Source organism: Phalacrocorax carbo, chromosome 1 (assembly GCF_963921805.1).
Source record: "Phalacrocorax carbo chromosome 1, bPhaCar2.1, whole genome shotgun sequence".
NCBI lineage: Eukaryota > Metazoa > Chordata > Aves > Suliformes > Phalacrocoracidae > Phalacrocorax > Phalacrocorax carbo.
The window spans coordinates 218,205,099-218,345,035 of record NC_087513.1 but is presented as its reverse complement, the minus strand read 5'-3'; the positions used below and the strand labels follow the sequence as shown (position 1 = coordinate 218,345,035).

At 56.2% G+C, this 139,937-nt stretch overlaps 6 protein-coding genes across 6 annotated transcripts; 2 read left to right on the top strand and 4 right to left on the bottom strand.

Annotated features, from left to right (window-relative positions):
* The first annotated feature begins 36,651 nt into the window (after positions 1-36,651).
* Positions 36,652-43,203, top strand: LOC135313399 (nucleolar protein dao-5-like). The gene is given in 9 exon segments (XM_064451916.1): positions 36,652-36,735; positions 37,347-38,249; positions 38,338-39,531; positions 40,546-41,286; positions 41,384-41,635; positions 41,638-41,853; positions 41,855-41,989; positions 41,991-42,052; positions 43,113-43,203. Coding segments are annotated over 9 exon segments (3,678 nt in total).
* Positions 43,204-67,303: 24,100 nt separating this feature from the next.
* On the bottom strand, positions 67,304-79,866 carry LOC104041429 (olfactory receptor 51Q1-like). Its single transcript, XM_064451782.1, is given in 6 exon segments — positions 67,304-67,583; positions 67,585-68,029; positions 68,032-68,120; positions 68,122-68,250; positions 79,179-79,248; positions 79,620-79,866. Coding segments are annotated over 6 exon segments (1,260 nt in total).
* Positions 79,867-80,966: 1,100 nt separating this feature from the next.
* LOC104050338 (olfactory receptor 51Q1-like) lies at positions 80,967-82,694 on the bottom strand. Its single transcript, XM_064451655.1, is given in 4 exon segments — positions 80,967-81,466; positions 81,469-81,610; positions 81,612-81,754; positions 82,643-82,694. Coding segments are annotated over 4 exon segments (837 nt in total).
* Positions 82,695-86,745: 4,051 nt separating this feature from the next.
* LOC104039369 (folate receptor gamma) lies at positions 86,746-90,674 on the bottom strand. The gene is made up of 4 exons (XM_064441658.1): positions 90,515-90,674; positions 88,196-88,384; positions 87,709-87,844; positions 86,746-87,469 (listed from the first exon to the last, which is right to left on the bottom strand). The coding sequence occupies exons 1-4, from the start codon at positions 90,644-90,646 to the stop codon at positions 87,117-87,119; spliced, it is 810 nt and encodes a 269-aa protein (XP_064297728.1). The 5' UTR covers positions 90,647-90,674; the 3' UTR covers positions 86,746-87,116.
* Positions 90,675-113,209: 22,535 nt separating this feature from the next.
* LOC104039731 (olfactory receptor 52B2-like) lies at positions 113,210-114,158 on the bottom strand. The gene is given in 3 exon segments (XM_009514707.2): positions 113,210-113,505; positions 113,508-113,594; positions 113,597-114,158. Coding segments are annotated over 3 exon segments (945 nt in total).
* Positions 114,159-134,939: 20,781 nt separating this feature from the next.
* On the top strand, positions 134,940-136,614 carry LOC104041691 (hemoglobin subunit rho). Its single transcript, XM_064441657.1, has 3 exons — positions 134,940-135,091; positions 135,191-135,413; positions 136,431-136,614. The coding sequence occupies exons 1-3, from the start codon at positions 135,000-135,002 to the stop codon at positions 136,557-136,559; spliced, it is 444 nt and encodes a 147-aa protein (XP_064297727.1). The 5' UTR covers positions 134,940-134,999; the 3' UTR covers positions 136,560-136,614.
* The last annotated feature ends 3,323 nt before the right edge of the window (positions 136,615-139,937 follow it).

The following is a 139,937-nucleotide window of genomic DNA, read 5'->3' as shown; positions in this document are numbered from 1 at the left end:
AGACGAAGGAGACGCAGCATCTTCTCCCTTGCCTTGGGAAACTTGGCACCAGGTAAGCCACGCGCACATGGCCAGCACCGGTTGTGTGTGTGTCAGGGAGGTGCCTGGTGGTCTCCGTGTCAGCCCACTGACATCCCCACCCTCCGCTACCTGTGCTCTTGCTCTCCCCTCAGGAGGAAAGGCACTGAAGAAGCGCAGCCTCTGAGGGACCTCCCCAGTAGGCAGCTGACAGCTGGGCTCGGGACGCCGAGCGCCACCGCTCTGGGCCCAGCCTGGCCAAAGCACCAGCCATCCCTGGCACTGGTCACAGAGCCACAAGGAGAAGCCACCCCACACCATGCGACCCAGACAACTAACGCCCAGCACCGACAGAGACAGACAGAGCTGGAGACAGCTGTTAGTTCTTGATGGTGCTGCTGCGCGTGGGGTTTCCACGGGAATGGCTCCCAGGGATTTTGTTGGGCTTCCCAGGACAAGAAGCCTCTTCCAGTCCCCTGGCTCAGAGCAGCGTTACCAGCACTCTTGGACGCTCTGCTGGTACTGCCCCAAGCAGAGCTTCTCCCTGAAGAGCCCCTCTTTGGGAACCGTTGGGTGATGTGCTAAAGCTCCTCTGCAGCCCCACACAGGGGCTCAGAGAGACAACGGCAGGAGGGGCAGCCCAAACCGTTCTTGCTCACCTCCAGACAACTGGCATGTCCCTCCCCGGTTAGCCAGGGCTGCGGATAAGTGATGGCAAGTGGCTTTGAAGAGCCCTTCTGCTGGCTCCCGCAGCACCCTTGGGTGGATCCCGCCTGGCCCCGTAGACTTGTGTGTGAGTCAAAGTGGTGGAGCAGGTCGCTAACCATTTCCCCTTGGATTCTGGGGGCTCTGTCCTGCTGCCCGTCCCTGCCTTCCAGCTCACCAGGTTGGGTACCTTGGGAACAATTGGCTTACACTTAAAGGCAGAGGCAAAGAAGGCATTAAGTACCTCAGCCGTTCCCTCATCCTCTGCCACTACGTTTCCCCCCACATCGAATACAGAACGGAGATCCTCCTTAGCACTCCTCTTCTTGTTACTGTGTTTAAAGGAGGAGCCAGTGGCCTTGGCCGAGAAGGAGGCGTGGGAAGACAACAGCGACAACGAGCTGTTGCAAGGAGAGGACATCACCACCTCCAACATCTGGGTCAACCCCTTGTTCCCAGAGCTCTTCGAGGACACCCACTCTGGTCCCCAGGAGCGGCCTGGCTGCCCCAGCAGCGTCGGCACAGAGGCGGCAGGAGAGGCAGCCGGTGACCAGCAGAGCGCCGCAACTCCTGCCCCGGCGGCTGCCATGGCTGCTGAGCCAGCACCTTCTGCTCTGGCCGGAGATGCTGAGCAAGAGGGGCACCACACGCCCCTCGCTCCCATGGCACAAGATGAAGCAAAGGCACCAGAGCCTGCCCAGGTGGAGAGCCAGGCACCTGCCCCACTCACCAACACAGACTACGAGGCGGCTCTGCTGGACACGGCCCAGCGCATTGTGAATGATGCCGTGGGCAAGGCTGTGGCTGTGATCCTGGGGCTCAGCCAGCAGCCAGTGGAACAGCAGGCCCTGGCCCAAAGCATGGGTGCGGCATGCGAGGAAGGAGATAATGTTGCCTCTCCCATGCCTGGGGACCATCAAGGAGAGGCCAGCACAGCCCCTGTGTCCCCGACAGTGAATGAGGATGAAGTGGCTTCTGCATTGCCTCAGAGCCCTGTGGCAGATGCTGACACATGCCACGGTTCATCAGGACCAGACAACGATGGAGACGCAGCACCTTCTCCCTTGCCTTGGGACCCTCGGCTCCAGGTGAGCCAGGCACCCATGGCCAGCACCGGTTGTGTGTGTGTCAGGGAGGTGCCTGGTGGTCCCCCTGTCAGCCTGCTGACATCCCCGCCCTCCGCTACCTGTGCTCTTGCTCTCCCCATGCAGGTGTCCTCAGAGCACAGGGGTGACGCACAGCCCTCCTGCGGCTGCAGGGACATGCCCGAGGATGACCCAGGTACGTCCCCGAGTCAAGCAGCGCCACAAGTAGGGCAGGCCTGGCCCAGCCATTCTGGCAAGGCCTACCCAGGTCAGGCCGGCAGCACTGTGTGCACGGGGGCTGGCCATGCCCCTGCCACCCCGCCCTGGGGAAAGCAGGAGCTTGCCCGCTGCCCACCCACACGCTCACCTACAGCTCTCCTTCCCCTGCAGGCACCGCGGCTCTCCCGCACCCCCTGCATCAACAGCAACGGCCCTCGCTCTTCAGGAGGGCGCTCAGGGCTCTGCGCAGGGCTTTCCGCTTCAGCTGCATCGCGGGACAGCAAGAGAAGCAGCGCCCCGCTGCCAGCGCCCGGCGGGTCCCCGGGCACGGCGTCTGGCCCTGAGCCTGCGCAGCGCCCACAGGGAGCGGCACGCAGAGGCACGTGAGCGATGGCTGCATGGACGGCACCTCAGGCATTCAGCTGCTCTGAGGACATCGTGCTGCCCGCCTCTGCTCGGATGTGGATGCTTTCCAAGGCCAATAAATGATGAGCGTTTTCCCGCAGTGCTTGACTGTGCCTGCTGCACCTCGGGAGAAAGACGGGTGGAGGCAAGAACCATTCCGGCAGGCAGAGCTGGACAGCCCCTCGGCTGCCTCTTCTCCAGGCCGAGCACAGCCCATGCCCTCGGCCCCTGCACGTGCCCCTGGCACTCCAGCTCCGGCACACCAGCTGGGGCCTCCGCTGGCCTCGCTCCACAGGCTCGCTGCCCACCCCTGCCCACCTTGGCCTCCAGGGCCTTTCCCACAGCCGCTGCTGCTCAGCAGCCACCCAGCCCCAGCCCCAGCCCCACCTCCCGTGGGCAGCCAGCCCATCCTTGGGATGGTGCTTGGCGCTTGCCTTTGCTGCATTCCCTGGGGTCCCCGGCAGCCCATTCCTCTGCCACGGCCAAGTCCCTCCAAAGAACTGCCTGGTACACACCCAGCACCGCCACTGCCACCCCCAGCATGGGCGCCTGCCCTGTCCTGGCTGTCGGTGTCATCTCTCCCACGCTCCACCTCTGCAGGAGAGGCGCTGAAGAAGGGCAGCCCGGGAGGGACCTCCCCAGTAAGCAGCCACACCAGCCAGGCTCGGGATGCTGAGCACCGCCGTCCCCAGAGCCCAGCCGACCGCACAATGCGCCACCCACCCCTGGCGCTGGTCACAGAGCCTCCCCTCTTTGCTCAGTCCCACAGCCGGGGGCAACCCCAGAGGACCTCCAGCCTGCCTGGCACCGTTGGGCCCGGGGAGAGCCCAGCTGGCTCTTCCCACTCCCCTGCTCCTCCGGCAGGGCCATGGGAACCACGTCCAGCAGCGTTTGTGACAACACCTTCCCAGCGACAGGGCAGCCTGGACGTTCCCCCACCGCTCCTCCTCGCCCTTCTGGAAGATGGCTCTGCCACAGTTGCTCCAATCACCAGGAGTCTCCCCAGATCAGCACGCCCTGCCGCGGAGCAGAGCGGGGCTTTGCGCTGGCACGCCGCGGCTGCCCCCAGCCCCGCCAGGCTCCCCAGCCAGTCGCACAGTCGTTTGGTAAACAGTTTAATTAATACACTGAAAGGACCGCTGCTGGATCCAGCTGGAGTTCACCCGCTGCTCTGCTTGGCCGCCAGTCTCTTGTCTCTCTCTTCAGCAACGCTGAGACGCATGCCCTTTCCACGGGGCGGGGAGACCCACCGCTTGTGGCCCTGCAGCAAGGGACAAGCAGCCACCTCACCGCGTGACACCCGCACAGGGGCAGAGCTCTCCCTCTCGGCGGGGAGCAGCAGCAGGTGCCAGCCCCTGCCCATGCTGGGCCACGCACACATGGCCGCCCGGCGCTATGGCCCAGCAGAAGCCCCTCGGGAAGGTGCCCAAGGGGTACAGGCCTACACTTGCCTCTTCCTTCCGCTCTCCTCCGTGAAGAACGCACCGCAGCCAAAAGGGAAACACCACCCCTTTGCGACCGGGACACGAGAGCCCAGCGGGGATGGCGGGCGAGAGAGCAGAGGCGCTGGCGGGGACGGCACTCTCCCTCGGAGCGGCTGCCCGGGCCACATCAAGATCTGAGCTCCGAGCACTGCGCTGCCCCCAGCTCTCAGAGCCTTCAGAAAAGCACAGGGCTGCTCCTCGAAAACGTCCCCGTTGCTAAGTTAATGGCCACCAGCACCGCAGCCAGCAGCCATAGGCATAATACGGATTTTCCTTGTTATTACTCCTAAAGTAAATTCTACTGCATTCCTGTTATTTCTCTAAGTTTCACCATAGGAATATTTTATCATGGTTGTGTTAGCTGAATTTAGCGCAGACTAATACAGAAAGGAAGTAGAAAACACTCAGTATCAGTATGAGATCCAGAGTCAGGCTGTAATTCTGATTTATATCATACACACCTATAGTTACAACCAGGTGTAAATAATGTCCACTGCAAGGGTATGTGAAGCCCCCATGGTAACCCAGAAGTGGCATTACAAAATGTTTTTTCTCCATTAAGGGATTATGCTGATAGAAATGATAGGAGACACAGCTTAGTGGATCTGAAGTTTTCCAACTGTTTTTCTAAAGCTGTTTCCAGCAAAACCAGATAGACTTTTATCACTTGTTACTTGGGAGCAGAGACCAGCCCCCCTCTCACTCCAGCCCCTCTCAGGCAGCTGCAGAGAGCGAGAAGGGCTCCCCTCAGCCCCCCCTTCTCCAGGCTAAACCCCCCCAGCCCCCTCAGCCGCCCCCCAGCACACTTGTGCTCCAGACCCTGCCCCAGCCCTGCTGCCCTTCTCTGGACACGCTCCAGCCCCTCCAGGCCCTTCTTGTCCCGAGGGGCCCAAACCTGAGCCCAGCATTCGAGGTGGGGCCTCCCCAGGGCCGAGCACAGGGGCCCCATCCCTGCCCGGCTCCTGCTGGCCACACCAGTGCTGACACAAGCCCGGGGGCTGGTGGCCTCCTTGGCCACCCGGGCACTGCTGGCTCATGCCCAGCCGGCTGTCAGCCAGCACCCCCAGGGCCTTCTCCGCCAGGCACTTCCCAGCCCCTCTGCCCCAGGCCTGGGGCGCTGCCTGGGGTTGGTGGGACCCAAGGGCAGGACCCGGCACTTGGCCTTGTTAAACCTCATACAGTTGGCCTCGGCCCATCGATCCAGCCTGCCCAGGTCCCCCTGCAGAGCCTTCCTGCCCTCGAGCAGATCAACACTCCCGCCCAGCTTGGTGTCATCTGCAAAGTCACTGAGGGTGCCCTCGATCACCTCATCCAGATCATTGATAAAGGTATTAAACAAGACTGGCCCCAACTCTGAGCCCTGGGGAGCCCCGCTCGTGACCAGCTGCCAACTGGATCTAGCTCCGCTCACCACAGCTCTCTGGGCTCTCTCAGCAGCCCCACGGAGCCGGGCGGGAGCAGCCCCCGAGGCCGCACGGTACCGGCTCCCCGGGCCGGGCCGGGCCGGACGGTGCTGCGGGAGGGCCGGGCCCGGCTCTGGTGCAGGCCGGCTGCAGCCCGGGCTGCGGCTGGGGCAGGGACGCCCCCCGCGCCCCCCGCACCCCCCGCATAGTCGGGCTTTCGGCCGGCTTTCGGCGCCCCGCCTGCGCGCCCTCCGAGCTCCGCCGGGCCCCGGGCACGTCCAGCCCTGGGAGGGCGGGGAGAGGCGGCCCCGCTCGGCCCACGCAGGCTCCGCAGCCAGGGCGGCACCGGGGCTCAGAGGGGCTTCTGGATCATGGCCAGGGATGGCGCAGCCCAGGTCCGGCCCGGGGGAGCAACGGGGGGGCGGGCGCCGCCAGAGCCCCCCTCGGAGCGGGGGCTGCGCGGGCAGCCTCTGCCCGGGGCTGGGCCGGCGCCTGAGGAACCTCCCCGGGACTGAGAGCCCTCGCCTTCCTTTGGGTGAGCGATTCCTCCTGGAAACACCCTCGAGGGAGCCCTCGGACCCCCGCGAGCGCCTGGACCTTCGGGGTCCCCGGGAGAGGGAGAGAGCTCCCCTTGGGGAGGGACGGGGGGGGCGCGCTGTGGGCCATCGTCCTTGGCTGGAAACGCGGAGTGACAATACCCCGACCGACAGCTCGAGCCTGTCACGCGTGAAATGTCAGCAGAGGGTGGACTGGTTGCAGTTGGCCCCTGTTCCTCATGGGGTTTTGGTGTGCTTTTGGATGTTCCAGCTTGTCCTTAGGGGTCTGGGTTAGTTTTAGTGGCTCCTGCTGGCCACACCACTGCTGATACAAATGATTCCTGCTGAGAGATGGTCTGTGGCCCTGCCTCCAGGCCCCACCTCCTCTCCACCCTGGTTAAGCACTGGAGTGGGTGCTGTACTTTTTGCTGGCAATTTGGGCTCTGTGGGGAAGGAGTTCCCCCAGCCCCAGTGCTAGCCCCAGCATTTCATACCCATACCCTCACGGTCCCTGAGCCTTGACCACTGTGGTGCCTGGCCCAGCAACTGCAGGCACCCTCCCTTGCCTAATTCTGGATCTGCATTTGACCACAAATGCTAGAATGTCTGTCTAGAAAATAATGTTCCATAAGTATCCATAGATGGTTTCTCAAAACTTATCTAGGCAGATTACGTAAATCTTTTAATTGTTCAAATAGGTGTCAGAGGTGGATCACTTCCAGAAAACGTCACAGCACATACAGACCCTCCATACTGCTCATCTTCCTAAAGGCTATAGATAAGAAACACTGGAAGCCTTATGATCATGCCACAAATTTTAAAGTAGAGAGACATGCTAAAGCATGAAACCTGAGTGTGGGACCCCCCCCTTGATTTATCTAAAGTGCATGCAGACACAAGGTCTGGGATAGAAATAGGCCAGGCCCTTGAGTTTTGTCATGGCAGGGGCCATGAAATGTCCTGATTCACTGGCCTACCTGCGAGGTGGTGATCTAGTGCAATTAGTAAAAGGGTCTCTATTTGAGGTTTACCACCTACAGTGGTAATGTCCCTGGGCTGCATACACTTGCGGGTAACTTAAATATTGAGGGGTTTGACAGATGTAACTAAGCAGTGTGTGAAACTTGTCCTTGGCACACTGAAACGCACGAGGCTCTGTCAGAACATCAGGAAACACTTTTTTATTGTGGGGGTGGCTAAGGACTGGCACAGGTTGCTCAGGGGTTTGTGGAATCTCCCTCCTTGGAGATACTCAAAGGCTGTCTGGACACATTCCTGGGAAACCACCTGTAGGTGGCCATGCTTGAGCAGAGGATTTGGACCAGAAGACCTCCAGAGGCCCTTTCCAACCTCAGTCTTCCTGTGATTCTGTATCCAGAATACCAGTGAACTCCACACAATGCTGGAAATAACCCCAAACTTTCTACCAATTCAATGGCAGGATTTTAACAAGGGTCTACAACCTGACCACTATGGCACAGTGCTGTTATGGAAACAATTAACTCCACCATGGCCAAGAGTGTCACTTCCATCATCACACATTAGTGGTCATTAGGACCGTGACAAGCCTAATCATTAGTGCCCCAAAAGACCTCTGGATCTGGAGCCCCCAGCAGCAGTTTGCTGAAGTTTAAGATCAAAGTGGCACTCTGACTTTTCAGACCAGATTTGGCTAGTCCTTGTTCATTATGCCAGCTTTTTAAAAGGTCCTTGCATTGATTGCTCTGTATTGATTAACATTACTTGTATAGTGACTGGTATGTAGCACAGTGAAATGTGGGAAAAAATAGTGATATCAAAAACGTTTTCCATCTCAACAATTGCTCCGATTTTTTTCCCCATAGTTGTTGTGTGTATAGGAACAGCAATGCTGAGACGCATGCCCTTTCCACGGGGCGGGGAGACCCACCGCTTGTGGCCCTGCAGCAAGGGACAAGCAGCCACCTCACCGCGTGACACCCGCACAGGGGCAGAGCTCTCCCTCTCGGCGGGGAGCAGCAGCAGGTGCCAGCCCCTGCCCATGCTGGGCCACGCACACATGGCCGCCCGGCGCTATGGCCCAGCAGAAGCCCCTCGGGAAGGTGCCCAAGGGGTACAGGCCTACACTTGCCTCTTCCTTCCGCTCTCCTCCGTGAAGAACGCACCGCAGCCAAAAGGGAAACACCACCCCTTTGCGACCGGGACACGAGAGCCCAGCGGGGATGGCGGGCGAGAGAGCAGAGGCGCTGGCGGGGACGGCACTCTCCCTCGGAGCGGCTGCCCGGGCCACATCAAGATCTGAGCTCCGAGCACTGCGCTGCCCCCAGCTCTCAGAGCCTTCAGAAAAGCACAGGGCTGCTCCCGTTGCTAACTTCACGGAGGCTTCCCCTTCCGCGAGCGGCCAGCCCGGAGCAGGCAGGAGCACAGGGAGCGGAGCCGGCACTGAGGCCAGCACTGGAGCTTCCCTGCGTGATGGGGCCTGCGGGGCTCCCCTGCGTTCCTCTGCGCGCGCGGGTGCCGCAGCACCCCCAGGCCTGGGGGCCCTGTGTGGCCGCAATGCCTGGGGACGAGGCCGCGGCGGTGGCACCCGGAGCGGCTGAATGCACGCAGGACGGAGCTCTGCAGCGGCCGCTGGCACAGCGCGTATGGGGGAGGTGTTGTCTTGGGCCGGGCCGGGGCCTCGCGCAGGGCAGAGCAGGGGCTGGGCCAGTCCCAGCCGGTCCCAGCCGGTCCCAGCCAGTTCCAGCCAGCCACGGGCGTGGGCGCCTCCATAGCGACCCCCAGGGCTTTATGATGCGGGGGCCTCGTGGTGCCCACCGGCCATTGTGACAGGGGTCCCCACGGTGACCGTGGGGGCATATAAGGAGCGAGAGCCCGGGGACACCCACTCCCAGGAGAGCACCTCCCTCAGGAGGCAGCATCTTCCCTGGGTGCCTGCCCGTGGCAGGTCGGCGGCGACGATGCCCAAGACGCCCATGGATAAGGAGGCGAACGCCCACTCCCAGCCCAACAACGGGCTGCTGAGCCTGCGGAAGAGCAGCCAGGTGAGGGACGGGGCAGGAGGGAGAGGCCGCTGGTGGGACGCGGCCGCACAGAGCTGCCCTGGTGCCAGGCTTGCCGGCACCGTGGGGGCCGTTGTGCCAAGGCAGCCGCCTCCATCCCACGCCTCCTCCTCCTCCTGCCCACAGGTGGGCCGCAGGCTGCCGCAGGCAGCACCACAGAGCAGACAGAGCCAGGCCTCGTCCCTCCATGGGGCCAGGCTGCCACGCCTCCCCTGCTCAGAGAGCTTGCAGGCCACTGGGAGCCGCCACGCACAGGTAGGGAGCCCGACGGAGACGGGGCCGAACGTCTTCCCGACCCCAGGAGCTGCCGACGGGCGGACGGGAGGGGCAGGATGGGACAGGCGGGCCCGTAGCGAGCAGAGCCCTTGCCGGCTGGGTGCCCGGCCATGCCGGGGGTGCTCCTGGGAACTGCCGTGATCCGCAGGGGGACCAGCCCTCATCCCGGCCGACTCTGGAGCAGGGTAGCAGCCGCCTGCGGGGCAGAGCGTTGCCCTGGGGGCTGGCAGGGGAGCCCAGCTGCAGCAGCTCTTCCAGCCAGGGCGTGGGGGCACGGGCCACAGTGACACGGCCTCTCTGCTTGCCTTCTCTTGTAGATGGACAGCCTGGCGCTCTGCAACACGGTGAGGCGGAAGGAGACAGCCCCTCTGCCAGCCTTGCTGCCTCTCCGCCGGCAGGCAGCGGCACCCGGGCACGCACCCGCAGCTCGGCCAGCAGCAGTTGCGAGCACCTGCTGCAAGCTGCCCACTTTGCCAGCAGCACCCTCTGCATCTGCTGCCAGGGGCAGGGAAATGGCCGTCAGCACCACAGCCGGCGGCCACCAGCAGCTTGTCGCCTCTGCTCGGGGCACCTACCCTGCCCAGCGCTCAGCCACGAGGGTGGAGTGCTGGAGGCCTGCCCCGCACAGCCCTGCAGCCGATGCCGCAGCTGTGAAGGGCACAGCGCAGTGCCTGCTGGGTAGGGTCCAGAGCAAGGATTTGCCTGTGAGCCAGGGACCCAGCCAGCAGCCGGCAGCCCAGCGCGACCGGGCACACAGCAGAGCCGCGGCGATGACGGCGAGAACAGACAAGGTCGGGCCGAGCAGCGGGAGCAAGGCCCGCGCAGATCAGCCCGCGCCTCATCGCCATGCACATGGCAGCACCAGTGCTGCGGGCAGGGCCGCGGCGCCAGCATGGCCAGGCAGTGGCACAGGGACAGGCCACTGGCAACGAGAGGCAGAGCATGACCTATCAACGTCGGCAGCATACATCAAATCCTACCTCAACAGCAGGGCCTCGCGGATGCACCGTGAGGCTGCTGCGGAGTATCTGGCCACCATGTCTGTTGAGCTGGAAGGGTGCTGCCTGGGCCGCAGCAGGAACGGTCAGGCCCAGCTCAGCCAAACTATCATGCAGCGGCAGCAGGATGGCCTGGAGGAAAGCGAGTTCCAGCAGCAGGAGGGCGAGAGGCAGCATTTCCCCCTGACACGGTCGGGGCGGCTCAATGTCCCACCCATGCAGGTGAGTGCCAAGGAAGGGATGTGACGGCATATCATGGGACAGAACAGGGGGACAAGCCTCCCTCTGCCTGGGGCCAGCTGCTGCACCGCACAGCTGCGGCCCCATCATATGCCAGCAGCTGCTGCTGGGGAGTCGCCAGCAGCCAGGTGCTGGTAGGAGCCAGGCTGCCTTTACAAATCCCCCTCTCTCCTTTCATATCTGTAAGGTGCACAAATTCTTGAAACGGCAACAGCCAGAGCTGACCTGTGTGGAGCTGGATAAGGAAGTTGCGAGAAAGAAAGAGCTATTGGAGGCCCATGCCCGCCGCAAGCATCGGCTGAAGGCAGCAAGGAAGGCAGTCCTGCCTGTGCCAGAGAACAGGCCAAGGAGCTTTGCGGTCAGGAAGCTGGGGTGGGAAAATGACATCACCACCTCCAACATCTGGGTCAACCCCTTGTTCCCAGAGCTCTTCGAGGACACCCACTCTGGTCCCCAGGAGCGGCCTGGCTGCCCCAGCAGCATCGGCACAGAGGCGGCAGGAGAGGCAGCCGGTGACCAGCAGAGCGCAACTCCTGCCCCGGCGGCTGCCATGGCTGCTGAGCCGGCACCTTCTGCTCTGGCCGGAGATCCTGAGCAAGAGGGGCACCACACACCTCTCGCTCCCATGGCACAAGAGGAGGCAAAGGCACCAGAGCCTGCCCAGGTGGAGAGCCAGGCACCTGCTCCACTCACCAACACAGACTACGAGGCGGCTCTGCTGGACACGGCCCAGCGCATTGTGAAGGATGCCGTGGGCAAGGCTGTGGCTGTGATCCTGGGGCTCAGCCAGCAGCCAGTGGAACAGCAGGCCCTGGCCCAAAGCATGGGTGCGGCATGCGAGGAAGGAGATAATGTTGCCTCTCCCATGCCTGGGGACCATCAAGGAGAGGCCAGCACAGCCCCTGTGTCCCCGGCAGCGAATGAGGATGAAGTGGCTTCTGCATTGCCTCAGAGCCCTGTGGCAGATGCTGGCACACCCAACCTTTCAAGAGCTGCAGAAGACGAAGGAGACGCAGCATCTTCTCCCTTGCCTTGGGAAACTTGGCACCAGGTAAGCCACGCGCACATGGCCAGCACCGGTTGTGTGTGTGTCAGGGAGGTGCCTGGTGGTCCCCGTGTCAGCCCACTGACATCCCCGCCCTCCGCTACCTGTGCTCTTGCTCTCCCCTCGGGAGGAAAGGCACTGAAGAAGCGCAGCCTCTGAGGGACCTCCCCAGTAGGCAGCTGACAGCTGGGCTCGGGACGCCGAGCGCCACCGCTCTGGGCCCAGCCTGGCCAAAGCACCAGCCATCCCTGGCACTGGTCACAGAGCCACAAGGAGAAGCCACCCCACACCATGCGACCCAGACAACTAACGCCCAGCACCGACAGAGACAGACAGAGCTGGAGACAGCTGTTAGTTCTTGATGGTGCTGCTGCGCGTGGGGTTTCCACGGGAATGGCTCCCAGGGATTTTGTTGGGCTTCCCAGGACAAGAAGCCTCTTCCAGTCCCCTGGCTCAGAGCAGCGTTACCAGCACTCTTGGACGCTCTGCTGGTACTGCCCCAAGCAGAGCTTCTCCCTGAAGAGCCCCTCTTTGGGAACCGTTGAGTGATGTGCTAAAGCTCCTCTGCAGCCCCACACAGGGGCTCAGAGAGACAACGGCAGGAGGGGCAGCCCAAACCATTCTTGCTCACCTCCAGACAACTGGCATGTCCCTCCCCGGTTAGCCAGGGCTGCGGATAAGTGATGGCAAGTGGCTTTGAAGAGCCCTTCTGCTGGCTCCTGCAGCACCCTTGGGTGGATCCCGCCTGGCCCCGTAGACTTGTGTGTGAGTCAAAGTGGTGGAGCAGGTCGCTAACCATTTCCCCTTGGATTCTGGGGGCTCTGTCCTGCTGCCCGTCCCTGCCTTCCAGCTCACCAGGTTGGGTACCTTGGGAACAATTGGCTTACACTTAAAGGCAGAGGCAAAGAAGGCATTAAGTACCTCAGCCGTTCCCTCATCCTCTGCCACTACATTTCCCCCCACATCGAATACAGAACGGAGATCCTCCTTAGCACTCCTCTTCTTGTTACTGTGTTTAAAGGAGGAGCCAGTGGCCTTGGCCGAGAAGGAGGCGTGGGAAGACGACAGTGACAACGAGCTGTTGCAAGGAGAGGACATCACCACCTCCAACATCTGGGTCAACCCCTTGTTCCCAGAGCTCTTCGAGGACACCCACTCTGGTCCCCAGGAGCGGCCTGGCTGCCCCAGCAGCATCGGCACAGAGGCGGCAGGAGAGGCAGCCGGTGACCAGCAGAGCGCAACTCCTGCCCCGGCGGCTGCCATGGCTGCTGAGCCGGCACCTTCTGCTCTGGATGGAGATGCTGAGCAAGAGGGGCACTACACGCCCCTCGCTCCCACGGCACAAGACGAAGCAAAGGCACCAGAGCCTGCCCAGGTGGAGAGCCAGGCACCTGCTCCACTCACCAACACAGACTACGAGGCGGCTCTGCTGGACACGGCCCAGCGCATTGTGAAGGATGCCGTGGGCAAGGCTGTGGCTGTGATCCTGGGGCTCAGCCAGCAGCCAGTGGAACAGCAGGCCCTGGCCCAAAGCATGGGTGCGGCATGCGAGGAAGGAGATAATGTTGCCTCTCCCATGCCTGGGGACCATCAAGGAGAGGCCAGCACAGCCACTGTGTCCCCGGCAGCGAATGACGATGAAGTGGCTTCTGCATTGCCTCAGAGCCCTGTGGCAGATGCTGGCACACCCAACCTTTCAAGAGCTGCAGAAGACGAAGGAGATGCAGCATCTTCTCCCTTGCCTTGGGAAACTTGGCACCAGGTAAGCCACGCGCACATGGCCAGCACCGGTTGTGTGTGTGTCAGGGAGGTGCCTGGTGGTCCCCGTGTCAGCCCACTGACATCCCCGCCCTCCGCTACCTGTGCTCTTGCTCTCCCCTCGGGAGGAAAGGCACTGAAGAAGCGCAGCCTCTGAGGGACCTCCCCAGTAGGCAGCTGACAGCTGGGCTTGGGACGCCGAGCGCCACCGCTCTGGGCCCAGCCTGGCCAAAGCACCAGCCATCCCTGGCACTGGTCACAGAGCCACAAGGAGAAGCCACCCCACACCATGCGACCCAGACAACTAACGCCCAGCACCGACAGAGACAGACAGAGCTGGAGACAGCTGTTAGTTCTTGATGGTGCTGCTGCGCGTGGGGTTTCCACGGGAATGGCTCCCAGGGATTTTGTTGGGCTTCCCAGGACAAGAAGCCTCTTCCAGTCCCCTGGCTCAGAGCAGCGTTACCAGCACTCTTGGACGCTCTGCTGGTACTGCCCCAAGCAGAGCTTCTCCCTGAAGAGCCCCTCTTTGGGAACCATTGGGTGATGTGCTAAAGCTCCTCTGCAGCCCCACACAGGGGCTCAGAGAGACGAGACAACGGCAGGAGGGGCAGCCCAAACCATTCTTGCTCACCTCCAGACAACTGGCATGTCCCTCCCCGGTTAGCCAGGGCTGCGGATAAGTGATGGCAAGTGGCTTTGAAGAGCCCTTCTGCTGGCTCCCGCAGCACCCTTGGGTGGATCCCGCCTGGCCCCATAGACTTGTGTGTGAGTCAAAGTGGTGGAGCAGGTCGCTAACCATTTCCCCTTGGATTCTGGGGGCTCTGTCCTGCTGCCCGTCCCTGCCTTCCAGCTCACCAGGTTGGGTACCTTGGGAACAATTGGCTTACACTTAAAGGCAGAGGCAAAGAAGGCATTAAGTACCTCAGCCGTTCCCTCATCCTCTGCCACTACGTTTCCCCCCACATCGAATACAGAACGGAGATCCTCCTTAGCACTCCTCTTCTTGTTACTGTGTTTAAAGGAGGAGCCAGTGGCCTTGGCCGAGAAGGAGGCGTGGGAAGACGACAGCGACAACGAGCTGTTGCAAGGAGAGGACATCACCACCTCCAACATCTGGGTCAACCCCTTGTTCCCAGAGCTCTTCGAGGACACCCACTCTGGTCCCCAGGAGCGGCCTGGCTGCCCCAGCAGCGTCGGCACAGAGGCGGCAGGAGAGGCAGCCGGTGACCAGCAGAGCGCCGCAACCCCTGCCCCGGCGGCTGCCATGGCTGCTGAGCCGGCACCTTCTGCTCTGGACGGAGATGCTGAGCAAGAAGGGCACCACACGCCCCTCGCTCCCATGGCACAAGAAGAAGCAAAGGCACCAGAGCCTGCCCAGGTGGAGAGCCAGGCACCTGCCCCACTCACCAACACAGACTACGAGGCGGCTCTGCTGGACACGGCCCAGCGCATTGTGAAGGATGCCGTGGGCAAGGCTGTGGCTGTGATCCTGGGGCTCAGCCAGCAGCCAGTGGAACAGCAGGCCCTGGCCCAAAGCATGGGTGCGGCATGCGAGGAAGGAGATAATGTTGCCTCTCCCATGCCTGGGGACCATCAAGGAGAGGCCAGCACAGCCCCTGTGTCCCCGGCAGCGAATGAGGATGAAGTGGCTTCTGCATTGCCTCAGAGCCCTGTGGCAGATGCTGACACATGCCACGGTTCATCAGGACCAGACAACGATGGAGACGCAGCATCTTCTCCCTTGCCTTGGGACCCTCGGCTCCAGGTGAGCCAGGCACCCATGGCCAGCACCGGTTGTGTGTGTGTCAGGGAGGTGCCTGGTGGTCCCCCTGTCAGCCTGCTGACATCCCCGCCCTCCGCTACCTGTGCTCTTGCTCTCCCCATGCAGGTGTCCTCAGAGCACAGGGGTGACGCACAGCCCTCCTGCGGCTGCAGGGACATGCCCGAGGATGACCCAGGTACGTCCCCGAGTCAAGCAGCGCCACAAGTAGGGCAGGCCTGGCCCAGCCATTCTGGCAAGGCCTACCCAGGTCAGGCCGGCAGCACTGTGTGCACGGGGGCTGGCCATGCCCCTGCCACCCCGCCCTGGGGAAAGCAGGAGCTTGCCCGCTGCCCACCCACACGCTCACCTACAGCTCTCCTTCCCCTGCAGGCACCGCGGCTCTCCCGCACCCCCTGCATCAACAGCAACGGCCCTCGCTCTTCAGGAGGGCGCTCAGGGCTCTGCGCAGGGCTTTCCGCTTCAGCTGCATCGCGGGACAGCAAGAGAAGCAGCGCCCCGCTGCCAGCGCCCGGCGGGTCCCCGGGCACGGCGTCTGGCCCTGAGCCTGCGCAGCGCCCACAGGGAGCGGCACGCAGAGGCACGTGAGCGATGGCTGCATGGACGGCACCTCAGGCATTCAGCTGCTCTGAGGACATCGTGCTGCCCGCCTCTGCTCGGATGTGGATGCTTTCCAAGGCCAATAAATGATGAGCGTTTTCCCGCAGTGCTTGACTGTGCCTGCTGCACCTCGGGAGAAAGACGGGTGGAGGCAAGAACCATTCCGGCAGGCAGAGCTGGACAGCCCCTCGGCTGCCTCTTCTCCAGGCCGAGCACAGCCCATGCCCTCGGCCCCTGCACGTGCCCCTGGCACTCCAGCTCCGGCACACCAGCTGGGGCCTCCGCTGGCCTCGCTCCACAGGCTCGCTGCCCACCCCTGCCCACCTTGGCCTCCAGGGCCTTTCCCACAGCCGCTGCTGCTCAGCAGCCACCCAGCCCCAGCCCCAGCCCCACCTCCCGTGGGCAGCCAGCCCATCCTTGGGATGGTGCTTGGCGCTTGCCTTTGCTGCATTCCCTGGGGTCCCCGGCAGCCCATTCCTCTGCCACGGCCAAGTCCCTCCAAAGAACTGCCTGGTACACACCCAGCACCGCCCACTGCCACCCCCAGCATGGGCGCCTGCCCTGTCCTGGCTGTCGGTGTCATCTCTCCCACGCTCCACCTCTGCAGGAGAGGTGCTGAAGAAGGGCAGCCCGGGAGGGACCTCCCCAGTAAGCAGCCACCAGCCAGGCTCGGGATGCCGAGCCCCGCCGTCCCCAGAGCCCAGCCAACCGCACAATGCGCCACCCACCCCTGGCGCTGGTCACAGAGCCTCCCCTCTTTGCTCAGTCCCACGGCCGGGGGCAACCCCAGAGGACCTCCAGCCTGCCTGGCACCGTTGGGCCCGGGGAGAGCCCAGCTGGCTCTTCCCACTCCCCTGCTCCTCCGGCAGGGCCATGGGAACCACGTCCAGCAGCGTTTGTGACAACACCTTCCCAGCGACAGGGCAGCCTGGACGTTCCCCCACCGCTCCTCCTCGCCCTTCTGGAAGATGGCTCTGCCACAGTTGCTCCAATCACCAGGAGTCTCCCCAGATCAGCACGCCCTGCCGCGGAGCAGAGCGGGGCTTTGCGCTGGCACGCCGCGGCTGCCCCCAGCCCCGCCAGGCTCCCCAGCCAGTCGCACAGTCGTTTGGTAAACAGTTTAATTAATACGCTGAAAGGACCGCTGCTGGATCCAGCTGGAGTTCACCCGCTGCTCTGCTTGGCCGCCAGTCTCTTGTCTCTCTCTTCAGCAATGCTGAGACGCATGCCCTTTCCACGGGGCGGGGAGACCCACCGCTTGTGGCCCTGCAGCAAGGGACAAGCAGCCACCTCACCGCGTGACACCCGCACAGGGGCAGAGCTCTCCCTCTCGGCGGGGAGCAGCAGCAGGTGCCAGCCCCTGCCCATGCTGGGCCACGCACACATGGCCGCCCGGCGCTATGGCCCAGCAGAAGCCCCTCGGGAAGGTGCCCAAGGGGTACAGGCCTACACTTGCCTCTTCCTTCCGCTCTCCTCCGTGAAGAACGCACCGCAGCCAAAAGGGAAACACCACCCCTTTGCGACCGGGACACGAGAGCCCAGCGGGGATGGCGGGCGAGAGAGCAGAGGCGCTGGCGGGGACGGCACTCTCCCTCGGAGCGGCTGCCCGGGCCACATCAAGATCTGAGCTCCGAGCACTGCGCTGCCCCCAGCTCTCAGAGCCTTCAGAAAAGCACAGGGCTGCTCCTCGAAAACGTCCCCGTTGCTAAGTTAATGGCCACCAGCACCGCAGCCAGCAGCCATAGGCATAATACGGATTTTCCTTGTTATTACTCCTAAAGTAAATTCTACTGCATTCCTGTTATTTCTCTAAGTTTCACCATAGGAATATTTTATCATGGTTGTGTTAGCTGAATTTAGCGCAGACTAATACAGAAAGGAAGTAGAAAACACTCAGTATCAGTATGAGATCCAGAGTCAGGCTGTAATTCTGATTTATATCATACACACCTATAGTTACAACCAGGTGTAAATAATGTGCACTGCAAGGGTATGTGAAGCCCCCATGGTAACCCAGAAGTGGCATTACAAAATGTTTTTTCTCCATTAAGGGATTATGCTGATAGAAATGATAGGAGACACAGCTTAGTGGATCTGAAGTTTTCCAACTGTTTTTCTAAAGCTGTTTCCAGCAAAACCAGATAGACTTTTATCACTTGTTACTTGGGAGCAGAGACCAGCCCCCCTCTCACTCCAGCCCCTCTCAGGCAGCTGCAGAGAGCGAGAAGGGCTCCCCTCAGCCCCCCCTTCTCCAGGCTAAACCCCACCAGCCCCCTCAGCCGCCCCCCAGCACACTTGTGCTCCAGACCCTGCCCCAGCCCTGCTGCCCTTCTCTGGACACGCTCCAGCCCCTCCAGGCCCTTCTTGTCCCGAGGGGCCCAAACCTGAGCCCAGCATTCGAGGTGGGGCCTCCCCAGGGCCGAGCACAGGGGCCCCATCCCTGCCCGGCTCCTGCTGGCCACACCAGTGCTGACACAAGCCCGGGGGCTGGTGGCCTCCTTGGCCACCCGGGCACTGCTGGCTCATGCCCAGCCGGCTGTCAGCCAGCACCCCCAGGGCCTTCTCCGCCGGGCACTTCCCAGCCCCTCTGCCCCAGGCCTGGGGCGCTGCCTGGGGTTGGTGTGACCCAAGGGCAGGACCCGGCACTTGGCCTTGTTAAACCTCATACAGTTGGCCTCGGCCCATCGATCCAGCCTGCCCAGGTCCCCCTGCAGAGCCTTCCTGCCCTCGAGCAGATCAACACTCCCGCCCAGCTTGGTGTCATCTGCAAAGTCACTGAGGGTGCCCTCGATCACCTCATCCAGATCATTGATAAAGGTATTAAACAAGACTGGCCCCAACTCTGAGCCCTGGGGAGCCCCGCTCGTGACCAGCTGCCAACTGGATCTAGCTCCGCTCACCACAGCTCTCTGGGCTCTCTCAGCAGCCCCACGGAGCCGGGCGGGAGCAGCCCCCGAGGCCGCACGGTACCGGCTCCCCGGGCCGGGCCGGGCCGGACGGTGCTGCGGGAGGGCCGGGCCCGGCTCTGGTGCAGGCCGGCTGCAGCCCGGGCTGCGGCTGGGGCAGGGACGCCCCCCGCGCCCCCCGCACCCCCCGCATAGTCGGGCTTTCGGCCGGCTTTCGGCGCCCCGCCTGCGCGCCCTCCGAGCTCCGCCGGGCCCCGGGCACGTCCAGCCCTGGGAGGGCGGGGAGAGGCGGCCCCGCTCGGCCCACGCAGGCTCCGCAGCCAGGGCGGCACCGGGGCTCAGAGGGGCTTCTGGATCATGGCCAGGGATGGCGCAGCCCAGGTCCGGCCAGGGGGAGCAACGGGGGGGCGGGCGCCGCCAGAGCCCCCCTCGGAGCGGGGGCTGCGCGGGCAGCCTCTGCCCGGGGCTGGGCCGGCGCCTGAGGAACCTCCCCGGGACTGAGAGCCCTCGCCTTCCTTTGGGTGAGCGATTCCTCCTGGAAACACCCTCGAGGGAGCCCTCGGACCCCCGCGAGCGCCTGGACCTTCGGGGTCCCCGGGAGAGGGAGAGAGCTCCCCTTGGGGAGGGACGGGGGGGGCGCGCTGTGGGCCATCGTCCTTGGCTGGAAACGCGGAGTGACAATACCCCGACCGACAGCTCGAGCCTGTCACGCGTGAAATGTCAGCAGAGGGTGGACTGGTTGCAGTTGGCCCCTGTTCCTCATGGGGTTTTGGTGTGCTTTTGGATGTTCCAGCTTGTCCTTAGGGGTCTGGGTTAGTTTTAGTGGCTCCTGCTGGCCACACCACTGCTGATACAAATGATTCCTGCTGAGAGATGGTCTGTGGCCCTGCCTCCAGGCCCCACCTCCTCTCCACCCTGGTTAAGCACTGGAGTGGGTGCTGTACTTTTTGCTGGCAATTTGGGCTCTGTGGGGAAGGAGTTCCCCCAGCCCCAGTGCTAGCCCCAGCATTTCATACCCATACCCTCACGGTCCCTGAGCCTTGACCACTGTGGTGCCTGGCCCAGCAACTGCAGGCACCCTCCCTTGCCTAATTCTGGATCTGCATTTGACCACAAATGCTAGAATGTCTGTCTAGAAAATAATGTTCCATAAGTATCCATAGATGGTTTCTCAAAACTTGTCTAGGCAGATTACGTAAATCTTTTAATTGTTCAAATAGGTGTCAGAGGTGGATCACTTCCAGAAAACGTCACAGCACATACAGACCCTCCATACTGCTCATCTTCCTAAAGGCTATAGATAAGAAACACTGGAAGCCTTATGATCATGCCACAAATTTTAAAGTAGAGAGACATGCTAAAGCATGAAACCTGAGTGTGGGACCCCCCCCTTGATTTATCTAAAGTGCATGCAGACACAAGGTCTGGGATAGAAATAGGCCAGGCCCTTGAGTTTTGTCATGGCAGGGGCCATGAAATGTCCTGATTCACTGGCCTACCTGCGAGGTGGTGATCTAGTGCAATTAGTAAAAGGGTCTCTATTTGAGGTTTACCACCTACAGTGGTAATGTCCCTGGGCTGCATACACTTGCGGGTAACTTAAATATTGAGGGGTTTGACAGATGTAACTAAGCAGTGTGTGAAACTTGTCCTTGGCACACTGAAACGCACGAGGCTCTGTCAGAACATCAGGAAACACTTTTTTATTGTGGGGGTGGCTAAGGACTGGCACAGGTTGCTCAGGGGTTTGTGGAATCTCCCTCCTTGGAGATACTCAAAGGCTGTCTGGACACATTCCTGGGAAACCACCTGTAGGTGGCCATGCTTGAGCAGAGGATTTGGACCAGAAGACCTCCAGAGGCCCTTTCCAACCTCAGTCTTCCTGTGATTCTGTATCCAGAATACCAGTGAACTCCACACAATGCTGGAAATAACCCCAAACTTTCTACCAATTCAATGGCAGGATTTTAACAAGGGTCTACAACCTGACCACTATGGCACAGTGCTGTTATGGAAACAATTAACTCCACCATGGCCAAGAGTGTCACTTCCATCATCACACATTAGTGGTCATTAGGACCGTGACAAGCCTAATCATTAGTGCCCCAAAAGACCTCTGGATCTGGAGCCCCCAGCAGCAGTTTGCTGAAGTTTAAGATCAAAGTGGCACTCTGACTTTTCAGACCAGATTTGGCTAGTCCTTGTTCATTATGCCAGCTTTTTAAAAGGTCCTTGCATTGATTGCTCTGTATTGATTAACATTACTTGTATAGTGACTGGTATGTAGCACAGTGAAATGTGGGAAAAAATAGTGATATCAAAAACGTTTTCCATCTCAACAATTGCTCCGATTTTTTTCCCCATAGTTGTTGTGTGTATAGGAACAGCAATGCTGAGACGCATGCCCTTTCCACGGGGCGGGGAGACCCACCGCTTGTGGCCCTGCAGCAAGGGACAAGCAGCCACCTCACCGCGTGACACCCGCACAGGGGCAGAGCTCTCCCTCTCGGCGGGGAGCAGCAGCAGGTGCCAGCCCCTGCCCATGCTGGGCCACGCACACATGGCCGCCCGGCGCTATGGCCCAGCAGAAGCCCCTCGGGAAGGTGCCCAAGGGGTACAGGCCTACACTTGCCTCTTCCTTCCGCTCTCCTCCGTGAAGAACGCACCGCAGCCAAAAGGGAAACACCACCCCTTTGCGACCGGGACACGAGAGCCCAGCGGGGATGGCGGGCGAGAGAGCAGAGGCGCTGGCGGGGACGGCACTCTCCCTCGGAGCGGCTGCCCGGGCCACATCAAGATCTGAGCTCCGAGCACTGCGCTGCCCCCAGCTCTCAGAGCCTTCAGAAAAGCACAGGGCTGCTCCCGTTGCTAACTTCACGGAGGCTTCCCCTTCCGCGAGCGGCCAGCCCGGAGCAGGCAGGAGCACAGGGAGCGGAGCCGGCACTGAGGCCAGCACTGGAGCTTCCCTGCGTGATGGGGCCTGCGGGGCTCCCCTGCGTTCCTCTGCGCGCGCGGGCGCCGCAGCACCCCCAGGCCTGGGGGCCCTGTGTGGCCGCAATGCCTGGGGACAGGGCCGCGGCGGTGGCACCCGGAGCGGCTGAATGCACGCAGGACGGAGCTCTGCAGCGGCCGCTGGCACAGCGCGTATGGGGGAGGTGTTGTCTTGGGCCGGGCCGGGGCCTCGCGCAGGGCAGAGCAGGGGCTGGGCCAGTCCCAGCCGGTCCCAGCCGGTCCCAGCCAGTTCCAGCCAGCCACGGGCGTGGGCGCCTCCATAGCGACCCCCAGGGCTTTATGATGCGGGGGCCTCGTGGTGCCCACCGGCCATTGTGACAGGGGTCCCCACGGTGACCGTGGGGGCATATAAGGAGCGAGAGCCCGGGGACACCCACTCCCAGGAGAGCACCTCCCTCAGGAGGCAGCATCTTCCCTGGGTGCCTGCCCGTGGCAGGTCGGCGGCGACGATGCCCAAGACGCCCATGGATAAGGAGGCGAACGCCCACTCCCAGCCCAACAACGGGCTGCTGAGCCTGCGGAAGAGCAGCCAGGTGAGGGACGGGGCAGGAGGGAGAGGCCGCTGGTGGGACGCGGCCGCACAGAGCTGCCCTGGTGCCAGGCTTGCCGGCACCGTGGGGGCCGTTGTGCCAAGGCAGCCGCCTCCATCCCACGCCTCCTCCTCCTCCTGCCCACAGGTGGGCCGCAGGCTGCCGCAGGCAGCACCACAGAGCAGACAGAGCCAGGCCTCGTCCCTCCATGGGGCCAGGCTGCCACGCCTCCCCTGCTCAGAGAGCTTGCAGGCCACTGGGAGCCGCCACGCACAGGTAGGGAGCCCGACGGAGACGGGGCCGAACGTCTTCCCGACCCCAGGAGCTGCCGACGGGCGGACGGGAGGGGCAGGATGGGACAGGCGGGCCCGTAGCGAGCAGAGCCCTTGCCGGCTGGGTGCCCGGCCATGCCGGGGGTGCTCCTGGGAACTGCCGTGATCCGCAGGGGGACCAGCCCTCATCCCGGCCGACTCTGGAGCAGGGTAGCAGCCGCCTGCGGGGCAGAGCGTTGCCCTGGGGGCTGGCAGGGGAGCCCAGCTGCAGCAGCTCTTCCAGCCAGGGCGTGGGGGCACGGGCCACAGTGACACGGCCTCTCTGCTTGCCTTCTCTTGTAGATGGACAGCCTGGCGCTCTGCAACACGGTGAGGCGGAAGGAGACAGCCCCTCTGCCAGCCTTGCTGCCTCTCCGCCGGCAGGCAGCGGCACCCGGGCACGCACCCGCAGCTCGGCCAGCAGCAGTTGCGAGCACCTGCTGCAAGCTGCCCACTTTGCCAGCAGCACCCTCTGCATCTGCTGCCAGGGGCAGGGAAATGGCCGTCAGCACCACAGCCGGCGGCCACCAGCAGCTTGTCGCCTCTGCTCGGGGCACCTACCCTGCCCAGCGCTCAGCCACGAGGGTGGAGTGCTGGAGGCCTGCCCCGCACAGCCCTGCAGCCGATGCCGCAGCTGTGAAGGGCACAGCGCAGTGCCTGCTGGGTAGGGTCCAGAGCAAGGATTTGCCTGTGAGCCAGGGACCCAGCCAGCAGCCGGCAGCCCAGCGCGACCGGGCACACAGCAGAGCCGCGGCGATGACGGCGAGAACAGACAAGGTCGGGCCGAGCAGCGGGAGCAAGGCCCGCGCAGATCAGCCCGCGCCTCATCGCCATGCACATGGCAGCACCAGTGCTGCGGGCAGGGCCGCGGCGCCAGCATGGCCAGGCAGTGGCACAGGGACAGGCCACTGGCAACGAGAGGCAGAGCATGACCTATCAACGTCGGCAGCATACATCAAATCCTACCTCAACAGCAGGGCCTCGCGGATGCACCGTGAGGCTGCTGCGGAGTATCTGGCCACCATGTCTGTTGAGCTGGAAGGGTGCTGCCTGGGCCGCAGCAGGAACGGTCAGGCCCAGCTCAGCCAAACTATCATGCAGCGGCAGCAGGATGGCCTGGAGGAAAGCGAGTTCCAGCAGCAGGAGGGCGAGAGGCAGCATTTCCCCCTGACACGGTCGGGGCGGCTCAATGTCCCACCCATGCAGGTGAGTGCCAAGGAAGGGATGTGACGGCATATCATGGGACAGAACAGGGGGACAAGCCTCCCTCTGCCTGGGGCCAGCTGCTGCACCGCACAGCTGCGGCCCCATCATATGCCAGCAGCTGCTGCTGGGGAGTCGCCAGCAGCCAGGTGCTGGTAGGAGCCAGGCTGCCTTTACAAATCCCCCTCTCTCCTTTCATATCTGTAAGGTGCACAAATTCTTGAAACGGCAACAGCCAGAGCTGACCTGTGTGGAGCTGGATAAGGAAGTTGCGAGAAAGAAAGAGCTATTGGAGGCCCATGCCCGCCGCAAGCATCGGCTGAAGGCAGCAAGGAAGGCAGTCCTGCCTGTGCCAGAGAACAGGCCAAGGAGCTTTGCAGTCAGGAAGCTGGGGTGGGAAAATGACATCACCACCTCCAACATCTGGGTCAACCCCTTGTTCCCAGAGCTCTTCGAGGACACCCACTCTGGTCCCCAGGAGCGGCCTGGCTGCCCCAGCAGCATCGGCACAGAGGCGGCAGGAGAGGCAGCCGGTGACCAGCAGAGCGCAACTCCTGCCCCGGCGGCTGCCATGGCTGCTGAGCCGGCACCTTCTGCTCTGGCCGGAGATCCTGAGCAAGAGGGGCACCACACACCTCTCGCTCCCATGGCACAAGAGGAGGCAAAGGCACCAGAGCCTGCCCAGGTGGAGAGCCAGGCACCTGCTCCACTCACCAACACAGACTACGAGGCGGCTCTGCTGGACACGGCCCAGCGCATTGTGCAGGATGCCGTGGGCAAGGCTGTGGCTGTGATCCTGGGGCTCAGCCAGCAGCCAGTGGAACAGCAGGCCCTGGCCCAAAGCATGGGTGCGGCATGCGAGGAAGGAGATAATGTTGCCTCTCCCATGCCTGGGGACCATCAAGGAGAGGCCAGCACAGCCACTGTGTCCCCGGCAGCGAATGAGGATGAAGTGGCTTCTGCATTGCCTCAGAGCCCTGTGGCAGATGCTGGCACACCCAACCTTTCAAGAGCTGCAGAAGACGAAGGAGACGCAGCACCTTCTCCCTTGCCTTGGGAAACTTGGCACCAGGTAAGCCACGCGCACATGGCCAGCACCGGTTGTGTGTGTGTCAGGGAGGTGCCTGGTGGTCCCCGTGTCAGCCCACTGACATCCCCGCCCTCCGCTACCTGTGCTCTTGCTCTCCCCTCGGGAGGAAAGGCACTGAAGAAGCGCAGCCTCTGAGGGACCTCCCCAGTAGGCAGCTGACAGCTGGGCTCGGGACGCCGAGCGCCACCGCTCTGGGCCCAGCCTGGCCAAAGCACCAGCCATCCCTGGCACTGGTCACAGAGCCACAAGGAGAAGCCACCCCACACCATGCGACCCAGACAACTAACGCCCAGCACCGACAGAGACAGACAGAGCTGGAGACAGCTGTTAGTTCTTGATGGTGCTGCTGCGCGTGGGGTTTCCACGGGAATGGCTCCCAGGGATTTTGTTGGGCTTCCCAGGACAAGAAGCCTCTTCCAGTCCCCTGGCTCAGAGCAGCGTTACCAGCACTCTTGGACGCTCTGCTGGTACTGCCCCAAGCAGAGCTTCTCCCTGAAGAGCCCCTCTTTGGGAACCATTGGGTGATGTGCTAAAGCTCCTCTGCAGCCCCACACAGGGGCTCAGAGAGACGAGACAACGGCAGGAGGGGCAGCCCAAACCATTCTTGCTCACCTCCAGACAACTGGCATGTCCCTCCCCGGTTAGCCAGGGCTGCGGATAAGTGATGGCAAGTGGCTTTGAAGAGCCCTTCTGCTGGCTCCCGCAGCACCCTTGGGTGGATCCCGCCTGGCCCCATAGACTTGTGTGTGAGTCAAAGTGGTGGAGCAGGTCGCTAACCATTTCCCCTTGGATTCTGGGGGCTCTGTCCTGCTGCCCGTCCCTGCCTTCCAGCTCACCAGGTTGGGTACCTTGGGAACAATTGGCTTACACTTAAAGGCAGAGGCAAAGAAGGCATTAAGTACCTCAGCCGTTCCCTCATCCTCTGCCACTACGTTTCCCCCCACATCGAATACAGAACGGAGATCCTCCTTAGCACTCCTCTTCTTGTTACTGTGTTTAAAGGAGGAGCCAGTGGCCTTGGCCGAGAAGGAGGCGTGGGAAGACGACAGCGACAACGAGCTGTTGCAAGGAGAGGACATCACCACCTCCAACATCTGGGTCAACCCCTTGTTCCCAGAGCTCTTCGAGGACACCCACTCTGGTCCCCAGGAGCGGCCTGGCTGCCCCAGCAGCGTCGGCACAGAGGCGGCAGGAGAGGCAGCCGGTGACCAGCAGAGCGCCGCAACCCCTGCCCCGGCGGCTGCCATGGCTGCTGAGCCGGCACCTTCTGCTCTGGCCGGAGATGCTGAGCAAGAAGGGCACCACACGCCCCTCGCTCCCATGGCACAAGAAGAAGCAAAGGCACCAGAGCCTGCCCAGGTGGAGAGCCAGGCACCTGCTCCACTCACCAACACAGACTACGAGGCGGCTCTGCTGGACACGGCCCAGCGCATTGTGAAGGATGCCGTGGGCAAGGCTGTGGCTGTGATCCTGGGGCTCAGCCAGCAGCCAGTGGAACAGCAGGCCCTGGCCCAAAGCATGGGTGCGGCATGCGAGGAAGGAGATAATGTTGCCTCTCCCATGCCTGGGGACCATCAAGGAGAGGCCAGCACAGCCCCTGTGTCCCCGGCAGCGTACGAACATGAAGTGGCTTCTGCATTGCCTCAGAGCCCTGTGGCAGATGCTGACACATGCCACGGTTCATCAGGACCAGACAACGATGGAGACGCAGCATCTTCTCCCTTGCCTTGGGACCCTCGGCTCCAGGTGAGCCAGGCACCCATGGCCAGCACCGGTTGTGTGTGTGTCAGGGAGGTGCCTGGTGGTCCCCCTGTCAGCCTGCTGACATCCCCGCCCTCCGCTACCTGTGCTCTTGCTCTCCCCATGCAGGTGTCCTCAGAGCACAGGGGTGACGCACAGCCCTCCTGCGGCTGCAGGGACATGCCCGAGGATGACCCAGGTACGTCCCCGAGTCAAGCAGCGCCACAAGTAGGGCAGGCCTGGCCCAGCCATTCTGGCAAGGCCTACCCAGGTCAGGCCGGCAGCACTGTGTGCACGGGGGCTGGCCATGCCCCTGCCACCCCGCCCTGGGGAAAGCAGGAGCTTGCCCGCTGCCCACCCACACGCTCACCTACAGCTCTCCTTCCCCTGCAGGCACCGCGGCTCTCCCGCACCCCCTGCATCAACAGCAACGGCCCTCGCTCTTCAGGAGGGCGCTCAGGGCTCTGCGCAGGGCTTTCCGCTTCAGCTGCATCGCGGGACAGCAAGAGAAGCAGCGCCCCGCTGCCAGCGCCCGGCGGGTCCCCGGGCACGGCGTCTGGCCCTGAGCCTGCGCAGCGCCCACAGGGAGCGGCACGCAGAGGCACGTGAGCGATGGCTGCATGGACGGCACCTCAGGCATTCAGCTGCTCTGAGGACATCGTGCTGCCCGCCTCTGCTCGGATGTGGATGCTTTCCAAGGCCAATAAATGATGAGCGTTTTCCCGCAGTGCTTGACTGTGCCTGCTGCACCTCGGGAGAAAGACGGGTGGAGGCAAGAACCATTCCGGCAGGCAGAGCTGGACAGCCCCTCGGCTGCCTCTTCTCCAGGCCGAGCACAGCCCATGCCCTCGGCCCCTGCACGTGCCCCTGGCACTCCAGCTCCGGCACACCAGCTGGGGCCTCCGCTGGCCTCGCTCCACAGGCTCGCTGCCCACCCCTGCCCACCTTGGCCTCCAGGGCCTTTCCCACAGCCGCTGCTGCTCAGCAGCCACCCAGCCCCAGCCCCAGCCCCACCTCCCGTGGGCAGCCAGCCCATCCTTGGGATGGTGCTTGGCGCTTGCCTTTGCTGCATTCCCTGGGGTCCCCGGCAGCCCATTCCTCTGCCACGGCCAAGTCCCTCCAAAGAACTGCCTGGTACCCACCCAGCACCGCCCACTGCCACCCCCAGCATGGGCGCCTGCCCTGTCCTGGCTGTCGGTGTCATCTCTCCCACGCTCCACCTCTGCAGGAGAGGTGCTGAAGAAGGGCAGCCCGGGAGGGACCTCCCCAGTAAGCAGCCACCAGCCAGGCTCGGGATGCCGAGCCCCGCCGTCCCCAGAGCCCAGCCAACCGCACAATGCGCCACCCACCCCTGGCGCTGGTCACAGAGCCTCCCCTCTTTGCTCAGTCCCACGGCCGGGGGCAACCCCAGAGGACCTCCAGCCTGCCTGGCACCGTTGGGCCCGGGGAGAGCCCAGCTGGCTCTTCCCACTCCCCTGCTCCTCCGGCAGGGCCATGGGAACCACGTCCAGCAGCGTTTGTGACAACACCTTCCCAGCGACAGGGCAGCCTGGACGTTCCCCCACCGCTCCTCCTCGCCCTTCTGGAAGATGGCTCTGCCACAGTTGCTCCAATCACCAGGAGTCTCCCCAGATCAGCACGCCCTGCCGCGGAGCAGAGCGGGGCTTTGCGCTGGCACGCCGCGGCTGCCCCCAGCCCCGCCAGGCTCCCCAGCCAGTCGCACAGTCGTTTGGTAAACAGTTTAATTAATACGCTGAAAGGACCGCTGCTGGATCCAGCTGGAGTTCACCCGCTGCTCTGCTTGGCCGCCAGTCTCTTGTCTCTCTCTTCAGCAATGCTGAGACGCATGCCCTTTCCACGGGGCGGGGAGACCCACCGCTTGTGGCCCTGCAGCAAGGGACAAGCAGCCACCTCACCGCGTGACACCCGCACAGGGGCAGAGCTCTCCCTCTCGGCGGGGAGCAGCAGCAGGTGCCAGCCCCTGCCCATGCTGGGCCACGCACACATGGCCGCCCGGCGCTATGGCCCAGCAGAAGCCCCTCGGGAAGGTGCCCAAGGTGTACAGGCCTACACTTGCCTCTTCCTTCCGCTCTCCTCCGTGAAGAACGCACCGCAGCCAAAAGGGAAACACCACCCCTTTGCGACCGGGACACGAGAGCCCAGCGGGGATGGCGGGCGAGAGAGCAGAGGCGCTGGCGGGGACGGCACTCTCCCTCGGAGCGGCTGCCCGGGCCACATCAAGATCTGAGCTCCGAGCACTGCGCTGCCCCCAGCTCTCAGAGCCTTCAGAAAAGCACAGGGCTGCTCCTCGAAAACGTCCCCGTTGCCAACTTCACGGAGGCTTCCCCTTCCGCGAGCGGCCAGCCCGGAGCAGGCAGGAGCACAGGGAGCGGAGCCGGCACTGAGGCCAGCACTGGAGCTTCCCTGCGTGATGGGGCCTGCGGGGCTCCCCTGCGTTCCTCTGCGCGCGCGGGCGCCGCAGCACCCCCAGGCCTGGGGGCCCTGTGTGGCCGCAATGCCTGGGGACAAGGCCGCGGCGGTGGCACCCGGAGCGGCTGAATGCACGCAGGACGGAGCTCTGCAGCGGCCGCTGGCACAGCGCGTATGGGGGAGGTGTTGTCTTGGGCCGGGCCGGGGCCTCGCGCAGGGCAGAGCAGGGGCTGGGCCAGTCCCAGCCGGTCCCAGCCGGTCCCAGCCAGTTCCAGCCAGCCACGGGCATGGGCGCCTCCATAGCGAGCCCCAGGGCTTTATGATGCGGGGGCCTCGTGGTGCCCACCGGCCATTGTGACAGGGGTCCCCACGGTGACCGTGGGGGCATATAAGGAGCAAGAGCCCGGGGACACCCACTCCCAGGAGAGCACCTCCCTCAGGAGGCAGCATCTTCCCTGGGTGCCTGCCCGTGGCAGGTCGGCGGCGACGATGCCCAAGACGCCCATGGATAAGGAGGCGAACGCCCACTCCCAGCCCAACAACGGGCTGCTGAGCCTGCGGAAGAGCAGCCAGGTGAGGGACGGGGCAGGAGGGAGAGGCCGCTGGTGGGACGCGGCCGCACAGAGCTGCCCTGGTGCCAGGCTTGCCGGCACCGTGGGGGCCGTTGTGCCAAGGCAGCCGCCTCCATCCCACGCCTCCTCCTCCTCCTGCCCACAGGTGGGCCGCAGGCTGCCGCAGGCAGCACCACAGAGCAGACAGAGCCAGGCCTCGTCCCTCCATGGGGCCAGGCTGCCACGCCTCCCCTGCTCAGAGAGCTTGCAGGCCACTGGGAGCCGCCACGCACAGGTAGGGAGCCCGACGGAGACGGGGCCGAACGTCTTCCCGACCCCAGGAGCTGCCGACGGGCGGACGGGAGGGGCAGGATGGGACAGGCGGGCCCGTAGCGAGCAGAGCCCTTGCCGGCTGGGTGCCCGGCCATGCCGGGGGTGCTCCTGGGAACTGCCGTGATCCGCAGGGGGACCAGCCCTCACCCCGGCCGACTCTGGAGCAGGGTAGCAGCCGCCTGCGGGGCAGAGCGTTGCCCTGGGGGCTGGCAGGGGAGCCCAGCTGCAGCAGCTCTTCCAGCCAGGGCGTGGGGGCACGGGCCACAGTGACACGGCCTCTCTGCTTGCCTTCTCTTGTAGATGGACAGCCTGGCGCTCTGCAACACGGTGAGGCGGAAGGAGACAGCCCCTCTGCCAGCCTTGCTGCCTCTCCGCCGGCAGGCAGCGGCACCCGGGCACGCACCCGCAGCTCGGCCAGCAGCAGTTGCGAGCACCTGCTGCAAGCTGCCCACTTTGCCAGCAGCACCCTCTGCATCTGCTGCCAGGGGCAGGGAAATGGCCGTCAGCACCACAGCCGGCGGCCACCAGCAGCTTGTCGCCTCTGCTCGGGGCACCTACCCTGCCCAGCGCTCAGCCACGAGGGTGGAGTGCTGGAGGCCTGCCCCGCACAGCCCTGCAGCCGATGCCGCAGCTGTGAAGGGCACAGCGCAGTGCCTGCTGGGTAGGGTCCAGAGCAAGGATTTGCCTGTGAGCCAGGGACCCAGCCAGCAGCCGGCAGCCCAGCGCGACCGGGCACACAGCAGAGCCGCGGCGATGACGGCGAGAACAGACAAGGTCGGGCCGAGCAGCGGGAGCAAGGCCCGCGCAGATCAGCCCGCGCCTCATCGCCATGCACATGGCAGCACCAGTGCTGCGGGCAGGGCCGCGGCGCCAGCATGGCCAGGCACTGGCACAGGGACAGGCCACTGGCAACGAGAGGCAGAGCATGACCTATCAACGTCGGCAGCATACATCAAATCCTACCTCAACAGCAGGGCCTCGCGGATGCACCGTGAGGCTGCTGCGGAGTATCTGGCCACCATGTCTGTTGAGCTGGAAGGGTGCTGCCTGGGCCGCAGCAGGAACGGTCAGGCCCAGCTCAGCCAAACTATCATGCAGCGGCAGCAGGATGGCCTGGAGGAAAGCGAGTTCCAGCAGCAGGAGGGCGAGAGGCAGCATTTCCCCCTGACACGGTCGGGGCGGCTCAATGTCCCACCCATGCAGGTGAGTGCCAAGGAAGGGATGTGACGGCATATCATGGGACAGAACAGGGGGACAAGCCTCCCTCTGCCTGGGGCCAGCTGCTGCACCGCACAGCTGCGGCCCCATCATATGCCAGCAGCTGCTGCTGGGGAGTCGCCAGCAGCCAGGTGCTGGTAGGAGCCAGGCTGCCTTTACAAATCCCCCTCTCTCCTTTCATATCTGTAAGGTGCACAAATTCTTGAAACGGCAACAGCCAGAGCTGACCTGTGTGGAGCTGGATAAGGAAGTTGCGAGAAAGAAAGAGCTATTGGAGGCCCATGCCCGCCGCAAGCATCGGCTGAAGGCAGCAAGGAAGGCAGTCCTGCCTGTGCCAGAGAACAGGCCAAGGAGCTTTGCAGTCAGGAAGCTGGGGTGGGAAAATGACATCACCACCTCCAACATCTGGGTCAACCCCTTGTTCCCAGAGCTCTTCGAGGACACCCACTCTGGTCCCCAGGAGCGGCCTGGCTGCCCCAGCAGCATCGGCACAGAGGCGGCAGGAGAGGCAGCCGGTGACCAGCAGAGCGCAACTCCTGCCCCGGCGGCTGCCATGGCTGCTGAGCCGGCACCTTCTGCTCTGGCCGGAGATCCTGAGCAAGAGGGGCACCACACACCTCTCGCTCCCATGGCACAAGAGGAGGCAAAGGCACCAGAGCCTGCCCAGGTGGAGAGCCAGGCACCTGCTCCACTCACCAACACAGACTACGAGGCGGCTCTGCTGGACACGGCCCAGCGCATTGTGCAGGATGCCGTGGGCAAGGCTGTGGCTGTGATCCTGGGGCTCAGCCAGCAGCCAGTGGAACAGCAGGCCCTGGCCCAAAGCATGGGTGCGGCATGCGAGGAAGGAGATAATGTTGCCTCTCCCATGCCTGGGGACCATCAAGGAGAGGCCAGCACAGCCACTGTGTCCCCGGCAGCGAATGAGGATGAAGTGGCTTCTGCATTGCCTCAGAGCCCTGTGGCAGATGCTGGCACACCCAACCTTTCAAGAGCTGCAGAAGACGAAGGAGACGCAGCACCTTCTCCCTTGCCTTGGGAAACTTGGCACCAGGTAAGCCACGCGCACATGGCCAGCACCGGTTGTGTGTGTGTCAGGGAGGTGCCTGGTGGTCCCCGTGTCAGCCCACTGACATCCCCGCCCTCCGCTACCTGTGCTCTTGCTCTCCCCTCGGGAGGAAAGGCACTGAAGAAGCGCAGCCTCTGAGGGACCTCCCCAGTAGGCAGCTGACAGCTGGGCTCGGGACGCCGAGCGCCACCGCTCTGGGCCCAGCCTGGCCAAAGCACCAGCCATCCCTGGCACTGGTCACAGAGCCACAAGGAGAAGCCACCCCACACCATGCGACCCAGACAACTAACGCCCAGCACCGACAGAGACAGACAGAGCTGGAGACAGCTGTTAGTTCTTGATGGTGCTGCTGCGCGTGGGGTTTCCACGGGAATGGCTCCCAGGGATTTTGTTGGGCTTCCCAGGACAAGAAGCCTCTTCCAGTCCCCTGGCTCAGAGCAGCGTTACCAGCACTCTTGGACGCTCTGCTGGTACTGCCCCAAGCAGAGCTTCTCCCTGAAGAGCCCCTCTTTGGGAACCATTGGGTGATGTGCTAAAGCTCCTCTGCAGCCCCACACAGGGGCTCAGAGAGACGAGACAACGGCAGGAGGGGCAGCCCAAACCATTCTTGCTCACCTCCAGACAACTGGCATGTCCCTCCCCGGTTAGCCAGGGCTGCGGATAAGTGATGGCAAGTGGCTTTGAAGAGCCCTTCTGCTGGCTCCCGCAGCACCCTTGGGTGGATCCCGCCTGGCCCCATAGACTTGTGTGTGAGTCAAAGTGGTGGAGCAGGTCGCTAACCATTTCCCCTTGGATTCTGGGGGCTCTGTCCTGCTGCCCGTCCCTGCCTTCCAGCTCACCAGGTTGGGTACCTTGGGAACAATTGGCTTACACTTAAAGGCAGAGGCAAAGAAGGCATTAAGTACCTCAGCCGTTCCCTCATCCTCTGCCACTACGTTTCCCCCCACATCGAATACAGAACGGAGATCCTCCTTAGCACTCCTCTTCTTGTTACTGTGTTTAAAGGAGGAGCCAGTGGCCTTGGCCGAGAAGGAGGCGTGGGAAGACGACAGCGACAACGAGCTGTTGCAAGGAGAGGACATCACCACCTCCAACATCTGGGTCAACCCCTTGTTCCCAGAGCTCTTCGAGGACACCCACTCTGGTCCCCAGGAGCGGCCTGGCTGCCCCAGCAGCGTCGGCACAGAGGCGGCAGGAGAGGCAGCCGGTGACCAGCAGAGCGCCGCAACCCCTGCCCCGGCGGCTGCCATGGCTGCTGAGCCGGCACCTTCTGCTCTGGCCGGAGATGCTGAGCAAGAAGGGCACCACACGCCCCTCGCTCCCATGGCACAAGAAGAAGCAAAGGCACCAGAGCCTGCCCAGGTGGAGAGCCAGGCACCTGCTCCACTCACCAACACAGACTACGAGGCGGCTCTGCTGGACACGGCCCAGCGCATTGTGAAGGATGCCGTGGGCAAGGCTGTGGCTGTGATCCTGGGGCTCAGCCAGCAGCCAGTGGAACAGCAGGCCCTGGCCCAAAGCATGGGTGCGGCATGCGAGGAAGGAGATAATGTTGCCTCTCCCATGCCTGGGGACCATCAAGGAGAGGCCAGCACAGCCCCTGTGTCCCCGGCAGCGTACGAACATGAAGTGGCTTCTGCATTGCCTCAGAGCCCTGTGGCAGATGCTGACACATGCCACGGTTCATCAGGACCAGACAACGATGGAGACGCAGCATCTTCTCCCTTGCCTTGGGACCCTCGGCTCCAGGTGAGCCAGGCACCCATGGCCAGCACCGGTTGTGTGTGTGTCAGGGAGGTGCCTGGTGGTCCCCCTGTCAGCCTGCTGACATCCCCGCCCTCCGCTACCTGTGCTCTTGCTCTCCCCATGCAGGTGTCCTCAGAGCACAGGGGTGACGCACAGCCCTCCTGCGGCTGCAGGGACATGCCCGAGGATGACCCAGGTACGTCCCCGAGTCAAGCAGCGCCACAAGTAGGGCAGGCCTGGCCCAGCCATTCTGGCAAGGCCTACCCAGGTCAGGCCGGCAGCACTGTGTGCACGGGGGCTGGCCATGCCCCTGCCACCCCGCCCTGGGGAAAGCAGGAGCTTGCCCGCTGCCCACCCACACGCTCACCTACAGCTCTCCTTCCCCTGCAGGCACCGCGGCTCTCCCGCACCCCCTGCATCAACAGCAACGGCCCTCGCTCTTCAGGAGGGCGCTCAGGGCTCTGCGCAGGGCTTTCCGCTTCAGCTGCATCGCGGGACAGCAAGAGAAGCAGCGCCCCGCTGCCAGCGCCCGGCGGGTCCCCGGGCACGGCGTCTGGCCCTGAGCCTGCGCAGCGCCCACAGGGAGCGGCACGCAGAGGCACGTGAGCGATGGCTGCATGGACGGCACCTCAGGCATTCAGCTGCTCTGAGGACATCGTGCTGCCCGCCTCTGCTCGGATGTGGATGCTTTCCAAGGCCAATAAATGATGAGCGTTTTCCCGCAGTGCTTGACTGTGCCTGCTGCACCTCGGGAGAAAGACGGGTGGAGGCAAGAACCATTCCGGCAGGCAGAGCTGGACAGCCCCTCGGCTGCCTCTTCTCCAGGCCGAGCACAGCCCATGCCCTCGGCCCCTGCACGTGCCCCTGGCACTCCAGCTCCGGCACACCAGCTGGGGCCTCCGCTGGCCTCGCTCCACAGGCTCGCTGCCCACCCCTGCCCACCTTGGCCTCCAGGGCCTTTCCCACAGCCGCTGCTGCTCAGCAGCCACCCAGCCCCAGCCCCAGCCCCACCTCCCGTGGGCAGCCAGCCCATCCTTGGGATGGTGCTTGGCGCTTGCCTTTGCTGCATTCCCTGGGGTCCCCGGCAGCCCATTCCTCTGCCACGGCCAAGTCCCTCCAAAGAACTGCCTGGTACCCACCCAGCACCGCCCACTGCCACCCCCAGCATGGGCGCCTGCCCTGTCCTGGCTGTCGGTGTCATCTCTCCCACGCTCCACCTCTGCAGGAGAGGTGCTGAAGAAGGGCAGCCCGGGAGGGACCTCCCCAGTAAGCAGCCACCAGCCAGGCTCGGGATGCCGAGCCCCGCCGTCCCCAGAGCCCAGCCAACCGCACAATGCGCCACCCACCCCTGGCGCTGGTCACAGAGCCTCCCCTCTTTGCTCAGTCCCACGGCCGGGGGCAACCCCAGAGGACCTCCAGCCTGCCTGGCACCGTTGGGCCCGGGGAGAGCCCAGCTGGCTCTTCCCACTCCCCTGCTCCTCCGGCAGGGCCATGGGAACCACGTCCAGCAGCGTTTGTGACAACACCTTCCCAGCGACAGGGCAGCCTGGACGTTCCCCCACCGCTCCTCCTCGCCCTTCTGGAAGATGGCTCTGCCACAGTTGCTCCAATCACCAGGAGTCTCCCCAGATCAGCACGCCCTGCCGCGGAGCAGAGCGGGGCTTTGCGCTGGCACGCCGCGGCTGCCCCCAGCCCCGCCAGGCTCCCCAGCCAGTCGCACAGTCGTTTGGTAAACAGTTTAATTAATACGCTGAAAGGACCGCTGCTGGATCCAGCTGGAGTTCACCCGCTGCTCTGCTTGGCCGCCAGTCTCTTGTCTCTCTCTTCAGCAATGCTGAGACGCATGCCCTTTCCACGGGGCGGGGAGACCCACCGCTTGTGGCCCTGCAGCAAGGGACAAGCAGCCACCTCACCGCGTGACACCCGCACAGGGGCAGAGCTCTCCCTCTCGGCGGGGAGCAGCAGCAGGTGCCAGCCCCTGCCCATGCTGGGCCACGCACACATGGCCGCCCGGCGCTATGGCCCAGCAGAAGCCCCTCGGGAAGGTGCCCAAGGTGTACAGGCCTACACTTGCCTCTTCCTTCCGCTCTCCTCCGTGAAGAACGCACCGCAGCCAAAAGGGAAACACCACCCCTTTGCGACCGGGACACGAGAGCCCAGCGGGGATGGCGGGCGAGAGAGCAGAGGCGCTGGCGGGGACGGCACTCTCCCTCGGAGCGGCTGCCCGGGCCACATCAAGATCTGAGCTCCGAGCACTGCGCTGCCCCCAGCTCTCAGAGCCTTCAGAAAAGCACAGGGCTGCTCCTCGAAAACGTCCCCGTTGCTAACTTCACGGAGGCTTCCCCTTCCGCGAGCGGCCAGCCCGGAGCAGGCAGGAGCACAGGGAGCGGAGCCGGCACTGAGGCCAGCACTGGAGCTTCCCTGCGTGATGGGGCCTGCGGGGCTCCCCTGCGTTCCTCTGCGCGCGCGGGCGCCGCAGCACCCCCAGGCCTGGGGGCCCTGTGTGGCCGCAATGCCTGGGGACAGGGCCGCGGCGGTGGCACCCGGAGCGGCTGAATGCACGCAGGACGGAGCTCTGCAGCGGCCGCTGGCACAGCGCGTATGGGGGAGGTGTTGTCTTGGGCCGGGCCGGGGCCTCGCGCAGGGCAGAGCAGGGGCTGGGCCAGTCCCAGCCGGTCCCAGCCGGTCCCAGCCAGTTCCAGCCAGCCACGGGCATGGGCGCCTCCATAGCGAGCCCCAGGGCTTTATGATGCGGGGGCCTCGTGGTGCCCACCGGCCATTGTGACAGGGGTCCCCACGGTGACCGTGGGGGCATATAAGGAGCAAGAGCCCGGGGACACCCACTCCCAGGAGAGCACCTCCCTCAGGAGGCAGCATCTTCCCTGGGTGCCTGCCCGTGGCAGGTCGGCGGCGACGATGCCCAAGACGCCCATGGATAAGGAGGCGAACGCCCACTCCCAGCCCAACAACGGGCTGCTGAGCCTGCGGAAGAGCAGCCAGGTGAGGGACGGGGCAGGAGGGAGAGGCCGCTGGTGGGACGCGGCCGCACAGAGCTGCCCTGGTGCCAGGCTTGCCGGCACCGTGGGGGCCGTTGTGCCAAGGCAGCCGCCTCCATCCCACGCCTCCTCCTCCTCCTGCCCACAGGTGGGCCGCAGGCTGCCGCAGGCAGCACCACAGAGCAGACAGAGCCAGGCCTCGTCCCTCCATGGGGCCAGGCTGCCACGCCTCCCCTGCTCAGAGAGCTTGCAGGCCACTGGGAGCCGCCACGCACAGGTAGGGAGCCCGACGGAGACGGGGCCGAACGTCTTCCCGACCCCAGGAGCTGCCGACGGGCGGACGGGAGGGGCAGGATGGGACAGGCGGGCCCGTAGCGAGCAGAGCCCTTCCCGGCTGGGTGCCCGGCCATGCCGGGGGTGCTCCTGGGAACTGCCGTGATCCGCAGGGGGACCAGCCCTCATCCCGGCCGACTCTGGAGCAGGGTAGCAGCCGCCTGCGGGGCAGAGCGTTGCCCTGGGGGCTGGCAGGGGAGCCCAGCTGCAGCAGCTCTTCCAGCCAGGGCGTGGGGGCACGGGCCACAGTGACACGGCCTCTCTGCTTGCCTTCTCTTGTAGATGGACAGCCTGGCGCTCTGCAACACGGTGAGGCGGAAGGAGACAGCCCCTCTGCCAGCCTTGCTGCCTCTCCGCCGGCAGGCAGCGGCACCCGGGCACGCACCCGCAGCTCGGCCAGCAGCAGTTGCGAGCACCTGCTGCAAGCTGCCCACTTTGCCAGCAGCACCCTCTGCATCTGCTGCCAGGGGCAGGGAAATGGCCGTCAGCACCACAGCCGGCGGCCACCAGCAGCTTGTCGCCTCTGCTCGGGGCACCTACCCTGCCCAGCGCTCAGCCACGAGGGTGGAGTGCTGGAGGCCTGCCCCGCACAGCCCTGCAGCCGATGCCGCAGCTGTGAAGGGCACAGCGCAGTGCCTGCTGGGTAGGGTCCAGAGCAAGGATTTGCCTGTGAGCCAGGGACCCAGCCAGCAGCCGGCAGCCCAGCGCGACCGGGCACACAGCAGAGCCGCGGCGATGACGGCGAGAACAGACAAGGTCGGGCCGAGCAGCGGGAGCAAGGCCCGCGCAGATCAGCCCGCGCCTCATCGCCATGCACATGGCAGCACCAGTGCTGCGGGCAGGGCCGCGGCGCCAGCATGGCCAGGCACTGGCACAGGGACAGGCCACTGGCAACGAGAGGCAGAGCATGACCTATCAACGTCGGCAGCATACATCAAATCCTACCTCGACAGCAGGGCCTCGCGGATGCACCGTGAGGCTGCTGCGGAGTATCTGGCCACCATGTCTGTTGAGCTGGAAGGGTGCTGCCTGGGCCGCAGCAGGAACGGTCAGGCCCAGCTCAGCCAAACTATCATGCAGCGGCAGCAGGATGGCCTGGAGGAAAGCGAGTTCCAGCAGCAGGAGGGCGAGAGGCAGCATTTCCCCCTGACACGGTCGGGGTTGCTCGCTGTCATGCCAAGGCAGGTGAGTGCCAAGGAAGGGATGGGGTGGCATCTATTAGGACAGGATAGGGGGATGAACCCCATCATCTCCCGCTTCAATATGCCTGCAGCTGCTGCTGGACAGTTGCCAGCAGCCAGGTGCTGGTACGCACCTGCCTACCTTTACAAATCCCCCTCTCTCCTTTCATATCTGTAAGGCCTATGCATTTTTCAAACAGCAAGAGCCAGAGCTGACCTGTGTGGAGCTGCAAAAGGACTCTGCAAGAAAGAAAGAGCTACTGGAAGCCCATGCCCCTGAAAAGCAGCGGCTGCAGGCGGCAAGAGATGCAGTCCTGCCTGTGCCTGAGAACAAGCCAAGCAGCTTGGTCAGGAAGCTGGGGTGGGAATATGACATCACCACCTCCAACAGCTGCGTTGACCCTTGGTTCCCAGAGCTCTTCGAGGACACCCACTCTGGTCCCCAGGAGCGGCCTGGCTGCCCCAGCAACATCGGCACAGAGGCGGCAGGAGAGGCAGCCGGTGACCAGCAGAGCGCAACTCCTGCCCCGGCGGCTGCCATGGCTGCTGAGCCGGCACCTTCTGCTCTGGCCGGAGATGCTGAGCAAGAGGGGCACCACACACCTCTCGCTCCCATGGCACAAGAGGAGGCAAAGGCACCAACTCCTGCCCCGGCGGCTGCCATGGCTGCTGAGCCGGCACCTTCTGCTCTGGCCGGAGACCCTGAACAAGAGGGGCACCACACACCTCTCGCTCCCATGGCACAAGAGGAGGCAAAGGCACCAACTCCTGCCCCGGCGGCTGCCATGGCTGCTGAGCCAGCACCTTCTGCTCTGGATGGAGATCCTGAACAAGAAGGGCACCACACGCACCTTGCTCCCATGGCACAAGACGAAGCAAAGGCACCAGAGCCTGCCCAGGTGGAGAGCCAGGCACCTGCCCCACTCACCAACACAGACTACGAGGCGGCTCTGCTGGACACGGCCCAGCGCATTGTGAAGGATGCCGTGGGCAAGGCTGTGGCTGTGATCCTGGGGCTCAGCCAGCAGCCAGTAGAACAGCAGGCCCTGGCCCAAAGCATGGGTGCGGCATGCGAGGAAGGAGATAATGTTGCCTCTCCCATGCCTGGGGACCATCAAGGAGAGGCCATCACAGCCCCTGTGTCCCCGGCAGCGAATGAGGATGAAGTGGCTTCTGCATTGCCTCAGAGCCCTGTGGCAGATGCTGGCACACCCAACCTTTCAGGAGCTGCAGAAGACGAAGGAGACGCAGCATCTTCTCCCTTGCCTTGGGAAACTTGGCACCAGGTAAGCCATGCGCACATGGCCAGCACCGGTTTTGTGTGTGTCAGGGAGGTGCCTGGTGGTCTCCGTGTCAGCCCACTGACATCCCCACCCTCCGCTACCTGTGCTCTTGCTCTCCCCTCGGGAGGAAAGGCACTGAAGAAGCGCAGCCTCTGAGGGACCTCCCCAGTAGGCAGCTGACAGCTGGGCTCGGGACGCCGAGCGCCACCGCTCTGGGCCCAGCCTGGCCAAAGCACCAGCCATCCCTGGCACTGGTCACAGAGCCACAAGGAGAAGCCACCCCACACCATGCGACCCAGACAACTAACGCCCAGCACCGACAGAGACAGACAGAGCTGGAGACAGCTGTTAGTTCTTGATGGTGCTGCTGCGCGTGGGGTTTCCACGGGAATGGCTCCCAGGGATTTTGTTGGGCTTCCCAGGACAAGAAGCCTCTTCCAGTCCCCTGGCTCAGAGCAGCGTTACCAGCACTCTTGGACGCTCTGCTGGTACTGCCCCAAGCAGAGCTTCTCCCCGAAGAGCCCTCTTTGGGAACCGTTGGGTGATGTGCTAAAGCTCCTCTGCAGCCCCACACAGGGGCTCAGAGAGACAACGGCAGGAGGGGCAGCCCAAACCGTTCTTGCTCACCTCCAGACAACTGGCATGTCCCTCCCCGGTTAGCCAGGGCTGCGGATAACTGATGGCAAGTGGCTTTGAAGAGCCCTTCTGCTGGCTCCCGCAGCACCCTTGGGTGGATCCCGCCTGGCCCCATAGGCTTGTGTGTGAGTCAAAGTGGTGGAGCAGGTCGCTAACCATTTCCCCTTGGATTCTGGGGGCTCTGTCCTGCTGCCCGTCCCTGCCTTCCAGCTCACCAGGTTGGGTACCTTGGGAACAATTGGCTTACACTTAAAGGCAGAGGCAAAGAAGGCATTAAGTACCTCAGCCGTTCCCTCATCCTCTGCCACTACGTTTCCCCCCACATCGAATACAGAACGGAGATCCTCCTTAGCACTCCTCTTCTTGTTACTGTGTTTAAAGGAGGAGCCAGTGGCCTTGGCCGAGAAGGAGGCGTGGGAAGACGACAGCGACAACGAGCTGTTGCAAGGAGAGGACATCACCACCTCCAACATCTGGGTCAACCCCTTGTTCCCAGAGCTCTTCGAGGACACCCACTCTGGTCCCCAGGAGCGGCCTGGCTGCCCCAGCAGCGTCGGCACAGAGGCGGCAGGAGAGGCAGCCGGTGACCAGCAGAGCGCAACTCCTGCCCCGGCGGCTGCCATGGCTGCTGAGCCGGCACCTTCTGCTCTGGCCGGAGATGCTGAGCAAGAGGGGCACCACACGCCCCTCGCTCCCATGGCACAAGAAGAAGCAAAGGCACCAGAGCCTGCCCAGGTGGAGAGCCAGGCACCTGCCCCACTCACCAACACAGACTACGAGGCGGCTCTGCTGGACACGGCCCAGCGCATTGTGAAGGATGCCGTGGGCAAGGCTGTGGCTGTGATCCTGGGGCTCAGCCAGCAGCCAGTGGAACAGCAGGCCCTGGCCCAAAGCATGGGTGCGGCATGCGAGGAAGGAGATAATGTTGCCTCTCCCATGCCTGGGGACCATCAAGGAGAGGCCAGCACAGCCCCTGTGTCCCCGGCAGCGTACGAACATGAAGTGGCTTCTGCATTGCCTCAGAGCCCTGTGGCAGATGCTGACACATGCCACGGTTCATCAGGACCAGACAACGATGGAGACGCAGCACCTTCTCCCTTGCCTTGGGACCCTCGGCTCCAGGTGAGCCAGGCACCCATGGCCAGCACCGGTTGTGTGTGTGTCAGGGAGGTGCCTGGTGGTCCCCCTGTCAGCCTGCTGACATCCCCGCCCTCCGCTACCTGTGCTCTTGCTCTCCCCATGCAGGTGTCCTCAGAGCACAGGGGTGACGCACAGCCCTCCTGCGGCTGCAGGGACATGCCCGAGGATGACCCAGGTACGTCCCCGAGTCAAGCAGCGCCACAAGTAGGGCAGGCCTGGCCCAGCCATTCTGGCAAGGCCTACCCAGGTCAGGCCGGCAGCACTGTGTGCACGGGGGCTGGCCATGCCCCTGCCACCCCGCCCTGGGGAAAGCAGGAGCTTGCCCGCTGCCCACCCACACGCTCACCTACAGCTCTCCTTCCCCTGCAGGCACCGCGGCTCTCCCGCACCCCCTGCATCAACAGCAACGGCCCTCGCTCTTCAGGAGGGCGCTCAGGGCTCTGCGCAGGGCTTTCCGCTTCAGCTGCATCGCGGGACAGCAAGAGAAGCAGCGCCCCGCTGCCAGCGCCCGGCGGGTCCCCGGGCACGGCGTCTGGCCCTGAGCCTGCGCAGCGCCCACAGGGAGCGGCACGCAGAGGCACGTGAGCGATGGCTGCATGGACGGCACCTCAGGCATTCAGCTGCTCTGAGGACATCGTGCTGCCCGCCTCTGCTCGGATGTGGATGCTTTCCGAGGCCAATAAATGATGAGCGTTTTCCCGCAGTGCTTGACTGTGCCTGCTGCACCTCGGGAGAAAGACGGGTGGAGGCAAGAACCATTCCGGCAGGCAGAGCTGGACAGCCCCTCGGCTGCCTCTTCTCCAGGCCGAGCACAGCCCATGCCCTCGGCCCCTGCACGTGCCCCTGGCACTCCAGCTCCGGCACACCAGCTGGGGCCTCCGCTGGCCTCGCTCCACAGGCTCGCTGCCCACCCCTGCCCACCTTGGCCTCCAGGGCCTTTCCCACAGCCGCTGCTGCTCAGCAGCCACCCAGCCCCAGCCCCAGCCCCACCTCCCGTGGGCAGCCAGCCCATCCTTGGGATGGTGCTTGGCGCTTGCCTTTGCTGCATTCCCTGGGGTCCCCGGCAGCCCATTCCTCTGCCACGGCCAAGTCCCTCCAAAGAACTGCCTGGTACCCACCCAGCACCGCCCACTGCCACCCCCAGCATGGGCGCCTGCCCTGTCCTGGCTGTCGGTGTCATCTCTCCCACGCTCCACCTCTGCAGGAGAGGTGCTGAAGAAGGGCAGCCCGGGAGGGACCTCCCCAGTAAGCAGCCACCAGCCAGGCTCGGGATGCCGAGCGCCGCCGTCCCCAGAGCCCAGCCGACCGCACAATGCGCCACCCACCCCTGGCGCTGGTCACAGAGCCTCCCCTCTTTGCTCAGTCCCACGGCCGGGGGCAACCCCAGAGGACCTCCAGCCTGCCTGGCACCGTTGGGCCCGGGGAGAGCCCAGCTGGCTCTTCCCACTCCCCTGCTCCTCCGGCAGGGCCATGGGAACCACGTCCAGCAGCGTTTGTGACAACACCTTCCCAGCGACAGGGCAGCCTGGACGTTCCCCCACCGCTCCTCCTCGCCCTTCTGGAAGATGGCTCTGCCACAGTTGCTCCAATCACCAGGAGTCTCCCCAGATCAGCACGCCCTGCCGCGGAGCAGAGCGGGGCTTTGCGCTGGCACGCCGCGGCTGCCCCCAGCCCCGCCAGGCTCCCCAGCCAGTCGCACAGTCGTTTGGTAAACAGTTTAATTAATACGCTGAAAGGACCGCTGCTGGATCCAGCTGGAGTTCACCCGCTGCTCTGCTTGGCCGCCAGTCTCTTGTCTCTCTCTTCAGCAATGCTGAGACGCATGCCCTTTCCACGGGGCGGGGAGACCCACCGCTTGTGGCCCTGCAGCAAGGGACAAGCAGCCACCTCACCGCGTGACACCCGCACAGGGGCAGAGCTCTCCCTCTCGGCGGGGAGCAGCAGCAGGTGCCAGCCCCTGCCCATGCTGGGCCACGCACACATGGCCGCCCGGCGCTATGGCCCAGCAGAAGCCCCTCGGGAAGGTGCCCAAGGGGTACAGGCCTACACTTGCCTCTTCCTTCCGCTCTCCTCCGTGAAGAACGCACCGCAGCCAAAAGGGAAACACCACCCCTTTGCGACCGGGACACGAGAGCCCAGCGGGGATGGCGGGCGAGAGAGCAGAGGCGCTGGCGGGGACGGCACTCTCCCTCGGAGCGGCTGCCCGGGCCACATCAAGATCTGAGCTCCGAGCACTGCGCTGCCCCCAGCTCTCAGAGCCTTCAGAAAAGCACAGGGCTGCTCCTCGAAAACGTCCCCGTTGCTAAGTTAATGGCCACCAGCACCGCAGCCAGCAGCCATAGGCATAACACGGATTTTCCTTGTTATTACTCCTAAAGTAAATTCTACTGCATTCCTGTTATTTCTCTAAGTTTCACCATAGGAATATTTTATCATGGTTGTGTTAGCTGAATTTAGCGCAGACTAATACGGAAAGGAAGTAGAAAACACTCAGTATCAGTATGAGATCCAGAGTCAGGCTGTAATTCTGATTTATATCATACACACCTATAGTTACAACCAGGTGTAAATAATGTCCACTGCAAGGGTATGTGAAGCCCCCATGGTAACCCAGAAGTGGCATTACAAAATGTTTTTTCTCCATTAAGGGATTATGCTGATAGAAATGATAGGAGACACAGCTTAGTGGATCTGAAGTTTTCCAACTGTTTTTCTAAAGCTGTTTCAAGCAAAACCAGATAGACTTTTATCGCTTGTTACTTGGGAGCAGAGACCAACCCCCCTCTCACTCCAGCCCCTCTCAGGCAGCTGCAGAGAGCGAGAAGGGCTCCCCTCAGCCCCCCCTTCTCCAGGCTAAACCCCCCCAGCCCCCTCAGCCGCCCCCCAGCACACTTGTGCTCCAGACCCTGCCCCAGCCCCACTGCCCTTCTCTGGACACGCTCCAGCCCCTCCAGGCCCTTCTTGTCCCGAGGGGCCCAAACCTGAGCCCAGCATTCGAGGTGGGGCCTCCCCAGGGCCGAGCACAGGGGCCCCATCCCTGCCCGGCTCCTGCTGGCCACCCCAGCGCTGACACAAGCCCGGGGGCTGGTGGCCTCCTTGGCCACCCGGGCACTGCTGGCTCATGCCCAGCCGGCTGTCAGCCAGCACCCCCAGGGCCTTCTCCGCCGGGCACTTCCCAGCCCCTCTGCCCCAGGCCTGGGGCGCTGCCTGGGGTTGGGGTGAGCCAAGGGCAGGACCCGGCACTGGGCCTTGTTAAACCTCACACAACTGGCCTCGGCCCATCGATCCAGCCTGCCCAGGTCCCCCTGCAGAGCCTTCCTGCCCTCGAGCAGATCAACACTCCCGCCCAGCTTGGTGTCATCTGCAACTCCCTGAGGGTGCCCTCGATCACCTCATCCAGATCATTGATAAAGGTATTAAACAAGACTGGCCCCAACTCTGAGCCCTGGGGAGCCCCGCTCGTGACCAGCTGCCAACTGGATCTAGCTCCGCTCACCACAGCTCTCTGGGCTCTCTCAGCAGCCCCACGGAGCCGGGCGGGAGCAGCCCCCGAGGCCGCACGGTACCGGCTCCCCGGGCCGGGCCGGGCCGGACGGTGCTGCGGGAGGGCCGGGCCCGGCTCTGGTGCAGGCCGGCTGCAGCCCGGGCTGCGGCTGGGGCAGGGACGCCCCCCGCGCCCCCCGCACCCCCCGCATAGTCGGGCTTTCGGCCGGCTTTCGGCGCCCCGCCTGCGCGCCCTCCGAGCTCCGCCGGGCCCCGGGCACGTCCAGCCCTGGGAGGGCGGGGAGAGGCGGCCCCGCTCGGCCCACGCAGGCTCCGCAGCCAGGGCGGCACCGGGGCTCAGAGGGGCTTCTGGATCATGGCCAGGGATGGCGCAGCCCAGGTCCGGCCCGGGGGAGCAACGGGGGGGCGGGCGCCGCCAGAGCCCCCCTCGGAGCGGGGGCTGCGCGGGCAGCCTCTGCCCGGGGCTGGGCCGGCGCCTGAGGAACCTCCCCGGGACTGAGAGCCCTCGCCTTCCTTTGGGTGAGCGATTCCTCCTGGAAACACCCTCGAGGGAGCCCTCGGACCCCCGCGAGCGCCTGGACCTTCGGGGTCCCCGGGAGAGGGAGAGAGCTCCCCTTGGGGAGGGACGGGGGGGGCGCGCTGTGGGCCATCGTCCTTGGCTGGAAACGTGGAGTGACAATACCCCGACCGACAGCTCGAGCCTGTCACGCGTGAAATGTCAGCAGAGGGTGGACTGGTTGCAGTTGGCCCCTGTTTCTCATGGGGTTTTGGTGTGCTTTTGGATGTTCCAGCTTGTCCTTAGGGGTCTGGGTTAGTTTTAGTGGCTCCTGCTGGCCACACTACTGCTGATACAAATGATTCCTGCTGAGAGATGGTCTGTGGCCCTGCCTCCAGGCCCACCTCCTCTCCACCCTGGTTAAGCACTGGAGTGGGTGCTGTACTTTTTGCTGGCAATTTGGGCTCTGTGGGGAAGGAGTTCCCCCAGCCCCAGTGCTAGCCCCAGCATTTCATACCCATACCCTCACGGTCCCTGAGCCTTGACCACTGTGGTGCCTGGCCCAGCAACTGCAGGCACCCTCCCTTGCCTAATTCTGGATCTGCATTTGACCACAAATGCTAGAATGTCTGTCTAGAAAATAATGTTCCATAAGTATCCATAGATGGTTTCTCAAAACTTGTCTAGGCAGATTACGTAAATCTTTTAATTGTTCAAATAGGTGTCAGAGGTGGATCACTTCCAGAAAACGTCACAGCACATACAGACCCTCCATACTGCTCATCTTCCTAAAGGCTATAGATAAGAAACACTGGAAGCCTTATGATCATGCCACAAATTTTAAAGTAGTGAGACATGCTAAAGCATGAAACCTGAGTGTGGGACCCCCCCCTTGATTTATCTAAAGTGCATGCAGACACAAGGTCTGGGATAGAAATAGGCCAGGCCCTTGAGTTTTGTCATGGCAGGGGCCATGAAATGTCCTGATTCACTGGCCTACCTGCGAGGTGGTGATCTAGTGCAATTAGTAAAAGGGTCTCTATTTGAGGTTTACCACCTACAGTGGTAATGTCCCTGGGCTGCATACACTTGCGGGTAACTTAAATATTGAGGGGTTTGACAGATGTAACTAAGCAGTGTGTGAAACTTGTCCTTGGCACACTGAAACGCACGAGGCTCTGTCAGAACATCAGGAAACACTTTTTTATTGTGGGGGTGGCTAAGGACTGGCACAGGTTGCTCAGGGGTTTGTGGAATCTCCCTCCTTGGAGATACTCAAAGGCTGTCTGGACACATTCCTGGGAAACCACCTGTAGGTGGCCATGCTTGAGCAGAGGATTTGGACCAGAAGACCTCCAGAGGCCCTTTCCAACCTCAGTCTTCCTGTGATTCTGTATCCAGAATACCAGTGAACTCCACACAATGCTGGAAATAACCCCAAACTTTCTACCAATTCAATGGCAGGATTTTAACAAGGGTCTACAACCTGACCACTATGGCACAGTGCTGTTATGGAAACAATTAACTCCACCATGGCCAAGAGTGTCACTTCCATCATCACACATTAGTGGTCATTAGGACCGTGACAAGCCTAATCATTAGTGCCCCAAAAGACCTCTGGATCTGGAGCCCCCAGCAGCAGTTTGCTGAAGTTTAAGATCAAAGTGGCACTCTGACTTTTCAGACCAGATTTGGCTAGTCCTTGTTCATTATGCCAGCTTTTTAAAAGGTCCTTGCATTGATTGCTCTGTATTGATTAACATTACTTGTATAGTGACTGGTATGTAGCACAGTGAAATGTGGGAAAAAATAGTGATATCAAAAACGTTTTCCATCTCAACAATTGCTCCGATTTTTTTCCCCATAGTTGTTGTGTGTATAGGAACAGCAATGCTGAGACGCATGCCCTTTCCACGGGGCGGGGAGACCCACCGCTTGTGGCCCTGCAGCAAGGGACAAGCAGCCACCTCACCGCGTGACACCCGCACAGGGGCAGAGCTCTCCCTCTCGGCGGGGAGCAGCAGCAGGTGCCAGCCCCTGCCCATGCTGGGCCACGCACACATGGCCGCCCGGCGCTATGGCCCAGCAGAAGCCCCTCGGGAAGGTGCCCAAGGGGTACAGGTCTACACTTGCCTCTTCCTTCCGCTCTCCTCCGTGAAGAACGCACCGCAGCCAAAAGGGAAACACCACCCCTTTGCGACCGGGACACGAGAGCCCAGCGGGGATGGCGGGCGAGAGAGCAGAGGCGCTGGCGGGGACGGCACTCTCCCTCGGAGCGGCTGCCCGGGCCACATCAAGATCTGAGCCCCGAGCACTGCGCTGCCCCCAGCTCTCAGAGCCTTCAGAAAAGCACAGGGCTGCTCCTCGAAAACGTCCCCGTTGCTAACTTCACGGAGGCTTCCCCTTCCGCGAGCGGCCAGCCCGGAGCAGGCAGGAGCACAGGGAGCGGAGCCGGCACTGAGGCCAGCACTGGAGCTTCCCTGCGTGATGGGGCCTGCGGGGCTCCCCTGCGTTCCTCTGCGCGCGCGGGCGCCGCAGCACCCCCAGGCCTGGGGGCCCTGTGTGGCCGCAATGCCTGGGGACAAGGCCGCGGCGGTGGCACCCGGAGCGGCTGAATGCACGCAGGACGGAGCTCTGCAGCGGCCGCTGGCACAGCGCGTATGGGGGAGGTGTTGTCTTGGGCCGGGCCGGGGCCTCGCGCAGGGCAGAGCAGGGGCTGGGCCAGTCCCAGCCGGTCCCAGCCGGTCCCAGCCAGTTCCAGCCAGCCACGGGCGTGGGCGCCTCCATAGCGACCCCCAGGGCTTTATGATGCGGGGGCCTCGTGGTGCCCACCGGCCATTGTGACGGGGTCCCCACGGTGACCGTGGGGGCATATAAGGAGCGAGAGCCCGGGGACACCCACTCCCAGGAGAGCACCTCCCTCAGGAGGCAGCATCTTCCCTGGGTGCCTGCCCGTGGCAGGTCGGCGGCGACGATGCCCAAGACGCCCATGGATAAGGAGGCGAACGCCCACTCCCAGCCCAACAACGGGCTGCTGAGCCTGCGGAAGAGCAGCCAGGTGAGGGACGGGGCAGGAGGGAGAGGCCGCTGGTGGGACGCGGCCGCACAGAGCTGCCCTGGTGCCAGGCTTGCCGGCACCGTGGGGGCCGTTGTGCCAAGGCAGCCGCCTCCATCCCACGCCTCCTCCTCCTCCTGCCCACAGGTGGGCCGCAGGCTGCCGCAGGCAGCACCACAGAGCAGACAGAGCCAGGCCTCGTCCCTCCATGGGGCCAGGCTGCCACGCCTCCCCTGCTCAGAGAGCTTGCAGGCCACTGGGAGCCGCCACGCACAGGTAGGGAGCCCGACGGAGACGGGGCCGAACGTCTTCCCGACCCCAGGAGCTGCCGACGGGCGGACGGGAGGGGCAGGATGGGACAGGCGGGCCCGTAGCGAGCAGAGCCCTTGCCGGCTGGGTGCCCGGCCATGCCGGGGGTGCTCCTGGGAACTGCCGTGATCCGCAGGGGGACCAGCCCTCACCCCGGCCGACTCTGGAGCAGGGTAGCAGCCGCCTGCGGGGCAGAGCGTTGCCCTGGGGGCTGGCAGGGGAGCCCAGCTGCAGCAGCTCTTCCAGCCAGGGCGTGGGGGCACGGGCCACAGTGACACGGCCTCTCTGCTTGCCTTCTCTTGTAGATGGACAGCCTGGCGCTCTGCAACACGGTGAGGCGGAAGGAGACAGCCCCTCTGCCAGCCTTGCTGCCTCTCCGCCGGCAGGCAGCGGCACCCGGGCACGCACCCGCAGCTCGGCCAGCAGCAGTTGCGAGCACCTGCTGCAAGCTGCCCACTTTGCCAGCAGCACCCTCTGCATCTGCTGCCAGGGGCAGGGAAATGGCCGTCAGCACCACAGCCGGCGGCCACCAGCAGCTTGTCGCCTCTGCTCGGGGCACCTACCCTGCCCAGCGCTCAGCCACGAGGGTGGAGTGCTGGAGGCCTGCCCCGCACAGCCCTGCAGCCGATGCCGCAGCTGTGAAGGGCACAGCGCAGTGCCTGCTGGGTAGGGTCCAGAGCAAGGATTTGCCTGTGAGCCAGGGACCCAGCCAGCAGCCGGCAGCCCAGCGCGACCGGGCACACAGCAGAGCCGCGGCGATGACGGCGAGAACAGACAAGGTCGGGCCGAGCAGCGGGAGCAAGGCCCGCGCAGATCAGCCCGCGCCTCATCGCCATGCACATGGCAGCACCAGTGCTGCGGGCAGGGCCGCGGCGCCAGCATGGCCAGGCACTGGCACAGGGACAGGCCACTGGCAACGAGAGGCAGAGCATGACCTATCAACGTCGGCAGCATACATCAAATCCTACCTCGACAGCAGGGCCTCGCGGATGCACCGTGAGGCTGCTGCGGAGTATCTGGCCACCATGTCTGTTGAGCTGGAAGGGTGCTGCCTGGGCCGCAGCAGGAACGGTCAGGCCCAGCTCAGCCAAACTATCATGCAGCGGCAGCAGGATGGCCTGGAGGAAAGCGAGTTCCAGCAGCAGGAGGGCGAGAGGCAGCATTTCCCCCTGACACGGTCGGGGTTGCTCGCTGTCATGCCAAGGCAGGTGAGTGCCAAGGAAGGGATGGGGTGGCATCTATTAGGACAGGATAGGGGGATGAACCCCATCATCTCCCGCTTCAATATGCCTGCAGCTGCTGCTGGACAGTTGCCAGCAGCCAGGTGCTGGTACGCACCTGCCTACCTTTACAAATCCCCCTCTCTCCTTTCATATCTGTAAGGCCTATGCATTTTTCAAACAGCAAGAGCCAGAGCTGACCTGTGTGGAGCTGCAAAAGGACTCTGCAAGAAAGAAAGAGCTACTGGAAGCCCATGCCCCTGAAAAGCAGCGGCTGCAGGCGGCAAGAGATGCAGTCCTGCCTGTGCCTGAGAACAAGCCAAGCAGCTTGGTCAGGAAGCTGGGGTGGGAATATGACATCACCACCTCCAACAGCTGCGTTGACCCTTGGTTCCCAGAGCTCTTCGAGGACACCCACTCTGGTCCCCAGGAGCGGCCTGGCTGCCCCAGCAGCATCGGCACAGAGGCAGCAGGAGAGGCAGCCGGTGACCAGCAGAGCGCAACTCCTGCCCCGGCGGCTGCCATGGCTGCTGAGCCGGCACCTTCTGCTCTGGCCGGAGATGCTGAGCAAGAGGGGCACCACACTCCCCTTGCTCCCATGGCACAAGAGGAGGCAAAGGCACCAGAGCCTGCCCCTGTCTTTGATGAGCAGGCCACAGCAGCACAGGAGGCGAGCCAGGCACCTGCCCCACACAGCAACAGAGATTACAAGGCAGCACTGAAGGATACGACCCAGCGCATTGTGAAGGATGCCGTGGGCAAGGCTGTGGCTGTGATCCTGGGGCTCAGCCAGCAGCCAGTGGAACAGCAGGCCCTGGCCCAAAGCATGGGTGCGGCATGCGAGGAAGGAGATAATGTTGCCTCTCCCATGCCTGGGGACCATCAAGGAGAGGCCAGCACAGCCCCTGTGTCCCCGGCAGCGAATGAGGATGAAGTGGCTTCTGCATTGCCTCAGAGCCCTGTGGCAGATGCTGACACATGCCACGGTTCATCAGGACCAGACAACGATGGAGACGCAGCACCTTCTCCCTTGCCTTGGGACCCTCGGCTCCAGGTGAGCCAGGCACCCATGGCCAGCACCGGTTGTGTGTGTGTCAGGGAGGTGCCTGGTGGTCTCCGTGTCAGCCCACTGACATCCCCGCCCTCCGCTACCTGTGCTCTTGCTCTCCCCTCGGGAGGAAAGGCACTGAAGAAGCGCAGCCTCTGAGGGACCTCCCCAGTAGGCAGCTGACAGCTGGGCTCGGGACGCCGAGCGCCACCGCTCTGGGCCCAGCCTGGCCAAAGCACCAGCCATCCCTGGCACTGGTCACAGAGCCACAAGGAGAAGCCACCCCACACCATGCGACCCAGACAACTAACGCCCAGCACCGACAGAGACAGACAGAGCTGGAGACAGCTGTTAGTTCTTGATGGTGCTGCTGCGCGTGGGGTTTCCACGGGAATGGCTCCCAGGGATTTTGTTGGGCTTCCCAGGACAAGAAGCCTCTTCCAGTCCCCTGGCTCAGAGCAGCGTTACCAGCACTCTTGGACGCTCTGCTGGTACTGCCCCAAGCAGAGCTTCTCCCTGAAGAGCCCCTCTTTGGGAACCGTTGGGTGATGTGCTAAAGCTCCTCTGCAGCCCCACGCAGGGGCTCAGAGAGACGAGACAACGGCAGGAGGGGCAGCCCAAACCATTCTTGCTCACCTCCAGACAACTGGCATGTCCCTCCCCGGTTAGCCAGGGCTGCGGATAAGTGATGGCAAGTGGCTTTGAAGAGCCCTTCTGCTGGCTCCTGCAGCACCCTTGGGTGGATCCCGCCTGGCCCCGTAGACTTGTGTGTGAGTCAAAGTGGTGGAGCAGGTCGCTAACCATTTCCCCTTGGATTCTGGGGGCTCTGTCCTGCTGCCCGTCCCTGCCTTCCAGCTCACCAGGTTGGGTACCTTGGGAACAATTGGCTTACACTTAAAGGCAGAGGCAAAGAAGGCATTAAGTACCTCAGCCGTTCCCTCATCCTCTGCCACTACGTTTCCCCCCACATCGAATACAGAACGGAGATCCTCCTTAGCACTCCTCTTCTTGTTACTGTGTTTAAAGGAGGAGCCAGTGGCCTTGGCCGAGAAGGAGGCGTGGGAAGACGACAGCGACAACGAGCTGTTGCAAGGAGAGGACATCACCACCTCCAACATCTGGGTCAACCCCTTGTTCCCAGAGCTCTTCGAGGACACCCACTCTGGTCCCCAGGAGCGGCCTGGCTGCCCCAGCAGCGTCGGCACAGAGGCGGCAGGAGAGGCAGCCGGTGACCAGCAGAGCGCAACTCCTGCCCCGGCGGCTGCCATGGCTGCTGAGCCGGCACCTTCTGCTCTGGCCGGAGATCCTGAGCAAGAGGGGCACCACACGCCCCTCGCTCCCATGGCACAAGAGGAGGCAAAGGCACCAGAGCCTGCCCCTGTCTTTGATGAGCAGGCCACAGCAGCACAGGAGGCGAGCCAGGCACCTGCCCCACACAGCAACAGAGATTACAAGGCAGCACTGAAGGATACGACCCAGCGCATTGTGAAGGATGCCGTGGGCAAGGCTGTGGCTATGATCCTGGGGTTCAGCCAGCAGCCAGTGGAACAGCAGGCCCTGGCCCAAAGCATGGGTGCGGCATGCGAGGAAGGAGATAATGTTGCCTCTCCCATGCCTGGGGACCATCAAGGAGAGGGCAGCACAGCCCCTGTGTCCCCGGCAGCGTACGAGCATGAAGTGGCTTCTGCATTGCCTCAGAGCCCTGTGGCAGATGCTGGCACACCCAACCTTTCAAGAGCTGCAGAAGACGAAGGAGACGCAGCACCTTCTCCCTTGCCTTGGGAAACTTGGCACCAGGTAAGCCACGCGCACATGGCCAGCACCGGTTGTGTGTGTGTCAGGGAGGTGCCTGGTGGTCTCCGTGTCAGCCCACTGACATCCCCGCCCTCCGCTACCTGTGCTCTTGCTCTCCCCTCGGGAGGAAAGGCACTGAAGAAGCGCAGCCTCTGAGGGACCTCCCCAGTAGGCAGCTGACAGCTGGGCTCGGGACGCCGAGCGCCACCGCTCTGGGCCCAGCCTGGCCAAAGCACCAGCCATCCCTGGCACTGGTCACAGAGCCACAAGGAGAAGCCACCCCACACCATGCGACCCAGACAACTAACGCCCAGCACCGACAGAGACAGACAGAGCTGGAGACAGCTGTTAGTTCTTGATGGTGCTGCTGCGCGTGGGGTTTCCACGGGAATGGCTCCCAGGGATTTTGTTGGGCTTCCCAGGACAAGAAGCCTCTTCCAGTCCCCTGGCTCAGAGCAGCGTTACCAGCACTCTTGGACGCTCTGCTGGTACTGCCCCAAGCAGAGCTTCTCCCTGAAGAGCCCCTCTTTGGGAACCGTTGGGTGATGTGCTAAAGCTCCTCTGCAGCCCCACGCAGGGGCTCAGAGAGACGAGACAACGGCAGGAGGGGCAGCCCAAACCATTCTTGCTCACCTCCAGACAACTGGCATGTCCCTCCCCAGTTAGCCAGGGCTGCGGATAAGTGATGGCAAGTGGCTTTGAAGAGCCCTTCTGCTGGCTCCTGCAGCACCCTTGGGTGGATCCCGCCTGGCCCCGTAGACTTGTGTGTGAGTCAAAGTGGTGGAGCAGGTCGCTAACCATTTCCCCTTGGATTCTGGGGGCTCTGTCCTGCTGCCCGTCCCTGCCTTCCAGCTCACCAGGTTGGGTACCTTGGGAACAATTGGCTTACACTTAAAGGCAGAGGCAAAGAAGGCATTAAGTACCTCAGCCGTTCCCTCATCCTCTGCCACTACGTTTCCCCCCACATCGAATACAGAACGGAGATCCTCCTTAGCACTCCTCTTCTTGTTACTGTGTTTAAAGGAGGAGCCAGTGGCCTTGGCCGAGAAGGAGGCGTGGGAAGACAACAGCGACAACGAGCTGTTGCAAGGAGAGGACATCACCACCTCCAACATCTGGGTCAACCCCTTGTTCCCAGAGCTCTTCGAGGACACCCACTCTGGTCCCCAGGAGCGGCCTGGCTGCCCCAGCAGCGTCGGCACAGAGGCGGCAGGAGAGGCAGCCGGTGACCAGCAGAGCGCCGCAACCCCTGCCCCGGCGGCTGCCATGGCTGCTGAGCCGGCACCTTCTGCTCTGGATGGAGATGCTGAGCAAGAGGGGCACTACACGCCCCTCGCTCCCACGGCACAAGAGGAGGCAAAGGCACCAGAGCCTGCCCAGGTGGAGAGCCAGGCACCTGCCCCACTCACCAACACAGACTACGAGGCGGCTCTGCTGGACACGGCCCAGCGCATTGTGAAGGATGCCGTGGGCAAGGCTGTGGCTGTGATCCTGGGGCTCAGCCAGCAGCCAGTGGAACAGCAGGCCCTGGCCCAAAGCATGGGTGCGGCATGCGAGGAAGGAGATAATGTTGCCTCTCCCATGCCTGGGGACCATCAAGGAGAGGCCAGCACAGCCCCTGTGTCCCCGGCAGCGAATGAGGATGAAGTGGCTTCTGCATTGCCTCAGAGCCCTGTGGCAGATGCTGACACATGCCACGGTTCATCAGGACCAGACAACGATGGAGACGCAGCATCTTCTCCCTTGCCTTGGGACCCTCGGCTCCAGGTGAGCCAGGCACCCATGGCCAGCACCGGTTGTGTGTGTGTCAGGGAGGTGCCTGGTGGTCCCCCTGTCAGCCTGCTGACATCCCCGCCCTCCGCTACCTGTGCTCTTGCTCTCCCCATGCAGGTGTCCTCAGAGCACAGGGGTGACGCACAGCCCTCCTGCGGCTGCAGGGACATGCCCGAGGATGACCCAGGTACGTCCCCGAGTCAAGCAGCGCCACAAGTAGGGCAGGCCTGGCCCAGCCATTCTGGCAAGGCCTACCCAGGTCAGGCCGGCAGCACTGTGTGCACGGGGGCTGGCCATGCCCCTGCCACCCCGCCCTGGGGAAAGCAGGAGCTTGCCCGCTGCCCACCCACACGCTCACCTACAGCTCTCCTTCCCCTGCAGGCACCGCGGCTCTCCCGCACCCCCTGCATCAACAGCAACGGCCCTCGCTCTTCAGGAGGGCGCTCAGGGCTCTGCGCAGGGCTTTCCGCTTCAGCTGCATCGCGGGACAGCAAGAGAAGCAGCGCCCCGCTGCCAGCGCCCGGCGGGTCCCCGGGCACGGCGTCTGGCCCTGAGCCTGCGCAGCGCCCACAGGGAGCGGCACGCAGAGGCACGTGAGCGATGGCTGCATGGACGGCACCTCAGGCATTCAGCTGCTCTGAGGACATCGTGCTGCCCGCCTCTGCTCGGATGTGGATGCTTTCCGAGGCCAATAAATGATGAGCGTTTTCCCGCAGTGCTTGACTGTGCCTGCTGCACCTCGGGAGAAAGACGGGTGGAGGCAAGAACCATTCCGGCAGGCAGAGCTGGACAGCCCCTCGGCTGCCTCTTCTCCAGGCCGAGCACAGCCCATGCCCTCGGCCCCTGCACGTGCCCCTGGCACTCCAGCTCCGGCACACCAGCTGGGGCCTCCGCTGGCCTCGCTCCACAGGCTCGCTGCCCACCCCTGCCCACCTTGGCCTCCAGGGCCTTTCCCACAGCCGCTGCTGCTCAGCAGCCACCCAGCCCCAGCCCCAGCCCCACCTCCCGTGGGCAGCCAGCCCATCCTTGGGATGGTGCTTGGCGCTTGCCTTTGCTGCATTCCCTGGGGTCCCCGGCAGCCCATTCCTCTGCCACGGCCAAGTCCCTCCAAAGAACTGCCTGGTACCCACCCAGCACCGCCCACTGCCACCCCCAGCATGGGCGCCTGCCCTGTCCTGGCTGTCGGTGTCATCTCTCCCACGCTCCACCTCTGCAGGAGAGGTGCTGAAGAAGGGCAGCCCGGGAGGGACCTCCCCAGTAAGCAGCCACCAGCCAGGCTCGGGATGCCGAGCGCCGCCGTCCCCAGAGCCCAGCCGACCGCACAATGCGCCACCCACCCCTGGCGCTGGTCACAGAGCCTCCCCTCTTTGCTCAGTCCCACGGCCGGGGGCAACCCCAGAGGACCTCCAGCCTGCCTGGCACCGTTGGGCCCGGGGAGAGCCCAGCTGGCTCTTCCCACTCCCCTGCTCCTCCGGCAGGGCCATGGGAACCACGTCCAGCAGCGTTTGTGACAACACCTTCCCAGCGACAGGGCAGCCTGGACGTTCCCCCACCGCTCCTCCTCGCCCTTCTGGAAGATGGCTCTGCCACAGTTGCTCCAATCACCAGGAGTCTCCCCAGATCAGCACGCCCTGCCGCGGAGCAGAGCGGGGCTTTGCGCTGGCACGCCGCGGCTGCCCCCAGCCCCGCCAGGCTCCCCAGCCAGTCGCACAGTCGTTTGGTAAACAGTTTAATTAATACACTGAAAGGACCGCTGCTGGATCCAGCTGGAGTTCACCCGCTGCTCTGCTTGGCCACCAGTCTCTTGTCTCTCTCTTCAGCAATGCTGAGACGCATGCCCTTTCCACGGGGCGGGGAGACCCACCGCTTGTGGCGCTGCAGCAAGGGACAAGCAGCCACCTCACCGCGTGACACCCGCACAGGGGCAGAGCTCTCCCTCTCGGCGGGGAGCAGCAGCAGGTGCCAGCCCCTGCCCATGCTGGGCCACGCACACATGGCCGCCCGGCGCTATGGCCCAGCAGAAGCCCCTCGGGAAGGTGCCCAAGGGGTACAGGCCTACACTTGCCTCTTCCTTCCGCTCTCCTCCGTGAAGAACGCACCGCAGCCAAAAGGGAAACACCACCCCTTTGCGACCGGGACACGAGAGCCCAGCGGGGATGGCGGGCGAGAGAGCAGAGGCGCTGGCGGGGACGGCACTCTCCCTCGGAGCGGCTGCCCGGGCCACATCAAGATCTGAGCTCCGAGCACTGCGCTGCCCCCAGCTCTCAGAGCCTTCAGAAAAGCACAGGGCTGCTCCTCGAAAACGTCCCCGTTGCTAAGTTAATGGCCATCAGCACCGCAGCCAGCAGCCATAGGCATAATACGGATTTTCCTTGTTATTACTCCTAAAGTAAATTCTACTGCATTCCTGTTATTTCTCTAAGTTTCACCATAGGAATATTTTATCATGGTTGTGTTAGCTGAATTTAGCGCAGACTAATACGGAAAGGAAGTAGAAAACACTCAGTATCAGTATGAGATCCAGAGTCAGGCTGTAATTCTGATTTATATCATACACACCTATAGTTACAACCAGGTGTAAATAATGTCCACTGCAAGGGTATGTGAAGCCCCCATGGTAACCCAGAAGTGGCATTACAAAATGTTTTTTCTCCATTAAGGGATTATGCTGATAGAAATGATAGGAGACACAGCTTAGTGGATCTGAAGTTTTCCAACTGTTTTTCTAAAGCTGTTTCCAGCAAAACCAGATAGACTTTTATCACTTGTTACTTGGGAGCAGAGACCAACCCCCCTCTCACTCCAGCCCCTCTCAGGCAGCTGCAGAGAGCGAGAAGGGCTCCCCTCAGCCCCCCCTTCTCCAGGCTAAACCCCCCCAGCCCCCTCAGCCGCCCCCCAGCACACTTGTGCTCCAGACCCTGCCCCAGCCCTGCTGCCCTTCTCTGGACACGCTCCAGCCCCTCCAGGCCCTTCTTGTCCCGAGGGGCCCAAACCTGAGCCCAGCATTCGAGGTGGGGCCTCCCCAGGGCCGAGCACAGGGGCCCCATCCCTGCCCGGCTCCTGCTGGCCACACCAGGGCTGACACAAGCCCGGGGGCTGGTGGCCTCCTTGGCCACCCGGGCACTGCTGGCTCATGCCCAGCCGGCTGTCAGCCAGCACCCCCAGGGCCTTCTCCGCCGGGCACTTCCCAGCCCCTCTGCCCCAGGCCTGGGGCGCTGCCTGGGGTTGGGGTGACCCAAGGGCAGGACCCGGCACTTGGCCTTGTTAAACCTCATACAGCTGGCCTCGGCCCATCGCTCCAGCCTGCCCAGGTCCCCCTGCAGAGCCTTCCTGCCCTCGAGCAGATCAACACTCCCGCCCAGCTTGGTGTCATCTGCAAAGTCACTGAGGGTGCCCTCGATCACCTCATCCAGATCATTGATAAAGGTATTAAACAAGACTGGCCCCAACTCTGAGCCCTGGGGAGCCCCGCTCGTGACCAGCTGCCAACTGGATCTAGCTCCGCTCACCACAGCTCTCTGGGCTCTCTCAGCAGCCCCACGGAGCCGGGCGGGAGCAGCCCCCGAGGCCGCACGGTACCGGCTCCCCGGGCCGGGCCGGGCCGGACGGTGCTGCGGGAGGGCCGGGCCCGGCTCTGGTGCAGGCCGGCTGCAGCCCGGGCTGCGGCTGGGGCAGGGACGCCCCCCGCGCCCCCCGCACCCCCCGCATAGTCGGGCTTTCGGCCGGCTTTCGGCGCCCCGCCTGCGCGCCCTCCGAGCTCCGCCGGGCCCCGGGCACGTCCAGCCCTGGGAGGGCGGGGAGAGGCGGCCCCGCTCGGCCCACGCAGGCTCCGCAGCCAGGGCGGCACCGGGGCTCAGAGGGGCTTCTGGATCATGGCCAGGGATGGCGCAGCCCAGGTCCGGCCCGGGGGAGCAACGGGGGGGCGGGCGCCGCCAGAGCCCCCCTCGGAGCGGGGGCTGCGCGGGCAGCCTCTGCCCGGGGCTGGGCCGGCGCCTGAGGAACCTCCCCGGGACTGAGAGCCCTCGCCTTCCTTTGGGTGAGCGATTCCTCCTGGAAACACCCTCGAGGGAGCCCTCGGACCCCCGCGAGCGCCTGGACCTTCGGGGTCCCCGGGAGAGGGAGAGAGCTCCCCTTGGGGAGGGACGGGGGGGGCGCGCTGTGGGCCATCGTCCTTGGCTGGAAACGCGGAGTGACAATACCCCGACCGACAGCTCGAGCCTGTCACGCGTGAAATGTCAGCAGAGGGTGGACTGGTTGCAGTTGGCCCCTGTTCCTCATGGGGTTTTGGTGTGCTTTTGGATGTTCCAGCTTGTCCTTAGGGGTCTGGGTTAGTTTTAGTGGCTCCTGCTGGCCACACCACTGCTGATACAAATGATTCCTGCTGAGAGATGGTCTGTGGCCCTGCCTCCAGGCCCCACCTCCTCTCCACCCTGGTTAAGCACTGGAGTGGGTGCTGTACTTTTTGCTGGCAATTTGGGCTCTGTGGGGAAGGAGTTCCCCCAGCCCCAGTGCTAGCCCCAGCATTTCATACCCATACCCTCACGGTCCCTGAGCCTTGACCACTGTGGTGCCTGGCCCAGCAACTGCAGGCACCCTCCCTTGCCTAATTCTGGATCTGCATTTGACCACAAATGCTAGAATGTCTGTCTAGAAAATAATGTTCCATAAGTATCCATAGATGGTTTCTCAAAACTTGTCTAGGCAGATTACGTAAATCTTTTAATTGTTCAAATAGGTGTCAGAGGTGGATCACTTCCAGAAAACGTCACAGCACATACAGACCCTCCATACTGCTCATCTTCCTAAAGGCTATAGATAAGAAACACTGGAAGCCTTATGATCATGCCACAAATTTTAAAGTAGAGAGACATGCTAAAGCATGAAACCTGAGTGTGGGACCCCCCCCTTGATTTATCTAAAGTGCATGCAGACACAAGGTCTGGGATAGAAATAGGCCAGGCCCTTGAGTTTTGTCATGGCAGGGGCCATGAAATGTCCTGATTCACTGGCCTACCTGCGAGGTGGTGATCTAGTGCAATTAATAAAAGGGTCTCTATTTGAGGTTTACCACCTACAGTGGTAATGTCCCTGGGCTGCATACACTTGCGGGTAACTTAAATATTGAGGGGTTTGACAGATGTAACTAAGCAGTGTGTGAAACTTGTCCTTGGCACACTGAAACGCACGAGGCTCTGTCAGAACATCAGGAAACACTTTTTTATTGTGGGGGTGGCTAAGGACTGGCACAGGTTGCTCAGGGGTTTGTGGAATCTCCCTCCTTGGAGATACTCAAAGGCTGTCTGGACACATTCCTGGGAAACCACCTGTAGGTGGCCATGCTTGAGCAGAGGATTTGGACCAGAAGACCTCCAGAGGCCCTTTCCAACCTCAGTCTTCCTGTGATTCTGTATCCAGAATACCAGTGAACTCCACACAATGCTGGAAATAACCCCAAACTTTCTACCAATTCAATGGCAGGATTTTAACAAGGGTCTACAACCTGACCACTATGGCACAGTGCTGTTATGGAAACAATTAACTCCACCATGGCCAAGAGTGTCACTTCCATCATCACACATTAGTGGTCATTAGGACCGTGACAAGCCTAATCATTAGTGCCCCAAAAGACCTCTGGATCTGGAGCCCCCAGCAGCAGTTTGCTGAAGTTTAAGATCAAAGTGGCACTCTGACTTTTCAGACCAGATTTGGCTAGTCCTTGTTCATTATGCCAGCTTTTTAAAAGGTCCTTGCATTGATTGCTCTGTATTGATTAACATTACTTGTATAGTGACTGGTATGTAGCACAGTGAAATGTGGGAAAAAATAGTGATATCAAAAACGTTTTCCATCTCAACAATTGCTCCGATTTTTTTCCCCATAGTTGTTGTGTGTATAGGAACAGCTCATTTCAACTTCCTACTGATGGATCCCTGCATGCTGACAAGACCAAAGCCAGGTACAGTTTCAGTTGAAAAACAAAATCTCCAAGTTTAGCAATTAACCAAGTAACCCTACGGTGTTGTCAGGAGAAGCTCATAATGGCCAATTCCTATCTTAACTCCAACACAGCCTTAGTGAAAAATTTCTTTGCCTCATCTTTGCATCTAGGTTTTCCTGTTTAAAAATAGGTTTACCTATTTTTAGCTAAAGCATTTATATAGGCAATAGATAAAATGTGTTCTAAAAGTCATTTTCACCTGAAATGTACAAATAGAGGCAACTGGGTTCTGCCAGTCTCATCTCCTGAGACAAGTGCTATAGGTGCAGCCATTTAATGTTACCCTTTCCCCCAGTGCTCCTGCATACTCAGGTGTCGAAATTAACAGCGAAAAGGGCTGGCACAGCTATGATTTTTTCTGGTTGGCTATTTTTTTGTCATGGGAAGATCATATGGTCGGTAGGCAGAATATTATAAAGCGGATTGTCAAAATAACTTGGTCGTGGAAGCTACATATTGTGATCTTCACTGAGTACTGTGGTTGAAGTGTGAACTAGTACAAATCACGGAGGAGCTTTCCAAAGGTGTAAATGGATGTTAGATGCCCAGGCCCAGTGAAAGGCTGTCTCCCTGTGGCTTCTGCTTGTCCGGGAAACCACAGTCTCCTCCTCATTTTTCCTCCATAACACTTTGGCTCTTAACTCTGACCTGCCTAAATCTGTCAGTGCAATTATCTGCCATCAGCTATATACTGTCACCAGGAAATAAGTGTGCTCCATCTGACAAGAGGAGCACTACAGTAACATAATTTGGAGCCAGATGAAGCTTGAGAAGAGCCTCTCTCTTCTACTCTTTTGGAAATCAAAGGTGTAACTGGCACAACCACTTCCCTCATACTGAATTCTTAGCCAAGTAAATGGTTTACCCATGTGTATGTGCACTCATAAGCACCATATCCACCCTTACGCTGAAAACTGGTCAGTTATTTTTGTAAACTAAGAAGGTGATAAGTGGATCCTGGTCTGAGTCATCAGTAATTAATTAAAAAAAAAAAATCTTAAAAAACCTTCTGCTTCCTGCAGTGCAGATGAAAGTGTTTCAAGATGCAGTAATTGCCTACAAATTAACTTATAGCAAAGATGAAGAGGGAAATATCCTACAGTTCTTGTAGCATGCCAGTTTTTTACAGCCACCTAATAAGAATATCTTGTGATGAACTTGGCATTTAAACTCGTGGCTATCAAAGCTGTGCACACCAATTATATTCTACACCCAAACTGCTTTTCCTGAGGATTTGTTGTCACAGGTCTTGTAACCAGGGCCGGCGTGTGACACCTGGGAGAGGAGCGAAGTCTTTTCAGTGCTGATTGCTCTGCAGGGCCAGTAAAGCTGACACCATCACACCGGAAAGGAAAGGGAGGTCACAGACAGCTCTTGTTTTTTCTTTTATTTCCCCTACATAGTGGACCAAAAACTTAAACTAGAGAGATACTATATGCAGCCTAACTTCTATGCCCAACAGCGTCTTGGAGGGAGCCAAGTCCATTGCACAGTGTTGCCAAAAGCTCCAGTGTTTCCAAAAGCGTGTGCCTCGCCCGGTGCACCCGTGCTCCCACAACGGCATACGCAATCCCTTTTCAGGGGATGGACAAGCTTCAAGAGCATCCTCTCCATTTTTCCTCTCCTCCTCACTCTATGCTCACATTCAGCAGCTTGGGCTTTCTCACTTGGTTATTGAGCAGGATAATCAGAGCACTCCCTGGGGCAGCCCACCAGCGATGAGGTATAACATGCCACATTCTCCCACCCCTGTCACGCTGAGGACGCAGGGCATTAAGCACCACATCCCAACCCAGACACTTTTGGTAGCATGTTGGGCCTCTGAGCCTGTGACACCGTCCAGCTTTGCGTGTATGCTTACACCACGACCCTGGCAAGCACCTGCAGGGCTGCAGGCAGCTCTCAGGGTGCTTCCCACAGACCAGGGGCCTGACAGCCCCCTGTTGTACATACATCTTTTTCCAAGAAAACACCCTCCATCCCTCCATCAAAGCACCCTCCACTGCCAAATCACTGGCAGTGCAGGGAGGCAAGGACAGAGGAGGGTTAGTGACACATCCATTAACTCAGAGATGAGGTGATGTCTTCTCGCACCATCCACCCCATCCCATCCCGCCCCATCCCCTCCTAAGGAGGTCCAGAAAGCATGGACACCAAAGGCAAAGAGGTCAGAGTCCTGATGTGCAGGGATTTCACAGCTATGCAACATCTTTGGCTGCTGTGTGTTTAACCACCACCAGAGCGGTGGCAGGATTAGGCCCATGGCCAGTGGTGGGCTGCTACTGCCCTGCTGCCCAATTTTTCTGGAACCCCAATTTTCATCTGCGACTGGAACTCAGAGTCAGCTGAGGTGCGGGTGCTTCTTTTTTTTAAGCAAATACATTGAAAACAAGAAGTATGATTTGTGACCTGACCGTTGGTATAAACATCTTTATTTCATAGGTGTTGATGTTCTTCTCTATGAGTGCATGTGTGTATGAAGTCAATTTATATTGTTTATGCTTTTTGTTTGTTTGGGCAGCTGGTTTTTGTAGCCTTTTATTATGGTCTTGCTGTGGATCAGCTGTGAAAGAACGAAGGACAGAAGAGTAATGCCCCTCCCAGGAGCGGGTAAGAAAGAGAGGTCACCTAAGGCTTCTTTCCCTCCCACTTCTCCCCACTTCTGTTCCCTATTGTTCTACTTATGATTAATACTTTACATGAGCTTGGGTCTCCCAATAGGCCATATGAGGTCTTTTGCTACCTATGACATGATCACTGTCTGAGTTAGGGTTTTTTTAATTATCTTTCTCAAAACGATATGATAGCTGAGTTGAGACAGAAGAAACTGGGCACAGAATGCGTCGTTACCTCTTTAGTTTTTACCATTAGGTGATATATGTTGATGGGTAATCAATCATAGGTGTTTCTCCATTATGATCTGCTGCTTCCATTGTTTACAAAGGACAATGTACTCGACAACAACAGAAAAACTGTTCTGCAACACGCGTAATACCTATGCAGTACCAGCAAAAAATCACGTAGCTCAGAAAGGAAAGAAAGGATCATCGTTTAGGAAAGCCCATAAACCCTGTTGTTCCACACAAGCCCTGCTGAATTCAAAGCGTAAACATTTTCCCTGGATGGACCAGGACCATACTACATTTTGTAAAATGGATAATACACAGGCATCAGCTATTTTTTAGGTTGCCATCTCTGGAAAGTATTTTAATACAGTGATGGAAATTAACAATCTTGTAACAACAGGATGTCATCATGTGGGGGGAAAAATATCAGTAAGAGAAAAGAAAGCATTTAAAAATGTTTCAGGAACTTCCCTTGCTCCTAGGTGCCTTTGACCTTTACTTCTCACTTAACAATCAGAATTGCTTTACATGTGTCTTTCCACCATGCTGCTCTTTGAAAGGCTCATGCAAACCAAGTGGACAACAGACTAACATATCATGAAAGGGTGACCATGAAGCACATTATTCACAATGTGCTGCCCAATACACAGTCTAAACAGTAGATATATTGAAGTATGTGTTCCAAAAATTCTTCCCTTTTGTCAATCATAATAGAAAATAAAAAATGAACTGGTGGAGGATTGATTTTTAAATAGGTGGTATCTCTTTCAAATGACCCCTGTTATGTGTTGCTGTAATATATACCCTGTTCCTTATCTCGAAGAGTTACCTGTAACAGCGTTGGCACAGCACTACAGGGTATTCCAGTAACACCGTTCTTTTAACCCTAACAAAAGCTACTAGTGTATTTATCTGCGGTACTCGTTCCTGTAATTGGCAGAGCAGAACTGCTTCCAGTGCACCCCAGCAGCCCTTGGGCAATACGTCAACATTAAATAGCGCAGCCATTGACCCTGCAGAGAGGCTCATTTCATCAGTACCAACTGATGGTTGTCACGCTAACTCGATAATCACGCAGGAGCTATCACGCCAGCGTGACAACCCAGAAGCACATTAGCAGTGGTAGGCACAGAGCAGCTCGGCATTTCCACTCCCTGGGAGCTGGTTCCCACGGGCCCGCTGCCCAGTGCAGAGGTTTCAGAGGGCTGGAGAGAGGCCAGAGACCCCTCTGACGCACCTGCCCCCTTCTCATCCCAAAGCTGGCTTCCTGCTTCTGTTTCAAACCACTGGTCTTTGCAGGGTGACTCACTAAACACACAAAAACATTCCTCCACCAGTTTTCTGAGTTGTTAAAGGCAGGCTTGAACTGTAATGCAGCTGTGGATGCTAGCCCTGAGCTGTGGGAAGCTTCTGGGTCTCACCTTGGCAGCTCAGGTCTGACCCTAACAAAAATTATATCAAGCTCTGAAACAAGGTTACATACTTCTTTCCTCCTTTTTCCTTTTCCTTTATGCCGTAAGGATTTAATCAACTGGGCTGTTCTTCCAAAGAAGCATGGACTGGACTGCGTTTGTGAGAGTGCAGTCAGCAGGTCAAGGGAAGAGAGTTTTTCCCTTTAATCAGCAAGTGTGTGACCGCATCTGGAGCACTGTCACAGAACCACAGAATCACAGGTTGGAAGGGACCTCAGGGGTCATCTAGTCCAACCTTTACTTTGTCCACTTGTGGATCCTTCCATACAAGCAAAAGTAATGATATACTGGAGCAAGTCCAGGTGAGACCACTGGGATGGTCAGGTGGCTGGAGCTCATGACACACAAGGAGAGATGGATGAAACTGAGTTTTTTTAACTAGAAGAAAAGAAGGTAAAAGAGGTTTCTAATTACAGATAAAATGGAGTCAGGCTCATCAGAGATGAACAGACAACAGGGTGGGTACAAAAGTTGCAATAGGGGAAAATTCATTTGGACAATAAGGGAAAAAATATTCCTCATGGTGGGTGGGACCTCAGTTCTTGGAAATTTTAAAAACTCCATAGGGCAAGAGCCAGAGAAAGCTGATCTAAATAGACATTAAGGCTCTGAGCCACTTAACTGAACTGTATAAATTAATTTTGCTGTGGGACATTTAACCTACTGGGGGAGAATAAATAAAGGCAGACAGTTCTCCAACAAAATGTGTAGGGAGCCAGCCCCTCATCCAGCCCTCACAGGTGTGCTCCCACATAATGCCACAGACATCAAGGAGTCTCTCCCTTCAAGGGACCCACAGTAACGCCATCCCAATTCCCAGCTGTATTAATGAAAATAAACTCTTTTATTAGGTTACAAGTCTAAGATAAATTTTTGCTGTTACGTACTTCGGGTACAGGATGCTGGATGCACCCAGTGCTCATTCTTCAGACTGGAAGTGTATTTACTCTTAAGGACACTATAGGTTTCAACTATAAAAACTTGTTTCCCATTTTATCTTTCTATCCTCGACAATTGAGATTGGTAACCGCTTCAGTACAATCTTGCTCATATATCTGCCACTGTTGGGAGTTCTCAGAGGCATTTAATCTCTCAAGCGACTGATTTTTCTGCTTAAAGTATAAAAAGATATTACATATGACATTTAAATTTTAATTCAATTTTAATTTATATGTCATTTTAGTTTAAAAGCAAGAATCAATACGCCTTATAGATTTTACTAGAGAGGGCATTCTTTGGAGAGTTGGCCACCCATAGTGTGCTGCACAATATTTCATCCTGCTAAAGTGCATATCAGACACACGGAGGCAGGAGCAATGGATGGTGTGCTCTTTGCATAGGGAGAGTTAGTGCACATCTGCATGGCTTCATAACGTGGCCATCATAGCTTCATGCTTTGGGAGTATTTATGGTGTACCATTGGAGCGAGCCATTTAGCAACCGCTCTGTTCAGAAGTGTTGGGCAGATGCTGACAAGGTGGTACCAGGATGCCTGATCCGTTCACCCAGGTATTCTCCATCATCCAGGGAAAGCAGACTGTCGTCCTCCCCCAGTTCTCCTGAGCACACAAACAGCTTTGACACTCGTGGCGTGGTTTTTGACTTTTGGTTCTGCTCCAGATATAGAGGTCAAGTGCATGGTGGCCCAGCTGTTACTCTGGACAGCCCCAAACACATCACTTGCATGCCTTATTTTCTCTTTTACCATCTCTTGACCCTCCTTTTCACTGCCTTTGACCTTTCCCTTCTCCACTCCAATCTTCTCACAGGTAAATAAGTTACCTCTCATTACTTTTTTCTCCATTGGACCCAGTTCTGCTACCTCACTGTCCAAATTTGATATTTCTGATAACATCACCTAAGTCATCCTGACCTTATGTGGTATTACTGATGAGGTTAACTTGATACTGCTTGCGTGGTAAGACTACACGCCCCAAGGTAGACTTGAGCATCTGTGAAAAACAAGTGAGCAAATACTCATCCATTCTTGCAGTCACCCACATTTAGGTAGGATACAAAGGAGTTTAGGCTTGTGCTTCATTTGGTTCCTGATGGCTTCATAACTGGTGACAGAATGGCTTCTTACTTGATGAATGCAGACAATGTGACTGATCACATAGGTTTAATCACATGTTGAATTATTTCCTAGACTTTAATTAATTATTTCATTACAGTACTCATTAGAAATACTTGAGCAAGATACGTTACAACCTCAGTGGGCGAGAGAAAGAGTGTCTTGCATATTTAAGTTTTTCAGGAGCATGAACTCCTTCAGTGGGCCGTGGAAATATAACACACCTTACAGAGTAGAGAAAACTCTGTGATAAATCACAGAATAAAGGAGCATGGACAATTATTTAAATTAATTTCCATATTACTTGCTTCTGTCTTCACCCAGAAGTATACATTCAATTAGTAACAATGGCGTACGCAGCACAATGAGTTCATCCCACTAGTTTATGGTGAGCAGTTAGCAAAGGTACTTCATGTGCTGTGGTGCCATGGGGAGAAGCTCTTCCTTGGCATGAGGACCTTGAGGATGCCCCTGCAGAGCTGTTTGGTTTTTATGCTGTAGGTGATGGGGTTCAGCATGAGGGGAACTAGCAGGTAGATGTTGGCCAGGAGGACACGAATGAGAGGGGCAGCATGCTTGCCGAAATGGTGAATCATGGATGGGTGAATCATGGGGATGTACAGGATTAGGACTGCCAGGATACGGGACGGGCAGTTGCTCAAAGACTTGAGACGCTCCCTCTGGGATGTGATTCTCGATTGTCTTACAAATCGTAATGTATGGCAAAACTTTGAGCCATGGGTTTGGTACCACTATGAGGATGACCGCAGCTAACCCATACACGCTATTAAATATGATGTCTGCACATAACGGCTTGGTCAGGTCCCGATGCAGGCAGTAGGCGTGGGAGAGCACATGGGACTGGCAGAAGGGCAGACTTATCAGCAAGAGGAGAGAGGGCAGCACTTCTAAGAGGCAGCTGCACAGAGCAGCCAGCCCAATCTTGGCTACCCTGGCAATGGTGAGGATGGAGGAGTATCTCGGCAGGTAGAAGATGGCCACACAACGATCACAGGCCGTGGCCAGAAGCACCGAGGACTCCATGAAGGAGAAGGAATGAACAAAGTAAAGCTCAGCAAAACAGGCATCAAAACTGATCTCCCTGTAGTTGACCCAGAAGACACTCATCACAGCTAGCGTGTAGGCAGAGACAAACCCAAACTGGTGAATGCCAGCATGGACAGGAATCGGTACATGGGGTCACCAAGGCTCTCGGGTCGGTCCCGATGACGGGATCGTGCCGTTCCCCGTGATGGACACCACATACGTGTAAGTGAAAGGGATGGAGAGCCAGACGTGGGAAGCCTCCAGCCCCAGGGCGCCTGCCAGGATGAACGTGTAACAGGAGGAGTTGGAGCTGTTGACAACCACATGTGGACCAAGGGGCAACTACACTGAAATAAAAAAAAAAAAATCCTCCAAAAATAAGTGTAATGGCCACAAACCAGAAAGCAGTCGTACGCATACTTATATATGCAGATGGTACAAATTTCATTAATTACCCAGGTTCATAGAAGTGGTTAATGAATGTGCTGCTGATTATTTTTTCTGCTTCATTGATGACTATGGGATAAAATATTCATGAAGGAGAGGAAAATTTAGAAAAAAGCATCAAAGAGTTTTGAAATTTATCATCTACCTCAATATTTTAGGAGTTCCCAACGGCAATGTTTGTTTTTCAATACTACTGGTTTAAAGTCATAAATCACAATTAGTTCACATCCAGCAGTTCAACTTTTGCACCCCCTGTAATCCAGATTTTGTCTTGGGAAGGTGGATTACAGTACAGAAGATGTTTTAATTTTTTTCATGGTAAATATAAATTGTTATCCAGCAAAACCTGTAATTTTTCACCCAATAGATAAGAATTGGACAATGTCTTGAAAAATTTTGAAATATAAATTTAATGCAAATTTCACCTGAAGTGTCAGCAGAGAGAAAGAGCTTTCAGAGAAAGAGGGCTGCAGGAATAAATCTTGTGGCAAGGCAAAGTCGACACGTACGACATGCGGAATAGCCTGGACAAGGCAGCCATTGCCTGTGTGTGCCGGGGAACCGGAGACGCAATGCTTGCCACTTAATCTCTCCTGAATGGAAACCCTGGAATCCCTGCATGACAGCTAAGTCACTGCTACAAATGAGACCTCTTTCCAGGGAAATGGAGGTCAAGAAACTTCAGGACGGTGGTTGACAATGAACGTTATGTAAGATCAAACCTTGCAGAGTCATATAGAATAGAATAGACTATTTCAGTCGGAAGGGACCTTCAATGATCATCTAGTCCATATCAAAAGAGAGAGGTTTTTTTTATTCGCTGGGGAAACAAGTCTCTTACTGAAGGACTTATTTAGTTTAGACTACGTGATTGGCAAAAGAAAAGCTGAATTGATCTAAAAATTGTCCAGCAGTCGGTGCGTGGTTGACAGCGATGGCTCTTCAGTATAACCCACAAGCACGTGACCCAGTGACTGGAAACTGAAGTTGAACAGAAATTGGATGAAACGAGACACTGCTAGTTTGCAAATCTGAAAATAAAAAAGGACAGATGACAAATTATTCATCTTCTGGAACTGTAAGGCTAAGAACAGAAATACTTCTGAGATGTATGCTTTGCTTAAAGCCCATACGATGGGCTTGATGAGTAAATTGGTTATGAAATATTCTTCTGGAAGTGTGATGCAGGATGTCAGAACAAATCATCACAGTGATCCTTTCTAGAGCTAATATTTTCTAACTCTCCTGCAACTAGGAAAAAAACCCCACATGAATTAACATATTAATTAGAACAGAGAGAAGGGTTTAAACACTATTTCCTTACTTGGCCTTTGCATACCATAAAGGGAAACCTCTAAGCATCAAGATCAGGCTCTCCAAGTGCCGCCTGAGGTATGAAACCTCATGGCAACCTTCCTGCCATTTGCCTTTTGGAAACTTAGCAAATGCTGCTGTGGCCGAGGCTCAGTTTTGACTGTGGTGAGAAAGCCCAAGCCAGACTCACCGAGTCCACATACAGCCACTTCCAAGGTCTCTGAAAGCCCCCAGTGATGCTGAATAAAGGTACTCAGGAGAGCAAACAACAGGGAATCAGAGTCAAATCTTAGTTCAGTCCACAAGCATTGGGGATCAAGTCCCATGCAAGGAGCTGTACAGACACACACTAGAGGAACCTCCTTCTCTGTGTTGCACTCATGCAACACAGGATAGCATTGGGTCTGAATAAGAACTAAGTGTCCTGAGCTCTGTCTTAGCCTGTGCATGCATGGAAGCATTGCTGCGGTCTGCTGGGCGACGCCAAGCACCAGGCTCACAGCCTGCTGGGGGTTGGGATCCGAAGCCTGGGGTGGGCAGAGCTATGACTAGCCCCACCTGCTCTTAGAGTTGCATGGCATTTCCAGTTCATTAGTGTGTTGTGGCCAGATGAGGCTGGTGTATTTATTTGCTCCGATCAGCTGCACGCCAGCTGCACAAGTGCTATTGTTGCTCACAGATGTTACGTGTCTCCTCTTTGCTGCCAAGCAGAGATGTGCTGTGGTGTGGGTAGCAGTAATCCAGGCACCCTTAATCTCCTTCCCCCATTTTGTGTCATACCCACTCTGTAGCATCTCTCCAGTGCTCATTTGAAAGAAGCCCATGCCCACACTGGTTTTACATGGTGGTAGTTGGACCCTCCAAGGACAGCAGTCACCCTATGTTCTTACATGCAGTGACCCAGCACTTGGTCACACCCCTGCTGGAGAAGATATTCTGGGTGAACTGTCTGCAAAATGCACTGTGAAAAGTCATCCAGATCTTGGCTAGTCCTCTCTCAGGCTGTCACAAGCTTGCCCATGGATCCTGCTTTCTTTGGCTCTTATTGCAAAGGTTCTTCCTCTAGTGCATTCACAGGGGGAGAAAGTGTCAGTTGTAATGGGAAGGATAGGAAATGCAACGTGGTCTTCTGTGGTCCCACAGTCCCCACCACCTTGCTTGCCCTTTCCTCCGCCTGTGTCAAGGTCTCTTTGCTGAAGCTCTGGTTATGGGAACAGATTTTCTTATAATAACTCAACTGACCAAAATGGGGTAACCCTTTCTTGGATGAGTGCTGCGCGATGTGCTGCATGCTGACCAGAGACCCATTCCACCCTGCACAAGTGGGGGTTCCCAGCATCAGAAAGGATGCAAGATTACCTGTGCTGTCCTCTCTTTCTTTACAGTGTTATCTCTAATAAATAGCATTTTAAAGGATGCCTTACAGGGTCTGAGTGCCTTTGTGTCACTGGGATCACCACAGATGAGCAGCTCCTGGTGCAAAACTCCTCCCTGCAAGGTGAGAGGCTGCAGCAGCAAGGAGGCTGTTTCACCATGGCTGTCCAGGGTGAGGTGACAGCAAAAAACAACTCCCACTTTTCAAACTCCATGGGCTCGCCTAGCCTGACTCTCCTTGCCATACACTCAGTGATGCTCCATGGAGCCGGACTCCCCCTCCAGGCTCCAGGCAACTTCTCTCTCACTGTCCTCGGTTTGAGATGGGAGGCGGTGTGGTTGCAGAATGGTCTGCGGCTCCTCGGGCAGGTGAACAGCCCCTGAGGAAGCTCTGTGCTTGTTGGGGAGAGCTCAAAGGTCCGGCCGGCTGATGCTGTGACTGGGGCAGTGTTCAGGAAAGGAATAAGTACATGGCAAGCACACGGGGGGTCATATTTCTGCTAAACTCTATCAATCTGAGGTTCTGGCACTTCCCGAACCAAGAACAGTGTTTTGTGTTGAATATTCCATATTTTTTTTTCCTGTGGATTTGTCTTACTGCTCAGTTGAGCCCCTGCAGACTTTTGGCGTTTGCAGTTCACTCTGACAAAATGTTCCAAAGCTTAATCCTATTGAGTGAAAACCACCTCCTGTAATTGGTTTTAAATTTGCCACCTGCTATTTTATTTAATGAGTCTTGGTTCTTGTATTAAAAGAGACAGCAAGCAATTACACCTGAATGTCCCCTTCAAGTCACTCAGGATTTAACAGAGCCCTTCCCCACCCCTTCAGTTATTGCCCTTCCAGACTGGAGCGTCCTGGTTCACCCAGCTCTTCCTTGCATGGAAATTATTTTAGGAGGTCTTTGTTGCCTCTTCCCAAAATCCTTCTCGTCCCTGCACGGGGACGTGGAAAGTGAGAGCATCTGCTTCATTGAGGTGGTCAGATCAAGACCTTTGCAGCTCAAAGGGAAGAGTAAGGAACAGGGAAAGACACAAAACACACAGAGGAACAAACCTGATAGATGATGGCAACAACAGCAAAGACCAAAACTCTGCCAGCCACTAGTTGATAGGCCATTGTGAAACTCTGAGTTCAGCTTTGGAGAGCGTCAGCCTGGCTTTCATAGCTGGTAACAAGTGGGAAGTGTTGGATGAGAGGATTTAGGCTGTCTGAGGATCCCGTGGGACTGTGCAAAACTGACAAAGGAACCCTCGGGAAGGGCCAAAGGTGGGAAGAGGGGCATTGGGGAGGGGGAAGTCAAAAGGATGGGGTACAAAAGGGGCTGACTGCAGCCGCACGGGGGTCAGACAGCGAAGCAGCCTGCAGGATCCGCCTGCCCTGCGTTCCCGTGCGGCAGACCGCAGGTGATGGGCAGCAGTGCTGCAGCTCGGTGGCACCTGAGACATGCTCAGCAGGTGCTAGTGACTCTCTGCTGCGGGCAATAAAGTCTGTTGAAGGCTACACAGGACCATGGAAATTGAGCTGTGGGTCAGAGCAAGAGTCCTGCAAGCTCGCTGTTTTCTGTCCGAGCACATTGAGAGGATGTGCTGTTTCATGTACACCATCCCCTCCAGGCTGACCCAACCAGGTCTCCAGCCCTGGTTTCGGCACGATGGTCCTCAGCCTGCTACATTTTCTTGTGCATGCAACTTCTACCTGCACTAAGCCCCATCATCTCTGCGATGAAAACCAATCAGATATCAGAGAAATTGCTGAGAATACTTAAAACGTTACTCCTTAACATACTGTTAACAAACCCTTAATGTACTATTCCTGAAATATTTCTTTGACCATTCCCTTCATTGTTAACAGCCACACATAAGCCCTGGGGTCCCATACAAAGACACTTTCAATATTGTTTTTCAGTGGACCTTGGCTTACGGTCATATATGGAAATAGGGAGAAACTACATTTAGTGTATATCAGAAACCTTTCTAGAACGGTCATTACCCTGTATGCTATCTCTGACCACTGATACACACTGTATTGGACCCAGCAGCTTGCTTTTCTCCAAAGCAGCTTCCAAAAAGTTATTCAGTCAAATTCTGAAAACCTCAAAAGCTGGAGAATTCAGCACGTTCCTAATGCTTTCACTAACTTATTCCAGTGGTTAAATACCACCACTGCAGAATGCACACCTTTTTATGTGGACTCCAAAGAAAACTGCTTTTTGGCCTCCGACCTGGGACTCTCATTACGCTGGAAATGCCAGGGAAGCAAACTCACCCACCGAAATCCCTCCCAGGCGGGTATAAACACACGGGTATAAACACAGCGTTAAATTAATGTGGCTGCTGGGGTTTGGAAGTCGCAGCAAGGTGAAGGAGAGAAGCATTTGAGTTTAGCGTGATGCTTTGCATGAAAAAACATCTTGTCCCTTATGCAGAGGAATGAGTGAACCTTATGACTGGAACTAGATAACAAAATCAGATTCCCATTCCCCTGAGCCTTCTCATCCTTGGTTCATGTGTCTTTCTGCCTGAGAGCCACTTCTGCACAGCACAAGTGGAAGAAATCAGGCAGCTTGGGTACTATGGCAAGTCTAGCCTTGACAAAACCTGGCTCACCAGCGCTGACTGCCTGAGTGCTCCCAGCTTCTCCGGAGACATTCCCTGCCTGCAGTGACCTCCGTGCTGCCACAAAATGCCAAATGCTAGCTGGAAGGCTGTGCAGCCATGCCTGTGCTAAGCTGCAGTGCTGTAAGCACACCTGCAGACCTACATCCTCGCAGGGCACGTGCGCTGTGCCGCCGATGTCCTGCGCGCACGCTTGCGCGACATCTGTGGCACAACATGGAGCAGGGAGCTCTCGTGGGCTCGCCTTGTGTCCTGCGAGCGGCCGTGCGGAGCTTCCCTTTGCTCCCCCGGCCGCCCTCCGCGTCAGGTATGCAGCAGGAGGCTGAGGACTGGCTGGGTGCTGGAGGAGGTGCTGAGCCTCCTCAGGGTCCCTGTCACTGGGTATAGAAACAGCCGCAGATTACAGAAACCCACCTGTGGTGCCCAAGAAGTGCCCTGGGTGCCTAAGCTGCAGCTGGAGGAGATCTAGAGGAGATCTGCACAGGGCTTGGTCAGCAGCTCAGCTGCCCAGATGCTGGGGATTTTGGCTGAGCCGAGGTGTCTTCCAGGCTGCACGGACAGCCTTGGCTGGGCCTGAGTGCATGTGCAGGCATGGACGTGCAGGCACAGTGACAGACACATCTTTGAGCTGAAGGAGCAGAGGTCGACTCAGTGGCTTGCAGGCTGCCAGCGGTCAGAATGGGGTTTCTGCCGGGCACCCCTTTCAGCAGCTGAGATGCCGAGTAGGTCTGTGCCTGCTGCAGCGAAGGGGGGGGGTTGGAATGTCTCAGTCCAGAGTTGCTCTTTTGGGTAGCTGTTATGCTTAGGAACTTTTTCACCTTAAACTGCTACCATCTCACCAAGAGAGGGAGGATATTAGCATCTTACATAGGCGTTCTTTAGCATAGAGGACATCTCTCTGGTAAAAACACAGCATCAACAACATCACTCTTCTGGCACGGGGCTAACTGCCTCCGTTATAGTTGTCGGGGAGAAATAAGCATCGCTGAAGGATTGTTTGTTCCATCCCAAGATGCACAGCACAGACCAGGTAAGCTCCTGGCAGCGTCTGACTCTCCACTGGATAAGGAAGGTGACTATATCAACTAGATCTTATGGCATTTGGCCCCAAACAAGTGAGTTTCTCCCAAAACCTTTTTTTCCATTTTGCGCTCTGATTGTTATTTCTAGCATGATTTATTGGCAGAAAAATGAGGGTACAGCACCTCCACCCTATGACGCAGAAGCCTCACAAGCTTCATCCCAAGCACAGTTAATAGGCGCCCGTGGATCTATGCACCATGAACGCGATCGTTCCTGTTTTCAGCCTGTTCAAATCGGTGACGTTTACCATCTGCCCCAGGTGCATTCAGCTGTGACTGGGTAAGTAGTTCCCCAGTGCAACCCAGCGGAAGAGCCGCTCTGAAAGGCAGAACCTGGGAAGTGGAGCACGGCAGAGCTGGGCTCTCAGTGTCCAGGGCTAGGGACACCCCCAGGAAAATCCCAGATGGTACCTGGCATAAGGGGGAGGGGGTGGAAATCTCAAAACCAGGGCACGTTCACATTGTTCCCAGGCTTTTCTTTTAACTGCATTCCCATTTTGGAAATCAAGACCATCACTGTTGCTGGGCTGTAGTTCATACTCTTCAAGGTTGTTCTGTGACCCAAACTGAATTAGGTAGTCACAGAGCGTATTGCTCCTCCTGGAGCAACGAATGCCTGTTGTTTTGCATATGGGATACTAAGATTTGGGCCATATTCCATAACCTGAGTGCTCCATCTAATTTGCTGTGACAGCCAGAGTGGGGGCTGCTAGTGCTATTTGACACAAGTGAGGGAGAATTTTTCCTCCTGCATGCTATATCTGTCAAAAAACAGGCAGTGCTGAAGCAAACCAATCTGAAGAGAAAACAGAAGAAATATTGGATAGTAAGGCCATGTCTAAAATAGTGGGGTGAGTTTTATGAAGTTCTTCCTTGGGTATAGAAAACCTGTTATTGACCACTTTCAAATTCAATGCTTAACTGCTGTTTTTGCCCCTCCTTGCAGGTACAGTGACATATCCAGCTGAAGGATGATCTATGTCCGAGTGGGCAGCATGATGTGAAATATTATCCAATTATCTCATAATTACCCCAAATTCTGGGAAATAAACCCTTATGGGGCCTCAAGGACATTTATTGCTAACCTCTGCAGTGCCCCTGACACTGACAGTCATCGGATCAAGGTGACTCACCCGTTAGAAAAGGATAGCTTCCACATCAGTAATTATTTCATATTCATTCATCAGAAGGACACAGTTTTGCTATTGGGAGCAATGGATTCAGTATTAGAAAATGGTCACGTATAATTTTTTTTAAAAGCTAATGAATGGCTTTAATGCTGGGACATTTTACCTCCAGCAAACAACCACCATTACTGACGCATTTTTCTGAAAAATGTGGGTTTATCAGATGCTAGCTGGCTGACCCTGCCTTTTGTTTCAGAAGAGAGACGATTTATTTTATTAGCCCAAAGGATGTGGTTGGAAGATGAAGCTTGCAGAAGAGCCTTCTTTCTACACAGCGTGCTGATGTGAACAACGGCCTCCGATCACACTTAGCTACTACCCCTCTCTGCTTTATCATTTGTGCTTTTAGGAGTCCTCATGGCTTCACACAGAGAGTGGTCAGAGGGGGAAATCCTGTCTGTACGGGGGTTTCTGACAGGAAACTGTGCATGCAGTGATAACACAATATTACTGTAATAACATTTCTGCTTAAAGTCAGTCAGGTCCTCAGACTGAGCCTGGATGAGAAACTCAAGAGGCACAAAGTCCGGCTTAAGTCCAGCATGTTCAAGAAAAACAAGCAAATACACCTTTATGTTTGATAGCTGAGAAATCCAAACTGCCTATGCGATTTGCTGACGAAAACAGAGGAAGGCTAAGAGTGACGGTGGGGCTCCACCAAGATCCAAGTATTTATTATTACTGAAATAATACCAAGGAGTTCAAACCCCCGTATCGCTGCTTAGTGAAGATCAACTTATCACTAGGCAGAAGATCCTATCCTATATGCAGATAAGGAATATCAAAATAGGCTTACAACAAATGAGGTGCATGGGACAGTGTTAGAAAACCTACATTTAATGAGAAATTTTTGATGGAAACATGAAAAGTAGGAGTAGAAGGAACCTCAAGATGGACTACAAGATTGTAGGCCATCTGCTACCCTGAAAGACAACAGCTTACCCAAACCAACCCAGAAGGTTTTTTAGTAAACCTGTTCTAACATTCCTGGATGGCACCTCCATATGTCTCCAGAAAATCTCATGCATGCAAGGGGTCCTCGTGCTTCATATCCTGTGGGCTTTTGATTATTTCGTTGCTCTCCTTTTGCTGACAGGTCTTTGTGTTCCTTTACAGAAGGTGCTCCCCCGTGGGTTTGGTGCTGAGAATGGGAAGGTTTCTCTGCGTGCCCTGGATACGACCCTCCTACTGATACTTTCCGACATAGTCTTCACTTCAGGTTTTATTCTCTTGTTTATTTTAGCAAACTGTGACTTCGTTGACTAACGTTTGCCTTGTCTTCTCTGGTACTTCCCGAAGCTTTGCTGTAGAGGTGCTGCCTACTCTATTTCTATTTTGAAAAAATAATATAAAAACCCCTATAGATTAATATTACTGCCAGACTAACCACTTGGATACTAACATTTACTGACATAAATCCTCCCGTTCCTACCAGCCCGACGGTGTGAACTGCATTTCTAGTTTCACACCCAGCATGTCAGGATAGTTCTTAATTTCAGCCTTCTCCTCATTGTACTTTCAGCCCTTCCGCCTTGTTCTCATGGATGAATTAATGAGCAGTCTCCCTGTCCAATCACCAGAAGGATGCTGGAGTTAGTTACACCAAAAATGTTAAATAGTCAGGCAGAATAATAATAAAGATGTCAGTCTGGTACATTCATATGGAAAAAACTGATTAAAAGCCTGATCTTATACGGAAGATCAGATCTATGTACCCAAAATGACATGACAACGACGACATTCAGACCCAAAGAAACCTCTGTTTTCCTAAAAGCTCATTGATGAAAAAAGTGAATAACGTCAGAAAGAAGACAGCTTCTTTCAAATCTCTGTTTGCTTCATCTTTGACAATGAATAATTGATAGCATTTCTTTCAAAAAGTCTTTTTTCCAATGAGTTTTGCCTTCACTTTGTGGTAGTTTCACTTAGATCATTCTCCCCTTTCTCGTTTCTGAACACATTATGTGAAATGTGTCAAAAGCATAATTACAGTCAAGGCAGATTTAATTTTCTGTTTCTTCCCTGTCAGCAAGGCATGCTACCCCATCTAAAGGAAAAATTAAGTTGCTTTGTCACAATTTGTTCCTAAGAAATTCACGGTCGCTGCTACTTACTTCCCTGATATGCCAGGCGTGCTCTATAAATATTTGGTTTGTCTGTTTCAGTATTTTTCAGGAAATAAACGTTAACCTGACTGGTTTCTAACTCCCTATTGCATCTTTACCCTTTTCTACGTTTCTGAAGTCAGGCCCTAGGGTTACCTTCTTCCAGTCTGGTTTTCTTTCTTACTTCTCTTCCGTTCAGTCTCAAAGAGATCTGCCACCCACCTTTGGTCTGCTCCTGCCCGCTCTTTAAGTACTCTAAGGGGAGCATCACCCTGCCCTTATGCTGCCCTCGTAATTTAAAGCCATCTGTTTTCTTAACATTTTAACTTTTTTCCCCTGATATATTACTTTGCTGCTGATGTAGACTACTTTAGGGAAAAATAATTTATAATTTAAAAAAAACAATAAATGCCATGCCCGTTCATATTGTTCATCATTCAGTATGCTTCCCTAGCAATTGAATAACAAAACAATCTTACATTAAGCTGTGTCTAACTAAATGCAGATTGCTTTTTGCCTTTCCCTTCCTTTCTGTTTCTTTATATGCTCTTACTATTTCTTTCTGTAAATCATTACTAGTTTGACCAAGCTCAAAAGCTTATGCTTTTTTTTTCTCATGCAAAGGTGGTGATTTATGCATGATGATTTTTAGTGCCCTCTTCCTTATTTGTTCTACAGATGGGGTTTGAAAAAAAATACGCTTTTTTTTAATTACGTCTTTAATGAACTGCATAGCTTCCTGAAAAATATTATTCTAGATATTTTCCTCATGAGATATGTCAGTTTTACCAAGTCCACTTCACTGAATTCTAGTGCTTCCAACTACAAAAACCAAACAAGCAAACAAAAAGAGCAAATAAAACCCCTACAGAATAAAGATCTTTAAAAAGTTGTAGTTCTGTTCAGTGGCACTGCTTCTTTCCTTGAAATAATTACCATGGGAAATTTAATATTCCTGTACATGCCTATGGAGCTCTTGTCTGGGCAAAGCCGTAAGCCCTGGACTAAAGTGAAGTATCGCATTGGGGTGAAAGGTATTTTGGGACTGGGCTGAGACCAGTTTCTCCTCACCTTGTTACCAAATTCTCCCTCTCTACTTGCAGCTGCCCACCTCTGGCTCTCCATCCCCTCCTGCTCTGGCACGCCGCAGTCCTGGCTGCCACCAAGGCTCCTGGTGATCCCTGCGGGGCACAGCCTGCCCGAGACTGCGCACATCATCCCCGCCGTGCTGCCGCCTCATCCTCACCCCTCACAAACATCGTTCGTCCAGTGACCTGGGTCACAGCAGTCTTTTGCAGGCCAGCCGCCTTCTCCTTTTCAGCCACAACATTCCTCAGTCTGTTCACACTTCCCTGGACAACCTGTGTGCGCAGCTTCCACCTGCGCTAAACCCACCAGTCCTGGGATGGAAAACAATCAGGTCTGGGAAAAGACGCTGAAAAGACTCAACCCTCAGACCTTGTCATCCTGCAAGGTCTCCAGTCGTCCTCCCGTCCTTTCAGAAAGCTGCACAAACCAAAGCACAACCGCCAACACAGCCAGATTCACTGACCTTCTCCTTCCACACCCCAGAAAACCACCCGCAGAGCCAGGTTTTTCCAGATCTGCCCCAGCCCGTGGCACTTGGGCTCTCCCAGGCGGATGGAGAAGCATCTGCAGTCGGAGGCAGGAGGGACGTCGCCTGCCGCGCTCGGCTCCCACCGCACAGCACCACTGCAGGAGGATGCCCGGGGGGCACTGGCAGTGCTGCCCCCCCCCGCCCCAGACACCCACCCACACTGCTCAGGCTGCTCCGACATGCTCGCTGCCCTTCCATCTTCCCCTCACCTTCGGCAAACCCTTCTTTGACATCTCTGCTGCACTGGCATTTCCCTAAATACCTTGGCATTTCCAAAGGAGTCAATGTGCAAAAGCAGCCCCCGTTTTCCTGAACCCCGTCCACCTCATCCTGACACCTGCTTGCTGCCTGGCTCCCCTCTGAGACAAGGCCTTACTGCCTTGAATGGGGCTCTTCTATTTTTTTTTTTCTCCTTTTCATCCGCGTTCACTGCCACAACACCGCCCAGCTCGAGCCTGACGGCTGGCTCAGGGATTTTCCAGGCTGGGATTTTCAGAGCATGTTTGGGGGCTGTGTTCAGGGTGCCCCAACGTGGTGGACCCACACGGACAGCACAAATTGCTCAGACCTGTTTCTACAGACAGTAGCTCAGGACCCCCACTACAGTGGGTATCCCTGGAAACTGCTCCCAACCCTCAGTCTCCCCTAAATCTGACACCCGAACCCCTGGTCCCTCCAATCCACACCTCAGACCCCAAACCCCTCACTCTCCCTGCTTTGGCAGAAGTTTGCTAGTGGATTGCATGCACCTGCAAACACACACATTCCTTTAATAATGATTTAATAACTCCCAACTATTCCTTTCATCAGCCCTCCACTAAACATCCCATGGTAAGTCCTGTACAGCTTCATAGTTCTCTTGTTCAATCCTCAGATTCTCCTGCGGGCACCCCACAAAGATCCTATATCTATTTGGGTAATAATCCAGGAATTTGCATAGTCCTGGAGAGTTTCTTCTAATGAATTGCTCTAGTTTCCAAACAGGGACAAGGGCTGAACCATTCACCTCTGATGGTCTTAGGAGCAGTAGATGCAGAGGAATGAGCCTGCCTAGTTTTCCCCACCTTGTCACTGTCCCTCTGATCTCGGTCTGGCCTTTCGGGGGGGTCCCTTGAGCAGACGTCGTCAGCTGTCCCTGCACGTGGAATCAGTCAGCAGAGCCCCTAATGAACTGCAGGGTATCAATAGCATAGGAAGTGTTTTCATCCAGAGGATGTGCAGTGGGAAGATGTATTTAAGAGGTTGACTTGGCCCATGGTACCAGGCCTCATCCCACAGCTGTCACCTGCCCTGCCTCATACAGGGACAGCCAGGCAAGAGGACCCTGAGGATGTCCCTGGGGATCTGTTTAGTTTTCATGCTGTCGATGATGGGGTTCAGCATGGGAAGGACCAGCGGGTGGACATTGGCCGTGAACACATGAATGAGAGGAGAAGCATGCTGGCTGTACCGGTGAGCCATGGGCAGACCAGCCATAGGGATGTACAGGATCAGGACTGCCAGGATACGAGACAGGCCATTGTTCAAAGCTTGAGATGCTCCCTCCGGGGTGTGATGCTCAGAACGGCCCCAGCAATTATAGGATGCAAAGATGAGGAGGAAACCTAACATCAGGAAGAGACTGGTTAAAGCGAAGCCACACCAGTTATTGAACGTGATGACTGCACACACCAGCTTGATCAGGTCCTGATGCAGACAGCAGGCATGGGCATGGGACTGGCAGAAGGGCAACGCTTTTAATACCATAGATGGGGGAACAGTTGGTAAGGCGCACCTGCACGGGCAGCCAGCCCAGTCCTGCCTGTCCTGGCACCGGTGAGGATCGAGGAGTACTTCTGTGGGTAGCAGACGGCCACATAACGATCAAAGGCCATGGCCAGAAGCACCGAGGACTCCAAGAATGAGTACAAATGAGTTAAAAATAGATTGAGTAAGACAAATACAAAGACTAACCTGCCTGGCATCAAACCAGAACACCCTCATCACCATTGGCATTGTAGACAGAGGCAAACCCAAACTGGTGGCAGCCAGCATGGAAAGGAAGCGGTACATGGAGGCTCGGATCAGTGCTGGTAACGGACAGGATTGTCCTGTTACCCAGAAGCGACACAACACAAATGAAGGTGAAGGGAAGAGAGCCAGATGCCGACAGTTTCCAGCCCTCAGATCCCCATAAGGATAAACGTGACTGCGGTGGAGGTGGACTTTTTGAGAGACACGATGTACCAGAGATGGCCAGCAGTGAAAAAGAAATAAAGAAATCAAAGTAGCAAGCGTAAGAGGACATAGCAAACATGTAAATGTGACAAATGTGAAGCCAAAGCTGAAAGAACACATGTCAAACAGGGACATGGACCAGATGCCACAAACTTCAGGTCCTGGAGAGCCCAGCTGATGGGCATTCAGTTACATTAAGGTAAGGTCATACACAGAAGACATCTATAAAGCAGCTCCTTTTGGGTTCTCCTTCTCAGGTGTAAAGTGCTGGAAAAATCAGAGATGTTGTTGAAGATGTGTTAAATATCTCTCTCCAGGGGCCTGTGGTTTGAGCAGGGTGTTGGACCACAGACCCCCAGACCTCCCTTGCCAACCTACTGGATTCTTTGGCTTTATGATCCTGGTGCCTTGCTCCTGTGAGGAAGGCAGATCCCTGCTGGAGGCGCCGGCAGGGAGCTGCCAGCGAAGGATCTGCTGCCTGAGCAGACCTGGAGGTACTTACAGGCTCTGCCAATAAGTCCCTTGAGGGCTGTGGAGTAAGCCCCACTCCTCTGCAGTGTGATTATGGAGCCCCACACCACAGATGAACTCCTTCCTGATCCCAGTAAGCTCCAATGCACACAGTAACATTGCCCAGGATGTTTTCAGAGAGGTTGGGAATTGCCAGCCCAGCATGCCCACAGTATCCAGGGTGGTGCAAATTCATGCATAGTAGCAAAGGAAACATCCCATTCCATTACCCTCATTCATCTCAGCCCTCGGTGATACAGAAAGAACGTGGATGTTATCCATTGCGTGGAGGTGCACCTTGTAAGGTGTGCGTCCCAAGCCCGAGCACGCAGCCCGGGCCAGAGCCAGGGGGAGGCTGGTGGCCGTGAAACTAAAGAAATAGCCAAACTATTCCGTGCACCATTTCAGCTGAAAGATGCCGTCAGCCACAGCGAACCCTGATGAGATCTGTGCAGGGACAGCAGAACCCCTTGGCCCCTGCACGGTCCGAGAGCTGTTGGACTGGTCAGGGGGAGAGGAGCCACTGCTAGCTCCAGCTAAGCGATGGCTCGTGCAAGGAGAGCATGAAGTGAGGTGAGGCGCACAGGCCCCAGAACAGGGCTACAAAGGTGAAATCAATGAGCTGGTGATCTGGAGCAGAGATTACAGGAGCTCTTCACTGAAGAGCCACCACCTCCCCCCCCCCAGCATCTCCTGCAACACAGCTCCTAACAGGCAGCCCTCAGTGATGCTCCCAGCTGCTCACAGCAGCTCCTCAGCCTGGCTCACCCCAGTGGGATGGTAAACAGCGAGGAGGGTGGATAAAGAGAGTGAAGCGACGCAGGGCCAGCCTGGGGTTTGAAGGTGTCATGAGCAATGTAAGGTCAGTGCTTCCCTACGGCAGACTCAGCCGTCAGCGTTTGCTTTGCAGAGAAAAGGAGCATATCTAGACTTGCAGCTGGAGGTGGTGACTGCTCCAATAGTTAAGGAGCTAAATCTTTAAGCTGGATATTTTTGCCACTTCTAAAATTCTCCTCAGTTATGTCCATTTCTGCACTTCAAGAGATTTTCTTTGAAAACAATATCATTGAAATAACGAGTGAAGAGTGATATTTAGCAGGCTAGGATTAATGCACAAATGATTGCAGAGTCATAAAATCTACCACAAACAATCAAATACGTGGAATAGCACAAGCAAAACATTTAGTATTTTAGCTCAACTCAGGGCTGAGCAGATGAATTTAGACTGTGATAAGAGACGGGCAGCTGATCTAATCAGCCTCTTCAGGATGCCTTTTTCTAGAATAGCTTCATAAAGCAAAATTTTTGTATAGCATGCAACAAATGGTCCCAGCTCAAGTGAGAACAATGAGTGGTTGACTCTGCTAACCAGACACAACAAATCACTGTAGCCCAATAGATACCACATAACTCAGGAAGTCCCCATCCAAAATATCCCCCATGCAAGGAAATGCTAAAGCAATGACAGAGATGAGCTGTCTCTAGCCTGCAGTCTTCCCATCCCCTCCCTTGGTCAGAAGTTGCTGGCTCTGTCTGAGGCAGAGCTGCCTCTGAGAGGCAGACCCTGTGGATCTGTTTAGTTTTGCTGCTGTAGATGAAGGGGTTCAGCATCGGGAGAGGGGAGATGGGGGGACGGACCAGCAGATAGACATTGTCCATGATTACTTGAATGAGAGGAGAAGCATGCTTGCCATACCAGTGGGCCATGGACAAGACAACCAGGTTCAGGACTGCTAGGATAGGGGACAAGGAGTTTTTCAAAGCCTTGAGGTGCTCCCTCTAGGATGTGATGCTCAGAATGGCCCCAGCGATATATGGCGTGAAGATCAGCATGAGGTCAAAACTCAGGAGAACAGCTACAACAAAACCATACCAGTTATTGAATGCAATGCATATTAACACCAGCTTGATCAGGTCCTGATGCAGACAGTAATGATAACCTTAATTCCAGAAGTGGAGGAATGCTTGATGAGACACCTGGACCAGCCCAGGACACCAGCCTGACCCTGTCTATCCTGGCACCGGTGAGCACAGAGTAGCAGCTCAGCAGGTAGTAGGTGGCTGCATAGCAATCAGAGGTCATGGCTGGAAGCACAGAGGACTCCACAAAGGAGGAGGAATGAATTAAAAAAAAAGATTGAGCAAACCAAGCATCAGGACTAGCCTGCCCGGCATCAAACCACAAAAGCCTCATTACTGTTGGTATTTCAGAGACAAACCCAAACTGGTGATGGCAGCACAGCTCGGAATTGATACAGGGGCTCACAGAGGCATGAGTCAGTCCTGGTGACAAACAGGGTTGTGCAGCTCCCCGCAGGTAACAGAAGATAAGCAGAAGAAAATGGGATAGAGCACAAGCTGCAACCATCTTCCATGCCAGCAATGCCAGTCAGTATTAACACCAAGGGTTTGCAAGCCAGAGCTCCATAATTCATACTGTAACACGGAGACTCTGCATTACATCGCTACAGGGTGTTTTAAACAAAGGTCCCCTCTCTCCCCCACAGAAAGAATTTGAGGGCAGAGCCTATCCTGGGAAGCAAGAACAATTATGCTGCTGTTAGCAGCCTTAGCAACACAATCCTCTTCCAGCGAGAGGCAAGGGACGGAGGAACTAACTGTAGCTGCAGCCCAGTTTGCCCAGGTCTCAGGCAGTAGCTTGCAATAGGCAAAATTATCCTACCCTTGCCAAGCACAGGAACAGTACCAACAGGACCAATGACGTGGCCAGGGAGCAAGTGTCTACAACTAGGAGTTTCTCATAAAGAGGAGATGCTGGCTGCAGTATCACTGGCAGCTAATCCCAGAGTAACTTTCAAAGGATAAAACTATGAGTGGTGGAAACAGCGAGGTCAGGTGTCCCTCCAGGGACAGGCCTGCAGGCAGGGTTTTCACATCAGCATGGGACAGGAGGGCGTCACACCAGCCCTGAACAGGTTACCAATATGCTTCTACAAGACAAATACCTGAGCATTATTTAGACACCACGGTAGATCTGACCAGAAGCTGCACAGACAAGCCTGTGGACAGTATGAGCTGCCTGAATGGGACTTTCCTTAAACTTAAGCAGCCTCGCCTTTAGAGGTGTTTTATTTTTGTCCTTTATGGAGATTGCTGTCACAGGAGTCAGCTCCATGTGCTTCCTCCTCCCCATTCCTAGCTGGGTCAGGCAGGGCAGGCCCATGCCCCACGTATGGGCTAGAAAACATTTTTGACTTTAAGCCGGGGTCAGTCCTAGGATAGCTTCAGCTTTTGCAGGCAACACATTGAGGTTAGAAAGGGAAAGAAAAAAAAGCACTTCTGTGTTTTGTATAAAGGCAAGGAATAAGTGACAGCTACACTAGAGGCTGTATCGTTAGGAGCATTTCAGAAATCCAATAAACCAGAAAAAGTTCTGGGAATAGGTGCTTTGATCTAAAGACTCCTTAAAGGATTTGAAGTACTATAAATCTCTGCAGACTGGACAGCTGTGGACTTTGCCTAATCTGAGCAGCCCTGTGCATTTCCCTACTGCTCTCCCCTTTGCCATTCTTTTCAAAAGTTGAAGTTTTGCTAGAGGCTTATTTTCACTTCTGAGGAAGAAAGATATGCAGAGCAGTAAGCCTTTGCACAGCTACCCACGACATCTGCAAGTCTCACGTGGGAGGCTGTGAACTATTGCTCCCAGGGGAAGGGAAAGTTCTGAAGCAGCAGAGAGCCAAAAGCAGGTCATAGGCAGGAGGAGGAAGGCTGTGCCAGTCAACCTGAACCACGCAGCTGGAGCGAAGGAGCAGGCGTTTTCCATAGACAGTCTCTGGACAGCAGGACAAGGGCAGCTCTGCTAAGATGCTCCTCAGTCACCTGCTGGCTGGCTGGGCAGGTGCCACTTGCACCAGGCTGCAGCAGCAATTTAGCTCCAGCAATCCATGCACAGAAGGTCAGCCTGCTCCTGCACCCAGCTTTGAGGGGCCTGGCTCAGAGGGAGGAGGAAAAAGCAGAGAAGTGGCTGTGACTAGAGAGGAGACATTACAGGTGCTTCTCCTGGCTGTCTGTGGTCTGCTGCAGGAGCACCAGTGTGGATATGCAGGCAACGCTGGGCCTCCTCCAGCATAGTACTTTGCCACAACCACATTGGGGTTTCCCTGGGCAGGGTCAAACCACATCTGGATGCAGCGTCCAGGATCGGGCAGAGCAGCTAAGGAGCCATCAGGACCCAGGAGATATACAGCTACCCAGGAGTCTACATCTTTCCTACCCCTCAGGCAGAGTCCTACATGTACAGATCCCCACACCCACCCCAGACCAGCAGCTTTGTTCCACCCCCTCAATACGTACTGAAGTACAACAAGGCTGATTCAGAGGAGTATTTTATTATCACCCCAACCCTTCAGGGAGTCAGAGCAATCTGAAAGTCCAGACACCAGAGCTCAGCCAAGGACCTTGAACAAGCACTGCCAACCCCACACACAGCCATGAGGTGGGGACAGATGTGAAGGAGCTCCTACATCAGAGCAAAGACACACAGTATTGCCCTTCCTAGGACGGCAAGGAAATAACTGCCTTTGTCAGCAGCTGAAAGTAGAGGCAGGCATCAAGGTCTAACAACTCACGCAGAACACTTACTGGGATGCTTGACCAGTTTGAACAGACAGACTTCAGTTACCTATTCTAGGTTGTCTTGTAGGGCAGCTGGAGCAGTCCAAGCCACGTCCCTTCAGGGAGCAGTCACAGGGACCCCCATCCACAAGATCTACAGCCCCCAGCGAGCACCACAAGGGCCAGAGGCAGCAGGACCAGGACAGGCCATGGCAGAGCACACTCAGCTTTGTCAGCCTCAGGAGTCATGTTTTCCATCCAAGCAGGGGAAGATCTCTTTTTCCAGGCATAGTACTTTGCCACAACCACATTGGGGTTTCCCTGGGCAGGGTCAAACCACATCTGGATGCAGCGTCCACTGCCACGGTGCTCTGTGGTGTATTTGTAGGAGTTAGACCAGATTTTCTCACATAGGTCTTTCGGTCGGGGGAAGACGTGGCTGAAGGGTCTGCACATGGAGCCCCAAGGACAGCGGTTTGTTCCTGAAGACAGGCAGCACCAGAAAACAACATGAGCTAGCACATTTCACTTCTGTCCTTTCACCTGTGAGGAGCAGGCCACCTGCCCACAGCCCGTCACTGCATCTTTGCTGATGGGTGGTGGCAACCCCACAGACAGGGAAGTGCAATTAGGGGTCTTGGCCACCAGGCAGGCAGCAATGGCACCGCCAGGGGCTTCCCTGCAGGGGTGAGGGGAGGCTTGCTCCACAGAGCCCACTGACCTGTTGCCCAGTTCCAGCCCTTGTGCCAGTTCTCTTTGCACGTGACATAGTCCTTGCAATCCTCCCACCACTCCTCGCAGTCCTCTTTGCAGAGCGGCACATGAAGAATCCTCTCCCGACGCCAGCTGCTGTCAACCTGCAAGAGAACAGGACCGTGCGTGCTGGCGACAGCCCTTGCAAGCTAAGGGGCAGGATCTGCCGCATCCCACGTTCCCCCCAGCCCCTTCCACTGGGCTCCAGAGCTGACTCTGAGGAGTTTCAGCCCCAGCAGAGGCATGCCTTGACAACAAGCATCAGCCTGTCTGACTGCCTAAGCAGAGGCTAGCAGAGTCCTCTGAATCTTTCCACCCAGCAGGAAAGTTTGCAGTGTCCCTGGAAAGCACTTTCCCATACATGCCAGGAATATACGATACGGGGGACCAGCACAGAACACATCGCACAGCCAGCACAAGCCCTGTTGCCTGAATCACAGCAGATCTGATCCCACCTGGTCAATCCAGGGCCCCAAGTTGGGTGAGCACTCATACAAGCACGTGTCCTGGATGAAGTGGCGCTTGCACTTGGGTGGCATCAGCCCACAGTGGTTCCAGTTGAAGTTGTACAGGTTGGATTGGTCCTTGTGGGCTTCTGAACTGGTGTTGGCTGTGCAGCAGGCGTTGTCCTTCCAGGGAGCACACTACACCAGAGCAAGAGACAGGCTGGTCAGGGAGGGCAGATGGCAGCTCAAGGGAGCCCGAGGATGCTGCAGGTGCCAGCTCCCTGCGTAGCCCACAGTGAAAAACCTTCAGCAGCAAGAGGATTTTTCTCTCCTCCAGCAAACCCTTGGGCACTGTGGAGTGAAGAGTTCAGGGCTGCAGCAAGGTGGGGATGGAGGAAGAGCGGGAATAACAGTCTGAGGGTCAGATCCTCACCAGGAATTTCATGCCAGCCCGAGGAATAGAAACAAACTCCCTTTTCTTGCATCCTAGTTTGCTCTTAGCACCACCTCCACCAAGTGCCCAGGAGCAGAGCCCTTCGGTTAGCAAGAAGAGTAACACAGAGGGGGAGCAGACAGAAGTGCCCTTCCTTGCCATCCTTCACCTTGTTCTGACCTGGGGTACATAAGCTTTGGGAAGGGGAGGCTTCCTGGTTAAAGAGGGGTGACGCCGAGCTGGCAGACGTCCTCACAGCGCTGTATCTGCCCTAGCCATTTGCTAGAATAAGTCAGCGAACAACAGGCCTGTGCCCAGCCCAGGCTTCCTTCCCCAGGCCAGCGGATGCTGCGCCCAGAGCACACACGAGCCGATATCATCTGGGGAGGGAGGCACGGGGGGGGGACGGGACACCCCCGCCCCCACTGGGGAGGGAGGCACGGGGGGGGGGACGGGACACCCCCGCCCCCACTGGGGAGGGAGGCACGGGGGGGGGGGGGGACGGGACACCCCCGCCCCCACTGGGGAGGGAGGCACGGGGGGGGGGGGGGGGGACGGGACACCCCCGCCCCCACTGGGGAGGGAGGCACGGGGGGGGGGGGGGGACGGGACACCCCCGCCCCCACTGGGGAGGGAGGCACGGGGGGGGGGGGGGAACACACCCCCGCCCCCTACTGGAGAGGGAACGGCCCCCCCCCCTCCCCTCCCCTCCTGGAGAGGGGACGGCCCCCCCCCCCCCCCACTCCTCTCCCCTACTGGAGAGGGGACGGGCCCCCACCCCCCCACTCATCTCCCCTACTGGAGAGGGGACGGCCCCCCCCCCCCCCCACTCCTCTCCCCTCCCGGAGAGGGGACGGGCCCCCCACTCCCACTCCCCTCCCCTCCCGGAGAGGGGACGGCCCCCCCCCCCACTCCCCTCCCCTCCCGGAGAGGGGACGGGCCCCCCCCCCCCCCCCCCACTCCCCTGCCCTACTGGAGAGGGGACGGGTCCCCCCCCCCCCCCCCCACTCCCCTGCCCTACTGGAGAGGGGACGGGTCCCCCCCCCCCCCCCCCACTCCCCTGCCCTACTGGAGAGGGGACGGGTCCCCCCCCCCCCACTCCCCTGCCCTACTGGAGAGGGGACGGGTCCCCCCCCCCCCCACTCCCCTGCCCTACTGGAGAGGGGACGGGTCCCGTCCCCCCCACTCCCCTGCCCTACTGGAGAGGGAACGGGCCCCCCCCCCCCCACTCCCCTCCCCTACTGGAGAGGGGACGGCCCCCCCCCCCCACTCCCCTCCCCTACTGGAGAGGGGACGGCCCCCCCACTCCCACTCCCACTCCCCTCCCCTACTGGAGAGGGGACGGCCCCCCCCCCCACTCCCCTCCCCCACTGGAGAGGGGACGGCCCCCCCCCCCCACTCCCCTCCCCTACTGGAGAGGGGACGGCCCCCCCCCCCACTCCCCTCCCCTACTGGAGAGGGGACGGCCCCCCCACTCCCACTCCCCTCCCCTACTGGAGAGGGGACGGCCCCCCCCCCCACTCCCCTCCCCTCCTGGAGAGGGGACGGGTCCCCCCCCCCCCCCACTCCCCTGCCCTACTGGAGAGGGGACGGGTCCCCCCCCCCCACTCCCCTCCCCTACTGGAGAGGGGACGGGCCCCCCCCCCCCACTCCCCTCCCCCACTGGAGAGGGGACGGCCCCCTCCCCCACTGGAGAGGGGACGGCCCCCCCCCCCACTCCCCTCCCCTACTGGAGAGGGGACGGCCCCCCCACTCCCACTCCCCTCCCCTACTGGAGAGGGGACGGCCCCCCCCCCCACTCCCCTCCCCTCCTGGAGAGGGGACGGGCCCCCCCCCACTGGAGAGGGCGGCACGGGGGGACCCAGGCAATCCCCCCAACACATCAGCAGGCATACCTGGTCGTGCAGCATCCCCTCTGGGCCGGGCTTGGTTTTGTGGTGTTTGGCATCCATACAGATGTTCAGCAACGGGTCCTGCGCCGGCATCGCCGTGGAGGCGGCCAAGAGCACGAGCAGCACCTGCCCCATCCCGACAGCCAGAGCAGGGCAACTGGGAAGTTACCGAGCTGCACGGGGAGGGAACAGCATGGGAGGAGTTCTGCAGACAAGGTGCTGCGAGGGCCAGCACTCCCAAGGACAGACCATCAGCCGCTCGCAGCCCCAAGGACGCAAGGGCAGCCCCCCCAGGCAGCGCTGCGAGGCCAGCTACGTGCCCTCCTTCGGCCAACGCTGCGGGGACAAACGGCCCTTTTCGCGCTTGGGCTGTTCAAGAGTTAACCTCAAACCCCCCGATCACAAAGAGGATGCTGCGTAAGACCCCTTCAAACTGGGGTCCTTTTGCGTGAAGGGGCCCCGCTGTTTCAGCGCAGAGCTGCCACCTCCCACGCCTCGACACTGCTCGCTAAGGGGTCTCTTCGGGGAGCGGTTCAGAGGAGGCAGTTAAGTGCACTAGCACACTGATATCTGGTGTGGACCATGAGCTTCAGGATGCCCACCTTGTTTTCAGGAGTATGCTAAGAGAGAAGAGTATTTTCTTTGGTTTATCTGCACCTGGGCTTTGGAGACCCAGAGCTGAGGTCACCCAAGGAGACCCGACTTAAGCAATAGAAGACTTTTCACATAATAATGCCTTAGCCTTCTCTGCCCGCCTAGAGGCTGACTTGCCTTTTAGAGTAATTTACTAAAAGAAAAAACCAACCCCCAAGCAACAAGACACCCCCCACCAAAAAAACCCCCACCAAATCAACCAACCAAGTACACTGCAGTACTCCCCCACATTCCTTACCAATAAAGCTTAAGGGTATTGCACAATCTCCTTTTAAGAAGCATTTTTGCAAAACAGGAGCAAGACTAACTATTTTCAGCATTAAGATAACATGAAACAACACAGAAGGCAGCAATTACAGAACTAAGAAAGCAGACACATAAACCTGAGGACTAGGAAGTAGCTAACTTGCATCAGAACTATACGTAAAACCAACAACAAAAACCCCAAACAAAACAACCGGCCTTACCAGCCCAGATAGCCTCTAAACCCTCTGTAACACCTTAAATACCCTCAGCAGAGCAACTTCCTGGGGTCAGCTTTAACAGGAAAGCCTTCTAACACAGGTGCTGGCACTTGGCAGTACCTTCTAATGTGTTTAACGAGGTTTAACTTCTGCCAGCATTTGCTGCCTTAGAAGCAGTTGTTTTGGTGACAAACAGCTTGTCCAGCCTTTTTTACAAGCAACACCCTCTCGCCTGGGAAACAGTCTAGTATTTTTCTCAAAAGGCAGGTCTTTCATCAACCTTGGCCCGTTTCCCTCTACTTGCCTTACACCAGGCGCTTTTGGTTTGCACCATTGCCCGAGACAGGAAAGCCAAGGAGGGACACGTCCAGGATTCTGCAGTGCACCAAGAATAAGTACGAAAGGGCTAATGCTCATCACAAAAAAATGGCATGCAGGAGTAAGTGCTGCTGTCTCGGACGGAGGAATAATAACTCCCAGCACAAAAACGAAACGCGAGCTGGTGAGGGGACGCAGCGCACCTTGTTGCAAAAGCCTGAGGACAATAATGGAAGCAAAGAGCTGGGGGCAAAGGGGCAGAGTCTTCCTCCTGGAGCAGCACAGGGCTTGGGCTGTTTTGCTCTTTTCTTCAGTCACATCACTGACGTTTTGGTGATGAACCCGCTTGCCTAAGGAGCTCATCTTCCTAAATTTAATTCATGAACGCTTCAGGCTCTAGGAGACCCTGCTTTAGTGATTTCCACACTCTGATGACACGCTGCATGAATAATGACCTCTGTGTGTTCATTATGAACCAGACGCGTGCTGTTTTAATTTCTCGTGCTTCTAGCTCTCATATTGGAAGTGACAATGAGCAGATCCCCCCCTCCATCCTTGAGCCTTTGCCACCTCTGTCGTATCTTCCTTCTGCTGCCTCTCTCCAACCGGAGCCACGGTCTGCTCCCTCATTTCCCATGACAAGTGTTTTGCTCCCTGAGGCATCGGGATTGCAGCAGTGTTTCAGATGCACAAGGCTGTCCTGGCCTTGTTTTCTGGCCCTTGCCTAGGGATTTCTATTATCTAGTTTGGTTTTGGAACTGCCGATCGCTGAACTGTGTTGTCGTATCACTATCACAACTGTGACAGCTTGTTCCTGAGAGATGATTGTTAGCCGCCAGCCTGTCATTTTCTATCTGAAGTGTTCTGGTTTTTTCCCAAAGTGCATCACCGTATGTTTGTTTCAACTGCCTTTTTTTTTTAATCTGTTGTTTTATTGTTCAGTGACTCAGTCTTATCAGAGTCTTCCGCAGATTTTTGCAGCTGGTCCTCCTGTTCCTGGAGTAATTTAGTATCATCAGAAACTCGGTTGCCTTGCTGTTCTCCCCTCCCTTTCCCAGAGAAGATTTGTTGAAAAGCAGAAATCCTAGTACAGATTCCTGTAGGGGTTCACTGTAAAGGATAGCCATGCACCTTTATTTTATGATTCAATTATTCAGTGCTGTGTGGAACTTCAATTTCATGGCTGTTTATTTGATATTCTTTGGTGTGGACCTTGCTCAGAGCCCTTGGGGATCCAGGTAGACTCTGTCAGCTGGATCTGCCCCAGCCAGAATCCTTTCCAGCCCTTGGAGGACTTGCGATACGTTGGGGAGTCCTGCCTGCATGTTAGAAGAGCCATACTCCCTTTCCCCATACGGCGGACTTACACATGTGCATATGGATTCAGCCTTTTATTACATTTTCTGCGACCTTTTCCCACAGAGGTACCGTGCTCACGGCTCTGCAGATCCCTCGATCTCTCCAGAAAGCCTGTTAAGGTCTCTCACGTGAGCGTGCAGCCCCTTGCCCTTGCAGGGGGCACCTGTACGCGTGACAGCGCAGAAAATGAGGAAGCCCTCCCTCTCAGTGAAGTGTTGCCCATATCCCCGTGACTGCCCCGCTCTGCCCCGCGCCGGGGCGGCCTCACCCCGAGCGCTGTGGGCAGCGTTGGGCGCCGCAGGACATCGAGGGTACAAAGCTACTGGAGAGGGTTCTGGAGAAGCACTTGGACAAGCCCCACGGAGACAGGGCGTGAGTTTTGGGGGTGTCCTGTGCAGGGACAGGAGCTGGGCTCAAAGATCCTTGTGGGTCCCTCCCAACGGAGGGCATGCTACGATTCTGTGATTCTGTGATGCTTAATGGGATGGGTGGGTGGCTGGGGGCATCCGCATTCGTTCCATCCAGCCGACTGTGCAACCCATCTCCAGGGTCTGGGATCAGATTGCTTCGGATGCTTCTTCCCTGTGGGCACATTTCGGTGAGCGGCTGCTGGGGAGCAGCTTTAGGGCGAGCCGAGTGCCCCCGGGGCACCCCAGGGTCCGCATTAGCCAGCAGCTCAGTGCGCTTGCCTGTGCATCGCTGCTTAGTGCCGCTGGAGATCACAGATCTCTCTGGAGAAGCCTCATGGTGTCCCACGTGGCTTCGCGCTGCTGCTGCTACAAAGGGCCATGTGTTCCGTTATGATCAGAATCTCATTTATGGGCAAAAAGCAAACGCATTGTACGTAAAGCCAAGAATTAATTGTTAGTGTAATTGAAAACAGGCTAATAGAAGAATCATCGTTAGTCCAGATCCAGTTATTACGGAAAAAAAGAAATAAATTAATATTTCTCTACAGAAGAAGTAGTAGTAGTATTAAATTAACTAAATTAAGATTTTTATACACACACTTCCCAATTTCTACCTCTTCCCTGGGGTCATGCTCACCCTTTCACCACTCCTCTGGGCCCCGAGGTTGGTGACTTCAGTTTGGTGGCGGATGTTAGGTGAAGTCATCAAAATCTGGAATCCTTCGCAGGGGGTATATTGATGTTTGTGGCTTCTTCTTCCTCACTCTAGGGTCCACTTTGTGTGTTTTTTATGCTTGACAACATGCTTTTACACCTTGCTTTCTCTCCATTGGTCTGCAAGTCCACGATATGTGCAGATTTCCTAAATACAGGTGCGTTTTATGCACGTTAAATATTCGTGCCCTGCTTTGTCACCCCAAAACTGTTTTTGTCCAGTGCCAAGCTTGCATTTCTTTAACCGACCATTCCTGAGTTGTTCATAGCCGTGAGGTCTCCGGTACCAGCCTCTGCTCCACCTCTCATCACCTGCACTCTACGCCGCATCCTGCGTCCCCACTTCTCAAGGCCCCTGCCACCTCGCCAGATGTGTATTCCTCAGCACTACGCCATTTAGTTGAAGTCATAAATATCTCACTCAGCACAGAATAGCTACTTTTTGCTGCTATCTGCATAAAACTAGAACTATCTTTGCACCATACAAGGGTAAGTAAAAAAGCCATAGCCATAGTCAGAATAAAAATTGCCATTACTGCTAAATCCGGTAAAAACAAAGCTCCAGGCAGGTCAGGACAAGTTCAAAGAGAGCAAACCTGGCGTGCCTCAGTCCTGAGGCCTTGCAAACTCAGTACAAAGCCGGTGGCGAGCAGCAGCCATGCCGTGGCACTGGGCTGCGGGGTCAGCGTGCAGGACCTGCGGCACAGCTGCCCGGCCAGGCGGGTGCCCAGGACATCTTGAACGGGGCTCAGTGCCGAGGGGGAACCGCCAAGCTGAGCCCTGGATTGCCACCGACTGCTGGCGTATGGGGTGCCCCGTCCAGGTGGGGGACCCTTGCAGGGAGACGCCCACCACCAGCACAAGATGCCTCCACAGAGGCACCCGTGTAACCATCTCACGTTGGAGCTGCATCTCAGTCCTGGAGTCCTGCAGGAGTGAATCAGCATCCGGCTACGAGACGAGCAGAGACAACCCCAGGGTCCCTGAGAGAACAGCTAACGTTTTCTTCCTTTCCCTGAAAAAATTGGTTAAAATGCGCTTTAAAAGTGAGTGTAAGCAGGGGATTTCTTGATGCGCATAGAAGGAAAGGGAAAAAAAGGTGATCTATTTTACGTTGCTTCAGACTTTTCATTCCAAATACTTGATTGTTCCATCCATCCTAAATGTTTATTGTCTAAAAAATTTAGGATTTTGAAGGTGGTTGTTAAAACTGAAATCAGAGATTGCATGACACAACTCTTGGATTATTTTGGTCTTGTAATAGGGAAGAAGAAGTTTTCTGGGCCCCTGCACACCGGGGCAGCTTGGTGAACTGTTCCGGTCAGTGGGCGTTGCTAGCATTGCTCATGGAGCATAAGCAACGTAGGTCTGTCTAGGTGGATCGCTCAGATGAGAAGGGGAGTTACCGTTGCTGTTCGAAAGGATGCTGGGCACTCGGGTACCTCGGGTGAGGAGGTGGTGGTGGAGAGACCGCAAGGGATAATTTGTTCTGCTGCTGCTCCGCAACAAAAAAATCCAATTATTTGTTTTACTGGGTAACACACTCATATGTTCTGCTTGCTGGACGCTTAGGAAAGGAAACTGCCTCTTTTTGATAAAGTACTTTAATAGCCCTGAATGAAGAGGCTACACACATAGAATTAAGTTATATGTGAGCCAAGAAAAACCTGAGACTAGAAAGCAAAGAAGGAGTAAAAAAAGGGGGGAAATGATAGTGAGGGATATGTGAATGAAGGCAGAGCCACAGAGTGATCTTTCTTAAAAATTAAAGTTCCTACCTGACAGTGAAATGTCTCAAAAGCCTCAGGGACTTCCCATGGGGATTACAGATATGTCGTCTCAGATCCATAGTAAGGGCAGAATCTCTCCGGGAGCCACGAAACAGGGTGGAAGTTTGGCCTCTGAACACACAGGCTGGGAAAATAAACCGACGTGCACAAGGGAGTGCCAGGGAAATGCAGGGGAAGGCAGCCCAGAAGAAAAGCTGAAGAAAACCGCTAAGTTCATCCAGCTGCTAAGTCCTGTACTTTCACTCTTCTGCAGAAGATTTGTATTAGCCTGATGACGTCTGGACGTGAACTGAGGAATGGCAGGGGGTTCGCTCCCGTATCTTGACCCAGTGCTTGCTCAGTGTATCATACACACCAACCCTGGAGCAAGCGCCCTCGCTGCGCGGGAGAACGCTGTACCACTGAAGTGAGATTAAAGTGGGCAAGCGAGATTTTAGTCCCCCAGGATCATCCCTGAACACCAGCAATGAAGTATATAACTCTTCATTTTGGCTCTGTGTGCATCTCTGTTCTTACGCTGCTCTCAGCTCGGCTGCGTTTCTTCCTCTCCAAGACAGCTTTCACCCCGAAAGCCTCGTGTGCCGCTGGTATTTGAGCCCTGGCGGGTCAGCACTGCCCCCGTGGCACATGCGGGTGGCAGAGCGGGGCCATCGCTCCTTGCTTGGTGCCATCTCTGAGAGGGTTGTCTGCGATAGCCCAGCGCAACGGTTCTGCTGCTTCCTTGCAGAGCAGCTATCGACTTGCCAGTCTCCTCGGAAGGTCGCTGGGATCCGCACTGGGAGGGTACATGACCCCGGCCAATTTCCGCACTCCATTCCCCCTGTAGCATCCCTACTTTCCTTATTGTTTTACTCGTGACAATAGAGGTCACGCCCCTGACGGCTCACTAGAATATATTTTTATGGACCCATTACTCATTAATTTCTATAATCACCTTTTAAGCACCCTGATGCTGTCCTCCTTCATAACTGGTTGTGAAAACAAGTTTCAGAAACTGCTCTGCTGTAAAAGAAGTGTTTTCCGCTGTGTTAAACTCTTTTCCTACTGGTTTCAAGTAGTTTTAGTATTGGTGAGTGACTGCTGCGCATTCAGCCCAATATTTCATAGTCTCATACATCTTCTACCAAGGCCAGACCGGCAACAGTCTTTCACCGCCACATCTGCCAAAAAAGTGGCCTTTTACCAGACAAAGTGCCAAGGTAATATCAGTGCACAGCTACTTTATGCATGATTATACAATATTGCAATTATTAGACTATGCGAAGATGGTCGTACATGAAATCCTCTTGGGCACCCTTCCACAGGAGCAGCAGTGTGTGTTTCTCTCACCTCCACCAACATCAGTGCTGTCCTGTGGGTCAGCATCCAGGGAGAGGGAGGCATTCGTGCTGCCGATGGTTGCTCGGGTCTCAGCCGATGGAGTCGTTGCCTTGAACAGATAGTGGAAAAATGGGTGATTTTGATCAAGAAAGGGAAGCATAATGTCAGAAAAAAGCTGGAGCTAGTGTCCAGCCACAAGGAAAGACACCTGCAGTCAGTCAAAGTGCTTGAAGGGTTCTCTCCTGGTGTCCGCTCTGCTCTGACCAGCTAGCCTGCTGTTTTCATAGGATCACAGAATCACAGAATGCCCTGAGCTGGAAAGGACCCGCAGGGACCATCGAGCCCAGCTCCCGTCCCTGCACAGGACACCCCAAATTCACACCGTGTCTCTGAGGGCCTTGGCCAAGGGCTTCTGGAACATCGCCAGGCTGGTGCCGTGATGCCTCCCTGGGGAGCCTGTGCCAGGGCTCCACCACCCTCGGGGGGAAGGACCTTCTCCTAAACCCAGCCTAACCCTCCCCTGGCACATCTCCCTGCCGTTCCCTCGGGGCCTGGCGTTGGTCACCAGAGAGCAGAGACCAGCCCTGCCCCTCCTCCTGCCCTCGGGAGGGAGCTGCAGAGCGCCATGAGGGCTGCCCTCGGCCTCCTCTGCTCCAGCTGAACAAACCCAGGGACTCCAGCCGCTCCTCGTACGGTTTCCCCTCTAAACCCTTCCCCAGCTCCGTGGCCCTTCTCTGGACACTCTCCAGTAGCTTTATACCCCCAATGTCCTGCGGCGCCCAACGCTGCCCACAGCACTCGGGGTGAGGCCGCCCCAGCGCGGGGCAGAGCGGGACAATCCCCCCCTCGCCCGGCTGCGATGCAGGGCTCGGTGCCCCCCAGGGCACGGCTGGCCCTCTGGGCTGCCAAATTTTCATTTGCTCTTATGTTCTGTTTCTATTTGGAAGTAAATAATTCAGGGAATGGGGAAGAAACCAACCAGATGAGGTCAGAAGCGCCTGCCCCTGCCGTGCCACGTGCCCAGGATCCCGGGGAAGTGAGCCCGCGCGCGGACATCCCCGTTACCAGCGCCCCTGTTGAGATGAAGGAACCAGAAGCACATGAGGTCTGAGAGAACATCAGGTTTGTGCAGCAGAAGAAGGACTGTTCCCTGTAGTTGATTCCTGACCTAACCACTGTTAGCATTCGGTTTGGGTTTTTTTCCTTTTAAATCCTTCTGAGCGCTCACCGTGGAGCTGCAGAGCACAGAGCAAAACAGAAGGTTCAACTTGCAAAGCCCGGCCCTGCTTTGCAGTCTCCTGTTGTGCCGCACAGCATTTCATGGGCACCGAGAGACGGAGCTCAGACTTTAACTCAGCTGAGAGACCCAGGGCCAGAACCTCATGTCAGTATATCAGTAACAGGTGCTGGATAATGCAAAATCATGACTAAGACTGTGCTCCTGGTTTTAACTGAGCTACCACACCTTTCTGCCTTCAGCAGCTAAAACTTCTATCTCCCCTGCTCCCTCGGTGCGTGCTCTGTTTTCAGAAACCTGCTTCCCAACCACAACAGCAAACCCTCTCTTGTCAGTTTTACCTGCTCAGCATAAAATCAGAACCTGGCGCCCAGTATGAATTATTCAGATTTATATTGCTATGCCTCATTATGCTGTACTGCTTTTTAAAAGACATTCGGATTAGAAGTCCTGTGCACCTGCCAGGTGCTTAGGAAATTCTCCATGGATAAAATGAACATGCAGCATTTCTGTGGTGTCTCTGTGTGGATGCACTATGTACTTACAAAGGCAAGACAGCTCTCCTGTCAGCTGTTTCTACAAGAGTCGGTTGTAAAGCACGGGCAGTCGGTGTAAAGACTTGGAGGATATTCCCAGGCTGTGTTCAGGCAAGTGAGGGGTGTGTGATATAGTGGTACCTGGAGACGTGGTTCCTCAGCTGAGCTGGGCTCCTTTAAACCAAGGCATCGGAGCATGTTGTGTGGGAAGAGGGAGGTGAGGAGAGCGGAGCCGTAGCTGGCGTGAAACCGCATCCTTTCTGGCAGTGGGACTGGAAGCAGCCAAGGCAGAGTCTAGACAACTCGGCAGCACTGCCAAATTCATCATGTAAAGAGAGGCTCCTGCTTATTTCTGGAGTTAAAAAAACATATCAGTGACGTAAGGTCTCTCAACTCCATAAGGCAGAAGCCCTGAAGTGCCGTGCGTGCCTGTAAAATTGGCAGAAATGTCTTTGCTTCACCCAGGACATTTGATGAGTCATTATTTATCTCAGGAACAACTGCAAGCTTCCCTTCCTTTTCCTTAGATTAATGATGTTTATAATAACGGTAACCCTGTATGTTGATATTTATCACAGTAGCAGGTAAATGAAGAAGTTACTGGGCTCATAGGTATGCGGTATTTATTCTTGTCATAGCAAAGTGCAATGTTTACATCTGTAACGGTATGTTTCTGTATCATCAAACTCTCATTTAAATCAGAGCTTGTACTGCAGGACTCTGAGAGAGCCAGAGTACATAACAGAAGCCTGTTTGCTCAGATTTGGCAGTTTTATGATATTGGATCATTTCTAGTTTGTGCTTTTTTTCTTTGTTCACTGAATACAGGGTTACCTTGCCTTTTTGTGCTTTAGCTCATCATGTGGTGTTGCAGCAGAACCAATTTATCACATTCCTCTCGTGCTGTTCACCCCAACAGGCGTCTGGGGGTGGAGGTTTCCCACGTGTGGCTCTCCATCCATTGCACTTGCGCTTACATTGCATCACTTGTGGGAACTGCACAATCATCTTTGTCTTCAGGACTGATGTGAGCCACCATGAGCTTGCGTAGTCTTACCTGTCCATACTGGCCATCGCGAATTTGGGTTTGCCTCTGTCTACAACGCCAGCTGTGATGAGTGTTTTCCTGGTCAGCTACAAGGAAATGAGTTTTGGAGTCAGTTTTGCTCAGCTTTACTTTGCTCATCCCTTTTCCTTCATGGAGCCCTCGGTGCTACTGGCCATGGCTCATCTGCTACCCGCCGAGATACTCTTCCCTCCTCACCAGTGCCAGGATAGGCAGGATTGGGCTGGCTGCTCTGCCCAGATGCCTCTTAGGAGGGTTGCCATCACCGGCTGTCTGATCAAGCAGATGCGCAGACATCGCATTCAGTAACTGGTATGACTTGACTTTGCTGAAACCATTCTCTTTCTGACATTCAGCCTCATCCTCACCCTCATGCCATATATACTGATTGCTGGGGCCGTTCTGAGCATCACACCCCGGAGGGAGCATCTCAAGCTTTGAACAATGGCCTGTCTCGTATCCTGGCAGTCCTGATCCTGTACATCCCTATGGCTGGTCTGCCCGTGGCTCACCGGTACAGCCAGCATGCTTCTCCTCTCATTCATGTGTTCACGGCCAACGTCCACCCGCTGGTCCTTCCCATGCTGAACCCCATCATCGACAGCATGAAAACTAAACAGATCCCCAGGGACATCCTCAGGGTCCTCACAGCAAGGAGGAGCTTCTCCGGTGGGACATGACAGAGGTCCCTGGCAGAGATCACTGCTCTGGGAAACACTCTGTTCCATCTAAAGGCCGCACAATCGGTCACAAGCCCATTTCAGTGACAGTACAATACTCATGGATATTTGTCTTGCTGTTTTACTGCAGACGAAGTTTCATCTGTTCCAGATGATTTTGATAAGAGGAGCAACATGAAAATGGAAATTTAAATCATGACAATGCCCTCTGTTTTCCAGCTGATTTTGTTCATGGAACCCATAATTTGCAATATAGCCTCTTGTTTGCCTGCTATCGTACAGTGATACCTACAGCTCCTGCAGCCTCCCATGATGACCCATGCTGCTTACTGTTCTTTTCTTTTCCCCTCATTCTTTCTTTTCTCCTGTCCTTAGATTTGAAGATCTTGGTAGCAGGGATTGTCTTTTCCTTCTACACCTCAAACACTATATTAAAGTACCTGATCTGTGCTTTAACGTATAGCAAAGGTACAGACACTAAACACTTCTGCTACCAATTACTTCGTTTCCTGGGCTATATGGCTGAGACGCTAAATAACAAAAGTATAATACTTTCAATTGCAAAATTTCAGACAAATAAATACCAGTGCTGGACTTGTGTGCTACTTTGATGGTATGTCTATATCTTGATTTGTATGGATCAGCCGTGTGCTATCCAATGAATGGAATAATTATCCAATGTCTGTGGTTCAAAGACAGCTCTGTCACTTGGGAAAATCCAGTTCTTAATTCTTCAGCCTGCTGAGAGGGCTGGAGAGAGAACAAGGGTTAGAAACTCCTGAGAGCACTGGCAAGCAAAGGAACTGGATGCACCAAGAGGAAAGGTTTCTGCGCACAGTAAGCGAGGAAGGGCTCTTCTTGGGCTTGGGCTGGTAAGCAGGATTCTCTCTGGAGAGGTTAGTGATGGGAAAACCAGGAAGAAAAAAGCTGAGGTGTCTGAGAAAGGAGGTGAAGACAACACTGAGAATACTGTGGAGAACATTGAGAATGGTCTTTGAGGCGCCTCAGTAGAAGACTTGCAGTGGTCCAGGAAGGAGAGACGAAGAATGGGGCAAGAGAAGGGTGGTTGTTTGAAGGACAACAAGGTGATATGACATTTTGTGTTACTGCTCATTTTCCAGCAGGGACCGCAATACGTATCCTATTGATAAGGGTATTTCTGGCAAAAACAATGTCTACCTGTGGAATTTTGTTTACAAAGATAGAAATTAGAAGGAAGGGTGTGGTGGTTTTGGCTGGGATAGAATTAATTTTCATCATAGTAGCTTGTAGGGGTCTATGTGTTGGACTTGTGGCGAGAACAGTGTTGATAACACAGGGATGTTTTAGCTATTGCTGAGCAGTATTTGCACAGCCTCAAGGCCTTTTTTGTGTCTCACACTGCTCTGCCAGTGAGTCTTGGGGTGCACAAGGAGTTGGGAGGGGATGGGGACACAACCAGGACAGTGACCCTGACTGACCAAAGGGATATTCCAGCTGTGCTCAGCAATAGCAGATGAGGGAAGGAGGATAGGTTTAATTAACCTATTAAATTGTCTTTATCTCAACTCATGCGTTTTTACACTTTTACCCTTCCAATTTTCTCCCCATCTCACCGGTGGGGGGGAGGGAGCGAGCGGCTGTGTGGGGCTGAGCTGCCCGCCGAGGTTAAACCACAAAAGTCTTGTAGAAATATTGAATGACTGAGTGAAAGAGACAACTCTATCATCGTATGTGTTTCATAGCTGCAGCAGACACACTGTGTAACTTGTGTGCAGCCAGCTGAAGAAGACTATCAATATCTCTAAAACTCAGCCAATGCAGTCAGGAAACTTCCTATCAATAACACATCGACTCTGAGCTTCAAAAGAGCGATTTCTTCAAGTTCAGGAAAACTGTGTGAGTGGAGGGGCTGGGAGGGTTCGAGGGCAGGCATTTTTCAGGAACTTCCCCTCTTTCTGTTCTTTTTCCTCTGTATTAGATGTGCTTTTTCTTCTGACTTGCAGGACACAGCTTTTAAAGACAGCTGAGACGATGGGTCTGATGTCATCTGTTACCTCAGCTCTAATGTTTCCCCCCCAAAACGCTGCACTCCACACAAACCTTTTTGTGGCACAGAGATCTTTTAGGAAGACTCTGGATGAGGCACCTTCAGGGACAACATTCACCACCGTCTGAGGTCACTTGTTCCAGCAGTGAGTTATAGTCACGGTTAAAACCCCACCTTGTTTTACCTTGAAAGGTAAATCCTAAAGCCGTTTTGGATTTCCCAACAGGTGACATTAAAATGTTATCTTACATGCAAATGGGCACCAGCCCTTAGGTGTAAAAAATTAGCAGACCTGCTCTGTCTGACACACAAAGGCTGAAGCACAAGGGAAAGCTGCATGTTGGACGCTGCTCCCAAGAGTGGCTTGCTCTAATTCTCCGTTCCGCCTGTCCCACAGTGACGGTGGTTCAGGGCTGTGTAAAGCACTTTCTGTATCACCCCTGCATCTTTGCATCTCTTCCTGGAGAGAGTTTCAGATTTAAGGCTGCCTTGATTTTCTTGTGCAATCTCTGAATCAATGATCACGCTTCACTGCTCCTTTGCCCGGCTGGTGGGAACTCAAAGGGGAGCTCACCCACAGCACAGACACAGGTTTGGATTTCTTCTTTCCTTGAAATAGCTGTAGCCCCACCAGGACAAGGAACCTCCCATCTGGCTTTGGTACCCTTCGGGGACTCAGAGGGTCCCTGTTTTCCCAGCCTGTGTTCTTTGGTACAGACACCATCATCCTTGGCGTGGCCAAGACCATGGAGGAGGAGGCCGGTGCATCGCTGCTGCGTGGTGCCCTGCGCCCTAGCTCGCAGTCAGGAAGGAGAAATAGCCAGTTGCCATACTTTGTTCATTTATTAAAACCACACTGAAATGGCAACACAACATTTTGAATAATACATGGATTTTTAAAGTACGCTTTATTGAAAAATGATTCGCTCAGATGAATTCATGAGGGACAAAGCATCACTGCCTGCTGGAAATGCTTTCACAATCACGTATGCCCTGGTTACAAACACCAGGTCTTATCCTTCAGCCATACTGTCTTTTTCCACCAGTACTTATTTTTTTTTACTAGTTCTGACTCATTATGTTACACATTTTTAGCCATTTTAGAAAACATATGCACCAAGGAAAGCCTGTATACTGATTAATAGCATTTCTTAGCACAGCATTTTAAAGCAAAAGGAACTCCATGCATCTCAGGGCAGAATTGAAAGCAAGATTTTAAACCGTGTCTCCTCCAGGTCTGTTTGCGCTTCTGCTCAAGTCTCCAATCCTGTTTCACAAGAAGGCCACACATCCCAAGCTAGGAGGAATCTGGGAAATAAAAGATGCACAACCCTTCCCGCCCTAACAGTCCTTAACTGAAACAAATGTGAAACACATCTGACTCCTTCCTGGGCACCGGTCAACGCGCTTTAGCCTGGATGCCAACCAAAGCATCCTGCACCAGCAAGTGCAAAGCGAACTGCTGGACCCCAGTGCCCAGGAAAGGCTGGGCCTTTGGGAAGCTATGGGCAGGACGGCCGGCGGCTGTACCAGCCGGACTGCAGAGGCTCCGAGGGCAGAGCTAGCAGAGGAGGTGTTTGCTGTAGCTATAAAAATATCATTATAAATACATAGCTACCGTAAGTATGTAGCTGCAAATATGTCAGACAAATATAGTTTGTGGCGAGAGGTGCTCCTTTTTATTAGATTAACTTACAGTCAGAAAAACTATAAAAATCTCTCAAACTCGCAAGCTGTTCTTCCAGTCTGAAAGGTAGCAATCGTCACAGCTAAATATAGCTTGTGAAGAGCGACTCTGAGATTCATGGAGCATATTTCGCATCTCTGTGTAATGCCCATTTTTAGCATCCGGTGGAATCAAGAGCTTGCATTTTTGTGGTCATTTGTTGGTTGCCTTGAGATCCATCTCTGAGCTAAGGTGAGGTTTCCTGTGTTTTCCCATGTCTGTTCAGGAGAGCTGCCTTCGGGGCCGCAGGGCAGACGTGTGCTCACCACCGCTCCCAGGGAGCTCCGGGCAGCTCTGGGCTCTCCGTCCCCCAGGACCTGGTGGACGCACGTGAGAGGCTCTGGGGGGCACAGCTGCCCTGTGGTCCCCGTCCCAGGAGCCGGCTGAGGAGCCCTTCCAGGGCGCCACACCGGGTCCTCCCCAGTGGTCCCAGCTCCAACCCAGTAAATCTTTTTCTGTTCATCCTTGGTGGTATGAAGGGCTGTCGGAGAGACCACAGCCTCTATGATCCTATGGGATCATAGCCTCGGGGATGGATGTGCATTGCCAGGGCTGGCGGGATGCTGAGCCTTTAATAACCATTCCTAAGGCAGGAGCTGTAGGAGAAATGTTCAGTGCAGCAGCTACCTAAATCAGCAACCACCCACCTGAGAGCCCGGCTCCGCACGGAGTCCCAGCGAGCTGTGGGTGCAGTGGGATGTGACTGTGCAGCCCCTTCGGTGTCTGTAACTCACGCGTGACCAGGCTCCGTCTCCACCCTGACCGTGCTGGCACGGCTGCGGTGCCGCGCACAGAAACGCTGCAGTGGTTGCCCCTGCCTGTCAGCCACCGGAGCTGGCGGTTTTTCGCCTGCTTTGTACCTGCGGAAAGGCAGCGGCAGAAACATTCCTGCCTCCCTGGACAGGTTCTGCCCTATCTCCTCTCCGCATCCCAGCAGCCCGGCCGTAGCCTGCAGCTCTGTGTCCGTTCCCGCTCCCACTCAGGCTACTTAAGCCGTTCTCTGTCCCACCTCGGTCACCGTGGGTCACTCTGGCTGTTGATGCTGTACGCCACGTGCTGCCTGCTGCACCCTGGGAGAGCGGGGCCGTCGTGGGACCAGCTCGGGGGCCTCTCTGGGGCGAGGTGTACAGCCCGTGGAGTGCTGACAGCCTACCACGGGGCGGGAAGGGAGCAACAGACCCAGCCACTCATCTCAGCCTTGTTCTTCTCAACCTGCATTCAGAGTTAAAGATCGCTTTCACCTTACCTTGGGAGGCCAACGGGCAGAGTTCCCAGCGTTTGGCCACCTGCTGCACATTGCTGGTTCTGCACTGCTGCACTGGCCACAGCAGACGCTCCCGTATTCGTGTAACAAAGCATCTGTCTAGGCATCCATCTATCCAGATGTTTGCTTCAGAAATCTCTCTGTTGACGGGCCTTATCTTTCAGGGTCTTCACTTTACCCTTAGTCATCAGCAGAAAACTAACGAATATCTTGTTCCTGAAACTTTTTCCAATTGCTCTGAGGGTTTGGAGCGCACTCTGCATTTACGCACGGTGGGACCTGAAGTGACATTCACAGCCTGTCCTGCCTTACTCGGATTTAGACCCTGATATTCTTCAGTGAAGCCAGCATGAATCTAGAGCAACTCTGTTAAAGGCAACGGTCCCATTTCTATTTCACAGCAATATAAGGAGGTTGATGACTGATCTCATCTCAGCCTCAAGCATTACTAAAGTATTTTTACCCCATCGCTGCTGTTCATATACTGTGGGGAGGGAGAGAGGAAAGAGCAGAACCTGGAAAAAAGGCAGAGAAAAAAAAAATCTTTAAAACTGGAAAAAAAAGGAGGTCTGAACACTCCAGTAGCATCTGTAGGAAAGCACAGGAAGGGGGCTGGCAGAGACTGCGGGGACCGTCCCGGCGCGGCTTTGGCCAGAAGGGCTGCTCATGGCCACCGCCTTTGGAGTCGTGCACAGCTTAAGAGCCTGGAGGCGCCTGGGCTGCGCCGGTTGCCCCTGGGACAGGGCGCAGGTCCTTGTCCCGCCGAGCTTCCTGGTGCTCCTGGAAGAACTTCCCACCTGCCAGGAATTCACCAGTTAGGGATTCCCCGGGATGTTCATACCTTGGGTTTAGACTCTAGGGTAAAACTTAGTCACAGGTCCTAGAAAATTTATACATAAATAAATGATCAAATAATGGGTTTTGGCTAATAATGAGACAAGCAGAAACTTTTACGAATTTGTCACTTACAAATCATATCAATCAGATAATTTCGTTTCTGTGGAAAGGTGGCAAAGTTTGTACAGAGGGGAAAAGAGTGTATCTCTGAATTATCGAGATGGATTAGCGTGCATATTACACAATATTTTCATAAACGAGCCAAAGAATATTGCTGAGCTTGAACCATTATGGGGAAGACTAAATCCCATTTCTTGTGCTACTGCAAAGAAAGATGAAGTGAGAATCTGAATGAACATCCTGTACTTTATATTAGCCTGGGTAGCAGAGTAAAGAATACACTTATTAAATCCAGAGTTCTCCAGAAGCACAATAAAAGGAAAGATGAGTGTCCAGGGTAACTTTGAAAAATTGAAGGACTGGTCTGAAAAAAACCCCAGAAATAGAATAAAAGTCACATTCAGGATGGGAAAAACACAGGTAGATAGCAGGAAAGACTGGAGAGGTTATAGTGGTGTTTGTAAACCGAAGAGCCGTCACCGGTGATGTGATTCTGCAAGGAGGGGCATCGCGCTGGGACGCACCCAGAGCAGCGTCGCCTGTGAGACGGGTGCGATTGCTCTGCAAGAGGTGTGGCCTCTCCACTGACCGATCTGGCCTCCTGGCCCTTTCCGTTTTTACTTTCTCATGGATTATAAGATAAACTCGACTCCCATTATTTAGATTTCAACTCTTCTTCTGGTGTAAACCCTATGATTTGGTGAAAAATACAGCAGCTGGCTGTATTAATTTTGTGAGTGCTGCTAGAAATGCTAGGTGCCCTATCAGGGTTACTTATGCGTCTCTCTCTCTCTGGGAAGGACGGATATCACACTTCTGACAAAAAGGCTTTCAACGTTGATTGACAATCAAGCCTGGCAGGAGACTTTTTTTGTCGTTGTTCCAAGGGAAATTCCAGAAAAGAAACAACAAAAATCACTTTACTGTATGTAACAGAGGGACCCCAGCTGAAGTGGGGGAGATATTTCCATGAGAGGGTCGATAGCTGTGATTTATGCTGATCACAGCTCCTGAAGAGGAGGCTGTAAGTGGGCATCAAAGCTATTTGGCACAGTTGTGACAGTAGGATTGTAAATAGAAGTGGTTGTGAGTTGATAATCTTACTGAAATCAGGATGGTTCAAGGATTATGAAATGGGAGGTTGCTTAGAAAGCAGATCCCACAGAGTTCAAATACAGAGCTGAGCCATAACAGTCAGTTGTTATTATTCATGATAATTAGCACACACAAAAGCAGCGCTTGAGGACGTAGTGTGCTGTTGCCACAGATGGCCTTGGGTCTGAATAGATTTGTCCTACAGATTTTGCTCTAAATTTCATTTTAATTGGTGCTTTTATTCTAGATGAGGACTGTCTGGCTAGAAGGAGATCTGTGGAAAAGGGCCTGGGGTGCTGATGGGTACAAGTTATCCCGACACCGCCAGGAGACCTTGCAGTGAAGGTGGACACTGCTGGGTCTTTGAGGGTGCTGGAGCATGCAGGCTGTGCAGGGCAGTGGCTTCCCCCCCAGTTCAGCACCGGTGAGACCATGTCTGGGCACTGGGTCCAGTCTGGGTCTTCCAGTAGAGCCAGCAGCGACAAGCTGGAGATCCTGGAGCCCAGGATGTGTGGGTTCTGCTACCAAGCCATCTTTCATCCACACCTTCTCCACCACCAAGTCTGCTGTGCTCAAGGCCATAGCTTTTGGCGTTTTTGTAATGATCTGCAGCCCCCGAGGCACACGTCCCTCCTGACAAACTCCCTGGTCACCAAGACTGGTATGGGGTTGACCATCCAGGCAGTACTTCTGGTGTTTCTGGGCCCCGTTCTCCTGAAGATGATGCAACATCACTAGGTAAATGGTCTCTCCCACTCTTTCTTGTCTACCCCAGGATACCGTCAGTGTAGCCCAGTCACATTAATGTGTCATTTATGAGACAGCAGCATTTATGGCTTAAGTGCTTGCTCTTTCCTCAATGGTTTCAGACTCACTGTTACTTGTTCTGTTGTACATCATGATCCTTAAGACTATTGCATCCAAGGAGGAGCAGTCCAGGGTCTTGAACACTTGCATCTCCCATATCTGTGCTGTCCTAGTCTTCAATATCCCAGTGATTGGTTTGCCTGTCATTCACAAGTTTGGGAAAAACGCTTCTCCTATTGTTCACGGCCTCATGGCCAACATCTGCTTGCTGGCCCCACCATGATGAACCAGATGGTGTGTACAGTGTGAAAACCAAAAGGATCTGTACGACCAGAAATCTGCAAGAAGCCGGCTGTGACTCCGCAGTCACGGCATGAGGGCTCTGACCGTGATTGCACAGGTGGGTGGGTAAAGCCTTGCAGGTACCAGTGGAGTCACACAGCTCAGAAAGCCGGTGACAATCAGGTTATAAACTTAAGGGCAAACCCGTCACCCGGTGCCCACTTGAATAACTGCTAAGACTTGGGCAGTAAAATGCCAGTTGAAAGGTGTGCCATTTTTATGGTCAGATGTGGCTTCTTGCACTATACACAGAAGATATAATTAATTAGAAGAAATGCATATAAGTCTGAGTGATGTAGCTGCTTAAATATTTTAACAAAACATTATTTCCTCTATTGATTTTCCTCTTACAATGATGTCTGATGGAGAATGATGTTCTGCCTGCTTTCTTTGGTAAAAAAAATAATAATGAAGGAATAAATACTTCAATAAATTTTAAAATGTTGCGGCAGAGCACTGGATATATTCACCAATATTATACTGGGAATATCAGCACTTTCTATCAGTTAATTAGGAAACACAGACATCACACGGATCAGAAAGGGGTTATCAGTAGGAACAGTTATTCTCGGTGGGTACGAAGGCGAGTTAAACGTTAACCAGAAAAAGCAAACGCAGGCTATCATGAGATGGGCAGTTTTAACAACCAGGCCTGTGAGTCTGCAGAGGGGCTGACAAGGGAGGTCCTTGAGGTGGATGCATCATCTCAGACCTCAGATAGCTTATCGCCGTGAGACGCACCACGAGGATGGGTTTGCATTAGCTCTACCTGGGGTTTTCCCTGCAAACCTGCACCATGAGCCCGGTGTTTCCAGCAGCCAGACCCCGCTGCCTGCGCACGGGACGGGCTGTCGGCCCACGAACAGAGAGGACTGAGGGTCCTCCTGCCTGAGTGACACGTGCTTTACTGATCCATGAATTTATTGTGTATTTCTATTTCCACGTAAGCAAACAACCAGGATTGGAGCAGGGAGGAGTTAATTTTGCTGCCTGGCACTCCAAAGTCCCATTCTAGCAGCATTTTATACCCACTACGCTATGGTGTCAGCTGAGCAAGTTTTGCCTCCGAGCAAAGGCCCTGTGGTTGCCATACCCTGGCCTGTGCCATGGGAAGATTGACCCGTACTTCACACTGTTTCTTCCTCGAGACCCTGGAAGGATGAGCTGATGCACAGCTTTGAGGGACAGAGGTAGTAATAAGGACAAGACATACATGGTTTCCCCTCTAAACCCTTCCCCAGCCCCGTGGCCTCCTCGGGACACTCTCCAGTAGCTTTATACCCTCCATGTCCTGCGGCGCCCAACACTGCCCACAGCACTCGGGGTGAGGCCGCCCCAGCGCGGGGCAGAGCGGGACAATCCCCCCCTCGCCCGGCTGCGACGCAGGGCTCGGTGCCCCCCAGGGCACGGTTGGCCCTCTGGGCTGCCAGGGCACGCTGTTCCACCTGCCGTCGGCCAGAGCCCCCAGGTCCCTGCAGAGCTGCTCCCCAGCCCCTCGTGCCCCCGTCTGTCTGTATCCCCAGGGCTGCCGCGCCCCAGGGGCAAAATCCAGCACTTGCCCTTGTTAAACTCCATACGGTTGGTGGTTGCCCAGCTCTCCAGCCTGCCCAGATCCCTCTGCAGGGCCTCCCTGCCCTTGAGAGCGTCAACAGCTCCTCCCAATTTTGTGCCATCGGAAAGTTAATTAATATTCCTTCCAGTCCCGTGTCCAAGTCATTTACAAACAGATTAATGAGTGCTGGCCCCACGATGGATCCTTGTGGAACCCCACTAGTGACCGGCTGCCAGCCCGATGTAACCCCCATTTACTATGACCCTTTGAGCCCGACCCATCAGCCAATTGCTCACCTGCTGCGTTACGTGCTTATCCAGCTGCGTGCTGGACATTTTGTCCAGGAGGAGACTGTGAGAGACAGTATCGAAAGCTTTACTGAAATCCAAAATCCTTGTGTCCCCCCCCCCGCTGCTCCCCTTCCCTTATTTCCCCCGTATTGGGGGACCGATGAATTTTCTCTGAGTACTGCAACAGAGGGTTCAGCACGGTTGCTGGTGCAATGGCTTGCTCTTACAAGGGTACTGGAGAGGAAAGTACAGCAAATATCTAGTTTGTTCCTACCTCTTTCATAGAGATATTTCTGATGACTTGGCATGAATCACTGCAGTTCTCTGCCTCAACTCCCACCCTGCAAAAGGAGGAATTTATAGCCTTTATTTTGCCTTTTTTGCCTGTTGGACAATGTCTCTGCTCGGCAATTTTACAATCGAATCACAAACCAACAGGAACCGATGGGACCTGCTGAGTGGGAAAGCAAGTGTTCTCTCTGACATGGTCCTGCACTCAGTCACGTGTGAGCAACCCTTGTCCCTGGGCAGCGCGGGGGTCCTGGGGTTTGGGGCAGGTAAGGACCGTGTCCCAGCTGAAAAGCCCCTGGCTGGATCTGGCTGCTCCCTGCAGCAACGGAGCCGTGGGCTGACCGCGTGGGACATCCTGCAAGTAGAAATGTGTATGCATTGCGTGGCAGCAAAAGCCCCAAGATCTTCCAAAACGCTTAAAAAACAATCATCTGCAGCTGCAGATCTGTCTTTATTGTTTTAATGTCTTCTTCTGAGACTCCTGGTGGGAAAATATTTCATCATTTCCGTATGGTAAAGCTTTAGCATCTGGCTTTTTCCTCAAGGCAAACATTTCCTGAGCATTTCCACCCTGACCCACAGTTTCACTGTCCATACAGTGACTGAGTAATTTTGTAATTCTCTTTTTTCCAGTTATTGCTTAGAAAACCTCTCTCTTAGAGTCCTTCTTTCTCCTGGTCATGGATTTTTCTTTGGTTTGGGACCTGTATGAATTTCCCACACTTCCTGCATTAGAATTCATACGAACAATCCTTATCAGCTTCCTCTTTCTTCCTGTTTTCATGTTTTTTAAGCTGATTTACCTTCCAGTGTAAATCAAAAAGAACAAGATGCCTGTGTCTGTGTCTGTCTGTCTGCCAGCTCCCACATAAGCTCTTGTTATTTTCTATGAAATCTGACACAGCCGGAACAATCATGGGAATGTAAGAGCCCCCAGGTTTAATGAGAACAGTCAGGTGTCTGGAGGAGGGGTGTCCTGCCAGTGCCAGGCGGGGGGGAAGGGCCTGGAGGGGCAGCTCAACCCACTGCTCAGCGTCGGGAGCTACGCGGGACGTGGGGGGGGCAGGGAGCGATGCGCTCACCTGCCAGCCTTGGCTGTGGCTCTTGGGAAGATGCAGAGCCTTGAGCCGTAACCCATTTCACAGTAATTCACCCTATTTATTAAAACTTCTGGTTTTGGTTTCCTGAAAAATGATCTCATTTAGGGGCAGCTTTTCAACGATTACAAATTAGCAAAAAATCGGTGGTGCAAAGAGAGCAAAGTGCTGACTTTTGGCAGTAGAAAGGGCCAGTAAAATGTAAACAATTGATTATGCTTATCTAGCTTGCACTGAAGAGGTCAGAGAAACTTGAACAGTAATTCCTGCATTTAGTCCAACACAATATGTTTTCCTCAGCTTATACCTAGGAAAATATTCATTATATTTTCTGAAAATTTTGAGATACAATATATGGAAACATGCACCCAATGCGGAGCTGGACATGGCGGAGTCCAAGCAGAAAACATGCCTCTCATCACACGTGGGTTGAACCAAAGCCATCACTAGAACTCTGATGGCAATGGGCCAACACCAGATTGCTTCAGCCCGAATTCTGGTCTCCGGTTCCCACTAATTTCTCCTTTTTCATTAGTGATGCAGTTTATTCTGAGGAAACATCTAGCAGGAAATCTGATCAGCAGCGGTGTTGGGCTGAGGCTACAAACATAGGAAACTGGGTCATTTCACATGCATACACGCTGCTGCTTTGGTCCAGACCGTCTGTCCATGCTTTCCTTTGGAAGGAAGAGCACCCCTGTCACCACACTTGCCCACTCCTGAAGAGCACCTGCAACACCTTTTCTCGAATGAGTTTGTTTTCCATCGTGTAGACGATAGGGTTTAGCATGGGTGCCAGGAGCACACAGAGATTGGCCAACAGGATGTGAACATGGTGGGGGACGTTGTGGCCAAACCCATGAGTGAAAAATGAGAAAAATGCTGGTGCGTAGAACATTAATATAACGCAAGCATGAGAGCTGCAGGTGCCAACTGCCTTGAGCTGGGCATCCTTGGACGAGAGCCTGAAGACAGCCCGGAGAATGAGGACGTAGATACCCCGATGAGCACAATGTCCACACCTGGGCACAGAAGGGTGGTGGCAAAGCCGTACCAGATGTTAACGGAGATGTCAGCACAGGCCAGCGGGCAATGCCCATGTGCTCGCAGTAGGTGTGCGGCATGACGCTGCGCCTGCAGTATGGCAGCCTCTGAAGGAGGAATATTGTTGGGAACATCACACAAAAGCTCCTGGATATTGCAGCCAGCCCTATCTTGGCTATCACCAAGTGCATGAACACTGTGGCGTATCGCAGGGGGTTGCAGATGGCCATGTACCAGCTGAACGCCATGGCCAGCAGAATGGTTGACTCTGCAGTGAAGCTCATGTGTGTGAAGAACATCTGGGTGAGGCAGGCATGGAAAGACATCTCCTTGGAAAGGGACCAGAATATGCTCAGGGCTTTGGGCACTGTGGAGGAGGACAATATGAGGTCTGCCACCGCTAACATGGCCAGGAAGAGGTACATCAGCTCGTGGAAGGTTCTCTCCGTCACGATGACAAACAAGAGGATGAAGTTGCCAAGGAGCGCCATGATGTACATCAGGCAGAATGGGATGGAGATCCAGGTGTGTGGGTCCTCCAGGCCTGCCAAGCCCAGCAGAAGGAAGGAGGCAGGCTGCAAGCTGGTTTGATTGAGAGCCGCCATGGTGGGATGATATCTGAATTAGTTTGGGCTCCCTTCCCTGTCAGTGAAAATAGGAGAAGAGGTGGGGAACACAGCTCATAACACAGAACCTGAGGTTCCTTAGGACACTTTATTTCTCTGGATCCCAAAGTGTTTTAAAAAATCACTCCCTCACACATCAGGGAATTGTGCTTGAGATACTGACTCCAAAACGAGTAATAAACTAAATTTAAAAGTGTATTTTGTAGACTCAGAAATTGAAATATAGCAAAGGGATTTACCAAAATCCTTGTCAAAGGACCCAGGAATCCAGACCCTCCAGCTCTAATTGCTGTTATTTATTGTGCTTTTCTTCCGTAGCACCCAAAAGCGTATGAGGCTGAGACAAGTTGGGACTGACTGACACTGATTTTATACAACATGCTATTTCTTTCAGTACCTGCCTCACCTCTCTCAGACTGTCACACCACATTTTGCAGGAGGGCAGACTCGGATCCCTGCAAGGCAGGGAAGGCTTGCACAGCATCCAGGGCAACAAGGCTGTTTACTGGTGGCCGCATCGCATCAATATGAAAGGATGACCCATGAACCTGTGCAGGGCAAAGCAGAGTGGAAGATCAGCACCCCGCAGAGTACCTGATCTCGGAACGACCGTGTGCTGGGGAGGCAGAACAGCCGCTGAATTTTAAAGCAAGTTCAGAAGCAAAGGTCTAAGGCAAAGCATAGCTGTTGACAGGAAAGCTGTGCAGTCTTTGCACAGAGGAGCTCAGGATCCCCAGTGTTTGCTCATGTCAGAGCCCAGGGATTGCCCAATGGCATTTGCACTGCAGCTGGGTGAAATATAACCCAGCAGTGCTGCCCTAGCGTAATCTGCCCCGCACTGTGTCGCATCTTCCCATTCGGGTCTCAGCTGGCCACATCTGCCAGATCCTCCACACCAGGTCCTCCAGTGACCCTGGTAGTGACCCTCCAGTGACGGGTAGGGGGGTGTGTGTGCAGAGCCCTCTCTCTGCATGCCAGGGACTGCTGCAGCTTTTCTTCTTGGGGCTATCTTGGGACTTTTGTCTGCGCCTCCCCTTCCTCTGCAAGTTGCTCAGCCCTACCCAGAAGGTGATTTGCAGTATTTCCAGAGAAATAACAAAGCCACCCCAGGGCAGCATCAGCCAAACTAGTGGAAATGTGAAGAAGAGCCGTGAACCTTTCACAGACAATGGGTGGTCAGGGCGAGGTCTCCTGCTGCTTCGGCAATAACCTGTCTGGTGATGATAGCGGAGACCTTTGCTGGTAGTCTTCTGCTTCTTTGAACGCGCATCCCAGTCCCCTTATTGGGAATTGCACATTGAAGGCAGCATGAGGTCATTAGGTAGATATCAGCTTTTTAGAGCCAGGCTGTGATCTCCTGCATGAAATGTTGATTCAGCTGGGGCCTGGGAAACTCTCCTGCAGGTGGCTGCTGCAGGTAGCACACCCTTCAGGTCAGAGAAGGACCCTGGAGCCAAAGTAGCAGCATTTGCATGACAAACCCTGCCTGGAAAATCATGTTTCTCATCTCAGAGCCCAAAGCTGTAGACTGGAGTGGTCCCTGAGGAGTTTGTCCCAGCTGCAGAATTTTACCTCCTACTTCAAATCAGACCCCTCAGCCACAGAAACCTGCCAAATGAGAGCTACTGCAAATAACTCACCAGCTCCCGTGACGGCCAGCCATGAAGCTATCTGCCTCTGACACCTGCAGAGGGGGCAGGAGGTGGTGGTATTTATACATTCCCCCTGAGTCCCCATAGGGCTCACGTGCAGCTGGGAGCAGCAGAGCTCTGCTCTGTGCTGCTTGGAGAAACGTGATGGAAAGTGAACCAAATTAATGGGGGTTTGAGTGGAATTCCTTTAACGTGAGCTGCTTGGTGAGACTTCACCTTCCATCGCCTGCGCAGATCATGGCACGGGACAGAGCGCACAAAGCCTTCGGCGTGCTCTTTCATCTCCTTCACAGTGGGGCTGGGATGCGTTGGGATGGCTGAAGACACACGAATGAGTGATACTGACCTCCTCCAGCCAGCCCTACCGAGATGACAGAGATCTGCTGCAATCACTGCCTCTAGCCTTGCTCTGCGGGTGTTCAAGTGCTGCTGCTTCAGGCACCGGGATGATTAATACATTAAATGTGTCTGCTCCCTGCAGCAGCCTTTCATTGCCATTCCTGGTCTGAATGCTCAGCATTGGCTGTACTCTGTGAGGACTCTCTTTGGGGGCATAAAAAGAAAATCCAATATTAACAAAGAGTGGGAATGGTCAACAAGTGGGTGGGCAGAAAGAGGTTGTGGGGAAATGGAAACTAATAAAAATATGAAGGAAGCCAAACTTGGGTACCTTAAATGAAGCACTAAATCTAGATTTAGTTGCTGAAATAAAACCAGATCGATTGACTTTAGCCGGATATTTTCTTTTTTCAGCCAGATATTTTCCCTTTCTTCTTCCTTTCTTTCCTCTCCTTTTCTTTCTCAGGAAAACTGTGAACTGACATCTTGGGAATCAACATTTCAAGATCAGATTTTCAAACCCCCAAATCTGGGATGTTTGCAAAAAGTCATGTCACCAGCTGATGGCATGTGCATGCTTCACGCCTGTCCAGCCCCAGCACAGATGTTGTAGCACATAACCCCTGGCTCAGATTGACTCTGGTGCAAGAGTTTGTAGTTCTAATTAAATAAGGTCCTCAAGCCTCAGTGACCCACTTGACATATCTGTGGCACAGGCAGACTAACGCTTGATTTCTAATGCCTGAAAATCAATTTTGGACCAGTAAAGTTGGAATTCTCCATGTCCCACACCTAACTTGGGTATCCCTCTCTGTGGGTGAGTCAGTGGCACATAGCTCTCGCAGCATATCGGGGTGGTGGGGGGCTGGTCTCACCTCATTTCTCTCTCACCCTGCACACAGGGACCAGAACCCAGAGCAGTCCCAAGGACGGCAGGTTTTGTCATTGCCCAGCAGCTCTCAGGGGTTCCTCTCTCCTGTCCCTTGCTGGTGGCAAGCTATGGCTCACGTCTGAAAAGCAGGCATGGGTCTGAAGCACCTCAACTTTTGGGTTTTCAACCTAAAAGCCTCAAAATCAAAGCACAGCCACCTTTTGAACACAGCAGCCGTATTCGGGGGTGGGGGTGGGGGGTAGTATGGGGTGTGCTGGTCTCTGTGCACACACATCCTTCCACTGACAGAGGCTTAACTGGAGTTCCTCTGCAAAATGCCTTCAGTGAGCCATTCTGAGGGCCTTCTCACGGAGACTTTGCTTCTGGATTGTCTCCCTGCTTCAGAAAAAGGAGGACAACAAGAAAAGGAAGAAAAACAGGTGAAACAGCCTTTCTGTGAAGGTCCTGACATGGGACAAAGAACCTATGGCGTGCATCTGGCTTGGGGAAACCTGTGTGACCCCGTGGATTTGCTTTCTCCCTTGTGGCCTCCAAAACGGGGATATGCCCCCCTCCTTGATTACACGAGGAGCTCCCCACCGTGGGCAGAGGCCAGCGCGGCCGCGGAGCGGCAGGGACCGGGAGCATCCCGCATCCCGCATCCCGCATCCCGCATCCCGCATCCCGCCCCGCAGCACCCAGCAGAGGGAAGCAACGAGCCGCGCTGCAGCCGCCGCAGCCGCCGCGGGGGTGCTCGGCCGGAGCTGTGGCAGAGCCCCCCGGGGAAAGGGGAGCGGGACCTGGCGGGATCCTGGCTTCACACCTCCCCGGTGCTGCTGCCAACGCTCTTGGCCGGCAAGACGGCGTCTGGCTCCAGCGCGCTGAGGCCTCTGGGCTCCCGAGGTGCGATGGAAGGGCTCACACCGGGCCAGGGGGGCTCAGCTCAGCCTGCACCAGCATGGGGGTGCTGCAAGGAGCTAGTCCAAGCGCTGTCTAACCCAAGTCTGGCCACCAGCAGATCCCTGGGAAAGAGTTTAAGCAGGAGGCAAGCATGCAGTGGTGCTCCTCGGCGCAGAAGAGCACAGGGGCTCCCCAGCCAGAGAGGCTATTTTGGTATCAAAGGATTGCTCTCCTGTGGATTTATCTTGCTTATTTTCGAGCTTGTAGAAATCTTTGCCATCCACAATGTGTCACAGAGCTCTTCCCCGAGGCAGAGGGTCTGAGGACAGCAGGTTTCACCCATGAGGAAAGCAGCTCTCAGGCAAACGTCTGACTGAAGCTCTCACCAGAATTTCAGTACTGGAAGAAGCAGAATTACTGGTCTGCAGGGTCTTTAGCTGGGGCTCGTAATTTCATTTTACATAGAAGGATGCATATATGTGTCTTCATGGGTTGTATAGATGTACCGTGGGAAGGCTGGGAGAATCCACTGGACCACTTTTTAAAATATTGATAGTTCCCAGTAACGGTGCTCCCAAAGACATGTTGATCTTGTTACAGTGCCGGGTGCACAGTCCATAACAAAGAGTGGCAGAAAACGCAAAAACAGTTCTTACATGCTTAAATTGTTTCAGAATGTCCTTCCAAGGGGAGTCAGTTTATCCAGCCCCTGCACCCCTGGGTCAGCTGGAGGAGAACAGCTCCATTGGAAACAGTGCTACCCCTTCAGCTCAAGCGGGAAGAAATCAATCTTCTAAGTCTAAATGAGCCAGTCTGAGGAGGCGTTGTGCCGCAGTGCCTTATGGAAACTCCAGCATACTAATTAGTGCATGCTAATTCAGGAATGACAGTTATTTCAAGAAATCTGGTGTTGCAGGCTAACCCAGGCAAAATGATGCAGGTGAAACAATGAAAAAAGCTAGGGAGGAAAGCACTTGTGTTTTAAAGAGAAAACAATACTTTTGGTTAATGTCTGAGAATCCAAAAGTCATGGCTTGATATAAAGGGTTCCCCTTGCAGAGCCGGGGGCCCTGCTGCTATTATCAGCCTGTGTTTGGCAGTCAGTCCAGCTGTGTCTGTAGAGGGTGAACCTTGCCAGAGCTGGCCCCCTCTGCTCCTGATCACCCTCATCCTCCCCGCCACATACCATGGACCAGGTCTGAGTGTCCAGTGACCAGCCTGGTGTCCTTGGGGCCACACGTGGTCCCAGGTGGCCAAAAGGACCGTCACAGAGAGCAGTGCCTGTGCTGACACCCACACCGCACCGGCAGTGCTCACGTAGACGTGACCAGCACAACCCAGCCCCATTCCTCCTTGGTGGCTGGTCAGAGCAGGACACAACCCTCGCCCGCTTGGTTCACAGTCACTTTTGTGTCCATGGGTCCCTCAGACCCTGGAGCAGAACAGAAGCCTGTCCAGATCCATGCCCACACCCTCAGCCCTGTTTCTCCACTCTCCACATCCAGCCTTGGGTCTTTCTGGGTTCTGGTCTCCTCCCATGCATCAGTTAGTCCAGCCCATTGTTTGTCGCCAAATCCCACACGTGTACCCCTGTACACAGACAGTAAGGTCGCTCAGAAAGGAGCCAGAAGACAGTTTAACGAGCAGACAGGACAGGCTGTGGTGAATAGGTGTGTGGCCTGGATGGCGCATTGACCAGCAACTTGCGTACAGTCCATCAGCCCCTTTACCAGTCCCACTCCATTTTCCCATGCTGGTTCCTTCCCAATCCACCTGGATCCCTCCTTTCCCTCCCCTATGGTCCTTATCCTAAACATCCTATAGTGCATTTTGCACATTCCCACAAGTGCCTTAAATCATCCCATATAAAGTTTTAAACAAGCCCCATTGACTATCCAGCACTAAGCCTGCTTTTTCCCAGGGGACTCACGATAATTTTCTTTCTCTCTTCTCAGCAGTTCTGCTTAAACCTCTTTCCTCCTGGCTCCTCCATCCGCTCCTCAATCACTGACCTGAAGGTCACTGTTATCTCCTGAGGCCTTGGGTTTGTGTATGCAGGTATGGTTTGTTATTTTTCCTGGGTTTTGCCTCTATTTATCTGTTGAAGAGCCGTTAACCAGATGTCCTTACAAACTATGGTACTTACATTGCAGGTGTCTACATATCAAGATCTATCCATCCATTCAGAAAACTGCAGAACTATTCTGTGGTTTCATAAGGCGCTCTCTGCCCTTCCCTGTCTCAGCGTACACATTTCTGGCCCAATGAAGCACCCTCGGATAACTGAGACAGAAGAAGTTCCATGGATTGACCTTGGCTTGCACAAAGCTGCAGACTGTAATGTGTGGGAGTCTTCTCTAGTCCCCAGGAGAAGCTTATCAAAGATCATATTGTCAGAGGTCATTTTTCATTGCTCTAAATTTCTGGTATGCCCCACCTCTTCCCCCAGGGGCCTGACAGTGCCTTACTCACACTGTGCTAGAGGGATGCGGTGTCAGTCGTGTGTGTGAAGAACTGAGGAACCTCCTTGTCTCGTCCACAATTTATGCAACAAAACAGTGGGCACTGGAGCAAGGGGCATCACGGTTTTAAGCAGGCACAGCATGAGCTGGGACTGTGCTGGCAGGAGGGAAGAGGAGACTCCTACTCCCTCTCAGCAGCCAGGGTGCATTTTCAGCATCTCAGCAAAAATAAGACTCTCCCAAATTTAAGATCAGGTCCACACTAGGCTCACACATGTCACAGCCTGTCAGGAGGAGCCTGAGCACAAAACAAGGGTGAATCCTTTTGGTTGCTTTTCCAAGCAATGACTCTCTTTAACTCTTACAGTTTGCTGTACTCCCAAAAATGACAAATTCCACAGATGCACCCCAGGATTTCACTGAGACTGAGTGTCCTCATGAAGCTGTGAGTGCAAAAGGAGCTCACACTGCCCTAGCATAAAGAGACGTTTTCTGAATGGAGGCAGGGCTGCCCATTCCCCTTTGCAGGCAGTGAAACATGAGAATGTGGAGTCCCTGAGAGCTCTCCCATCTCCGTGCCAGCCCTCTGGAAAGGGGACAGAGCACAGCTCCTCCGAGCAACCCCACCTTGGGTAGCTGAAATGAGCTGGCCCACAGGAGGGTGACAAGGGTGCTTGCAGGTACAAGCATCAGGGACCCTGGAGGAGTCAGGACCCAGCTGAGCCCTCATCGGTGGCACAGTGCAATAATCATCCATGAGCAAAGGGCCCACTCACCTGCCTCGCTCACAAGCGCCCTGAGCATCCCACCCGCTCTGCCGCAAGGAAGCAGCCTGCTCCTGTCAGGGCTCACAGCAGCGGGGGATTTCAGACCTCGAGCATGAGGGCATTTGGTTTCTCGGCGCTCAGAGAAGGGGCATTAACTCCTACAGCACTACTCCACCCTGGCATGCAATGCAGCTCCGCACCATGCCGTCAGTCCCTGCTGATGGCAGCAGGGGATGTGCCCTGGAGACCCCTTCCACAGACGCCCTCCTCCTCCAGGCGTTCCCCCACACCGGAGAACCAGTCTAGGCATGGTTTGGATAGAGGAGCTCCTGCTCTGTGGCAGCATGATGGATAGATGAGTCCTCAAGGCCCAGCCCCACTTCAGTTCTGTGGCTGTGGAGGGAAACCCTGCAGCAGGTCCCTGGTCTCTGGAGCAGACCAGAGCTCTATGGCCTTGTGTCCTGTCCCCAAAAGTGGCATTAGGCTGATGCCAAGAGCAGACTGTAAGAACAGGGCAAGCATGCTTAGTAATTCCTCAAGTGCTTTCCCAGCCCTCAGCAGTTTGTGGTCTAGGGGATTCCTGAGCCAGAACCTGTTCATATATACGTAATAGCTCAGGAAGGACTTTTTCTTCCGCTAAAGGTTCATCTGAATTTGAATTTTGGTAACTGCAACACACAACGGCCAGAAGACCTAGAGCCACCACTTCATGCTTGTTCTGAACACACTTCTTTGGAGGGCTCCTAATTCATGTATTGGAAGAGACAGTGTACGCTTCATCCCTGCCACCCATCCTAGAGCCATTCAAAGATGCCTTGTGCTGACACAACCAAAAGCAGCGTCCGTGGTGTGACAGCTGCCTTCCTGACTGGTGCGGCATGCTATCCTCAGCGTCAGGTCATACATCTTGGTTCTCTAAGATGTGCTGAGTTTGCCTTCCAGGAACACGTGTCTCAAGCTCTTTGGTCCCTGTGGGACCCACATCTGCAGTCCCACACCTGCATCTCTGCCTTCTTCCCCCTTCCAGCTTTCTTCTTCTTCACCTACTGTTTCAGGACCACCGTCTGCTGCCCTGTCCATATCCCGTCGGCCAGCCTGGACCACCCAGACCATAAGTCTCACTGGGTCCGGGGTGAGGACTAAGGAGATGTGGACACGGTGTTTGGCTTGCTCTGTTAGAAGCAGCGCAGCCTGGAGCCCAGCAGTGCTCTGGCGGGTGAGGCTGGATGAGACTGGACTCAGCAGCCTTCCCCCCTCAAGCTGTCCCCAAAATGCCTCCCTGAGCACCCCAGCTCCCTCCAGCTGCCCTGGGTCACTCCAAGCTCCCGCAGTAACTCACCCTGGTTTTAGTCCTCCTGTTAGGGTGCTTTGGGGTGCAGAGCATCGTGAGCCCCTGAGGGCAGCTGTTGGAGGGGCGAGAGGGAAACGGGAGTCGAGTGAGCACTGCGAGATGGTCCTCAGGGAGCGAGGCACGAGCGCATGCCTGAGTGACACGCTGGTCACTGGACCAGAAGCGTGCTCTGGGACACCCACCTCCACCCCCTCAGCTGGTTGTGGGCTTTCCCGCACAGACCTCTTGCCATGCCCCTGTTGCGTGACGGCAGAGGCTCTTGCAGTGTTGCAATGACACTTAATTCAGAAGGTCAGCAGCATGTCTAGGTATGATTTAAATCTCCTCTTAGCCCTCAGAAAGGTTCTTGTGAGAGGCAGAAGGTTCATGGGGGTCTTCCTAAATCTTGGAATTGATTTTACCACAGCACTTGGTGCACTGATGGATGAAGCATTTTGAAAACAACGTACTAATAAAATAAAGGCCCTGGGAGGCATTTCATCCGACTAGAGGAAATGATGAGGAGAAAATGCTTTAATGGCCATTGTTGGTGAAGGGGAGAAATGGAATATTTAGTGCTGAACATTGTAGCTCAAGAGCCTCAGAGTGGATGAAGATGGTCAGATTTCAGTAGCTAAAGTTATATTTATTACTGTATTCTTTGAGGTTTCTCTTCCCCCGCCAGTAAAACACTAATGAAGAAACATGGTGCACAGGATATGGTGAATGCATTTTTATTGCAAGGAGGAATTGCATTAGGGCAATGTTAACTTAAATATCTAAACCATTTGCATTTGTGCAGTCATTTTGATGGAGGCTTGTTACCGCAGCTACCACAAACCCCTGGCTGACTGCAGGGAGCAAGCCAGGCTGGCGGCGGCAGCCACAGCAGCTCTGCCGCTGAGCGCTGGGCTTGAGCCCTCCGAGACCGTGACAGTGACCGCAGCGGCTCCTGCCAGCGACGGTGGCCCGGGAGCGGTGGCAGGTGCTTTATTTTCAGAATAAACTGAGATAAGCAGACCATATTCCCATCCTGGATACCTGGGTGTAAATTCCACACAGCTACATGCAAAACCCGCCGTCCACACAGGCCGTCAAGTGGGATGCTTGCCCTCCGCAGCTCAGGCACTGGCACTGACTCTTCACCCACCCCGGGGGACGGCAAGGCGGTGTGCAGCCCTTTCCCTCTGCAGACTCGCTCCAGCACCAGTAACCTCCAGCGCAGGTTACTGCACAGAGCCAGGATCCCACCCGGTGCATGGGCCTTGCTCCCAGTTACTCCAGTTGAGGTGTAGGTTAGGGGTGGCAGACAGATAAACTCTCCGCAGGCACAACCCCACCTGCACCAGGGGATAAGCTGGCACAGGGGCTCTCCCACAGCAGAGCAGGGCTGAGCCAGCTGCTGCAAACCCAGGCACCTAGAGATGATGTTGGAGCCTCCCCAGTCCAGGCCAGCTGCGAAGGAGTTTGCTGCCTCTGTGCCCAAACACGCAATGAGAAAGCACCAGTCTCTCAAATGCTTGTGCATGCGGCTAATTCCCACCGAAAAGAGGTGTATGTGAGAGTCCCCGCGTGCTGCTGTAGGGTCAGAACAAAGGGTGAAGAGGGTACGGAGGAGAAAAAGGAAGAAACTATGAGATTCACCCACAAAGTCTGTCCTTGTGCATTTTCTCTGATGCAGAAGGTGTGGGAAGGCACTTGGTCCCAGCCAAGAAAATGCAGCAGCCGGATGCCTTGCTCTTGGTGGAGCCAGGGTGAGCCCCTTCCCCAGGAGTCAGCTGGTGAGGAAGCAAAACTGGGTTTTGCGAGCAGAGGGAGTTACTGAACTGGGGAGGGGGCTCACCAGAGCAGCACAGCTTCATGCTCTGCAGGCAACAGTGCAAAACAAGGCATTTATTGGGGCAGGGAGACACTGTCCTTGCCCCTTTGCTCAGCTGGTGGCCGTGCACACCTGCCTCATGCTGATGCCCAAGGTCTGGGTTTTTATCACCAAGGTCAGCTCAGGAGCAAAGTTGACCCCCGGCTGGATGGACCGTTGCGTGCACAGGGAGCAGCAAGCCCCTCGCCAGCTCTCTGTCCCCTCTGTGGGCGGCTTCTGACCATGCTTTGTCACCACGACAGGCTGGACCCCACAGGCTGGAGTCTCTCAGCAGGGGTGATGGGTGTGAGGGGCTTTCACACGCCTTGCTGGTGTGCAAATAAGAGTGCTCATACTGGGTGGCAACTGTGCTGCTGCTCTGGCTTTGTGCTGGTAACACCTCCGGAAAAGAGCGGGGTAAACCGAGCCTTGGAGGAGCTGGGGGCAGCTCATTTCCCCCAGCCCTGCTGTGCACTCCTTCATCACACAGGGAACCAAACTGGGCTGCACTTCTGAGAATGGTTTTGGATTAAGCCCCGGATTAACAGTGCTTAGACCAAACACAGCCTGGCTGGAAAATTAGCACCCAAACTGGGGAAGGGCTGGGGCATCTGAATCCCAGCACCTCCTCTCCAAATCCCAGTCACTGATGGGAGCACGGTCAGGAGGAAACCCAGATCCCACTGGGCATCCCCCTGCCCAGTGCTTGCAGGCTGGCAGCACAGCTGGGTGTCCAGGCTGTGCCTCATTTTCCCCCTCACCCCGTCCTGCCCCAGGCTGGCCTCGGGGTGCCGTGGGGTTTCACCGACGCTAGAGGGAGCAGGAACCCTGCCGCGGCAGCGGGGTGTCCGCCGGGCCCCCCGACAGCGGCTTTGCCGTCCTCCGAAATTGCACCCACCTCTGGAGCCGAACGGGGCACGGGGTCCGCAGCTGTGGGTCCGTGGCTGTGCCGTGGTGGGGCCCCGCAGCTGTGGTGCGCCGTTCCTTGGGCAAAGCCGCACACACGCACAACTCGCAGGGTGCCGTGGGGGGTTCATGGGGGGTCCCGGGGGGAACAAGCCGGGTCTGCCCCAGTGAGTCGCGCAGGGTGGCTTGGCCAGCCTTGCTTTTCTTTCCCCCTCCCTTCCTTGAACCCACGCTTCAGTTTCCCTGCCTGGAAAAAGAGGATTTGCTTCCATCTGCATCAGCCCGAAGGTCTGTTGGTCCTTTTCCCAGCACTGCGTGCATGAACAGGCACAAAGGTTGTCCCAGCAAGTGCCACGTTTCAAACGTGAAGGAAAAGGTGTTTTCTGGGGCAGCGATGGTGCCTTCCACTCCTGACTGTGTTCCTGTTTGGAAGGGGCTCATGCAAAACACCAGCTCCTGGGATGGCAGGAGATCCCAGGTGAATTTTGTGCCTTACGACCCACGGGACAGCTCAGCGCTTCGGCATGCAAACGGCCTGTGCTATGGCTCACCCTAAGCCACATTTGCCCAAAAGCCCCTCAATCCCAGCGAAGGAGGCCAGCTTGCCAGCACATGGCAGAGCTTGCCCCAAGCACGGCAGGCTCAGCGCCCGCCTGCACGGAATCGCGCTCGGTACGGTCGAGGGGGCATTTCACAAACGCCGAACGGGCCTGCCGTCAGCCTCCAGCTGGAATGTTACCAAAGAGCTGGCTAAGGGAGAGCACATCTTTTATCCCTGGGGTAGGAGAAGGGCATGGGACAGCAAACATCCCCCTTTCTTGAGGGGGATCCTGCCCTGCCGTGAGCATTTCATGGCACTTTAGGGGAGCAGCTGCCCTGTTTGGTGCCTCAGTTTTCCCACAAAGAGCTCCATGCCTACCAACCACGCAGGGGGAAGCAGGGAGCCCTCTGATCCCCTGAGACCCACCTTCTGGGAAGGGGAGGAAGGTGGTGTGCTTCCCTCTCCTGTGGAAATAGGAAAGGTTTCAAAAGCAGCTGGCACATTTCACACACTCTCCCCCACCTCCCACAGCCTTGCACCAGGGCAAGAGGGGAGGATGAAAAAGAGGGGTTGATTATCAGGACATGTCCCACTGTCCCTCTGGGAATATAAGTCGCCTGAGCCTGCCATGGGCTCTGCCCCAGAGATGGAGGGCAGTCATGAAAACTATGCTGCCATAGGGGTGAACAGCCTGTGCTTGCCCAGGTAATCCAGGGCTGCTGTGTCTCCAGGTTCTCCTAAGAAAAAATAAAAATTAAAAAAAAAAAGCTAAATATTTTTCAGCTGGTTGCTACGCTGCCTCAGCAGAAACATTTTCTGCTGCATCAGAAGTCTGACACAGCATAAAGGGGACCGCTGCTCCTCGGCCAAGGGCTGCTTTATCTCTGCACAGATGGGCTCCTGTTTGTGCCGTCTGAGCTATCGCCCCACCGCAGCCCCGCGCTGCAGCCGGGCTGGGAGAGGCTGCCGTGACTCAGCACCCTGCCGTGGGTGCCGGGTGCTGATGCAAACTCGCTGCACTCGATTTACGGTGGGGGAGCGTGCCACAGCAGTATGGCAGAAATAGCTACAACAGCCTGCTGCAGAAAACGGGCTTGAGTCCTGGGCATGGGAGTGAGGTCCCTGTCTGGCTCTGCCGGGCAGGCGGTGCTGGTTTCTGAGCTGGCTTTCCGCCTGGATGTCTGAAGAGGACTCTCAAAATAAATTGTCCCTCTGGGCCGGGGTGAAACAGGGTCTGTGGGATGTTCCCTGAGCTCCATCTCAGCTCTGCCCCACAGAGATGCTGTTATTTAGGACTCCCTGGGAAAAAAGGGATCTACCTATTGCACGATGCTGGGATGATGGCTTGGGGCTATGGAGAGCTGAGCAATATGAGTAACGTCCTTCAGGCCAGTCCCTGATTCACCCACAAGTCCTAGGACCACAGAGGTGCTGGGATGAGCTGGTGAAGTCCAGGGCCTCTGGCAGGGCAGCTGGAGAAAGGCTCTGCCAAGGGCTGCCCCAAACACAGGGTTTTGGTGCATCGCTCAGTGCGGGGGGCTGCTCTCCCCTGCAAGGGGTACATGGTGCAGGCAGCCCTCAAAGAGCTACTCAGCGGCTGCAGAACGACTGCCCCAGGTTCCAGCCCATCTTCAGAACCACTTTTGCTACTTGAATAAGGAGCAGTTGCCAGACTGGAGTCAGGTCTCCCCTTCTGCCTTGCTAAAACCAAGTCCCAAGACAGAAGCAGGTCTGGCTCTGTCCGTTGCCAGCATTAACATCTTGAAAGCCACCAGGGAGACACAACCCATACAGAAAATGTATTCCTGACCCAGCTGGTCCTATGCCACAAACAGGAGGAGAAAAGTCCTTGTCTGAGCTTGGCAATGCACTTCTTGGTCCCACAGGAGCCTTCCTTGGTCACAGGGACCCCTTTCATTAACAAGAGCCTGGGACTGTAAGGTCTGCAACACGGCTCTTGTGGCTCCCATCCAGTGCTTGGGGGCTTTTTTGGGGGGGGGGTGTCTGTGGTTAAGGAAGCCTTCTGCAAAGCAATGACAGGCAGAGCCAGCCAGACCTGCAGCAGGTGTAGTGCTGGGAGGACTGGCTACGTCCCTTGGAGCTAACCTGTGCCTTAGGAAAAAAGATGCTGGAGCCTTGTTGGGAGGGGGGGAAGCGAGGCCATTTGCCCTTACTCTGAAGTCTCTGGGGTTTAAGCGTATGGAGGGTTACCTGCTCTCCACACTGTACTTCTGCCCACCACGAGTACAACCAAGCATGTTCCTGGAGCAGCGGGCTCCTCGGCTCTTCCTGCAGCAGCTCGGCTCCATTTCTCCAAGGCTCCCTTAGTGACCACAGGTGCAGAAGGATGTGGGGAGGAGAGGGGAGCAGCCTTGCCGTTCAGGTGTGAGAGTGCTCCCCAAGGCACGAGCACGGGCAAGGGCTGGGGGAAGCGGTGGAGGAAGGCAGCGTCGGATGCCATTAGCAGCCAAGCGAAGGAGGTGGCTGGTGCCTGCGCTTGAGATTTGGAGCCACATGTGCCTTGGGAGCACTGCAAAAGCCCCAGGATTTTCAGAGACAAAGGTTTCATGCCTCTTGTCTCGGTCCTGAGGATGGTGTCCAACCTGCCTGGCACAGCTGGGCTCCCTCCCACAGGGATTTCGCTCCCCAGCCCATCCCACAGCAGGTGAGCCCAGACCCTCTGTGCCCCGTGGAATGATCCTGACCTCCTGTGCCACCACCAGTTCGGCTCTGCGGCTCTTCCTTTCCTGGGCCTGTAAAGCACCCAGGGTCCAGCCCTGGGAAACGGGTCTTTCTGGCCACTTTCTGCTCTCCTGAACTGACAACTGTGAGTTTGAGCCCTGCATCAGCAGAGCTGCATGTGCAAAAAAGCTGAGTCCAGGGGAATTCCCCGCTGACTTGTCAGAGTGCAGAGACACAGGAGGGCGAAGGCGCCGGGTCAGCCACCAGCTCCAGGCAGTGTTTGTGCCTGCAGAACCACAGGGATGCTGCAGACCACCAAGGATCAGGACTTTCACACTAGCCACGGTTCGGCTGAGTTGCCAGCAACACAGAGGGGTTGCACTGCGGGATTTTAGTGTGGCCACAGGGACACAGCCTCACACACAGGGCTGCGCCAATGCCCCAGGCCCTTTTGCTTTGTAGGTTTCCTAACCAGGGCACTATAATTCATGGCACTGTGTTATCCCATGGTATTATAATAACTTATTTCAGCTGCATGGGCAGGAGACCCCAGAAGGGACCTTCTCTGTGGGTCTGATTTTCCATCCCTTTCTCTCTCATCTGCTCACCTTTTGCTCTGGCAGTGCCCAGGGGCCCTGGGAAACACACATTTAGGGATCCCCACATCACTAGAGGAGCAGAGGGGAGGGCTCGGTGACTGAGAGTCAGGGCCCATCCTCCTGAGCAGCGGCATTGGTGCACACTTCACAGTGGTGTGAAAGCTGCCTTTGGGCACTAAGCAGCAATGAAGGAGAGCCCGAAATCCTGCCCTGTAACACCTCTCACATGCCCTAAGCAAAAAAAAAAAAATGATAGGAAAACTCAGTTTACCCCATAGATACCAGGGCTGCACGCTGGTGTGACCAGCAAAGGGCGGCAGCTGATGTGTGGACGGAGGTATGTCTGTACAGCTGTCCGTACGCCAGCAGGCAGCAGAGCCGGACCCCAGCCCCACGAATAATGCAGCCCGTTTCTGCTAAATCGAGGAGCAGAAAACAGGCTGTCACATCTTGAGCGTGGCCAGGCGCTGGCTTTTATCTCGGGTTGCAGCGAGGGTGGCGAGGAGCTATCTGGTGCGGGGCTCGCAGGGCGTGGGTGGCGATGGGCTGCCTGTGGGTGATAGAGGGGGAGCTGGGCATGGCCAGGGCGGTGGGGTCCCAACCAGCCTCTGTCAGGCTGATAGCTGGGTGTCGTGCTACCCTGCTGCGGCCAGGAATGCTGCACCGGCCCGAGCGTGGCAAAGCAAAGAGCCCTGCTCTGGGACAAGAGGTGCTGCAAAGGTGCAGCACGGTCCAGCAGCAAAGCGTGCACCATGCTGCGATGGAGGCTCGTCACACACCTGGTCACAGCTGGAAAACCCCATCTGGCTCCCTCAACCCCGGCCCCTCTGCACCCCGGGAAGCGCCGCACCGACCGCGTGCCTCACGCGAGCTGTCCCCCGCGGGTCTCCCCCCCAGCCCAAAGGGCTCGTGTGCAGCCCAGGGCACACGTTCTGGTAGAAAGCCACAGGCTGGACCCTCTTGCCAGGAGCCTGTTCCTCCTGTGTTGGGCAGATGAAAACCCCAGTGAGGGTGAGGGGCGAGAGCAAACCAGCAACTCGGTTATAAGCAGGAAAAACACTGCCTTAAATGAGACTGTCTTGGAGACAGCTGGTCATGAATAAAAGAGCTGCTTTTGCCTATTTCTAGATTGCTTTTGCCTAAGTATTTGTGTTGGGGGACAGAATCGTAAAATGGTTTGTGTTGGAAGGGACCTTCACAGGCCATCCAGTCCAACCCCCTGCCATGGGCAGGGACATCTCCAGCTCCATCAGGTCGCTCAGAGCCTGTCCAGCCTCACCTGGGATATGTCCAAGGACGGCGCATCAACCACCTCCCTGGTCACCACCTTCATCATTAGAAATGTCCTCCTTCTATCTCCTTTAAATCTCCCCTGCTTTAGTGTAAAACCATCCCCCCTTGGCCTGTCACAGCAGGCCTTGCTAAAGAGGTCGCCCCCACCCTTCCTGCAGCCCCCCTTTAAGCCCTGGGGGGCCGCAATAAGGTCTCCCCGCAGCCTTCTCTCCCCCAGGCTGAACAACCCCAGCTCTCCCAGCCCGGCCTCGCAGCAGAGGGGCTCCAGCCCCCGGAGCATTTCTGTGCCCCCCCTGGCCCCGCTCCAACAGCCCCGTGTCTGTCCCGCGCTGAGGAGCCCCGAGCTGGAGGCGGCGCTGCAGGGGGGTCTCACAGAGCGGGGCAGGGGGGCAGGACCCCCTCCCTCGCCCCGCTGCCCGCGCTGCTGGGGATGCAGCCCCGGGCACGGGTGGGGGTCTGGGCTGTGAGCGCACATGGCCGGCTCGTGTCCAGCTTTTCACCCCCAGCACCCCCAGGCCCTTCTCGGCAGGGCTGCCCTCCATCCCCCCATCCCCCAGCCTGTGTGGGTACCGGGGTGGCCCCGGCCCAGGGGCAGGACCTTACACTTGGCCTTGTTGAACCTCATGAGTTTCTCCCAGGCCCCCCCTCCAGCATGGTCAGGTCTTTCTGGATGACATCCCATCCTTCAGGTGTGTTAACTGCGCCGCTCAGCTTGGTGTCATCTGCAAACTTGCTGAGGGTGCCCTCCATCCCACTGTCTGTGTCATTGATGACGATATTAAACAGCGCTGGGCCCGCTACAGACCCCTGAGGGACACCAATTGCCACCGGTCTCCAGCTGGACATTGAGCCATTGACCACTACCCTCTGGATGCAGCCATCCAGCCAGTTCCTTATCCACCGAACAGTCCACCCTTCAAATCTGTATCTCTCCAGTTTAGAGAGAAGGATGCTATGGAGGACCATGTCAAAGGCCTTACAGAAGTCTAGGTAGATGACATCCACAACTCTTCCCTTGCCCACTGATGTAGTCACTCCATCAGAGAAGGCCACTAGGTTGGTCAGGCAGGACTTGCCCTTGGTAAAGCCATGCTGGCTCCCCCGAATCACCCCCCTGTCCTCCATGTGGAGGGATACATGAACAGGGTCAGGTCACATGCCCTGCCATGCCCTGGAGGTCCTCTGTGCATTTCTGCTGCAACCAGCCCCCAGCCTCCAGACAGTGTCACCTGAAACCCAGTTTTCAGACCCAGGAGATTTCCTACAAAATTAAAGCAATACAGTAAAATGCTCTAAGTCAATTAAAACACCAAGGCCCATGCTTACATGATAAGTAAATCATTATGTGGCATGAAATTCAGCCCAGAGCAGTCAGAGCAAGGGGTACTCTGCAACTCTTGGAGTCAGACCTAAAGGGTACAAAGGATTAAGCCTGGATCCTGAAAATAGAGATCCACATCAGGAGCAGAGAGGCATTCATTTAACCTGCAGTTATGTTTTCGCTTAGTTTATTGTTATGGCACAGAAACAATTTGAAATGTCTTTGTGTTGAAAGCAGAGTGCCTCGGGTGATGAGCCACAGTTAAATTAGATAACTCTCCCTGAGGTAATAACATCGAGCTCCCTGCCTGCTTGCTGTAAAACTCCAGTCTGCTCCAAACCTCCATGGCAGTGCGCCTGTGCCTCTTCTCTTTGTGCTCTTTCCTATCCTCCCTTTCCCTCCTAAGGAAAAAAAAAAAAAAGCATTTTCAGAAATTCTGCTTGGCTTTCATGTTCAGGCCAGGAACCAGACAGTCCCAGCCAGGGAGCGCTGTATAAATTACGGTGATTCTGCCCAGCCTGCTGCTGCTCTGCATTTCCCTGAATTCGCCATCGATATCCTGAGCGGGTTTAGGGCAGCCGTTCCGCTGGTTTCCTTACGGTCTGTGAGCATTTTGTAAGGCTTTGCCCTGGCCCTGAATTTGGGGTTCACCTGGATGATAGTCTGAAGTCCCCTTTTGCCCCAGGCACCATTTCTGGAGCAACCCTTTATAGGGTGTCTGCGTTAGCAGTGTGGCGGGCCAAGTTAGCTCTGGCTTTCAAGTTAAACGAAGACACCAGTGCTAGACTGGACACAGCCAAAAGGACCAGTGGGGTAGGAGTAGGCTGAAGCTGAAATATGAATGTACAGCCCAGAATGGCTGTAAAGGGTCATGCTATTATGAACGCTCCACGTCCAGAAGCGTGCAAGTCTCCGATATGACCCTGACCCAGCAAGCTGGCTCATTCACCTGCTATTATTCCTTTGCTATGAATCTCCGTCCTACGGGATTTGAAGAGCTTAAAGAATTACTATACGTATAAAAGAAGCCATTAAAACAAATCAATACAGAAAAGAAGCACTAAACGAGCTGGAATGACTTCAGTGTCTCTTCCTCCTCTCTCTCCTCTGCTTTTCCCCTTCCCCCTCCCCTTGGCTCTTTGTGGCCATCGTTAACCATCCTGTAAAGAAGTGGTCCTGCTCCTGCAACTGCACCAGCAAAAACAGACCCTGAATGGGTCAAAGTGTGGGACCAGGAGACGAGGTTTCTCACTGCAAGCCATGTCTCTGCCTGCTTTTCTGCAGGGTCCAGAAAAACAGCATTTATTACCTACAGATTCTCGCTAATAGCAATACTGCAGTTAATACTCTCCTCCAAGCCTCCGTGTTTGATGTTGTCCTGCTTGTCCCAGCTTCACACTCCTGCTCTCTGCCACCCCTCATTGAGCTTGTTCTTGCTGCTGGTTCAAATGCAGAAGAAAAGCATCATTATCTTTTCTCTTTTAAAGTTCAGCTCTGCAGAGCTGAAAATGAGACTTCTATCACAGATGAGGCAAATGCATTGCTAATAATAGACCCAGATGTAGCTTGGATTTTATTTTCAGTGTGGGTCTGCCAGGAAATGCAGACTACAGGGTGAGAGAAGGAATACGTGAAATGGGTATTTATTGTTTCCCCCAGCTGAGCATACAGCTGTTTGGGTCAGCTCTGTGCTCAGCAGTATGGGCTGGCTGACTCACATGATGCCAGTATCTGCCTCTGAATTTAGGGCTGCACATATTTGATTTCTCTCTTTGAGTCCTGCCTTACTGAAAATTGACAACTTCTGAAGTCTTCAGATCTCCTTCAGGAGCGAGGGTGTGTGACTGTGTCTGCTCTTTAGGTGAGGAGCTAAAAGCAAGCGCCGGCCACCTGCACGATACATTTATCTGCACTGAGCAGCCTCTGCTCCACGTGGTGTTATCAGACCACCCCGGTGGCTCGCTTGCTGCTGGAAGGGGCCTGTGGGCCTTGCCTAGGATTCAAAAAATTTAAAAAAATTAATAATGCCTCCTAGGACCCTGCGGCAAGGAGCTGAAGTGAGACTACAGACATGAGCCGCCCCAACCGGATCATAGTGATGCGCTCGTGCCACTGCTCCGTGTGGCCCCATGAGACCCATGGACCAGTATCGATCTGTAACTGGAATGGGTCAGAGGTCTGGATGACACCTCCTAAACTGCCTACAGACAGACCCAAAGTCCATGGTCTTGTCAGGATGCCCTAAGCCTCATGCATCCTGGTTTTGCCTTTCTAAGTGTGGCTTCACCCAAAGCCTGGAAAACAGGAAAACACCGGTGTAGTTCAATGGGAAAGTGACACCCAGAGTCAAACAAAAGCCTTTGGTCAGACCTTGAACTGGTAGAAATGGATGTTTCTGGCCTGGCTGTAACATGGTGTGTCCTGCTATACTTGTGCAAGGCATTTAATTTCCCAGCAGGGAAAGGCCGGTGAAGTGCCTGCCTTGTTAGTACTGTACACCCATCAAAAAGCAGAGGATCCTGGCCCCAGTCACAGCCCGCCCCAGCACCTGCATCCCACACAGGTATTCCTCGAAACCTGGGGCACGAGGAGGTGGTCTCTGTTTCACGAGCACCAAGCATGGCTGCACATCCATGGGTCAGGTTCAGGTGTGGAGGAGCTGGACTGACAGGCTAATGTTTTCCACACTTTCACATGATGAAAGGTGCTTGCTTAGGAAGGGGCTTCTCTGCAGGTCTGTGCATCCAGGCCTGCAGAGCTGCAGCCAAGGGCAACAGCAGGCAGCGTCCCCAGGAGAGTGCTCCTGTGCAGACGGGCCTGTGAAGTGCCTGGGTTCATAAATCAGGTCAGCTATCCCGTCAGAGAAATATTCCTCAAGTTTAGAGAGCCTGTAAATCCTGCAGAGAACTCAAAGCTCGGGTGCTGCCGGATGAAGCTGTGCTAAAGCACCTTGCAGGTGGTCGGTGCCGGCTGCAGGGCATGCGGTGGCATGTGCACGCCTACGGCGAGCAGGCAGCCATGGGGAAGGAGAGGGAGATAAGAGGGTATCATGCCCTGAGCCTGCCTGTTAAGCAGGTCACAGGGCTTTTTCCTTGAAGACCACACCTCACTGCAGACTGACCACTCCGTGGACAGACCGACCCACCACTGGTGGGGACCCCCACACTGGCCCCAGCCAATGACCCCGCAGCGCAGGGCGGGGAGGGGCCGCTGGCAGTGGATAAAAGCCTCCGTGGGGTCTGCAGCCCAGCTACGGAACCTGGGTCCTCCCGCAGCGCTGAGCAAAGCCGCCCGCCACCATGGTGCACTGGACAGCCGAAGAGAAGCAGCTCATCGCCAGCCTCTGGAGCAAGGTCAATGTGGAGGAATGCGGCGCCGAGGCCCTGGCCAGGTAGGTCCAGCTCCTGGGCATCTGCTCAGCTGCACCCTGGATTGTGGCAATTGCATTTAACGTGTCTGTGTCTGCTTGTGTCCCCCCATCTCTCCCCAGGCTGCTGATCGTCTACCCCTGGACCCAGAGGTTCTTTGATAACTTTGGGAACCTCTCCAGCCCCACCGCCATCATCGGCAACCCCAAGGTCCGCGCTCATGGCAAGAAAGTGCTCACCTCCTTCGGGGAAGCCGTCAAGAACCTGGAAAACCTCAAGGCGACCTACGCCAAGCTGTCCGAGCTGCACTGCGAGAAGCTGCACGTGGACCCCGAGAACTTCAGGGTGAGCCGTGCTCGGGGCTTGACCCTCTCTCCCTCCATCCTGCAGAGCACCTCAGTGCCTGGAGGGTTTCAAACAAGCATAAATGACATATATTTTAGTTACCAATGAGAAAGGGGCTGGCTTGGATGGAATCTGGGGGAGAGGGGAAGGTTGGGTGTTTGGTAATACCAAGGAAATGCCGGGCTCCAGGCTGTGAGTGGTCTGGGGACAAATACAGGGAGATGCTCTGAAAGCCTGGAGGCTTGCATGGGCATGGCTTGAGAAAAGCAGTAGAAGGATGCAGGGAGGCCAAGTGGGGCTGAGGGTGGAAAGCATGGAAGGAAGGCGCCATGTGCAACCTCTCCCCGGCACCTCCTGGCCCCAGGGATGGGGATACTTAGTCTCCCCTTTTTCCAAGGCTGGCAGACATGGGAGGAGAGGGAAAAGCAAGAGTGGGATGGTCAGGGACTGGACACTGATGGGAAGAGATGAAGGCTGGGATTCGAGACAGAGAGGACAGGTCTGAGGTTGGGGACAGGGTCAGCAGATGAGGGAGAGGAGCAGCAGGAGGGGAATGAAGCAAAAGAGGTCAGGGTGCAGGGGGGTGAGAAGGGAAGGAGCAGTTCAGGCTGGAAGAGATTCAGCAAGTTGGATGTGGCTGATGGCCTCTGTTTTGAGGATGTAGCAGGTAGACCTTGCACTGACCTAACCCTCTGCTCAAGTAATCATGGGGTTTTATGGCAGGAAAAAAAAAAAAAAAAGAAAAAAGACAAAGAAGGTCTAGAAATAAAGTCTAGAGGCTGGAAAAAGCAGGTGTGAGGTGAAGCAGGGACAGAGGAGGTAGATACTGGTGCGTGTGGTCAGCACAGGGCCATTTTCCTGCACAGGGAACTCAGCTAAATGAGCTTCCTTTGGTTGCAGCCTCCAGGACCCACCAGAGCAGCTGGGTTCCCTCCAGCCCCTGGTCACTGGGTCCTGCATAGAGTGAAGGGGTGCTCAAAACTGGGCTGACTTGATTTCTTTCCTTCTCTTTTCCAGCTCCTGGGAGACATCCTCATCATCGTGCTGGCTGCACACTTCACCAAGGACTTCACGCCTGCCTGCCAGGCCACTTGGCAGAAGCTGGTCGGCGTGGTAGCCCATGCTCTGGCCTATAAGTACCATTAAACCCTCTGGAGGCAGATATGTCTTAATAGTCAATAAAAACCCCACATTTTCTGGACTTCTGAATGTGCTCCTGTGTCTCTGTGGCTGCCTGTGGGGTGGGAGGGAGGAAGCAAGGGGCATGAAAGGTGGAAGATGGGCTCTGGGCTGCCGGGAGCATCATGCTCCAGAAAGGCAGTCAGGCTGGCCAAAGGGGAGGCTACTTTTCCTGGGTGTTTGGGCTCTCTCCGAAAGGCATCAGCCTGCTCACTGCTGCCCTTTCCCGCCTGCCCAGCAGGGCTGGTCCTGGACCGCCACGCACAAAGTGATGCTGGGGTGCCCCTCGCATCCAGAGCTCCGGTGGGGCGTCTGGGGATGCTGGCCTCTAAACCAGTGATGGGCCCACATGGTACCTCTGAGCTTGCTGAAATCGCCAGGAGGGGATTTCTGACCTTTTTTTGTGCAGAAATCCAAGCTGCAGGGCAAGTAAGGGCCCCTCTGGCCCTAAACCTCTCAACCTGTAATGCATGCAAGGATATAAATTTGTAGGGATTCACTGAAGCCAGCTTAGATTAGGCAGAAATTTGGCTCTTCATATTTTAGTTCTGATACATTTTTAAGAAGCTGATCAAAAGCATTTTCTGAATCAGCAGTGAAAATATTTTTACCATTACTCTTGTGCATTTTGATGAGAATACGATATCTAAAAGGCAATGTGTATGATCCCAAGAGGAGGGGATGAGGGCAGCTTTTAAGCAGGACTGATCAAAGCATTTTTTTACTCAGATTGCCTTAATGGAAGAATGTTTTTTCACTGCAATGAAAGGATTCTGCATAACCACATCGGTTTCAGCTATGCTTTTCTAGGAATAACTTGAAAAGCAATAAGGACAGCCATGCTGCTGTTTCAGAACGATGAAATCCTTGTTTTGCCTGATTTAGGAATAAGTTTTCTGCCTTTCTCCTGATAAAACAGGGATTTGCCCTTATGACCCCTCTATCCTACACAGACAGCCTGACAGGCAAAGGATCCAGCCCTGCTGGCGGTGCCAAGAACATCCTGGGCTGGAGGAAACAAAAAAAAAGGAAAAACAAAAACCCAGAAGCTTGCCTAACTTTCTCCTGCAGCACAGCCTTCTACTTTCAGCCAGCGAATCGGCATTTCAGCACGATTTCAGGGGGTAAGACCGTCCTCAGTGTCTGGGTCCAGTTAGTGCAAATGTGCAGTTCAAAACCTTGGAAGATGCCACCAAAGAGGAAAGGTCTCCTGCACCTGGGGCATGGGCAGACATAACGTTAACGAAACGACTGCGGGTGCATCCGGCAGCACACGCTGTCCATCCCTGTGTTCGTACCTCCGGGTCCCAAACCGGCACACACGCGCTTGCGCAGTGGCTGTGGGCCTCAGCGTTCTGTTTTCACCCCAGAGTCTGTGTGAATGCCTGAATCGTACCGCTCCTCCTCTCCCGCCCTGTGCCACGGACACATCCCAGTGGTGATGTTCCCTGTGCGCTACGGCCAGCCCCGGACGGTCCTGTCGGCCTTAATCTGCAGTTAGAGGTGCAGGCAAGGGGTGGGCTGCCGTGCTGGTGTTGCAGAGCCGGCGCGCCAGGCTTTGCAAGTGGGAGTTGCCCGTCTCTGGTGTGAAGCAAGAGCAAAGCTATGACCGCTAACAGCCCATCCGACCCCAAAGCGGGGTTGGAAGCAAGCCCTGGATGCAGGCTAGACGAACTCCATGGCGAGCCTGGTGTTGACAAGACACTGCCTAGTCCTAGCAGTGTCACATCAGTAGCTCTAACAGCTCAATACGGAGGGAGCGATGTCAGCGGCGCCTCCTTCCTTTGCAGCCGGGGAATGGAGCACCGCAGGGGAAAGAGCTCGACCAAAGCACCTCCAGCAGCTGGTGGGAAAGCAGGAATCAAAAGTGCATTTCCAGGCTATCCCACTGTGCAGGCTGTCCTCTTTGGGGACAGCACAGTGACGGCGGGCAAAAGCACTGCTCGTGTTTCACCATGCGATAAAATGGCCATTGGGGCGTTTCTGCAGAGCCGGTGCCGAGTGACGCTGCGATGCTCGGGCAGGGCTGGAAGCCACAAAGCGCCAGGGGACAGCGAGCCAGCAGCTTGGTTCTCAGCAGTTGGCTCACGTTCAGGACCTGAATCCTGCCTTGCCCCCCGTTACACCACTTCAGTGAGCCCCGGGTGCTCACCGTGAGCCCACGAGGATCTCTGCGTGGTGCAGACAGCCTTTTGGAGCCCAGAGTCCCTTTGAAGTGGTCCCAGCCCTCCATGGACTGACCAAGGCAAGGCTGGCTGATGCACATTCCCGTTTTGCCACTCCGGGGGGAAGGAGCTCCTGCCCCCAGCTGGGAGACGACGAGATGCTGGCACAGAGCGGGACGAGCCTGTACAGGGCTGTCCAGCTGGGAAAAGAAGATCACAGCAAATAAAGTGGGAACAAAGACACCCTCGAGACCTACTGGCTTAAGACACAAGAAACTGCATGTTTTGGAGGAGAGAGAAGAGGCTGGCCTGGATCCAGAGTGGCAGAGGCTGCGTACAGCTGCCACTCCTTCTGATAAGGGCTCTGGTAAAGCTTGGCGTGGGACACTGCCTGCTGCAATCAGAGTGACCAATAAATTCTGCTTGTTTCAGAAAGGCTCTCGCTCACTGTAACTGCTTTTTGCCGCCGTCAGGACAGTTCATCTATAAAAAGGAAAGGTTCCCGTTCGTGGAAGTGGGCATGTCCCAGCGTGAGGTCAAGAGACGAGGAACAGCTTAGGGGATCTTCCACCATGCCAAAGGGAACAGCCGGCTGGAAGGAGGCTCGAGGGAAGAGTCCTGAGCACAGTGAGATCCATCCCAGGCAGACAGCACAAGGGCCCCTAGTTTTCCTTCTGGGGTTAAGCTGGGGTTAAGCGTGCCACAGGGTATTGCTGTGGGTGTGCTAGGGGAAAGGAGACCTCCCTTTGACTCTGTTAACTGGAAAAAAGCTACAGAAATTGCCTCTACTTGGCTCATTGTGATGAATATTTCCCCTCCCACCCTGTGCCACCAAACAGCCCCCTCAACAGACAATCCCTGCCCCAGGAGTCCTGAGGGTCCAAAAAAATGCCAGCTGGGGCTCTACCCCCAAGCCATAAAGCAGGTGATCTTAGAATTAACCCTTTCTTATAAAAATGGGTGAGATGGATGGATCCCCTGGAGAAGCCCAAAGCAAAGCACAGGGCTGGGACCGTCTGGGCTGTCGTGCCTGTGCTTTTGCCACGTGTCTCTCTGCTGTCTCAGCGCATGCAGGGCTGCTTACAGCGGATGCTCGTGGTGTTCTGGCCGAGATCGCCCTGCCATCCTTGCAGGCACCTTCGGGGCTGTGTCTGCTTGACTGTGAGCTCCTGTCTCTGAC

What these genes read in the sequence shown, in the direction of transcription:
- LOC104039369 (XM_064441658.1), bottom strand. Translation starts at nt 90,646, where the DNA reads ATGGGGCAGGTGCTGCTCGTGCTCTTGGCCGCCTCCACGGCGATGCCG. An exon ending in AGGGGATGCTGCACGACCAG is followed by an intron (nt 88,385 to 90,514) that starts GTATGCCTGCTG and finishes GCTCTGGTGTAG; the next exon opens with TGTGCTCCCTGGAAGGACAA. An exon ending in TGGGGCCCTGGATTGACCAG is followed by an intron (nt 87,845 to 88,195) that starts GTGGGATCAGAT and finishes GTTCTCTTGCAG; the next exon opens with GTTGACAGCAGCTGGCGTCG.
- LOC104041691 (XM_064441657.1), top strand. Translation starts at nt 135,000, where the DNA reads ATGGTGCACTGGACAGCCGAAGAGAAGCAGCTCATCGCCAGCCTCTGG. An exon ending in GGCGCCGAGGCCCTGGCCAG is followed by an intron (nt 135,092 to 135,190) that starts GTAGGTCCAGCT and finishes ATCTCTCCCCAG; the next exon opens with GCTGCTGATCGTCTACCCCT. An exon ending in TGGACCCCGAGAACTTCAGG is followed by an intron (nt 135,414 to 136,430) that starts GTGAGCCGTGCT and finishes TCTCTTTTCCAG; the next exon opens with CTCCTGGGAGACATCCTCAT.